This window comes from Haemaphysalis longicornis, unplaced genomic scaffold (genome assembly GCF_048455015.1).
Source record: "Haemaphysalis longicornis isolate Haplotype H1 unplaced genomic scaffold, Haemaphysalis longicornis Haplotype H1 scaffold_12, whole genome shotgun sequence".
Classification (NCBI taxonomy): Eukaryota; Metazoa; Arthropoda; class Arachnida; order Ixodida; family Ixodidae; genus Haemaphysalis; species Haemaphysalis longicornis.
The window spans coordinates 9,582,009-9,726,187 of record NW_027526225.1 but is presented as its reverse complement, the minus strand read 5'-3'; the positions used below and the strand labels follow the sequence as shown (position 1 = coordinate 9,726,187).

General features: G+C 46.9%; 1 protein-coding gene, 1 long non-coding RNA gene and 1 other non-coding gene across 3 annotated transcripts; 2 read left to right on the top strand and 1 right to left on the bottom strand.

Annotated features, from left to right (window-relative positions):
* The first annotated feature begins 60,632 nt into the window (after positions 1–60,632).
* Positions 60,633–143,769, top strand: LOC144161865 (venom metalloproteinase BumaMPs1-like). Its single transcript, XM_077692444.1, has 15 exons — positions 60,633–60,769; positions 80,005–80,144; positions 83,319–83,491; positions 87,170–87,262; positions 87,784–87,910; positions 91,935–91,964; positions 95,202–95,332; positions 97,095–97,172; positions 103,263–103,390; positions 106,048–106,097; positions 113,554–113,662; positions 117,706–117,879; positions 127,118–127,262; positions 139,682–139,792; positions 143,625–143,769. The coding sequence occupies exons 2-15, from the start codon at positions 80,060–80,062 to the stop codon at positions 143,661–143,663; spliced, it is 1,473 nt and encodes a 490-aa protein (XP_077548570.1). The 5' UTR covers positions 60,633–60,769; positions 80,005–80,059; the 3' UTR covers positions 143,664–143,769.
* LOC144161863 (uncharacterized) lies at positions 67,510–68,222 on the bottom strand. The gene is made up of 3 exons (XR_013320509.1): positions 68,070–68,222; positions 67,721–67,880; positions 67,510–67,633 (listed from the first exon to the last, which is right to left on the bottom strand). It is a non-coding gene; the product is annotated as an uncharacterized LOC144161863 (long non-coding RNA).
* On the top strand, positions 100,148–100,220 carry Trnat-ggu (transfer RNA threonine (anticodon GGU)). Its single transcript has one exon. It is a non-coding gene; the product is annotated as a tRNA-Thr (tRNA).
* Positions 143,770–144,179: the final 410 nt, after the last annotated feature.

The following is a 144,179-nucleotide window of genomic DNA, read 5'->3' as shown; positions in this document are numbered from 1 at the left end:
CTTTTCTGATGGAGGCGAAAAGCAAAACCGCCCGTGTGTTCGAGATCTCGGTGCACGTTAAAGATCCCCAGGTGGTGAAACTTATTCCGGAGCCCTCCACTACAGCACACCTCATCCCATGCGTTGCGTCGGCGCGTTAAACCCTACAATGAATCAATCAATCAATCCATCAATCAATCAATTTTTAACCGGTTTTATTCAGTGCGGACGTATTTTGACCATCGTTTGACAACTTGATTTACCATGACAGCATGAGACGAAGACAGGAGGCGCCGACAGCCCGAGTCCCTAAGGTGCCTCGCCACTAAAAACCACGTGACTTCTTCCACATGTCTCCCAGTGCACCGGTGACCGCCTGGGCCTCTCGTAAGCTTTTCTTTCCTCCATGCCCTATAGTGTGACACTTCTTTGGGATATTCTCGTTACACCGACCCACGGAGCAAGATAAACAGGAGCGCCGACTTCGTTCTCTCCGGCGGGCTCTTAATGTCCATAACTCGCGGAGCACAATGTAGATGGCGCAGCGAAAGGGACCTTAGCCGGCGGCGGCTAAGCGGCCGGCGTTCCCCGTGCGCCGGCGGGCGAGTTGGCGGAACGCATTTCGTCGGCTCTGTCGTCTGCTTCGGCGACGGTAGTTTTGGGCACGGACTGCTTTGGGCCTGCTTTGGCGCCGCTTCGCGTTCATTGAGCGCCTCCTTCGCACAGTTGATTAACTTGTTCGACAGCACCTTCCGGGTAACCCGGACCCGAAGGAATTGAGTGGCCGTACGGCAAAGATACGTTAAGGATTGGTTTGCATGGCGGGAAAACAAAATATAGAGACCACATACAAACATATGGCTGCTATACAAACACTGCCTTTTGCGCGATGCTTGCCGAAAATGTGGCTCCGTTTTGTAAATTTGGGAATACCAATTTGGCTGTGTTTTAACAGGTTTTACAAAAGGCGAAAGGAGCAACTGGTTCTGATCACTGGCGATTATAAAAGTTCCCTCAGCTTTCTCGCAGTTCTGCAACTTGCGTCCAAAACAGAGTGTGCCTAGAACACGGGCCGGCACTTACACGATCATCAGAAAAGAACAGAAATGCGATAACATCACCCGCGACTGCCCGCGACGTAGCAATCTGCTCAAGATCAAGTCCCTGACAGTGCGGTCTTTTCACAAGCCTTCATTTCGCGATAACTCGCCGAAAGAAAAGGTTTAACGAGCCGGTTGTTTTGCTGGTCAGCTGCTTAACGAAAAAAAAAAAAAAACGCCGGGAACCCTGGTAGGCCAAAAAATTGCAGCCATACAAATCGCAGCATTTTATTTGGAGACCGCGGTGTTATCGACGAGATAACACGACCGTAGAGCGACAGTGAACATCGGGCGGTAAGTTGCGGCATGAGTTAAAATGAAGTATGCGTTTGATATTCTTGGGTTCCTTATCAAGCTGCAGTGTTTTTGTACACTTGATACAACAGGCCAGCCGTCCAATTCAGTCAATTGGCACAGAAATGTGCATCATTGCCGTTTGCCGATGGAGTCTCCGGGCGACCCTCGTAAGCGTTGTTCGTGCGCAGAAGCAGCATAAATAATCAAGCACGCGGCCGGAGAGCGGGATAACAACAGAGGGTAACCTTTGCGCTGCATCGATTCGTCGTAAGCAGAATCACGCTAGACTATGTTGTGGCGTTCCATATTACTCTTGCTCATTCTTCGGTGCTTCTGAAGTCGTCGTCGTTCAGTTGCGTCTTACATGTGCTGGGTTAGTACAATATTTTTAGTGGATATTCATAATGTCAGACTAAACGTTCCGGGAATAAGCGATCTCCATGTATGCGGCGGCGTGCGATTATCTGCGCCGTCTATTGCGGCCGCGCACGGGTGTTTAAATTCCGCGCGTGCACGCATGCCTCCTGCTTAGTAGGACAGGCATAAGACAGACGTCGCTGCGCAAGAAAAGATGCCTCTGGGGAGAGCGAAGAAGGGAAGAGCCATGTACAGAGGCACAGCCACGAGAGGGCGAACGAAGGAGGAAGAGAGCAAAGGGAAAGCTGGGCGGCCGGCGGCGCGTGGACATTATCGGCCCGAGCAAAAGATTTTTTCTGGGCCACAGTCGGCGCTCCTCTTTATATCTTGCTCCGTGCACCGACCTAAGAATTTTCATAAACCCACTGTGATTAACTTGTGAATGTCATTCCGTACTCTCCTAGCCTCTGTCTCATGATTACAGAAAGCTTCCCGTTCAAAATATATGTTAGGTTCATCAAATACGTTATTACCGCAAACTTCAAACAAACAACGAAGATATTAAAAAAAGCAGATGAAGCAGTGGCGACTCCCTAGCCAGTTTACGGCAACTTTCTATGACGTCACAGAATTTTGTTTGTACGATTGGCGGCCGTCGACCTAACCCCCGCAAAATATATAACTACACAATTGCACAGTGGCATCTAGTTCCGTTTGATCGCTACGCTTGAACACTAACGTGCAGAAAACACTCTGATAACTACGTCTTATGACCGGGCGGGCCTACCCGAGCCGAGCTCCGTCGCCTCCGACATACGTGTGGTAGCGTGGTGTGAAGAGCGGCCGTGATTGCAGCTGTGAAGAAGTCCAGAAGCCGTAGGCTAACGTAACTGTTTACTTCATAGTGACAGGTGAGCCGAAGCCAAAGAACAATGCCCCGATGGGCGAGGTAACAGTACAGGACTCGAGAAGAGTGACAGCAATGATTCACTGCTGAAACAGGAATGGGTTATAGCGCTTGCGAGGGTCGTATTTATACCCAAAAGCGTTAACGGTCGAAACAGCGTTCCCTCTAGATTTGTGCACACGCTACGAACGTCGCAGACACACACAACGCTCTTTCTAGAGTTCGTGAGCAGTCGGTAGCATCGGCGCACGTTGAGTCCGAGAGAGGGGAGAGAGGAGGACTCCGCTGCGATCGCGGGGCCTCTGTCCTTGGGCGGGTCTCGACGTGTCTCGCCGGGCCGGCAACCGTCGAAGTTTGAAAAGCGCCGAAAGCGAAGCGTCTGACCCCGGGCTTTGTCGAGATATGAAAGTATAATTCACCGACACGGTGGGGCCTGTCTGAAAGGCGCAGGTAGTGGCTTCGCCGCACAGCCGTGGAGTGCTGAATGAAAGCCCGTCGGCGGGCCCATACGTAAGTCTTCATTGCTGACCTATATGAGTCCCTCCTGCCCATAACGCGTCACGGCAGCTCGAAATTTGAAATGTTTTCCAAGCTCTTTTCGTTTTAAAACGGATTTCGTGGCTGTAATGAAGCTGAGTGAGGTACTGAAGCCCGGTTCTTTCAAAGTAAACAATTTTGTTTTTGCCTTCACGGCCCCATTAACACATTCTAAGCGAGCGCCGCGCTGAGCATGTGTTTCGGCAACCTAGACTTCCCACGCCGTCTTTCCGTCCCACTAGAGTTCCTCTATATCGCTCCCGCAGGGAGCTAGCTATATAGAGGAACTCTACGTCCCACCGTCGCCGTGATGACCTGGTGTGGATGCCACGCGACTGGGTCTCTCCGCTCCCTTATTCACCTGCGTCACGGCGTCGCTGCCGTGCTCGTTCCGCAGCTGCCGTGTTTTATGACGACACCGGACGTACAACCGTGATGAATTGAAATGCGAACAACGGTGTGCGCGGTTTTCAGTACTTGTTGCGCTCTCCGGCGACGGGCCGTGTATGCGCAGCAGGCATAAGGTTGGGAAAGCCCCGTGATAAGTTGTTCTTACTGCGCAGGCGCAGCCCCTCGTTTAGAATGCTGATCATATACTGAAAACCACGAGCACCGCTGTTCGTATTTCAATTTATCACGATAGCACATATAACGCAGTGGTTCCCAAATGTTGTCCCGCGGACATCAAGGAGTCCGCATGGTCATTCAGGGGGTCCACGAAGACCTCCCGAAACTCTGCCCCCACCTCATGCCAGACACCATGTTTGGATTTCGAAAGCATCTCGGAACCCAGGACGTGCTGATTCAGCTAAAAGAAGAAATCCTCGCACCCGCCACTCGACACTCCCCGCGAGCAATACTAGCGCTCGACCTCAAAGGGGCTTTTAATAACGTGTCACACGAGGCAATTCTACGAAACCTTAACAACACAGGATGCGGGGAGAGAACATACAACTACATTGTAGACTTTCTTTCAGATCGCACAGCCACACTCAAAATCAGCGATATCACCTCAGATCTCATCACCCTCGGAAGTAGAGGTACACCCCAAGGCTCGGTCCTCTCCCCGCTCCTATTTAACATCGCGCTCCTGGGTCTACCGGCAAGGCTAGACAGTATTCCATATTTAAGCCATGCGCTCTACGCAGATGATATAACAATTTGGACTGGCACTGACTCACTCGAGAGACTTCAAGACTGCCTGCAGCAAGCTGCCGATGCTGTACAGCAATACGCAGAGGAAAGTAGACTCGAGTGTTCCCCACAGAAATCAGAACTGTTGGTGGTCCGGCGTCGTCGCACTAAAAATGACAACGACAACATCGAAATAAATTTACAGGGACACAAAATTACGCCCTGCAGCTCAATCAGGGTGCTTGGGCTTTTTGTGCAAGCGGATACAAAATGGAACATAATGCTCCAGCGCCTGACCAGAGCGACCGAACAAGTTGTGCACATGATTCGTAGAGTCACAAATAGACACCGAGGCATGAAAGAAGACGATACCATCCGTCTTGTCCAGGCCTTCGTTCTATCAAGGCTAACATACGCAGTGCCCTACATGACTAACCAAGACAGATACGGAAAAACTTAACACCCTCATCCGTAAAGTCACGAAGCAAGCCCTTGGGATTCCCATGAGCGCGTCAACCGATAAGGTCCTACGCATCGTCCTGCACAACACGGTGGACGAGCTCATAGAGGGCCACCTCTCCAGCCAGAAAGCGCGGCTTGCAATGACACAAACCGGCCAAAAACTGTTGAACAGAATCAAATGGAGCTCCCCAGACGTGAAGCCGAACAAGCATCTTCCTGATCGGTGGCGGCATAATATCTTTTCCAACCCACTGCCAAAGAACATGCACCCGGTTCACCACAGCGGTCGACGAGAAGCTAGAGCGAAAGCCTTAGACAAAAATACGGCACCCTCCCGGAAACGGTCTACACGGTTGCAGCCACAATCCGTGGTAGAAGAGCAAAGACAGTGGTAGTCACGACAAAGACAGAGCTTCTAGTCAGTGTCACCGTACTAACCGCATCAACCAAAGAAGCGGAGGAGCTAGCGGTGGCACTGGCCCTCACGCAGACGGAAGCCACGGTGGTCGTAACAGACTCCCAGGAAGCGTGCAGGAGCTTCAGGTCGGGTTGGGTGGCACCAGCAACGCACCGCATGCTCTCAACCAAATTGCCTGACAGAAAAGTAAGGATTGTATGGACGCCTGCACATGCTTCAATGGAGGGCAACCAATTTGCCCACCAAAAGGCCCGAGAACTTGCCGACCAGGCCTCGGAGGATGTGGAGAAACCTGTACCTCTTCTAACGTACCACGAAATAACACAAAATTACAAGCTTAATCGACGAACTTTCCCGCTACCTCACCCAAACCTCACGAAATCTCAAGAAACAACACTTACACTCCTACAAACCAACACCTTCCCGCATCCAATTAGGCTTCACCGGATATCCCCCACCCAGTATCCAGCAGAATGCAAATACAGTCGAGTCCACTTATAACAATACCGGTTTTAACAATATATCGGATATAACAATGGACAGCCGCGGCACCGTCAGCTTTTCATTGTATTCTATGGCAAAATAAACCGCTTATAACAATGCTGTCATGATGCAATATCGGTTATAACAATTAAATGTGGGCACTGGAACCAACCCTGAACGAAACAAAAATGCAAAAACGCTGCAAAAACGCTCCTGCCGACGCAGAAAAGACCGAACTTTGGTCGTCGGTGAACGGTGGTGATGGAGACGCGTCGGGACTTGAGGAGTTTTTGCACGCCGACGACGCAGTAGCAACAAATGAGGACCTCACCGACGAGGCGATCGTCGCTGCGGTCACCGGCGCGGAAGACGACAGCAGTGACGACGAGGAGGAACCGGAACCCATGCAGGTTGTGTCGCATCAGGAAGCGTTGCAAATGATCGACTCCCTGCGCGATTTTGTGTTTGCTAAAAACCTTCCGCTCGGCCACGCGCAGCAGTTGGACGCTTTGCAAAAAGATGTCAATAAGATGGCCAGTAAGCAGTCGAAGCTGACTGCTCACGGTTTTCTACCTGCTAAAAAGTGAAAAGTTTAAGCAACTTCCCTCTCACAAAGTGCTCTTGTTTATCATGTTCCCCTCATGAAATGCTCTTGTTTGTCACGTTTTCTTTGTTATTTTCGGCATAACCCGCTTATAACAATAATCGGTTATAACAATGATATTTTCATGGCACCTCAATATTGTTATAAGTGGACTCGACTGTACTGCCAAGAACCTGGTACACTACGACATATCATCCTAGAGTGTCGAAAAAACATGCACCCACCACCCCTTTCAAATCCCCCTTTCAAAGCCTTTCAATTTCAAATCCCCCAGAGCAGTGGGAGACACTGCTGTCCAGCCCCTGCCTCTCTGACCAGCTCCTGCTCATCGAGAGGGCAGCCTCTGCTAAGACAACTCATGGATTCCTGTGAAGAGGGAGCCACTCCTACAAGAATACCGTAAACGCTCTCACAATAAACGTTTTCTCTCTCTCTCTCCCCCTCTCGCTCCCCACATCCTTTTCTCCTTTTTGCCTAACTCTCCGGCAACGCGAGGCTGGCTTCGTTGCGTAAAACGTTCCTTAAACTTCTCAGCGTATCACGTGGTTTGAAGTCGGCTTTCTGCGCAACACACTTGCTGTGTGAGAAAGCCACACACACACACACACACACACACACGCACGCACGCACGCACGCACGCACGCACACGCACGCACGCACGCACGCACGCACGAACACACACACACACACGCACACACGCGCACGCACGCACGAACACACACACACACACGCACGCACACACGCGCACGCACGCGCACGCACACGCGAACACACACACGCGCACGCACGCACGAACACACACACGCACCTACTTAAGGAGATTGGCCAAGATTGGCAAAAAAAAAACTCCAGCGTCCGCCGTAATTGTGGCAACACTTTCTCGGAAGTCACGTCATAGCGTATAGCGTCATAGACACGTCATAGCGTAAGGTTATTTCCAATGATCACTTCAAAAAATGAGACAAGGTCAGGCTTATAGCTACAATGATGGAGTAAAGATCGTTGCGGCAGCGGAGAGGAAGGAAATTGGCAACAGTCATGGACTTAAACCTTCGTGATGTTCGGGAAGGTTGCGAAGAGCTTCGATATACTTTCAAATCTTACGCGCTAGTGTGAGCTTTCTTCATTATTTCCGTAAAACCCTAAGTACTTGCGGAGAGGACAATGTCTGGCCTTGTAAACGGCCACCCAGAGGAATTACCGACTCTTGAGGTTGTTGCAACAGATGATTCTTTCGGGAAAAAAATGATTGTTGTAGATATCTTTCCACTTACGCTAGACTGGTAATTTTTCCTACGTGTTCCCGAGCTCATTCTGACCTTGCCAACAGCGCCCGCGCAGCCAGCCACAGTCAGGGGATCCCGGACTGAGGATCCCCTTCACCGGGCGGGAGCTCTAACAGCAGCACCTATTGTTGAATAAAGATTACATTCATTCATTCATTCATTCATTCATTCATTCCCGAATTCAAACAGTCTTTTCGGCAGAACTTCTTGCCAGAAAGCTGAGTGAGGACTCCTCGCAGGTGCTCATTGTTGCCGATTCTCTTCCTGTCGTCAGCACTCTCTGTACACCAACCATTACGCCTATTTGGCGAGCTTTCAATATTTAAACCACCACACGTACAAGAAATCCACCTGACCTAGGTTCCAGAGCACAGAAGCACTCACCTCTCTAAACCGCCGACTATCTATCAGACGTAGCGTGGAATGCGTCTGCGGTTAATACAGTTTCCCTTGTTGTGACGTAGTTACTACTATAATTCGGGAATGCTGCTAACTTGAGTGCTTCCGGCCAGACAACCTTCCTGGCTGCTCCGATATGGAGAACCTCCGGTAGTCCTGGAAGCGTGGATTTCCGCAGTATCGACTGTGCGAGTTCACACAGAACAGCTTTTTCTGCCCGATACCTTATTTGAATATATATAGCTTCATTAGCAGGCCTTCCGCCGTCGCTGCTGTGCGGATTTTGCCAAAAAAATTGGCCGCGTATGTGCTCCTTTCGTAGCAAATGTCGACGAAAGACGACAGCCTTTGGTCGACATTTGCCAAGTAAATGTCTCCCTTCTCTTTCCCGCTCACCTCTCATGCTGTTCCTCTCCCGTCCCGCTCCTCTCGAGGTAAACACGCTGGAAGGTTGCTCAAGTCAATGTAAATGCAGCGCGTTCCACTGCTACATGCCGGGTGGCTCGATGGCAGCGCTGCCGCACGGCGGAGACGCGCGTGAATCGAGGCGCTCTACTTCAATGTTTATACGCCTCGAGCTTCGCGATCGCTGCGCCGCCTGCCGCCGCTTCTCCGCGGCGTTGACGGGATTTGCGCTGCGTGACGATAGGGGCTCGTGCAGTGTTTTGGTTCTATTTCGCTTCTTTTCGCCTTTCCGCGCCCTAAAAAAACTTGTTATGGTGACGACTATAGGCAAAGAGTACGTTTAGGTCACTTAAAAGCAGCTGCATCTTCGTAGAGTACGCGATCGCCTGCAAGAGCTACCCGGGGACGCGGTTCTGCGCGCTTCGTCGCCGCTCTTCCGGGCGTCGGCGACGGCAGCAACATATCACCCATGTCACCTCCAAAACATCAGGCACAAATTAATTCTACTGACGCCTCGTTTAGACCCTGATACTGGCACAATGAGAGGTTGGCTTCATTTTGCAGCGTGGACAACGAATGCGGCTTCGTTTCGCATATATACGCCGCAGAAAAATATGTTTCGGGGATGTGATTATTCAATCCCGGACAATAACTTATGCCTTTTATAAGAATATAAACCATGCGAAAATGTAGAGTATATTCCAAGCCTGTGCGTCGTTAAATATGTGCCCACACACGCCATATAGCAAGAACCAAGGAAATGAAACCACAGAAAAATAAATGCTGTGCCAATGCGGAATTTAGAAACATAATAGCTCTAACGGAAATGAAAAAAAAAAAAAACAACAACAGTGCAGCTTCTGGCATGCTACAGACGTTCGTCTTAACTTAAGCCAGGTAGGTTTCACTAGACCAACTATACGCGAAATCCACTGCTATTTCGCGAGAAATCGGTGGGGGGGGGGGGGGAGGGCGGAGGGGGACGCTGTGTACAAATGCGGAGCGGAATCAAGCAATGAACGTTTTAGTAATCCCACACATAAATCTCGCGTTCACTTTCCTTTTGTTTTTCTACTTCAACGAAGAGCTGATCGTACGGCGGACGCATTTTTGGAAGTATACAGGGTAGGCTGTTCAACAAGCGATGAAATGTGTCGTTGGAAGAGTGTGGTATGTGATAAGGCCCTCTGATTTCAGTTTCTGGTTTATTCTGCAGGCTTCCTGTGCCATATGACGATATTTAGAAGAAGCATTTAGTCTCGGACGCGGGTTATATTGTAAGCCCGTCTCCGCGCTGCTCGCAGAAGATATATGTAGCAGATGAAGGTCTGCGGGCGCGCACCTCACGACAAGACGACTCTGTCGTGTGCTGATCCCCGAGTATAATTATGCATTGTCCATCGTACTTTTGTTGAATATTCCCGAAATTAACACAGACTGGCTTGTAAATGGTGGTGATCAATATCTGAGGTATAATATTGGCAAACGTAACTGGTGTACTGTAAGGTATGAGTGCTCCGCTGAGTATGTAAGCGCACAAAACCGATTTAAATCGTAGTATATAGCCGTAGCATGAACATCCGAGGAACCGGCGGTTACGGAGACACGGCTAGTAAATTCAGGTCAGTGTAACTACAATCGGCTCCATCTAACGCCGATTCCGCGACGCTGGCCTGTGACACACACCTGGCGCTTATACAGACCGAAAATACCACACTAAGACGCGTCGGAAACATTTACACTCTCGTAAACACACCCCATTTGCGAACTCCTCCACACAAACATGAAATTCAAACGCCCACAAACGGTAAATCTCGGTCTTGAACGTGCCGCAAAAGCAGCGGCGGCACTGGGGAGCGGGGCGCGGACTCCCGCGCCTGCTTTCGAAACGGGCCGCTAGGGGGATTTCAGTGGCGCCCCTACAGGCCGCGCTCGAGGCGTATAGAACCACGTTGCCCTTCTCCACGTGCGTTCCAAGCAGAACGTTGAACCTGTCTAGTAGAACGTAACTTCTGGCGTTTAGTTTCTTAAAATGCCGCCAGAAGCTATAGTGGCGCGGGCGACAACAGGCGACGGAGTGAATTTTTCTTCTGTGAGAATGTCGTATTTCATTTGCTATGGCAAAAATCGAGCATTCATGAATTTGTTATACAGGAGCACTGCAAATATTACTTATGTATTGAATTTATGCTTCACATTTGCAAAATGTTCTGTTCTTGTTCAATAATGTTTTCAAGTACGAAGATTGCCACCGGACTTAGACGTTTAGATTTGGCGGTGGGTATATAAACATATTGTGCAGATTCTCTTGCACTTTGGCCGGGCAGCTGAATTGAGGGCGAGCCAGACAGACTGACAAAAACACATACAGACAGACGAAAATGTTCTGGTTCAAGTAGCCCAAGAAGGACTATCATCTCTTAAAAATGACTGTGGAAAGCGTTGTCGACAAGGGCGGTGAAGAACGAAAGGAAATAAAGCAAACAAATCTGAAAAATCGTTGTCGTTGTTGCTATTCCCTCCTTCGTAGCACATGGCTACTTGTGGGATTGGCCCGAAATTGGGAGTTTGAGGAGCTAATGCGATCAGTTCGCAAAATTCATAACACTGTGTGCTTGAAAAGTAAAAGTTGCACAATTGTGCATGCCGTGTGACACCTGAACGTGATGTCACGGGAGTAGGACAGGTGCATACCACCCTCGCAAAACCCCGATTCTAGGGAGGCTGCGGCGTGTTCTAGTCTGCTTTCTAACGTAATTCACACACTAAGACGAAGAAATGAAGAAGAAAGTGACGCGAACACGGTATAGCAGAAAAGAGGACTGTCGAAGTAATCCGTGCCAAAAGACAAAGAAACGAAACTGAGGAAAAACGAGGGAGTAAATGGTATCAGAAAAGAGAAGTTGTTAACACGTATCGCCAAGCGTTCGCCTTCAAAGCGCGTAAAGACTTGAGTGCCCCGAGGAAATTTTTTTATCGAAAAGCGGAGGGTTTCGATGAAGTAATGAGAGCAGCAACTGTTTTGAATGTCGCGCGCTTGCATCACCCGCATTCTTTTTTTGCCAGTAGGCTACAGTCATGTGATTGCATTGCCTGCCACCGACGGCAGAAACTGCTTCTTAGGACGAAAAATTTCAAATAAAGAGCTCATATGAACGCCTGGAATAAACAATAACTGAACTTTGTAGTGAAATACAGATAAATAAAGTTAAAGTGCAATAAAACAAAGCAGTTGGATTTCCTTTCCCCCAGTAGCTACTGGGGCGACAGTTGAGCGAGAGAACGCACTGAAAGATGCTCCACGCACTGGTCGCCCATCTTTGGATCGCGGTGCTTTGGACCGGTAACGTCACCTTAATAATCATCAAATAGCACGAATCGCATTTTTATAGCTTTTTAACCCCGCCTTGAAAAAGTATAATGAGCTTATTATTATCACCACAGCTCCGCCTTGCCCGGGTTTCGCTTAAGCTGAGGACTCCTGGAATAGCACCCCGGGTCAAGGCACGTAAAACCCAGCTTGAATTCCGTATTTTTAAATATTCCATGGCCACTGCTAGTCATTTTCGCTAGGCGTAGCAAAAAGTTAGGTAATGTTTTTTTGTAACTAGGTTTTCGAGAACGTCGCTTCGGCTAGTGACTTTTCTGGCGCGTTGTGTAATCTCGATTCTGCGGCGACTTGTAAACTTTTGTGCGGTGCGTTTAAGTGGTAAAGTTTTCACATGAAGCAACATTCATGAGTAACACCAGCCCCTATATTCTTGTGTTCGGCACGGCTGTCGTCTCTCTGGATTCTCTTGCCCCATCCCTCGCCTCCATCACTTCCTGGGAGCTCTGGTTGTCTCCCCCGCCGACAGTAAACATCCAGGCTGCCCAGGACATGCCCACACATGCCCACACATGCCCTGTGGACATGCCCACCGGATCCGCATGGGCATTCTGCCGTACTACGTGGACCCGGTAAATATAACACCCAAATTAGGACCTGGACTTAGGTCCTGCGAAAAGTAAAAAAAATCACGCATCTCCACGAAGTGAATCATGACGAGTGGGCGAATCACTGGGGATCGTTCTTACCGTAAATCACCCGTGGCATTGCCCTCTCGCGCATGTGAATGAGTGGCGACGCGTGTGTACAGTCTATACAATTCCAATGCGATCCAATCCTATACAATTCAATTTAATCCAATACAATCCAATCCAAACTTATTCATCCAATCCAATGCACTCCAAGGCTTCTCGCGCATGCGAACCACTGTGTACACGGACGCCAAACCCCCGACATAGCGAGGTCTTAAGGTGCTTCGCCCCTAAAAGTTCTCTCTCTCTCTCTCTCTGGAGTGTCAACTCGCGGTTTGTAGAAACACGACAGCATCCGCAGCACAAACGCGGCGTGTCGCCGGCGTAAAGGTCGCTCGAAACGGTCGCTTCTAATGCTGTTTGTTGCAGATGCGCTGGCTTTCGCTCGTGGCCCGCAGTTTACCAATGCTTTAGCAAAAAGATATTGCTAGAAATTTCCTTTGATCTTTCATAAAATGTATCGCGCCATACTATTAAAGGAAATTGTTTCATAAAAAGAAACTAGGGCACACATATTTTCCGCATGTCACAGCGAAAACATTTTGTTTACTTCGTCCAGTTGACGTGTCGGCGTCAAATAAAATTGTGGAAAGGTTTCCTCGCACGCATCCGCAGTGAAAGAGGGGTTCGCCTTCCTATGTATATGAAGCAAACGTCCTGCTGGAGAGCGTTTGAGTCTACAGTTAAACCTAGATGTAACAAACCTCTGTGTAACGAATTTCTAGATTTAACGAGGTTTTTCAATCCCCATGTCCAGCCCCATTGAAACCCGTGTGTTTGCTAACTCTATGTAACGAAGTCGTTGCCACGGTTAACCTTGATGTAACGAATTCGCTACGCTGATGATCCATTGTTTTTTTGCACTTTTTCTGAAAAATCGGCAGGGAAAATGCACCAATTTAGCGAACTTAGCCCGCACGGCAAACTATACCGCGCGTTTCCAGTGTCAGTGCGGTGTCGGTTAGGTGCTAGGCCTGCTGGTCGGCTTGTAGTCGCGAGTCCCCACTGCTATCTGTGGTGCCGGTCCGTCGGTGATGAGTTCTGCTGCCAGAAAAAGAAAACAAAAGTTGTCTCATCAAGACAAGCTCGAAAGTTTAAATGCCGTCTCCGCCGGCGAGAAAGAAGAACGTCGCCGCCCTGTACAGTATCCGGGCTGGCACCCTCTCAACTATTTTGAGTGCGGAAAAGGGCATCAAGTTCGCGGAAGGCGCCCTTTCAGCAAAAGTTTGGTCCTTAGAACGGGTTAAGACACCTAAAAAGAAGTACAAGTGATACTTAAAAGAGCCATGAAGACAAAATACAACTTGCGTTTATTAAAAAGACGGCTTAGTCCCGATAACAATGACACCAATATCATCGCAATCTTCGAAAGAATAACGGAGATATGAAAGAAAACGTGCGAAGCAGTCGCGACCCCCTAGCCAATTTCCCGCAACTTTTCTATGACGTCACGGAACCCTGTTTGTGCGATTGGCGGCCGCCTGACTGACCTGTCGCGACGACACGACTGGACGTCTGTAATGGGGCCTCTAGTTCCATTTGACCACATCACTTGAATGCTAACGTGCAGTTAACGCACTGAAAATTATGTTTTATTGTTGGCCCGTACGACGCCATTCTTGCTCATAACACGTCACTGTGGCGCAAAATTTAAGTTTTTAAATACTTCTTGCTTTTTTTTTTCGTGAAAGAAACATCTTTTGTGGCTTTAATGGAGCTGAGTGAGATACTGAATCCTAGTTCTTTCAAATTAAACGAAGTTGTATTTTCTCTTCATGGCTCCTTTAAGTTACGTTTGTGAATGCGGGGGCAAGTGACCTTAATTGCTTCTTTAGAGTGCCGTGTAGTGTCTTTAGCTCGCGGGAAAGAGAGAGAATCAACTTTAATAGAGCCCATTAAGTGGTTAGTGCACGCAGGCACCAGATGGGGTGGAACCTTCTTCGCGGGTCCCATATGCATCCAGCAGCTCCTGGCCCCTGACTGCTAGCGCGAGTTGGGTCGTCAGGTCGGGGCTGGACAACAAGGTCTCCCATCGCTCTCGGGGATTGGGGTTGGGGAAGTTGGGGGGAAGGGGTGGTGAGGGTTCTTGAGGTGAGTGCACTCGGCTATGACGTGTGCCAGGGTGCAGCAGGCGGAAATCACAGTTTCTTACGGTCCCCTAAGTGTGAGTTCACCATCGCTGAAGTCTGTCATGTTGGTTGGGTTTCTGCTTCATTCACGCGAGCCTCAACTGGAAACCTGCATGTAACGAAAACATGCATGTAACGATAAATTTGCGATTTTTTTCCAACTTCGTTATATCCAGGTGTAACTGTACACGCAGTGAGAAAGAAATAATTGCCTAAGATACAGTGATGCGATTGCCTTATTTATGACCTATTTGTACCTGCCTCTTTTTCACCTGCCGTTTTTTCTTCACACAGGGCCAACACAACATATTGCTGCCCGTGACTCAACATTCTTGAAATGTTTTACAAGGCTGTTTACATTTGCTAAATTATTTCAGTGCGACGAGATTCCAGAAGAAGCAACTCACGGGCCATAGATTGCTTGGGGCGATTCAACAAATGCCATCTACGTCATCAGAAGTGGTGAAGTCGTGTACTTGGGCCATAATTGAAGCCTGGAGAAAGTTCTTTGTTTGGCGGACGGCCACCAGGGGGCCATTCGGAGTAAGACGTGCCTCGCATGGGCTCCGCACCAAATCCTTTCTTGGTGGCGTAGTTTGCTCTTACCCTCGAATTTCGGTGTGTGTGAAATCTCCTAGCACACCCCGCCGAAGATCTATCAAGCCTCAACTGCCTCACCCCAGCGGTTGCACCGTGGGAACGCTGCAATGTCTACATCGACGCGGCGCCTGGGCTAAGCCTAACGCCTGTTCGATTTCATCGACTCCCCCCCTGCGACGCTGTCGGCTTGTCGGGACAGCCAAGGCCCGGTTCCTCCCGATGACTATGGACGCCGTCACAGTGCAAGGTGAGGACATCTCGCCTACGGACATTACTCCAGAAAAGGGCTGGTTGGAATGCTACCGGCGCCGCGGCAATCGGGCCCTGGAATCCTTTCGTGAATCTACCCCTTCTAACAACCAGGTCAACACGCCTGCTGGTCGCGCTCTCTCACGCACGCTCCCACGCCTGCCTCCTCTCCCCCGAGAGCACATCAAGATTATTTTTCGGCCCCACGGTGGCATGAACGTTGCCCGAACGGGCTCCGCCAACCTTCGAGACGCCATTCTTACCGCTGCTAATATCTCTGCGGCCGAAGCATCGACAGACATCTTCCGCCTTAACTCCGAAAAGAACATTCTCGTGCTGAGTACGCCCAGTATAACCAGGGCAGGCCAGTACAATGCTATCACGGCAATTCACATCGACTCGCAGGACTTCCAGCTGTCTCCTTATGTCGCCACCCCCGAAGGTACCTCTAAAGGAGTCATACACGGCATACCCGCCTACGATACGCCGGAAGCAATCACAGCCAGTATCGTCACACCAGCCAACCCCAAAGCCCTCCAGGCGCGCCGCATGGGCACAACCAGCACCGCCATAATCGTCTTCGACGGCTACAAGGTACCTCCATACATTTATTACCGTGGTGCCGAATACAGGTGCTACATCCATCGTCAGAAGATGGAGGCATGCCTCGCCTGTGGTGACAAGGGACACCGCGCCGACGTTTGCCCACGTCCCAACCCCACGCGCTGCAGGAGGTGTGGGGACCATCTCGTCGACTCCTCCCACACGTGTGAACCAAAATGCGCCCTGTGCGGCGGCGCACATCCTCTGGGAGATCGTTCGTGCAAGCAACGCTTCAAGGCGACACCTCCCCGTGGAAAGACCACCAGCCTCCACAAACAATGGCGAGAAGATAGCGCTGCACTGTCATCACCGCCAGAAGTCACTACCAAGTATCCACCTACTTCCCATGAACAGCACCCAACTGCCTCCCAAGAGCGACGTGCCTCTTCAGCTTCTGCAGCAGCCACACCACGAGACACCACCCAAGAGAAGAAAAAGGCATCGTCCCGACCTTCCAAGTGGGTAAACTGGGCAGCAGCGGCGGCCTCCAACTCATCTTCCCCATCGAATGAATTAGTTGAGTTAAAGCAGTTACTTAATCAGGTTCTTGAAGAAAATGAGAAACTCAGAGCCGAGATCAAACAGCTCAAAACATCTCCCCCACCATCCAGCGAATCCGATGACTCAGCAGTCATGGACAGTGATAACCCGCCTTCTTTTCACTCAACCCCTCCTAACCCTCCCCAAATTGGTTCTTCTACACCCTACATCACCAAGCAAGATTTAGAGAATTCTATTCAAAAAATCACAGAAACTATCACCTCCAAGCTCGCTACAGAATATGAACCGTTCTTCAACCTTGTGACGAAACTGACCTCCCAGGTAACTGCATTGGAAGAGCGGTTATTGACAGTAGAGTCACGCCCTAGCACCAAAAAAGCTTCCAAGCCTTACGACAGGCCGTCCACCTCCCAAATAACTGATCATGGCAACTGCTAGTTATACCATTTGGCAGTGGAATTGTCGTGGGTACCGACGTAAGCGCGGCAACTTGCAACAAACCATTGATAATCGAATTCTAGGTCCACCCCCAGATGTATTGTGCCTTCAGGAGACAGGTGTCGTGGCCAAACTATCGGGATATAAATCCTTCCCCGACTCACATCCCATTCCTACAGAAACAACTATTTTGGTTCATCGCAACATCCCTGCTGTACAACACACTCTCGAAAGCGAGATAGACCACGTTTTTGTGGAAATCATACCCCCCAGAAAAGACGCCCTCAGTCTCTTTATTCTCAACGTTTACAGCAGCCCTCGCTTTCATAGGCATCGTTTTCATTCTCTCTTCAAAAAGGCTGCTCTTGTTTCACGGAAAAACCCAATCGTCATAACAGGTGACTTTAATGCACACCATCCAGCGTGGGGCTACAGAAAGAGCACTATCAAAGGCCGATCATTATGGGAAGCAGCACAACAAGAACAACTTACCCTCCTCACAGATCCCGCATTCCCAACCAGGCTGGGCAACAGTGTTAGCGTAGACACTACCCCAGACCTAACCTTCAGCAGATATGTCAACCCCCAAGCCCAGTGGGTAAACACGCAACAGGATTTAGGCAGTGACCACAAAATACTGCACATCAAAGTCCCCCTTAAGCACATGTCCCGGCAGGTGAAATCTGCCACCATCGTTGATTGGGACGCCTTTAGACATGCCGAACAATCTCCTCGTCTCACTAAGGACACTCTCTCCGAGTGGGAGGACGGTCTGCTCAATCGCGTTAAATCGGCCACACGTGAATTAGAAATCGATGCGGACCTTCCCCAGCCAGATTCACGCCTCGCTCATATGTGGCAAGCTAAAACTAGCATGCAAAAACGCCTCTCCCAACAGAAACACAACCGGAACCTCCGAAGAAGGATCGCTCGACTCAATCAAGAAATAGAAAATTACTTTTTTAAACTTGTGGCTCAAAACTGGGAGGCCACATGCGAGTTTATTGACGCCAATTTCAATTCGAAAAAAACTTGGAACATCCTCCGTCATCTAATTGATCCCAGTACCACTAAAACAGCTCAATCCCAATCCATACAATACCTAATTCACAATTTTGAAGGATCAGAGCAGGACCTTCTGAACTACATCACTAAGAAATATGTCCAACAGAGTCCACCCATTCAACACCCCTCATACAGAGGCAACTCGAACGACGAATTGGATGCCCCCATAACTGAGGCCGAGGTAAATGCGGCCATACAGCGGCTGAACTCCAGATCGGCCCCCGGACCAGATCTGATAACAAATAAAATGTTGCGTAACCTAGACGATTTATCAGTGGAGGATGTCACACGACTCTTCAACGAATGCTGGGAGTCTGGTTCTATCCCGGAACGGTGGCGTACTGCCAAAACGATCCTAATTCCTAAACCCGGCAAACCACCACACGTAGATCACCTTCGCCCCATATCATTGACATCGTGTTTGGGTAAACTCTTCGAACATGTTATCCTTTCCAGATTAACTAGTTTTGCCGAACGGACACATCTCTTTCCGCCCTCCATGTTTGGCTTTCGCCCTAACTTGTCCACCCAGGATGTTATGCTCCAACTCCAGCACCATATTATTGACCCGGCTTTTGCCCCTGTGCGGACAACCAAGGCTATCCTCGGCTTGGACCTTACACGAGCGTTCGACACCATCTCCCATTCGGCGATTCTCGCGGGTATAATGAACTCACATTTGGGAGAGCGGACGTACAACTATATTCGTTCTTTTCTATCGGACAGAACGCTCACTCTGCACCTGGGTCCCATTAAAACGTCCTTAATCAGTTTGGGAAGCACTGGCACTCCCCAGGGCTCGGTCCTGTCACCCTTTCTTTTCAATATCGCTATGAAAGACCTTCCTCCTTTACTATCGACCCTACCGGACCTCCACCATTCCCTTTATGCAGATGACATCACTCTTTGGATCTCCAAGGGTTCGGACGGACACATTCAGGACACCCTTCAAACAGCTACCCAAATGATCGAAACATACACATCTAGCCGCGGCCTCTCCTGTTCTCCACAAAAGTCCGAGTTTTTCCTCTTTCGGCCCAACTCACATGACCCCCCCAACATCTCGATTACCACCCAATCTGGTAACATCATACCTACCGTCGACGCCATCAGGGTCCTTGGTTTGCGCCTCCATAGCAAGGGACACAACCTAGACACTATCCGAGAACTTGAACGTGGGGTATACCAAACTACGAGACTAATATCTCGAATAGCTTCAAAGCACAAGGGTGTCAAGGAGGGCAACCTCATTCGACTCATACAAGCCTTTGTCCTGTCCCGAATAGCGTACTCGACCCCCTTCCTAACCATGAAGCTAAGTGAACGAATAAAAATTGACGGCTTGATACGCAAATGTTTTAGGGTAGCCCTCGGACTCCCTCCAAAAACCTCCAACGACCGCCTCCTTGCACTGGGTGTCCACAACTCCCTTGACGAGATTGTTGAGGCGCAACGCACCGCCCAATTAGAAAGACTCACTAAGAGTCACACCGGTCGGCACTTGCTAGCTTCCTTAGGCCTTTCACCACCCACCTCCAACCATCAGCAATTGGTAGACATTCCCCCTTCCATCCGCCAGAGGCTCCGAATCAAACCTCTTCCGCGAAATATGCATCCCGTACACAATGAGGATCGCAGACTGGCTCGCGCGAGAGCCCTTGAAAAAGCGTACCCTCCAGGCTCCCCCACGCTATACACAGATGCAGCAACCTATCCTACCAGAGCGGCTGCTGTAGCCACAGTGGTTGACTCGAAACAAGTCCAGCTCGCTTCCGCCTCCTTATCTACGACATCCCCCACGGCGGGAGAAGAGATCGCCATCGCGTTGGCTATGACCCACAGTCCCCACCTTCAAACAACTATAATCAGTGACTCTAAATCAGCCATCCTAAATTTTCTTTACGCAAGAGTTTCCCCAGCAACTTTATCAGTCCTGCTGAAGGCACAGAACATTCGATCGCGTTCTTTCACTCTCGTCTGGGCTCCCGCCCATACCGCGCTACCTGGAAACTCAGCGGCCCACGAAGCTGCTCGAGCTTTGGTCTACCGAGGGCTCGATGGCGCCGCCAATGATAGTGAGATATTCACTCTACGGGACAGGCTGCACACATACGGGGACATCCTCGCCCATTACCGCTTGGAGCGTGCCATTTTTCCACCTCCTCACCCATCTCTATCCCGATCCTTGGCGGTCATATATCGGCAGCTCCAGACCCGCTCCTTCCCCACCCCTGCCATCATGTCAGCGATCTTTCCCGACACCTACATAGACGAATGTCCATATTGTTCGGTCCATCACGCATCGTTATCCCATATCATATGGGCCTGTGATAGCATCCCACTATCTAGGCACCGATCCCATCCCATTCTCCTTACTATCACCAGCGAGGCGCGCTGGGAGGCCGCCCTGCGTGACCCAAACCCCCAAATTCAAGAAGACCTGGCCCGCTTGGCCGAAGGCACCGGACCCCTGCCGAAAAGGGGCCCTGCTGCCCGACGGACGACGGAGAAGACGTCGCCGGCCTAATCGCCCCAGCTGTGGCCAAATAAAGTTCAGTCTGTCTGTCTGTCTTTGTTTGGCAATACAGTAGGCTCTCGATAAACGGAACTTCAAGGGCCCAAAAAAATAGTTCTGTTTAACGGGAGTGCCGTTTACTGGGATAGATGTGTGAAAGTGCAAATTTATGTGCGCAGACACTCTTAATACCATTTATTGGAACTCTAAACACTAGAAAGTAAATTTAGCTGATAGTTTTTCAGAAAGCAAGAAAACGACAAGAGGTTTATCCACAGCATTCACAAAGTTCATTTGGCAACAGTGAGTCGCTGAGCATTACAAAATGCACCAATTATTTTTGTTTGAGTACTTGCATCGGCATCTTCACAGAGGCTAGAGGCCTCAACTTCGCGAGTGCTTACCAGCCACCGAATTTAGAAGACGGCCACGCGGCAATGAAGCGCGAATAGCACCACAATGGCACGAATGAGGCGGCAGGAGCTGAGCCCTGTCACCTTGGCGTCTTGAATCGAGACCGAACGCCATGAACAAGAACTTCGATGTTGCGTTCGTTGCGCTAACACGGCTGGCCAGTAACGAGACAAGGCTTACGAGGCCAAGGAGGCTAAACAAAGAAAAAATGGAGAAAGAAAAACAAACAAAAACGAAACAGCCGGAACCGTAAAAAGCTGATTCTCAAGCCAATGGGTTTCACAAGAAGTTCTATTTCTGGTTCCGTTTACACGGCGACGCGGAAATTTTAGTTCCGATTACCGAGAGATTTTTGCGTTATCTGAATACAAATATCTGTTCCGTTTTAGCGGCAATTCTGTTTAAGCGGTTTCCGTTTATCGAGATTCTACTGTAACTACCACATGACGTATCCGTCAGCTTTAGGCCAAACATTGGGCCTTATATAGTCAGTAGCCTGCAAAAAAGATCAATTTCCTGCCTGTTTTGTAAGCAGCAAGCGGCTGAAAATTTGGAAAAAATGAAAACTATTTTACCTTGACAGGTCCTCATTTGGTCTTCCACAAGAAAATATTTTCATGTGTGTGTTCCATAAGGGAAATCTACTAATATTTGTATTTTTTCTTTCAGTATAATCGTTTTGTGTTCACATTTGTATTTTGGATGTTAAATAAAAAGAAAACATTGTTCTTAGGAATGGTGTAATTTATGTCATTTTCATCTCACACTTGTGCATGCTCATGAATTCTAGAATGACAAAATACTGAACATTCGCATGCCCAACTCGGTTTTCTTTCCGTGTGCCAAGCTTGTATGAGTGGAATATCTCTTGAAGATCCGGATGCGTTTGAGGTATACAGATACTTGCTTTAGTGCTTCGCTTGTAACATGACATTATGAATATAGGAAGCTTTATTTCATGGTGTGTGGATTGAGCCTGGTAACTCAGGTGGCAACACTGACATCATAAAAGGTAAAACCTCATTGGGCTCTGTTAGACGGCAGAGTGGAAGTGTTATTGGTCTTTTGCATGAAAAGTGGTCACGAAGCTTCCAAATTACAAATTACAAATGTGTACGTGCAATCGAAGCCACTGCAACCCATTTATTAGTGGCATTGTTTTATAAGGTCTAAACTTCAAATACACAAAGGTGCGTGCATGACAGAGTGCTATGCTATGCCACACGTTTTGGTGAACGGCCTTGAAAATGTTCAGAATGGCAAACGGCGACCTTGGCCTTCCGCCTATAATAATGTAACTTGCTGACAACAGAAGCGCGAATTAAATGAAAGCGCGATTTCATTTCGTAAATTACAAAAAATGTGCAGAAATTCAGAGAATTGTCTACTAACGAGTAGCATCGTTATGCCGTTTGTCTTCTGTGTGCGTCCTTTATAGCCAAAATTTTGGTTTTTCTAAATTCCTCCAGTAATGCTATTATAACGATTACAGATGGAACTTCCGATAAATCTGCATTATTGTGTAAATGCAGGGCGTTTCACGGTTTGCCATTTCCCGTAATTCTTTATATTCTTCTTAGTTTTTTATTTGTTCAACATTGCGTTTGTGCAATTATCTACATTTACGCTGTTGCGATGATTACGGCTGGAACTTCCAAGAAATCCGCAATGGAAATGCAGGCAGTTTCGCGGTTTACCATTCTCCAAAGTTTTTATTTTTGAAATATTTTTCAACTTTTAAAAATTTCGTTCGACCAATTACCTAGATTTACGGTACTATAACGATTGCACATGAACCTTCCCCGAAATCTGCATTTGCGTGGAAATGCAGGGCGTTACAGATTACACGCCCGAGCGCTTATACGGTCTGCGGGAGAAAACGATATTTTTTATGTGCTCACAATCCACTAAAAAAACGCGGTATCCAGAGTACCGTCGTTCGACGGCTCGTTACCTGGCGTTAGAGTGCCGTCAAGCAGCAATTATGCAGACGTCACGACGCACCCAGTGTTTATATATAGAGTACGGGATTTACTCTTGGTTCATTACATTATACGGCCGTCCTCCTCTTACAAGAAAAAACAACGACAAGGCGTGTAACCGCTCCATCAGAAGAGCTATGATGAGGAGAAAAAAATTCAGTGCACCATTTCACTCTTGATGAGACAGCTCTTATATTCGGCACGACAGCGCGCCTTCCGTGCTAGTTATTTGCAAGCATTGTCATAGGGCACTCGCCGCCAATGACCAAGAATATTCTTGGTACCAATGCGGAACTGTTGTCAACTGCGTTTACATTGATTGAATAAATTCCTGCACGGCGCATTATACTGTTGCTACGGGCTCACAGCCCGGCAAAACTCTACAGATGATGTATGTGCACCCGAACCAACGTGTCCTATGGTTAGGAGTAAACTGTAGAGCTCTTCGCTGTGCTTCAAGATCTGCGCGAAGTGTTGCACCAGGTACCTGTACGTCTTGCTTTCGAGACCGAAGCAGTTGTAGCGCTTGGCGACGTTGTGGATGCTGATGCAGTTCTAGAGAGACATGATGGAGTGCAGAAACTCGCAGCAGTCCTTGATCAGGTCAGTAACGCCACCTCCAAAAGGCTCTCCACGTTTTCCGTGCCCACCAAAATGACGCGCTTGTACGCGAACTCAACGATGATGGCCAAGGCGGCGTTCGACATACCGGGCACCAACACTTAGGGCCGCTCGTAAATGTTGAAGCGTACGCCGAATAGGACCCTGAAAGCGTACGCAACGGCTGGCCGTTATGACCCTGTGCAACTGGCCGTTATGACCCTGTGCACGGGGAAAGCACCCCCGTCCGAGGTCTTGAGCAGGCAGTCGCAAAGCAAGTCCGAAGAGCGCATTTTCCACAGGGCCTCCGACGTCTCCCGGTCGAGCGCCATCTCCTCGATGCCCGCTGCTGAGTGCACCCATCCGAGCGTTGGGCCCATGGAATGCTCAAGGTGTCTGCCCGCCACAAAAATCACCGTGCGAGGTGGTGGTGGTGGTGGCCCATAAAGTGGCGCATACCCACTCAGGGGGATTGGCCAAGAAGAGTGTTTTTTTAGGGTGCATCAGATCGCGCATGTGAAAGAAGACGATGCTCTCTTTCGGCGGCACAAAATTGCATAATTTCTATCGGAAATGCTGCCATTTCCCGGCCAATCCCCCTGAGTGGGTATGAGCCATTCCACTGGTACCACCACCACCACCACCACCACCCATTTGATAAAATTCCGCACTGGGCACACGACCGTAAAGCTTGCCTTTCAAAAATAACTCAAGTGCGGAGTTTTATCAAATGGGTGGTGGTGGTGGTGGTAGCAGTGGAATGGCTCATACCCACTCAGGGGGTTTGGGCCAGGAATTGGGCGCCTTACCGAAAGAAATTATGTAATTTTGTGCCACCGAAAGTACGCCTCAAACTAACTTCTTGCCGACACTGCCTCCTTTCTCTTGCTCTCTTGCTCTCGTGCTGTTCCTCTCCAGTCTCGTTACTCCCAAGATAACACGCTAGAGGTTTGCTCAAGTCAATTTAAATTTACCGCGTTCCACTGCTCCAGGCCGGGTGTCTCGTAGGCAGCGCTGCCGTACGACGGAGAGCCGCTTGAATTGAGGCGCCCTACTTCAACGTTTATAGAACCACGTTGCCCTTCTCCACGTACGTTCCAAGCGGCGGAACGCGGAACCTATCTAGTAGAACATAACTGTTTCCGTTTGATTTCTTAAAATGCCGCCAGCAGCTTTAGTGGCGCGGTCGACAGCAGGCGACGGAGTTAATTTTTTTCTGCACCGGATGTAGTATTTTATTTGCTATCGCAAAAATCGAGATTTTATGAATGTTTTATAAAAGAACACTGCAAATATTACTTATGTATTGATTTTCTGCTTCACATTTGGAAAATGTTCTGTTCTTGTTCAATAATGTTGTCAAGTAAGAACATTGCCACCGGACTTAGACGTTTAGATTTGGCGGTGGGTATATAAACATATTGTGCAGATTCTCTTGCACTTTGGCCGGGCAGCTGAATTGAGTGACAGACAGACAGACTTACAAAAAGACATAGACAGACGAAAATGTTCAGGTTCAAGTAGCCCAAGAAGGACTATCGTCTTTAAAAAACGACTGTGGAGAGCGTCTTCGTACAAGAGCGGTGAAAAAGGAAAGGAAATCAAGCAAATATGAAAAATTCTTGTCGTTGTTGCTATTCCTTCCTTCGTAGCACATGGCCACTTGGGGGATTGGCGGCAATTGGGTGCTTTGAAATACCTTCCGTATGTCGATTTCCGTTGCGATACGAATGAAAGGCGAGGATGTAGGTAGCGTATTGCGCTGGAGCCAGTAGATGGCGTCCCTAGTGTTTAGTTCAGAGTCGAATCCATCAGCGAGCAGTCGATTGGTGTTCATCACGCTGTTCATCATGCGATGCTCCAGAAGACTTCGGTTCGTTTTTTTACGAGACCGTCGTCCGGGGGTAGGGCGGGAGGGGGGGGGGGGGGGGGTCAAAGTAAAGTGCGACATCGTTTCTTCTCGGCTTTCCGCCTGGGGAAACATCAGTGGCATATCTTGCGTAAAGCAGATATAATTTCTGACACTCCATGATGGCAGGCGCTGGTGTTGACGCCAACACGGACATTGACGTTACTCCCTTTGGCTGTTCCCGGAATGTTTCTGCTTCTTTGCTGACGTAGGATAAGGTTGAAGCGTGTGCTGAAGTCGTTTATTTTAAACGCTAGGAGAGAGAGAGAGAGAGAGAGAGAGAGAGAGAGAGAGAGAGAGAGAGAGAGAGAGAGAGAGAGAGAGAGAGAGATAGATAGATAGATAGATAGATAGATAGATAGATAGATAGATAGATAGATAGATAGACAGACAGACAGACAGATAGATAGATAGATAGATAGATAGATAGATAGATAGATAGATAGATAGATAGATAGATAGATAGATAGATAGATAGATAGATAGATAGATAGATAGATAGATAGATAGATAGATAGATAGATAGATAGATAGATAGATGGATCTTTAATGAAGTCTGTGCGATCTTAGCCGGGCTAAAATGCCCAACTTGCTAAGCCAGTTGATGACGTGATGAGGATGATGGCGATGACGTTGAAGAACTTGATGCACACAGAGACGTTGAGTTATTTACAGAGACCGTTCTAGACCTGTGTGCTACAGGTGCCCTATCATACCAACGGCTGTGCCTATGGCCTCGTTTTAATTCCGTGGGGGCACCTGCATCTCTAGGCTTACCTTCGTTACCTCCTGATAGGACATCGAGGTCTTATTCCGGAGGCATCAAATTTCTGATAATTTGATGTCTGTATACCTGCCGCCTATCAAGCTTCATGAATTCGATTTTCCGGGACTAGGCCAGGTGAAGAGTGAGCATCAAGACGGGCCATGGCGATTCTTGTCGACTCATTACCCGTGTTGTACGTCTGAAAGGAGAGTTCCAGCAGGCTTAAGAAGAGTAGCTTGGAATAGAGATTATAATGGAGAATAGAGAGTAGAATAGAGAATAGAGAGTAGAATAGAATAGCTTGAGGTGCTTAGAAATTGTCACATGCTAATGCAGACTTTGTATTGAGCGCAGAGCGAAAAGATGACCCTGTGTATAGGTGAAATTGCACATGTACGGTTGCGGCTGGTTGTAGTAAGCGTCATGTATCGGTTTCTTAACATGAATGTGTGTGGCAGAAGATATCTTCCTGCAAAAAAAGTGAGAAAAAAACCCATCATGTATGCATATAAACACACAGAAGTAGGCGCGCTTTGACCGGTAATCAGTTCTGCGGTTTCATATGACTAACACCTTGACTTTTCCGGAACACGTCAAAACATGTCACACCGGCAATTAAGTGATTGGAAGACCTCCGTCTGCGAACGAAGAATTATGCTTTTGATCCATCGTGCATTGTTGGACATGACGTTTTCACACGTAAGCCACACTATAAAAATTTCATTGTAGATGAGGACAGTCAATTCAGGCGCTCTGTTTCAGCACCGCGAAACGGCTCAAAATTGTAAGTTGTCGCTACCCAATTTTTCCTTGCGTTCACACTTAAAAGAAGACGATGCAAGCGGGTTTGGTGGCGGAGCTGTGCTTTCGCTATTGAGGGTGCAGGGGCGTGCTCTGTGCCGTTATATTTCAGATGTCTATTAACAGGGAATTAGCCTGTACGCTGTCCACAAAGGAAATTATTTAAATGAATATGGAGACAAAATATAACCTCGCTCAAGTTCAAAGAGCTAGTGTTCGCCAACTCAACTCCATTTTGGCGCGGAAAGACGTGGTTTTCGCCAAATTAAAGAAAAGATAAGACCCAGTGAAGGAACTTTGAAATTTCATTGTACTCAGCGTCAGAAGCAACGTAATAGGGAAACGCTTATAGCAGACCTACCAGTTTGTTGACTAGATGTTAGCATTCTATAGAGAGAGAGAGTAAATGTTTATTGAAAAGGAGAAGAGGTCGGCCTGAGAAATTGAGAACCAGTTGGGCTTGTTGGTACATAGTTAAAATGGTTGCAGCGCAAAAAACGACAACGGACGAGTGAGGAACAAACGGGACGAGCGCTAACTTTCAACTACTTTATCTGAGAAAACACACGTGAAATATACACCGGTCAGGAACGAAAAAACCCATAGGCAAGCAATCGCTAAAAGTGCACACACGCAAGTACACAAAACACACGTGACACTAGGTAATCATCGCCGACATGAAAAGTCACGCAGGAAGGCCAATTCTTTATGCGTCAGAGCCACTGAAGGCGCACTTACACAGTGTTCCCTCAGCCTGGCTATCTCGGCAGCTTCGATAATCTCCCGAACCGTCTTGTCTTTATGCCTAGCCAAAATGCGGGTGCGTGTAAAATCGGGAAAGCAGCCACAATCACGGCAGTGGATACCGAGGTGGCCACTCACAGCACGAGTCACATTGTAATCATGCTCGCGGAGCCTGTCGTTAGTGCAGCGGCCCGTCTGGCCCACATACTCCTTATCGCAGACCACAGACCCCTTATCGCGGACCAAGGGTATCGAGTAGACAGCGCCCTGGTTGCACTCGACAAACCTATTCTTGGGATTAACAGAGCATGATTGGGGTTCCCTCGTGCCTCCATTGACGCGTTTCAGTTGAGCGAAGTGCCGAGTCAGGGGGACCTAACCGAAAAAGATAGGAAAAAGGTAGTGGTCATCCCATACATTCATGACGTGTCTCACCGCCTCAAAAAGGTAGGAAGACGTGGGAACGTCAACGTAGTGTTCTCCGCGCCTAACAAATTGGGGGCGCTATGCAAACGCGTCAATGGAGGCAGGAACCCCAATCATGCTCTGTTAATCACAAGAATAGGTTTGTCGAGTGCAACCAGGGCGCTGTCTACTCGATACCCTTGGTCCGCGATAAGGGGTCTGTGGTCTGCGATAAGGAGTATGTGGGCCAGACGGGCCGCTGCACTAACGACAGGCTCCGCGAGCATGATTACAATGTGACTCGTGCTGTGAGTGGCCACCTCGGTATCCACTGCCGTGATTGTGGCTGCTTTCCCGATTTTACACGCACCCGCATTTTGGCCAGGCATAAAGACAAGACGGTTCGGGAGATTATCGAAGCTGCCGAGATAGCCAGGCTGAGGGAACACTGTGTAAGTGCGCCTTCAGTGGCTCTGACGCATAAAGAATTGGCCTTCCTGCGTGACTTTTCATGTCGGCGATGATTACCTAGTGTCACGTGTGTTTTGTGTACTTGCGTGTGTGCACTTTTAGCGATTGCTTGCCTATGGGTTTTTTCGTTCCTGACCGGTGTATATTTCACGTGTGTTTTCTCAGATAAAGTAGTTGAAAGTTAGCGCTCGTCCCGTTTGTTCCTCACTCGTCCGTTGTCGTTTTTTGCGCTGCAACCATTTTAACTGAGAAATTGATCTTGTCCCTGTTACTTCCCTCTGGGGGGAGGGTACTGGGGACAGAAAGAGAAAGGAATGAATATGGAAGGTATGGGAAATGACCATGAAAGCGACAAATGAACTATGTACAAGCAGTAAAACCAATAAACGTCTCACGTACAACGGGGCGCTGAATCAGATGGCTACAGTTCACTTTTCAGCACATGACTATCATCCATGAAAAAAAAAAAAGAAACTGCTCAGACATTATTTCGTAGTCTGTTCAAATTTGTCGCAACCTGGAGGCGAGAATCCAAAGAGGAGTCACCAAGAAATGTAAGCAGGGCTTTAACGGCTAGGCTTTGCTTCCTTTTGTCAGCCCACGTGCCCAAAATTTTTTGTTCGGACAGAGGGCGAGTGTCCAAGCGTAGTAAAGCTGTCTCAAGGCTCATTCGCTCACTAGAGTACTTTGGACAAGCGCTAAGCAAATGTTCGATGGTCTCAGGACAACCGCACAGAAGGCAGTCTGGGCTGTCTTCTCGTCTGATTGTGTGAATATTAGGGGTGTGCGAATATTCGAAAAATTCGAATATTACTCCAATATTGAAATACTCGTATTCGTATTCGCTTCGAGAACTATGTATTCGAAGCAGTTCCAATATTCGAAAGGGTTAGAATAATCGGCTATTATAGAATATTTGGATAGATTTGAAGGGGGGGACGCCGCTTTCAACTTCGGAAAAAATGACAAGACATCGCTTTTTTTTTTTTTGAAAGCAACATATTCGGTTTTTGTTTTCTATCCTGCGCGTTTGCAAAGTTTTCTCGCCGAAAACCATCGCGAACTGGCATAAAAAATACTTTTGCCAGCCCTAGTGACAACATGTCAGCGCAAAAGGGCGAAAAAAAAAAAAAAAACGGCAATTTTCGGAGAGCTGTGTCTCCGCAACCGTGCCACCGGGCGCGGCCATTTTGGTACCATTGGATCGGCCAAGCGATCCACGTTCCGATCCTGGTCACCTCTTTATTCTTCGTTCATTCACAGGCGCACGAACGGCAGAAAAATACAGAGGTACAAACGAAGCCAGAAATAGATTCTGCAGCGCGAATGGCCTTCCGTTCGGCGCGCGCTGAAACGGCTGTCCTGATTGGGCGTCGCCGCGGCAATGCAAGATGGCGGCCGCCTGAACTGCGTAGTACGCGTTTCAGAGTTCATTTTCGTTGCTTCGCTCGGCCAAGTTTCTGTTCAGTCATTTTATCTGCTGTGGTATTCAACGCGGACATTATCGAGATGGGAATACCTGTGACAAGCCAGACTACGGGAAGTTGCGTGGCTCGAAATGCAGAGGTCATCCGACGCTTCGTGGTGCGCGTGATTTTACCTCATATGGTGAAACGCGGTGTGCGCGCTTGTGATAGCGGTTCACGAAGGGAACTTCTCGTCTGATCTGCGATGCTTACACGCTAAAACGGCCGACGTGTCAAAAGCTGCGGCATGGACGGCGTAGCCGATGCGCGTTGGAGCATCGCCTAACTGCGCAACCGGGTACGATTGAACGCCAGCAGTTGTAATTAATTCTTGTGACGTTAGATTTAATCTTAAAAGCGACCTGAAGGGCCATTTCAGTGTTAACCAAAGTATGACATGTTGTGGTATACGAGCGCCGCGATGCGGGCGAGCCATATCGCTTCCTTGCGCAACGTTTCCCCTGAACTTCGAGTAATCATGCAAAAAGGACTGAGTCAGGACTGAAAACGTGTTGACGGCGTTAAAAATGCACCTTACTTTCGTAGAAATTAACAAATTTAAAATTTTTAGGGAAATTATTAATACCAATATGCGCTAAAAATGTACATTACTGTCGTAACATTCAACAAACTGAATTTTTAAGGAAGCTCTAATGGCCAATGATACATCTATCGTTTAGTGCATATTGGTTTTCAGGGCATCCAATATTCAGGGCATCCAATATTCGGGGCATCCAATATTCCTTCAGGGCATCCATTAATGACATTCAGGGCATCCAATATTCCTCGCATACTGCGAGGAATATTGGATGCCCTGAATGTCATGAATACTAAAAATTAAAAAAAATGTGCATGCATTGAAGTTGGGGTTATGCAGAATATTATACCAAGCTTCAAAGTAGCTCGTTTGTATCCTTGTGGTATGTAAACATATGTCACTGAACACCTGCACGTGCGAGTACGAAGTTGCTGCTCCAGGCAAAATTACAAAGCATAAAGAAGTCAAAACCCAGTTTTCAAATTTAATTTAAAAAAAGAGTGCTTCACTTGTTGCCATGGTCACAACACTGCAAAGGGAAGTTGATTGATTGATTGTAGGGTTTAACGCGCCGACGCAACGCAGGCGATGAGGCGCGCCGTAACGGAGGGCTCCGGATTAATTTTGACCACCTGGGGATCTTTAACGTGCGCCGAAATCTCGTACACACGGGCGTTTTTGCTTTCCGCCTCCATCAGAAAAGCGGCCGCCGCGGCCGGGAATCGAACCCGCGACCTCATGCTCAGCAGCGCAACGCCTTAGCCACTGAGCCACCGCGGCGGGTCTGCAAAGGGAAGTTGTCCTGTGCAATACAGGCAACCAGCTAAACTACTTTGCATTGAAAGCTATCTCCCCCCGTTTGGTCGGCAAACTGGGCTCTGTACCCTTAACAGAGGAGCTGAAAATGATGTTTTATGGAAGGAAAAAGGCTGCAAAAGGCGCTCCAATTTCAAGGCAAGGCATACTAGAATCCCCGTGTTCAAAAGGACACTAAAGGCTACAACCCTTGCGAATTATCATAAATAATATCTATGTTTCAACCTCGGAAGCCGTTTTCTGAAAACGTTTTTTTTTTTTTTTTCACGTACGTCGTTGTTCCAGTGATTTCTTCGTCACCGCTAAGTGTACTTTGTTGCCGTTCTTTGCGTTACATTCCTTGATGAACAGCTGCGGTCGTGACACTCTTGGTTTTTCAGGTTTACTTCTTGTACAAGCTAGGTGCAGCACTGTAGAGGCTACGTTGCTGTCAAAGTCCGCCCACTCAGGGCGCCTAACTCACCGCGGAGGAAGTGACAAAAGGCGCCTGGGCCTTGCGGTTCCACTTGCCGAGAGGGGAGAAGGGAATGTCCTTTTTGGACCCCCTTCACGGCGAGTTAGGCGCCCTCAGTGGGCGCACTGTTGACAGCAATGTAGCCTCCACAGTGCTGCTCTTAGCTTGTGGTATGAATACGGTCAAACGGAGCTCGCGGCGCCACTACAATCACGCCGTCTTGTGTAACGGCGGTGGCCGCCAAACGCTCATAGACGGTTATGTATGACGTCACAGGCACATACCTGTGACTTCATAAAGACCCGGCGAGAAAGTGGCGGGTACATCGCCACTACTTCATCTGTTTGCATTAATATCTAGTATTATTGTTTCATGTTAGAATTAAGATTAATATCATTGTTACTGGTACAAAGCAGGCGTTTTACAGCAAAGCTGTCTGGCGCTAGGTTCTGACCAAAATTTCCTGCGTCTATCGGATTGCGTCGACAAAGAAGCGCACGCACATTGCTCCAGAACTAGATTCAAATGCTGTGTAGCTCTCAATCTATTATAGGACAACCGCAAAAAATCATGCTGAAATGCACCGCTATGACGACTCCATCATTAAGCCGAGTTTAATTAAGTTATCGTAATCAGTTAGACCACAGTGAAGTTGCAAACGTTACAGTATTCCCGACGTCTGTTATGGTCATCTACGGAGGGAGTATTGTCACAGAAAACGGACGTAACTGTCGTTTTACCGGTACTATCCGGAAACAAATTACATATATTAAATTGAAATTCGAGCTTATTCTAAGAAAGTTGACTGCGTCTTTTCTCAATCAATTTATTAAGTATACATAGCTCAATACAGTTATCTACCAATAGGTGACCGGTAAACAGCGCAAAGGCTCATGGGTACTGCGTCTGCTCCTGCCACTCCGGTTCGAGGTCTCTCCTGCCCTCCCGTACGCCGGCTGCTTTCGCGTGCATGTGTGCGTTTTGTTTACTTGCCACACGGTGCTTTCCTGTCAGATAATCCCCTAGTAGGGTCAATCGTAATTTATTTAAGGAATTCTTATGCACGCCCGTTTTTTTTCCCCGGTGGAAACAGATAAACAAGCACACACGCGCGTGAAAGCCGACGGCGGACGGGAGGCCAGGAGAGCTCCCGAACCGGAAGTGGCGGCACTCCGCGGGAGAAAACAATGCGCCTTTGCGCTGTTTACTGGTCACCTATACAGCTTCGCTGTGCTTCCATGTTCATAATGGAAGGGCTCTAAATTCTTGAAAATTAGCTAAACTTGTATTTGGTCATATCTTTCCGTGTAAACAGTGCAGAAGGAGCCTTGCCTGTAGCGTTTACGATCTTGCAAGCGATGACTGGCAGAAACTAAACTGTCCAATTGCCGAACATGTCCTCTAGTTGTCGTCACCGCCATTTTCTCTTTACTTATTCTTCTGTCGGTTATTATTATTATTGAGAACCTTTACTGAATGCACTTGTTAGGGCAATAGGTTTGTAACCTTACGTAGCTGTAACGTCGAGCCTTACGACGTTCGAAGTATCTTCAGACTCCTTGTACGGAATTAATTAGAAAGTGGAGAGAGCTCGTGGAGAGAGGTGCCTTCACAGCGCTGGCGACGTTGCCAGGGAGACGTCAAGTCGAAGCGATGCTCATTTTCTGCCTCTGCCGACGCACGGGTCCAATAACACACCGTCTCAGAGCGTCCCGTGACTGCCACCACCGCTTGTACGCACTCTAGAGTCGAAACCGCAGCTAGTGAGTGGCGGCAAAAAATTAATCAATGAATGAACGACTTTATTCAGAAATAGGCCTGAGGCCTTGGGGGGTTATTGGAAGATGAGAGAAGGGTAGTAAAAAGCCTCCATAAAAGTCTCATGTACCTTATTAAACACAATGTGTTGTCCATTTGCAGGCCCTACTAGGGCTGTCAGATCGCTCTACACTGCTTTGTAAAGACCACCTGTAAGTAAAAAATGGCTGCAGCTTAGCTCACTGAACCCTGGCTATGCAAAGCGAAAGCATGGCTTAGCCTGGATAAGTATTGGTTCCACTTGGTTAACCTTTGATTTAGCTGTGATTATTATACTATTGGTCCAAAGCCCGTTTTTGCCTAAAATTGTGGTCCCACCTCAGGCGTTTTCCGAGCCGAATGGCTCTCTCTTCCTTGGTCTCCAACGCTAGCTTCGCGCGCTTGCCATTCCGGACTCTCTCCAGTGAAGCAGCTCGCCGGGCGATATCCGAGGGGTGGTTAGAAGCCGCTTCCCGACGACGGCTCAAAGCCTCCAGCCGCCGCGCAACACTCAGAGAAGACGGCCCGGCCTCGCTCTCATCCATGGCCAAGCTCGCATGCTCGCGGCGAGTCATGTGGTCAGCCGGCGACTGAGCTGAGGAGAGCGCATGCACGAAGTGGCGGCTGCGCCGGGCGGCTAGTGAACGTGGCTGCCAGCCGAGCTCGGCCCGGCGAGTCACGTGGTGCGTTGCCAAGGCTAGGGCAAAGTTGCGGTCAGATGAAGGTCAAATCATCCGTGACGACGAAACCGCTTGACGAGATTAGTAAAATATTGCTTTAAAAAAAGGGTATTACGGCGACGACATATGAATACTGATAGACAGCAAAAGGAGCGACAGGCAGTCGATGCCGCTGCTAAATCGAGCAAGCGTGACCACTGAGACGGTTGGCGCGATAAGCATGGCTGGCACGGTGTACGAGGGACATGGAAGAAACGCTGCGTTGCGTATTGCCGCGAACCGTGCATCGGATTTGTTTATTTATGTTTTGCTTTTACCGCCCAGCTGTGCCGGTCTGTGTTATCTGTGTGCCAAGGGAAGCGCGTGTTGCATTTTTATTTCTGTCTCTTTTGATAGGGAGAGCGTTTCAAACTAACATCAACAGCATAGAGCAATCTTTGATCTACAGTGTTCTGAATGTAATTCGACGGTTCGAGAAACACTCGCGCCCGAATATAAATGCCCGCGGAGCAGACGCCGCGGTATTCGACCCGCCGACACTTGCCTGCTCACGTCACTTTGTTGACTGTTGTTTCGACGCCTCTGTATTATTTGAGGTGTTAGGGAGCACAAGTTTACTCTAATAAACTTGTTCTTCCTTTAAGACAACTGCGTCATCTTTGGCTTCATGACAGTTTTATGAAGCCGAAAAAAGAAGCGCGCATCGGGCCTATCGTCAAGTTGGGGGTGACGACAGCGCAAAACTAGAAAAAAAAAAAAAAAACACAGAGAAAGAGCACAGACACAGGGCTTGTCTCTGTCCTCCCCTTGTATGTTTTTCGTCTATTTTTGCGGGGTTATCACCATGGATCCTTACCAACTAGCCCCGGTTGCCACACATCAAGTTCGCAAGGAAGAGGAACGGCATTCTCGCGCATACCGATAGGATTCACCAATGGATCGTCAATTAATATTTTTATCTTCGTGACATTGACGATTAACTTCGAGATTCAGCTGTTTTTAGCGGGTTTGGTAGAAAATGTTTGTTTTTGCGTTGCAGCCAATTTGCTGAGCTTCCGAAGCTGACTTGTCAACACAGTAGATCAAGAGGCGTTAAGCTAATGTGTTTACATGTTTACCACGCGCAAAATTATTTTTGGCGGCTCCAAATCATTTTCATTGCCGCTAAGGTCAGCAAACAGACAACGTTGAATGTCAGACAAGCGCTTTTCAAGGGGATATCTCTGTTGTTGTGCTAGTCAGGATGTTGTGTTATTACCTGGTAATTGAAATGTCAGACCCCAAATAAGTTCCACCAGAAGCACAGTTTCAGAATGCTAGAAACCTATACACAGGCGGCCACCTTTGACGACCGTGACCTTGATGTCTAATCTAGCCTGCGTCGGCAGAACCGTAGACATTGATGTAGACCCGCGAATTCTAATAACGAAAATACGTCTGCAAATTGACGGGGTCGAATACAGGAGAAAATAGACTGCTAGGAAGACAAGGAATATTATTCTAAGGTGGCATTTTTGGTGCATGAAACAGAAGATACACAAAATGGGTTGGAAATATGCAAACACAAACGAGATAAATTCAAAGGTTTTATCAGTACGTGAGTACGAACATATTATTTACGACCCAAAGAACCACTTAAAGGGGCCATGAAGACAAAGTAAAAGTTTGGTTCATTAGAACGACTACTTGTCCCGATAACAATGATATCAATTTTATCGCAAACTTCGAACAAACTTCGAACTTCGACTCGTTAGCCGCTTTCTGGCAACTTTTCTATGACGTCACAGAATCATGTGACGTCATAGACGAGGGCCCAAGCCACCTCCAGATACATGACTGGACAATTCATTGTAAAGGAGCCTCTAGTTCTTTTTGATTGTATCAGTTGAGTGCTAACGTTCAGTTAGCAAACCGAAGATCATGTTTTTAGTTGTGGCCTGTGTGACGCCACTCCTGACAATTAAACGTCACTGTAGCACGAAATTTGAAAGTTTTTCAACACTTCTTGCATTTATTTTCGTATAAAACGACTTTCGTCGTTGGAATGGTGATGAATAAGGTACTTGAAGCCAAGTTCTTTCAAATTAAACAAAGTTGTATATTGTCTTCATGGTGCCTTTCACAGGGACACACGCTAGAATGAATATACCGCATTTACTCGCATAATGATCGCATTCGCGTAATGATCGCACCCCGAAGTTATCGTCAAAATTGATTTTTTTTAATTTCCCGCGCAATGAACGCACCCTGAACTTGCCGCAGCATTATGTGGTATGTGTGCCAAGTCTAGCTAATGATGATCGGGCTTACCTCTGTTTCCTTCCCTTTCAAAGTGGACATGGCTACGTTATTGCCGCAGACTTTTCCTATATTTACGATATCGGCAAGCATGCGTTGAATATTGATGAGGAAGAAACTCTCACTAAATGCACATAATGTACTGACAAGACAAAGAAAAAAAATTCCCCGCATTTCCCCGAGGGGAAGAATGTGAAAGTGCGAATGCAGGAGTTGAATTTGCGCGGTTCGGTAATGTTCGCGAAAGAGAGATCACACACACACACACACACAACTACAAAGAAAGAAAGATGCATTTATTCACAGACACCTATTTGTGTTGTCGTTGTACTTACTTGTTAGAGCGGATCTCAGCTTTGAAATTTCGTGTCAGTACTCCTTTAAGCGGGTGCATTAGCCCTTCTCACGCCCGATTCCTGGCCAATCCCCCACGTGGGTATGTGCCATGTCAGCGGCCAGGCAGCGCGCGCCCATCTCCCCCCGTTGCCAAGGAAGAGGAGGAGCGCGCGCACCCGCAGCTGTTGCTATGTGGACGGACGGCGGTCATCGGAATTCAGGGTCGCTTATAAAGTGCATTCGCACTTAAAAAATGCGCTCAGCTTGCTGCGTCGGCCTCCATGTCTGTTCTGATGTCCCGCACTGTGACAGCGGCAGCCACTTGTGGGTCGCCCTGTTGTCACCTCGCAGCAAACTCGTTCCGCCGCGTTCCGTTATTCACGAAAACACTGCATTTTGCGTCACTTTGCAAAGTGGCTGGCGGCGGTGTGCGGAAGTTTATTGTGTTTTTATTTATTATTTTTATTATGTTCATGAGACCTACCGTAAAAATTTTGACCAGCAACTTTCTTGCCTTTTCTGCGCTCAAAAGTTTTTTGCGAAAAATTTACCCCGCTTAATGAGCGCACCCCTAAATTTGCATCAAATTTTTTGGCAAAAAGTACGATCATTATGCGAGTAAATACGGTGCATCGCGGCGATCTGGCCCTAGCTCCTGCCGCAGACTTTTCGCGTCGTGTTATCCTGATTGGGAGCTTCTTGCGTGCGAGGTGCCTCCGTCTGTTCGACCAGATACCAAACACAAACTTAAAAAAATTGGCCGCGTATCTGCTCCTTTGGTTGCAAATGTCGTCAAAAGACGATAGTCTTTGTAGACATTTGCCAAGGAAATGCCCCCCTTTGCTTTCCCGCTCACCTCTCATGCTGTTCCTGTACCGTCGCGCTCATCCCAAGGTAAACACACTACAGGTTTGCTCAAGGCGATTTGAATTTACCGCGTTCCACTGCTACAGGCCGGGTTCCTCGATGCCAGCGCTGCAGTACGGCGGAGACGCGCGTGAATGGAGGGGGCCGACTACAAGGTTTACAGAACCGCGTGGCCGTGCTCCACGTGCGTTCCAAGCAGAACGTGGAACCTAGCTAGTGGAACCTTTCGTTGCTCTTGCCGCGTGATTTTTCATATGCCGCCAGGAGGCGGCGGTTTTCTGCAGTAGATGTAGAATATCATTTGCTATCGAAAAACCAAGCATCCATGAATTTTTTAATAAAGGAACACTGTAAATATTCCTTGTGTACTAATTTCCTGTCTTATATTTGCGTAATGTCTTGTTCTTATTCAACAAAGTTGACAAGTATGAACATATAAACCGAGCTTAGACGTTTACATTTGGCTGTGAGTGTATAAGACCATTGCGCAGTAAGCATTTTACTTTGGCCGGGTGGCTCAATTGAGTTACAGACAGACAGACGGACAGACGGACATACAGACAGACCAACATTTCTGTGTTTAGGTAGTCCAACAAAGGCTATCGTCTTTCAAAATTGATGCGTCATCCCGATTCCGCAAAACGGGACGACACATTTTGGTACACCTTTCCGCGGAAGGTGTACCAAAACCGCTATACCTGCTGGCGGGAATGACAAGCACTGCTTTACAGTTTTTGAATGAAGGTAGTGGCAATCACTCTGTTGCTTAGAACGAATCCACTCTGCACTCAGAAAGTTCCATAGCGGGATGAAAGATGACTATGCCAAAATCGAAAGCGATGTTATGCGAATACGCGAAGAGCCTCACACTGAGCGTACCAAATTTAATGCTTGAAGGGGTGGAAGGATATACCTACACTGTACAACCTTTCATGGTCTAGAGGGTAGCGTTTCAGCTTGTAACACTTAGGAACTTGGTGCGAACTTCAGAAAATCTACCGTTTTGTTTCCTGGATATTTTTAGAAAAAAACATGCTCCCTTAGATCAGTTTGATGCATATTTTTTCGTGAAAAAATTCACGCATCTCAACGAAGTGAATCATGACGAGTGAGCGAAGCACTTGGGATCGTTCTTACCGCAAATCACCCGTGGCATTGCCCACTCGCGCATGTAAATGAGTGACAATGCGTGTGTACAGTATATACAATTCCAATCCAATCCAACCCGATACAATTCAATTTAATCCAATACAATCCAATTCAATTTATTCCAATCCAAATTCAATCCAATCCAACGCTTTTCGCGCATGCGCAACACGGTGTACAAGGACGCCAAGGGACAAGTTACGGACAAAGCGAGGTCCTAAGGCACTTCGCCCCTAATACTGGTAGTTTAGTATACGTTAGGTTGGTTTAGGTGCGGAGAAGAGCCTGTAACCACGTTTAATTAAAGTTCTGCCTCCCACCCGAAGTCCCTGGCGTGCGCTGACTTGGAAACGGAATGCCGCGCTAGTGTGGAGACCCTGGTTCGAATCAGTGTTGCGGAATGGGCATCGCCATTCCATTCCAATTCCATTCCGAGGAATTAGAATTTGTCGTGATTACATTCCTTTCAATTCCTCGGAATGACATATGTTAGCCCATTCCCACTCCTGGAATGGATGGGAAGCTCAATTCCATTCCTTTAATTCCGCATCGTAAAAATTGCCTCAGGTGCTTTATGGAGTTGCCGAGAAACGCAACGTGTATCTTACGTTATCGTACGGGTTTAAAACTGCAAAACTAAGCAAAATGTGCCACTTGTCACCCAAGTTGGTAGGTGTTACACGGGGATCTTTAACATGCTCCGAAATCTTTGCACGCTCCGCCTCTATCGGAACAGCAGCCAGCGTGACAGGGATCAGATCACGTCCTTGTGCTCCGCAGCACAACGCCTTAGCCACAGCGCCACCGTGGCGAGGTTGACAATAAGAATAGATGTGTGGTCTGGGTATGTTTAATATAAACTCATTGAAAAAGTTTAAACCAAGTAACCATTGCGTAAGTGTTAGCTTCGAAAATTGAAAGCTCGGAAAGTAACCCACCATAACGTGGATAAATATAGCGGGTGTGGTGAGCGTTGGCAGATGCTAGCTGCATATCCAGCAGAGATGACGCATATAAATATAAAACCTTCTGCTCAGGCCATGCGTCCAAGCAGTGGGCGTTTATGGCGCAAAAACAATCTCCACATAAGGCGCAGCAAATCGTTAGCCCCATCGTGAAAATCGGCGACAAGAGCAGTTCAATCCTTTCTGCGGATCCTGCCGGGTGGGAGGGAGCACTTGAAGGCATCTTCGAACGATTGCAGCTTCATTACGACATTATCGCATATCTTCCGCGCCGTCTGGTTGGCGTCGTCCGTAGAGCAGACAGAGTAGCATGATGCCACGAAGAAGAGTTCATTCACAGACGTGCTGTTCAAGAAAGCTGCGTTGGGGCCAGTCTGCATCTCGCCGCTCTCTTCAAGGGCATGCCGCGCTGCTCTCACGGCCGCCGCTTCCAGAGACAAAAAAGCGTTGGACATCGTTAGGCCTAGCACGGACCGCGCAAGGAGCCTGCCGGCACCCGCGTAGTTGACGATGGGGTGGAGGTCCGAGTGAAAGAACGGGTAGGAGAAGATCAGTGGCTCCGCAGTTGAGTTGACCTCCTGGTTCCAAGACCCGTCTGCGACGCCGTCGACGCCGAGGACGTTGTACAAGCCCTGCGAGAACAGCTCGAGCCTCGCTTGCTTGTACGTGACCCAGTTGGCGAAGAAGGAAGCCTGCAGCGGTGGCAGGACGTCGGCCGGTATTGACGACTCGGACGGCGCAGCGATTCCTGTCAGTAGCTGCAAGGTAGGCCGCAGCGAGCCTAACACACTGAGCTTGACACGTCGGTCGCCGTTGGAGGCAGGGAATAAGCTGAACCAGGCAAGTCCCACCATGTTCTTCACGTGGTGCAAACATTTTACCGCCGCGGTGTCTGGCTTGGAATCAAGCCGCTGGTGACGACGATTCCGGTCGTCCACCATCCAGCCCACCTCGAGTATAGTCCGGTAGACGATGTGTTCTGCCACAGCATCTTGCATCCGGGGTCCCAGGTCTAGCAAGTGACTTAGGGCTCGTAGGGCACTCGGATGGTCGACGCGAGCCGGCATGTTCAGTGTTATATTCACTACTGGGTGGTGGACGAAGCGAAGGGCGTCCAGCCATGACGTGGCGTGGATCGACGGCGTGAGTAACGCAGCCATCGTTTCCAGGCTGTCCACAAGCGGTTCTTCGTTGACCGGAGAATTGCCCAAGGCTGCGCTGATGAGATTTTCCAGTGACATAACTCGCGATAATGTTTCCCGCTGCTGTTCTCGAGGCAGGTCTAGCAGGCCTAGAACTTTCTCTATGCCTCTGTTGTACTTCCTGGTATTTCGAATTCCTTTCACCATCGCAGCCCAATCAGCGAGAGACTGGCTTCTCCCGATGTGCACGGCAGGCGTATTTCTGCTCCGAAAGACAATCCGCATCTGGAACCATATATGGATATCCCAGTTCACTGATAAATCTACCAGAATGCCGAGGAGGTCGCCGGGTTTTCGTTGCCGGTAGGGCAGGATCCTCCGCGCCCTGAGGAATGCGGCCAGCTCGGCCGGGTGGCGCCGTGCGTACATGCAGGAATGCACCAGGGCAGCCACCTTTTCGGCGGTGCTGGAGGCGCTCGACTCGACCTCCGAGACGTTCACAGCCATCACCGACTGCAGAGCCTGCCGCAGCAACCTGGCTTCGGCAGCCTTCCTCGTCGACAGGACAGCGCCTCCCCGGCGCCAGCGTCCGCACACGAAGCCGTACAGGCTGTGACAGGGGTTGACGTGGACGTCCAAAGAGGACTGCAGCTCCGAGGTGTACTGCTGGCACGCTTGACTGTGGCACACAGCGCGGAGCTTGGAAAGCGACGGGTTGCTGCGCACGGACATGTGGCCGTGGCGGAACGCCATGCCCTGCTCGGCTATGGCCAGGAACTTGATTACCATGGTGGCGCCCAGGATGAAGCAGATGGAGGCGCCCTTCACCACGAACGCGCGTATCATCACTCGGTCGAAGGATCTCTGGCGGGCCTGAAAGCATTAAATAGGTATATATCTCAGTCTATAATTAGAACAGGAATACCGCAAAAAACACCCAACAGGAATTCCTGTCGTACGACAACAAACTTTGTTGTGATATATCTCAGTCTAAATTTAGAACAGGAATACCGCAAAAACACCTAACAGGAATTCCTGTCGTACAACAAACTTTGTTGTGATATATCTCAGTCTAAACTTAGAACAGGAATACCGCAAAAACACCTAACAGGAATTCCTGTCGTACAACAACAAACTTTGTTGTGACAACAGAAGTCCTGTGGTTACGACACACACTTATGTCGTAACGACAGAGTCAATTTTCTCAACAACAAACATTCCTGTAGTTACAACAGAACTGCCATTTACACTGTTCTTCACAATGGACCATAACATTCAAACCATATGCAACTGCCGATGGAAAATTCGGATCACGACAAGACAGGAATTCGGAACGACGGAACATCAAAATCGGGACAGGAATATGACACCCGACAGAACATCAGAATCACGACACGACAAGAATACGACAAGACGACAGTACGACACGCTAAAATATGGCAGACTACAGAATTTTTCCTTGTCGCCATTTCCCACTGGGTAGCCCGTCAAGTAACTGCAAGGCAGTTGATAGCTGAACGGATTTAGTTCTCCTAGAGGAGTTACAATGGAGTGTAACTCCTTACACTCCTTACAAGGAGTTACAAGCATGAAGTGTGTGAGGTGGGAGGTGGGGGGTGAAGACGGACCAATCTAGCTGTACCAAACAGCTTTTGCCTTTTTTTACCAAGGACAATCTGTGCTACACAGCTTGACTGGCCATTGGCCCAGTCGGACACAAAACAAGGATGGTAATACTCTGCATTGTTACTGAGTGAAAAAGAATACACAAATGGGTGGTGCAAGTGCTTCGCAGCATAGATGGGTATGAAATCTGAAAAGGGAGCAATTAGTTCCCTAGTTCATTGCGATAACTCTGTCAATTTGCCAGCAAGTAGCGAAGAACCGAATAGTGAAATCGTAAGTTTTGCGTAAAATTTAGACTTTTTTTCAACAATATTGGGGAGCGGGACGCAAATTACAGCTTTTGTGCTTCATAAATTCTTTCTGATACTCTGTACGGAATCTGTTCGTCTGGTGGCTGCGGGGGATAAATTGTTGTTTGGTGACGTTTGCAAGGTGTGGAAAGCCGTCCTGGCATTTTCTTGCGCTTGGGGCTGCTCGAACCGTCATTTTTTTGTTTTTGTTAAACTTGATCTCGCCTCACTTCCACGCCGTTTATAACCAGTTTCTTATTTGTTTTCGTAGAAACAATCCAACGTTATTTGCATTTAAAGCAATGGTGTGATGTTTGTTTATGTACTGTCATGTACAAATGAAATACGCCGTATACGCGTCGCTACAGCCAGTTCCTGATGGTGAATTTCGCTGCTTGTATGTTCACTTGTTTGACTTTTCTTCCGCGCCCTTCGCCTGTGGTGTGCTGGTGTGGATGGCCATCTCCCGCCGCTTAAGCTCCCGCTGTCGAACGCTTGGTTCTATGAAACGCCTTGTTCTATGGAGCGCTTCCTAAGACGTTTTAGGTGTGAAGCACGTTAGGGGATCGGACTTTCGGAGTCTGATGGAGTCGTCGTCTCATGTCGTCGCCTTCTCATAATTGCATATATTAACGGTGCTAAAACACCGGGACACTCGTTTTCCAACGCCTCGTGCTAGAACGTTTTATCTGAGTGGACACGAACGCGTACTAAAGACAAACCCGGACACTTGTTTTCCAACGCCTCGCACTACAACGTAGCGCGTACTAAAAGAACACACGGGGACATTCGTTTCCTAACGCCTCGCGCTAGAACGTTTCGTCTGCGCGGGCACAAACGCGTACTAAAAGAAAACACCTGGACATTCGTTTTCCAACGCCTCGCGCTAGAACGTTTCATCTGGGAGGCACGAACGGGTACTAGAAGAACACACCGGGACATTCATTTTCCAACGCCTCGCACTACAACGTAGCGCGTACTAAAAGAACACACGGGGACATTCGTTTCCTAACGCCTCGCGCTAGAACGTTTCGTCTGCGCGGGCACAAACGCGTACTAAAAGAAAACACCTGGACATTCGTTTTCCAACGCCTCGCGCTAGAACGTTTCATCTGGGTGCACGAATGGGTAGTAGAAGAACACACCGGGACATTCATTTTCCAACGCCTCGCACTACAACGTAGCGCGTACTAAAAGAACACACGGGGACATTCGTTTCCTAACGCCTCGCGCTAGAACGTTTCGTCTGCGCGGGCACAAACGCGTACTAAAAGAAAACACCTGGACATTCGTTTTCCAACGCCTCGCGCTAGAACGTTTCATCTGGGAGGCACGAACGGGTACTAGAAGAACACACCGGGACATTCATTTTCCAACGCCTCGCACTACAACGTAGCGCGTACTAAAAGAACACACGGGGACATTCGTTTCCTAACGCCTCGCGCTAGAACGTTTCGTCTGCGCGGGCACAAACGCGTACTAAAAGAAAACACCTGGAAATTCGTTTTCCAACGCCTCGCGCTAGAACGTTTCATCTGGGAGGCACGAACGGGTACTAGAAGAACACACCGGGACATTCATTTTCCAACGCCTCGCACTACAACGTAGCGCGTACTAAAAGAACACACGGGGACATTCGTTTCCTAACGCCTCGCGCTAGAACGTTTCGTCTGCGCGGGCACAAACGCGTACTAAAAGAAAACACCTGGACATTCGTTTTCCAACGCCTCGCGCTAGAACGTTTCATCTGGGAGGCACGAACGGGTACTAGAAGAACACACCGGGACATTCATTTTCCAACGCCTCGCACTACAACGTAGCGCGTACTAAAAGAACACACGGGGACATTCGTTTCCTAACGCCTCACGCTAGAACGTTTCATCTGGGAGGCACGAACGGGTACTAGAAAAACACACCGGGACATTCATTTTCCAACGCCTCGCACTACAACGTAGCGCGTACTAAAAGAACACACGGGGACATTCGTTTCCTAACGCCTCGCGCTAGAACGTTTCGTCTGCGCAGGCACAAACGCGTACTAAAAGAAAACACCCGGACATTCGTTTTCCAACGCCTCGCGCTAGAACGTTTTATCTGAGTGGGCACGAACGCGTACTAAAGGGCAAACCAGGACACTCGTTTTCCAACGCCTCGCACTACAACGTAGCGCGTACTAAAAGAACACACGGGGACATTCGTTTCCTAACGCCTCGCGATAGAACGTTTCATCTGGGAGGCACGAACGGGTACTAGAAGAACACACCGGGACATTCATTTTCCAACGCCTCGCACTACAACGTAGCGCGTACTAAAAGAACACACGGGGACATTCGTTTCCTAACGCCTCGCGCTAGAACGTTTCGTCTGCGCGGGCACAAACGCGTACTAAAAGAAAACACCCGGACATTCGTTTTCCAACGCCTCGCGCTAGAACGTTTTTTCTGAGTGGGCACGAACGCGTACTAAAGGCAAACCAGGACACTCGTTTTCCAACGCCTCGCACTACAACGTAGCGCGTACTAAAAGAACACACGGGGACATTCGTTTCCTAACGCCTCGCGCTAGAACGTTTCATCTGGGAGGCACGAACGGGTACTAGAAGAACACACCGGGACATTCATTTTCCAACGCCTCGCACTACAACGTAGCGCGTACTAAAAGAACACACGGGGACATTCGTTTCCTAACGCCTCGCGCTAGAACGTTTCGTCTGCGCGGGCACAAACGCGTACTAAAAGAAAACACCCGGACATTCGTTTTCCAACGCCTCGCGCTAGAACGTTTTATCTGAGTGGGCACGAACGCGTACTAAAGGGCAAACCAGGACACTCGTTTTCCAACGCCTCGCACTACAACGTAGCGCGTACTAAAAGAACACACGGGGACATTCGTTTCCTAACGCCTCGCGCTAGAACGTTTCGTCTGCGCGGGCACAAACGCGTACTAAAAGAAAACACCTGGACATTCGTTTTCCAACGCCTCGCGGTAGAACGTTTTATCTGAGTGGGCACGAACGCGTACTAAAGGCAAACCAGGACACTCGTTTTCCAACGCCTCGCACTACAACGTAGCGCGTACTAAAAGAACACACGGGGACATTCGTTTCCTAACGCCTCGTGCTAGAACGTTTCGTCTGCGCGGGCACAAACGCGTACTAAAAGAAAACACCTGGACATTCGTTTTCCAACGCCTCGCGGTAGAACGTTTTATCTGAGTGGGCACGAACGCGTACTAAAGGCAAACCAGGACACTCGTTTTCCAACGCCTCGCACTACAACGTAGCGCGTACTAAAAGAACACACGGGGACATTCGTTTCCTAACGCCTCGCGCTAGAACGTTTCGTCTGCGCGGGCACAAACGCGTACTAAAAGAAAACACCTGGACATTCGTTTTCCAACGCCTCGCGGTAGAACGTTTTATCTGAGTGGGCACGAACGCGTACTAAAGGCAAACCAGGACACTCGTTTTCCAACGCCTCGCACTACAACGTAGCGCGTACTAAAAGAACACACGGGGACATTCGTTTCCTAACGCCTCGCGCTAGAACGTTTCGTCTGCGCGGGCACAAACGCGTACTAAAAGAAAACACCCGGACATTCGTTTTCCAACGCCTCACGCTAGAACGTTTCATCTGGGTGCACGAATGGGTGGTAGAAGAACACACCGGGACATTCATTTTCCAACGCCTCGCACTACAACGTAGCGCGTACTAAAAGAACACACGGGGACATTCGTTTCCTAACGCCTCGCGCTAGAACGTTTCGTCTGCGCGGGCACAAACGCGTACTAAAAGAAAACACCTGGACATTCGTTTTCCAAAGCCTCGCGCTAGAACGTTTCATCTGGGAGGCACGAACGGGTACTAGAAGAACACACCGGGACATTCATTTTCCAACGCCTCGCACTACAACGTAGCGCGTACTAAAAGAACACACGGGGACATTCGTTTCCTAACGCCTCGCGCTAGAACGTTTCGTCTGCGCGGGCACAAACGCGTACTAAAAGAAAACACCCGGACATTCGTTTTCCAACGCCTCGCGCTAGAACGTTTTTTCTGAGTGGGCACGAACGCGTACTAAAGGCAAACCAGGACACTCGTTTTCCAACGCCTCGCACTACAACGTAGCGCGTACTAAAAGAACACACGGGGACATTCGTTTCCTAACGCCTCGCGCTAGAACGTTTCATCTGGGAGGCACGAACGGGTACTAGAAGAACACACCGGGACATTCATTTTCCAACGCCTCGCACTACAACGTAGCGCGTACTAAAAGAACACACGGGGACATTCGTTTCCTAACGCCTCGCGCTAGAACGTTTCGTCTGCGCGGGCACAAACGCGTACTAAAAGAAAACACCCGGACATTCGTTTTCCAACGCCTCGCGGTAGAACGTTTTATCTGAGTGGGCACGAACGCGTACTAAAGGCAAACCAGGACACTCGTTTTCCAACGCCTCGCACTACAACGTAGCGCGTACTAAAAGAACACACGGGGACATTCGTTTCCTAACGCCTCGCGCTAGAACGTTTCGTCTGCGCGGGCACAAACGCGTACTAAAAGAAAACACCTGGACATTCGTTTTCCAACGCCTCGCGCTAGAACGTTTCATCTGGGAGGCACGAACGGGTACTAGAAGAACACACCGGGACATTCATTTTCCAACGACTCGCGCTAGAAAGTTTCGTCTGCACGGGCACAAACGCGTACTAAAAGAAAACACCTGGACATTCGTTTTCCAACGCCTCGCGCTAGAACGTTTCATCTGGGAGGCACGAACGGGTACTAGAAGAACACACCGGGACATTCATTTTCCAACGACTCGCGCTAGAAAGTTTCGTCTGCACGGGCACAAACGCGTACTAAAAGAAAACACCTGGACATTCGTTTTCCAACGCCTCGCGCTAGAACGTTTCATCTGGGAGGCATGAACGGGTACTAGAAGAACACACCGGGACATTCATTTTCCAACGCCTCGCGCTAGAAAGTTTCGTCTGCACGGGCACAAACGCGTACTAAAAAAAACACCTGGACATTCGTTTTCCAACGCCTCGCGCTAGAACGTTTCATCTGAGAGGCACGAACGGGTACTAGAAGAACACACCGGGACATTCATTTTCCAACGACTCGCGCTAGAAAGTTTCGTCTGCACGGGCACAAACGCGTACTAAAAGAAAACACCTTTACATTCGTTTTCCAACGCCTTGCGCTAGAACGTTTCATCTGGGAGGCACGAACGGGTACTAGAAGAACACACCGGGACATTCATTTTCCAACGACTCGCGCTAGAAAGTTTCGTCTGCACGGGCACAAACGCGTACTAAAAGAAAACACCTGGACATTCTTTTTCCAACGCCTCGCGCTAGAACGTTTCATCTGGGAGGCACGAACGGGTACTAGAAGAACACACCGGGACATTCATTTTCCAATGACTCGCGCTAGAAAGTTTCGTCTGCACGGGCACAAACGCGTACTAAAAGAAAACACCTGGACATTCGTTTTCCAACGCCTCGCGCTAGAACGTTTCATCTGGGAGGCACGAACGGGTACTAGAAGAACACACCGGGACATTCATTTTCCAACGACTCGCGCTAGAAAGTTTCGTCTGCACGGGCACAAACGCGTACTAAAAGAAAACACCTGGACATTCGTTTTCCAACGCCTCGCGCTAGAACGTTTCATCTGGGAGGCACGAACGGGTACTAGAAGAACACACCGGGACATTCATTTTCCAACGACTCGCGCTAGAAAGTTTCGTCTGCACGGGCACTAAAAGAAAACACCTGGACATTCGTTTTCCAACGCCTCGCGCTAGAACGTTTCATCTGGGAGGCACGAAGGGTACTAGAAGAACACACCGGGACATTCATTTTCCAACGACTCGCGCTAGAAAGTTTCGTCTGCACGGGCACAAACGCGTACTAAAAGAAAACACCTTTACATTCGTTTTCCAACGCCTCGCGCTAGAACGTTTTATCTGCGAGGCACGAACGGGTACTAGAAGAACACACCGGGACATTCATTTTCCAACGACTCGCGCTAGAAAGTTTCGTCTGCACGGGCACAAACGCGTACTAAAAGAAAACACCTGGACATTCGTTTTCCAACGCCTCGCGCTAGAACGTTTCATCTGGGAGGCACGAACGGGTACTAGAAGAACACACCGGGACATTCATTTTCCAACGCCTCGCACTACAACGTAGCGCGTACTAAAAGAACACACGGGGACATTGGTTTCCTAACGCCTCGCGCTAGAACGTTTCGTCTGCGCGGGCACAAACGCGTACTAAAAGAAAACACCTTTACATTCGTTTTCCAACGCCTCGCGCTAGAACGTTTCATCTGGGAGGCACGAACGGGTACTAGAAGAACACACCGGGACATTCATTTTCCAACGACTCGCGCTAGAAAGTTTCGTCTGCACGGGCACAAACGCGTACTAAAAGAAAACACCTGGACATTCGTTTTCCAACGCCTCGCGCTAGAACGTTTCATCTGGGAGGCACGAACGGGTACTAGAAGAACACACCGGGACATTCATTTTCCAACGCCTCGCACTACAACGTAGCGCGTACTAAAAGAACACACGGGGACATTGGTTTCCTAACGCCTCGCGCTAGAACGTTTCGTCTGCGCGGGCACAAACGCGTACTAAAAGAAAACACCTGGACATTCGTTTTCCAACGCCTCGCGCTAGAACGTTTTATCTGAGTGGGCACGAACGCGTACTAAAGGCAAACCAGGACACTCGTTTTCCAACGCCTCGCACTACAACGTAGTGCGTACTAAAAGAACACACGGGGACATTCGTTTCCTAACGCCTCGCGGTAGAAAGTTTCGTCTGCGCGGGCACAAACGCGTACTAAAAGAAAATACCTGGACATTCGTTTTCCAACGCCTCGCGCTAGAACGTTTCATCTGGGAGGCACGAACGGGTACTAGAAGAACACACCGGCACATTCATTTTCCAACGCCTCGCACTACAACGTAGCGCGTACTAAAAGAACACACGGGGACATTGGTTTCCTAACGCCTCGCGCTAGAACGTTTCGTCTGCGCGGGCACAAACGCGTACTAAAAGAAAACACCTGGACATTCGTTTTCCAACGCATCGCGCTAGAACGTTTTATCTGAGTGGGCACGAACGCGTACTAAAGGCAAACCAGGACACTCGTTTTCCAACGCCTCGCACTACAACGTAGTGCGTACTAAAAGAACACACGGGGACATTCGTTTCCTAACGCCTCGCGCTAGAACGTTTCGTCTGCGCGGGCACAAACGCGTACTAAAAGAAAACGCCCGGACATTCGTTTTCCAACGCCTCGCGCTAGAACGTTTCATCTGGGTGCACGAATGGGTGGTAGAAGAACACACCGGGACATTCATTTTCCAACGCCTCGCACTACAACGTAGCGCGTACTAAAAGAACACACGGGGACATTCGTTTCCTAACGCCTCGCGCTAGAACGTTTCGTCTGCGCGGGCACAAACGCGTACTAAAAGAAAACACCTGGACATTCGTTTTCCAACGCCTCGCGCTAGAACGTTTCATCTGGGAGGCACGAACGGGTACTAGAAGAACACACCGGGACATTCATTTTCCAACGCCTCGCACTACAACGTAGCGCGTACTAAAAGAACACACGGGGACATTCGTTTCCTAACGCCTCGCGCTAGAACGTTTCGTCTGCGCGGGCACAAACGCGTACTAAAAGAAAACACCCGGACATTCGTTTTCCAACGCCTCGCGCTAGAACGTTTTTTCTGAGTGGGCACGAACGCGTACTAAAGGCAAACCAGGACACTCGTTTTCCAACGCCTCGCACTACAACGTAGCGCGTACTAAAAGAACACACGGGGACATTCGTTTCCTAACGCCTCGCGCTAGAACGTTTCATCTGGGAGGCACGAACGGGTACTAGAAGAACACACCGGGACATTCATTTTCCAACGCCTCGCACTACAACGTAGCGCGTACTAAAAGAACACACGGGGACATTCGTTTCCTAACGCCTCGCGCTAGAACGTTTCGTCTGCGCGGGCACAAACGCGTACTAAAAGAAAACACCCGGACATTCGTTTTCCAACGCCTCGCGCTAGAACGTTTTATCTGAGTGGGCACGAACGCGTACTAAAGGGCAAACCAGGACACTCGTTTTCCAACGCCTCGCACTACAACGTAGCGCGTACTAAAAGAACACACGGGGACATTCGTTTCCTAACGCCTCGCGCTAGAACGTTTCGTCTGCGCGGGCACAAACGCGTACTAAAAGAAAACACCTGGACATTCGTTTTTCAACGCCTCGCGGTAGAACGTTTTATCTGAGTGGGCACGAACGCGTACTAAAGGCAAACCAGGACACTCGTTTTCCAACGCCTCGCACTACAACGTAGCGCGTACTAAAAGAACACACGGGGACATTCGTTTCCTAACGCCTCGCGCTAGAACGTTTCGTCTGCGCGGGCACAAACGCGTACTAAAAGAAAACACCTTTACATTCGTTTTCCGACGCCTCGCGCTAGAACGTTTCATCTGGGAGGCACGAACGGGTACTAGAAGAACACACCGGGACATTCATTTTCCAACGACTCGCGCTAGAAAGTTTCGTCTGCACGGGCACAAACGCGTACTAAAAGAAAACACCTGGACATTCGTTTTCCAACGCCTCGCGCTAGAACGTTTCATCTGGGAGGCACGAACGGGTACTAGAAGAACACACCGGGACATTCATTTTCCAACGACTCGCGCTAGAAAGTTTCGTCTGCACGGGCACAAACGCGTACTAAAAGAAAACACCTGGACATTCGTTTTCCAACGCCTCGCGCTAGAACGTTTCATCTGGGAGGCACGAACGGGTACTAGAAGAACACACCGGGACATTCATTTTCCAACGACTCGCGCTAGAAAGTTTCGTCTGCACGGGCACAAACGCGTACTAAAAGAAAACACCTGGACATTCGTTTTCCAACGCCTCGCGCTAGAACGTTTCATCTGGGAGGCATGAACGGGTACTAGAAGAACACACCGGGACATTCATTTTCCAACGCCTCGCGCTAGAAAGTTTCGTCTGCACGGGCACAAACGCGTACTAAAAGAAAACACCTGGACATTCGTTTTCCAACGCCTCGCGCTAGAACGTTTCATCTGAGAGGCACGAACGGGTACTAGAAGAACACACCGGGACATTCATTTTCCAACGACTCGCGCTAGAAAGTTTCGTCTGCACGGGCACAAACGCGTACTAAAAGAAAACACCTTTACATTCGTTTTCCAACGCCTCGCGCTAGAACGTTTCATCTGGGAGGCACGAACGGGTACTAGGAGAAAACACCGGGACATTCATTTTCCAACGACTCGCGCTAGAAAGTTTCGTCTGCACGGGCACAAACGCGTACTAAAAGAAAACACCTGGACATTCGTTTTCCAACGCCTCGCGCTAGAACGTTTCATCTGGGAGGCACGAACGGGTACTAGAAGAACACACCGGGACATTCATTTTCCAACGACTCGCGCTAGAAAGTTTCGTCTGCACGGGCACAAACGCGTACTAAAAGAAAACACCTGGACATTCGTTTTCCAACGCCTCGCGCTAGAACGTTTCATCTGGGAGGCACGAACGGGTACTAGAAGAACACACCGGGACATTCATTTTCCAACGACTCGCGCTAGAAAGTTTCGTCTGCACGGGCACAAACGCGTACTAAAAGAAAACACCTGGACATTCGTTTTCCAACGCCTCGCGCTAGAACGTTTCATCTGGGAGGCATGAACGGGTACTAGAAGAACACACCGGGACATTCATTTTCCAACGCCTCGCGCTAGAAAGTTTCGTCTGCACGGGCACAAACGCGTACTAAAAGAAAACACCTGGACATTCGTTTTCCAACGCCTCGCGCTAGAACGTTTCATCTGAGAGGCACGAACGGGTACTAGAAGAACACACCGGGACATTCATTTTCCAACGACTCGCGCTAGAAAGTTTCGTCTGCACGGGCACAAACGCGTACTAAAAGAAAACACCTTTACATTCGTTTTCCAACGCCTCGCGCTAGAACGTTTCATCTGGGAGGCACGAACGGGTACTAGGAGAAAACACCGGGACATTCATTTTCCAACGACTCGCGCTAGAAAGTTTCGTCTGCACGGGCACAAACGCGTACTAAAAGAAAACACCTGGACATTCGTTTTCCAACGCCTCGCGCTAGAACGTTTCATCTGGGAGGCACGAACGGGTACTAGAAGAACACACCGGGACATTCATTTTCCAACGACTCGCGCTAGAAAGTTTCGTCTGCACGGGCACAAACGCGTACTAAAAGAAAACACCTGGACATTCGTTTTCCAACGCCTCGCGCTAGAACGTTTCATCTGGGAGGCACGAACGGGTACTAGAAGAACACACCGGGACATTCATTTTCCAACGACTCGCGCTAGAAAGTTTCGTCTGCACGGGCACAAACGCGTACTAAAAGAAAACACCTTTACATTCGTTTTCCAACGCCTCGCGCTAGAACGTTTCATCTGGGAGGCACGAACGGGTACTAGAAGAACACACCGGGACATTCATTTTCCAACGACTCGCGCTAGAAAGTTTCGTCTGCACGGGCACAAACGCGTACTAAAAGAAAACACCTGGACATTCGTTTTCCAACGCCTCGCGCTAGAACGTTTCATCTGAGAGGCACGAACGGGTACTAGAAGAACACACCGGGACATTCATTTTCCAACGACTCGCGCTAGAAAGTTTCGTCTGCACGGGCACAAACGCGTACTAAAAGAAAACACCTGGACATTCGTTTTCCAACGCCTCGCGCTAGAACGTTTCATCTGGGAGGCACGAACGGGTACTAGAAGAACACACCGGGACATTCATTTTCCAACGACTCGCGCTAGAAAGTTTCGTCTGCACGGGCACAAACGCGTACTAAAAGAAAACACCAGGACATTCGTTTTCCAACGCCTCGCGCTAGAACGTTTCATCTGGGAGGCACGAACGGGTACTAGAAGAACACACCGGGACATTCATTTTCCGACGACTCGCGCTAGAAAGTTTCGTCTGCACGGGCACAAACGCGTACTAAAAGAAAACACCTGGACATTCGTTTTCCAACGCCTCGCGCTAGAACGTTTCATCTGAGAGGCACGAACGGGTACTAGAAGAACACACCGGGACATTCATTTTCCAACGACTCGCGCTAGAAAGTTTCGTCTGCACGGGCACAAACGCGTACTAAAAGAAAACACCTGGACATTCGTTTTCCAACGCCTCGCGCTAGAACGTTTCATCTGGGAGGCACGAACGGGTACTAGAAGAACACACCGGGACATTCATTTTCCAACGACTCGCGCTAGAAAGTTTCGTCTGCACGGGCACAAACGCGTACTAAAAGAAAACACCTGGACATTCGTTTTCCAACGCCTCGCGCTAGAACGTTTCATCTGGGAGGCACGAACGGGTACTAGAAGAACACACCGGGACATTCATTTTCCAACGACTCGCGCTAGAAAGTTTCGTCTGCACGGGCACTAAAAGAAAACACCTGGACATTCGTTTTCCAACGCCTCGCGCTAGAACGTTTCATCTGGGAGGCACGAACGGGTACTAGAAGAACACACCGGGACATTCATTTTCCAACGACTCGCGCTAGAAAGTTTCGTCTGCACGGGCACAAACGCGTACTAAAAGAAAACACCTTTACATTCGTTTTCCAACGCCTCGCGCTAGAACGTTTCATCTGGGAGGCACGAACGGGTACTAGAAGAACACACCGGGACATTCATTTTCCAACGACTCGCGCTAGAAAGTTTCGTCTGCACGGGCACAAACGCGTACTAAAAGAAAACACCTGGACATTCGTTTTCCAACGCCTCGCGCTAGAACGTTTCATCTGGGAGGCACGAACGGGTACTAGAAGAACACACCGGGACATTCATTTTCCAACGCCTCACACTACAACGTAGCGCGTACTAAAAGAACACACGGGGACATTGGTTTCCTAACGCCTCGCGCTAGAACGTTTCGTCTGCGCGGGCACAAACGCGTACTAAAAGAAAACACCTGGACATTCGTTTTCCAACGCCTCGCGCTAGAACGTTTTATCTGAGTGGGCACGAACGCGTACTAAAGGCAAACCAGGACACTCGTTTTCCAACGCCTCGCACTACAACGTAGTGCGTACTAAAAGAACACACGGGGACATTCGTTTCCTAACGCCTCGCGGTAGAAAGTTTCGTCTGCGCGGGCACAAACGCGTACTAAAAGAAAACACCTGGACATTCGTTTTCCAACGCCTCGCGCTAGAACGTTTCATCTGGGAGGCACGAACGGGTACTAGAAGAACACACCGGCACATTCATTTTCCAACGACTCGCGCTAGAACGTTTCGTCTGCGCGGGCACAAACGTGTACTAAAAGAAAACACCTGGACATTCGTTTTCCAACGCCTCGCGCTAGAAGGCTTCATGCTCCGAAGAGACTTTTACAGCAAAGCTGTCTACCTCTACCCCCAAACGGTCTCATCTACGTTTCTTCTCCGGTTTGATCTTCGCGGGCCGTGTGGCAAGAGAGAGGCAATATTTGAATGCACTGATACACTGCATGTTTCGCCCATCCACAAGTTTCAGGTTAGTGGAGATGGTCCGGCATTTTTTTCTGTCACGGACGCCGTACGCCGGATTTATCACTCAATGGTTTGCCCATTTACTGTTTTTGCAGTATAAAGGAATGCCCACGAAACCCCGTTAGTTGAATCAAAACAACCACTGTCCCCTTACAAACGATCCGATTCTGCAGATAGAGAGAGAGAGAGAGAGAGAGAGAGAGAGAGAGAGAACTATGGCAAGCGACCCCTGCCTGGGCTGCCGAAAATGGGGCTGTGGTGGGCTGGGAATTCGCTTAAACTCACGTTCCTCCTGAGGCGCAATATATTTTTCACCTTTTCTCTTTTCACCCGCTACTGTGGAGCTGAACGCTGAATCACTGTTTAGATGCGACGAATGCAAATCATTTAGTTTGTTTTACTCAAAGTAGTATTTCTGTCCTTCCATATGCATGAAAGGGTCAAGGCGATTTATGCAAAGCTCCGACAAACACGATCAAGCTCACCTGGTCGGGCCGCGGCTCTTCGTCGTCCTCGCGTTCCAACAAGTTCCGCCTTGACTCGAGCACGGCCAGCCCAGGCTGACGGTCCGCATCGCCCCGGCCTCTGTCGGCGCCGGGTTGGGGACTCGGATGCTGCTGCAGATTCAAGGCGTCCACGGACATGGCTAACCGGGACAGGTTTTCCTGTACGTCTGCCTCTTCGAATTCTGATGGCGCGAGGGAATGGCACGGGGAAGCTGTAGTGTTTGTTTCTGTAATTTCGGCACATAACCACTTGGGGGATTGGCCAGTATCGGCACCTTTGAGGGGCTAATGTGCCCTCTTCACAAAAATAAACCTGCCAAGGAGGGAACAAGAATTACCCTAAATTCTGCCGCGTGAGATGTGAGGGCGACGGTACGTGAACAGAACAGGTTCTTGCGAAGGAGAGCTCTGACTGAGAACAATAATTCAATCTCCAACAATGTTAACTCAACCTGACTCAGTACCAGACAATATAAACTCAGCCTACGTCCCTCTCTTCCTTCTTCCACACATGACATCTGCGTTCGTGAATAAAGCTCTTACCACAACAATGGGGATGTGGTGGTGGTGAAAAAACATTTATTAGGACTATGTACAAGTGAGAGATAGGGGCCGCATTAAGGGCCGACCCTGCACAAACGGGAGAAGAGAGAGAGAGAGAGAGAGAGAGAGAGAGAGAGAGAGAGAGTAAACTTTATTTGAAAAAATTCCCCCGCATTTCCCCGAGGGGGAGAATGTGAAAGTGCGAATGCACGGTTGTCGGCCCGCTTGCGGCGCTTGCGCTCGGCCCCCGCAGCCCACCGCCTCGCCGCCTTCTCTTCCATCTCTTCCATTGGGTTTGTAGTATCACGTGTACACCACGCAGTTATCAAGCCGCTATAACGCCGCTGAGTCGCCAACGCACGCTGCTGACGACGTAGTTTGAATGCGTTAAAGATATAAGGCGCGTCACTAACACTGATATCAGCGTCGAGTCCGTGGCTTGGTCGGTAGAGCGTCGCGCTGCGGCCGCAAAGTCCTCGGATCGAAACCTGGCGCCGGATGCTGTTTCTTTTTTAAATATAGAGGAGCACTGCGGACGCCGCCGCCGCCGCCGCCGGCGGTGGATGGTTTGGGGTCGCTTATAAAGTGCATTCGCACTTAAAATAGGAACACGGGAATGTGTAAAGAGTTATGGGTGAAGTCCTATTTCCAGGACTCCAGTAGCAAAGGCTCCCAGCTCGGCTCTCTCTAGCAGCTCACGCTGTGTCGAAAGGTCCGAGCTGGACAGTGCTAAATCCCAGGACTCTCTGGAGGTTTGGTAGGTGTTCTGTTGCCAAATTATAGGGCAGTTCCAGACTGTGTGGAATAAGTTTGCTCGTAATTTGCATTTGTGGCATTATTCGTTATATCTCTCTGGAAACATGAGAGACAGTCTGGATTTGTGTGGGAAAACGTTGGTTTGAAGTTTTCTTATGCTTCGTGCGTCTTCGGCATCTAACATGTGATGCGGTACGGGCATGGTCTTTCTCGCTTGCCTTTGAGTGTAAAGCCTTTCATTAAGCGACATGAAGGGAGGAAGGGTGTAAGAGTGGTCCGTTTCCCTGCGGCTGTTGATTTGCCTCGCTAGGGAGTCGGCTCTCTCATTTCCTTCAAGGCCTTCGTGTGCTGGGCTCCATAATATTCTATGTTGGCCTTTTGGTTCGGCTAGTAGAATATTCCTGGTTTCTATGGGAATAAGGCCGCATATTAGATTTCTAATGGCTCTTATAGAGTCCGTGATGATGATGAGGTTTTTGTTGTTGTATTCTCCCCATCTTACAGCGAGTAGTATGGTTGTGGTTTCAGCTTCTTGAGATGTTTGTTTTCTGCTCATGAGAAAGTCCAGGAGTTTGCCCCGTGCATCCACAACTACGGCACAAACGGGGCAGCTGACGCGTGGACTGTGGTCAGTCGGCCTGTCGGGGTAATTCCCATCCAAAGACGAAGAAACAAAAGCGAAGAAAGAGACGGAAAAACCTACGGCACTCATGGAAGTGCCGGAGTAGTCAGTCACGAGCTTGTGAAGTTACCCTCACCAGCTTTCGGTGTGGTGTCCCAAATTTAAATCATTACTTGTACCGCTGCAATCTGGCCCCCTCACCACTCTTTGCATTTTGTAACGAATAAGAGACCACAGAATATCTTTTCCTCTCCTGCCGGCGGTACCCCTCTATACGAAAAAGATACTTGGAAAACATGTTTAATCAATTGGCCCTCCCACTGTCTGTTCCTTTAATCTTATCGTTCGGGGCGAAGGCGTTGCGTTTTAGCCACGTGGATCTTTGCTCCTCCGTACACTTATTCATTTCGGAATCTGGCCGTCTCCCGTGCTGGCCTCCAGATGGGTATGACAGTCTTCCCTCAAAAAGATCTCAGCGTTTATGACCACTGCTATAAGTGTCTTCCGGCCCACTGCCTCTACTTCACCAACTACCCTTCTTGTTTTATTTCTTCAGATACTTTTCATGTTTTTTCTTTATTTTTTTGAAGTTTTGATTTTATATTGATTTCAACACTTCCTGGTGCTACATCTCATGTTTGGGCAGTTTTTTTTTCTGTTAATATTTGTCCCTTAAACGCCCATTTTAATTTCATTCGTTAAATGTATTTCTTTAATTGCTGAGTGTATAGTTTCTCTCGGTGAGCGCCCCTATCCTGACCGATCCCCCTGAGTGGGTATGAGCCATACCTTCTGACACCACCACCACCAGAACCACGGAAAAACAATGTAGCAGCAAAAAAGTTGTTGAAAATTTCAGGCATGAGAATTTGGGTCTTGACTGGAAGGTCGGGATATTATTAGATAACTTAATGTTAGTGACAGCGAACAATTTGCACCGTGACTGCAAGGTCGGGATACTATTAGGTTACGTAATGTTAGTGACAGGGCTATAACGCTTATACCGTGAATTGCCAATAGTTGAATATTTTCCAGAGCATCAACGTTAGTTTTAGTTTGAGGGTCCCACACAATGCACACATATTCAAAGTTAGGAAGTATCAAATATGAATATGCTCAATATTTTTTTTGGAAGAAGCCTCCTTGAGCTTGTGGCTCAGTAAGCAAAATTTGGGGAACTTTGCAGAGGAAACAATCTTAATGCGGAATTTTGGCATACCTTATGTTAGTGTAACACCACGATACTTGCATTCCGTTTCTTTATGAAGGGGTTGGTTGCAGAGCGTATTTATTGTTTGTAGTGGTTTCTTTTTCATCAGAGTGGTTTCTTGGGCGAGTTGGTCATTCATCGTGTAAGTAAGCGCAAAATGGACAAGGACGAACGAAGTGAACGGGACTTCGTTGAACGTCCCGTTCCCGTTGAACGGGACGTTCCCGTTCGTCAACGTCCCGTTCCCGAAGTGAACGTCCCGTTCACTTCGTTCGTCCTTGTCCATTTTGCGCTTACTTACACGGTTTCTTTTTGTTAGTGGCATGGAGGAGCACTAAGCTATCCAGTTTTAGCTTCATCCCCCTCAGTTGCACCCCGAACATATATCGCTTAGAGCGAACTGAACAGCAGACTGGTTATTCGAGGTGCTTGTTAAACGCAATAAAATCGTCCGCGAACAGACGAATATTAACAGGTTGATTCACACAACTAACTGTATCTTAACCATAAATAACGAAAATAGCAGGGGACCAAGTACACTGCCCTGGGGGATGCCTAAAGTAGCAGGGAGATTGTTAGAATTCTGATAATTAATGCGAACAAACTGTGAGTGATCTGAGAAATAGTTAGAAATCTAAGCTCATTGAAAATTGGGAAGGCCAATTTATTATTTGGATTATTTTGCCATTTCTCTCTCCAACGAATAAATAGAATAAAATGGGGAACAACACCCGCTCCAGCAACGTTATGGCAGGTTAGCAACCGATACGGATGTCATCGTGTATATGAATAGCTTGGTGTGGTCAGGGCATTTAAGAAATAAAAAAAGAGCCATACCATTACTTTTAAAACGTGTGTAGTAATTCATTGTAAGCGCCATTAGCAAGTCAGCAGAATGAATGTTTTATTTACACCCGCAAAGGTGTTGGGGAACTGTCATTACTATCAACACAAATAATCTCCAGGCGTGGACTTACTTGGTTACCTAGCATATTTGGGGTCCATTTTGTTAACGCATATGCCGCAGGGCTCTTCTAGAAGGGCGTTACTAGTCCCATGGGGTCGCGATCTCAGCCTCGTAATGTCGCGTGTGACAATCGACTGGAACTTATTCTTATTTTTAGCGTTGCAGTTGGTAGAGACACAATACACCGCAAAAAAATGAAGCTTGTCACTAACAAATGTTAGAAATAAACATAACCATGAGTTACTCTCGAATGGTATTGAAAATGTCTCATCAAGATTTCACTAAAAATAATAGTTGACTGACACCGAAGTCGACATTTTAGCGATTCATCCTCACATATATATGTGTTTTTATCGCCAGTGGGAGTACACAGTCTCGGCGCATGCGGTGTTAATCTTGGTTGTGTTCAGCACCTCTCCCCATATGTACTCCATCTTGACCAAGTGAACATTGGAAGGTTTTGAGGTGGTCATCAGCATTCAGGTAACGTTCGCACTTTAGTTCGTGAGATTCTGGTTGGGCGCGGCTTCCTTCAACACTGGGAAGAATGAACCGACAGTTGACATTGTGGAAGTTTGAATCATTGTTTGAGGTCTCAGAACTTGGTTTTCAGAAAACATGCTCTGCTCACACTACTGCCCGCGAGTACATTTTTGTTGTGAAAATATTATACGGCTCGTGAGTCGAAAATCAATCACTGCGTTGTCAAAACCGGGTTGCTATAAAAAAGATAACGTGACGTCATATAACTAGAACTTGTATGCGAAGAGAACGAAACCAATAAATAGACTATTGCAAGGACGGGAGTCGAACCCAGGAACCAGAGGTGAAAGGCAAATGATTTCACCACTACTCTAAAGCGACGACACTGAACGCGGCCTTCGAGGTACTATAAATACGAGTGAAAGAGCGAGAAACTAAAATTCCTCACGGCTGAAGTCTGCTTACGTGCTTGTAGTGCGAACTCATTATGGCGTCGTTTGGCAATGCTTATCGAATTCTTTTTAATAGGACATCGTGTTTGCGTCCCTTTACAATTTTGTTTCCTCGTCTTCATTGGTTACCAGACCGCGGATCATTTGGAACTTCATACTGAGAAGCAATGAATCTATTTTATGATAGCTTTATGAAATCCGCATGACACACACGTGATGACGCAGTGAAGCATCGCCAAGGAATGCCATAGCGTTTTTGCATACTGAGCTCGTGAGCAGACTTAAGGGTGCAGATAAATTTTTGCACTACGTTCATGTCTTACTTGCTTCTTTTAGAGCGCAGCACTGAAGCGTCCGCTCCTATGGTTTCACGTCGCCCCTCGCCGTCTTCTGTTGATGCAGCCGAGAGGACGAGGAGGACACCGAAGAAAAAGCGAGACGGAAAGCGGAGGGCGAGAGCGTGGTGAAAGTGTGATGAGAAAGCGGTACGCCGCCAGTTCTGCGCGAGACGTACTCTGCGGCGAGAGTTTTATCATAAGAGAGTTTTAGCATAGCGGCCACCGGACGCTCACGGTACGGCGGCGGGTTATTGGGACCCGACTGCGCAGGCGCGCGTGACGAGGGCGAGGAGGTTTCCCCTCAGCGGAGCGAATGCAGGGGCATGGCGAAGATCGGCCCGCGGAACTAAATCACCCTATATATACCGGAACGAATGTGCGATTGCCCAGTCGGGCCCGGCTACCCGCCGCCGTAGCGTTAGCGGACGGTACCCGCTATGATAAAACTCTCTCAAATGGCTTGCGTCCGCTAACGCTACGGCGGCGGGCTACCAGGACACGACTGTGCATGAGCGCGCGGGGAGGGCGAAGACGTCGCCCTTTACCGGAACGAAAGCGCGCGCTCCGCAATGCGAGCGACCGTCCCTGGGGAACGAATGGGCACCTGCCCAGTCGGGCCCCGCAACCCCTGCGGTAGCGTTAAGGCCCAACCACATGCACGCGTAAAGCCGACGCACTCGCGCAATGACGTAAACCGGAGTAAGCGCGTAAGGAGCCGGCGTACGCCGAATGCATTGCGACGCGCTTGTTTCACCCAAGTCAGAACCCGCCAGACATCGACGCAAACTTTCGGGCGCACGGTGTTGACTTAGACCTCTGGCGGTGATGTTATCTGGCGGTCAGGTCGCACAACAAGACAGCAAGTTGATAAATCAGCTAACTTTGCTATTAATTATGCGACAAAACGAAGTAATTTTTTAAAATACAAAGAACAAACAACCGAACAAAACACGCGAAGCAACGAGCAACTATGGTAGCAAGGCGGTTTACGCCAAATGTAGCAGAGGGTTTTGTGCCTGCCAAGTATGCATCCTAATCCTTAACGTTTTTTAATGTCCGAGGAACTGTTTAAGTTGTTTCTGTATTAAATATATGTGATTTACTGAGAATAGGCATTATTTGTTTTATTTGAGTTAACATATGGTAGTTCAAGTGGTCGCCGGGGTAGTCGAGCCACACTCCGCGGCGCATTGGTTTACGTACGCGTTGCAGCGATGTGTGGTTACTCGCCCTCTCAGACGTCATCGGTCGGCGTCAAGGCAGCGGCGTACGTCGCCGCAGGCGTGCGTCGTTGTGCGAGTGCGTCGATTTTACGCGTGCATGTGGTTGGGCCTTTAGGGGACGCTAGTTGCTATGCTGAAATTGTCTAATGAAAGAGTAGCGCACGCCGTTGTGCGTTTTTCGATGACACGACCCCTTTCTGAGATGACGGAAGTGCTTTGACTGCCGCGGCCCTACCAGAGCTGCCCCTCCGTCAAACGACGAGGATGGTTGAACGCGAAGCTTTCTCGTGACGGATTCTTTGGTTGTCGGCTGAGCTTTCCAAACCGATTCGGCCACGTCGAAATGGAGCAATCGCACAAAACCACCATAAGTCCATCGTGGGGCACACGATCAAACGCCTTTTCTAGGTCTACCTGTAGCATTGCGACGCCTGTGTGCGTCACGTCGCAAATCTCAAGCACACTCCGTGCCTTGTGTATGTTCGTAAAAATTGACCTGCCTTTAATACCACATGTTTGATGGGGCCCCACTAAGATGCTCATTACAGTCTGCAACCTTCAAGCCAACATTTTCATTAGTATTTTATAATCAACGTTTGTTAAGCTTATGGGCCGGTACGATGTGACTTGGCGGAGTTTGACCATATCTTCTGTTTTGGGAATTAAAATCGTGTGGGAAGCCGAAAACGATGGTGGGAGCGTTTCTAACATTATAGCTCCTTCAAACACAGCAGTTAAAACAGGGGATATGTCATGTTTAAAAGCCTTATAAAAAGCAGCACTCAGGCCATGTTTGCCTGGTGACTTTCCCAGGTTTAAGTTGTCAATAGCTTCCTTATCTTCCTCGACGGTGATAGGGGATTCCATAAGTCACTTTGCTTCATCATCAATTTTTGGCAGAAATGACACAAATTCACGTTCAAACTTTGCCAGTTCAATAGGGCTTCGAGAAAACAAGGTCCTATAGTGTTCAAAAAAAGCACGTTAAATATCTACTTTTTCACTGCTAATTGTGCCATTATATTTTGCCTAAGTTGTCCTTTACGACATTGTGTATGCCAGGTGGTATCCGTGGCTACCTAAAAGAAGTTGCGGACTCGTTACGTTTTCTATGCGCACGGTTTTCGTTAGAGTATTTGAGCGCAGTCACTAGGAAGAGACTGTATAACGATCTCTGCGACACTGTTTTTCCCATTCCTATGTACAGAATTGCTCACTCGGCTGGCACGGGTCGAGATGTGTTAAAACGGGTTAAAAGAATGCCAGTTGCACCGGGATGTAAAACATTTTTCTTTCAACTACACACCGGGACACTCCTTGTGAAAACATGGATGCAAGAAAAGGGCCTTTTTATGCCGTGGGGTGAACAGTGTTGGTTATGCAACAAACAGGAAACCATTGAACATGTTTTCATTGACTGTTGGGACGGGGTCTTCTTCTGGGATTTGCTGCAACGTACGCTGAAAAAAGATCTGCCAATCGATGCCCATGGTATTCGGTATTTGTCCGTTGAACATGATGATGATGGCGTCCCTCTAGATCTAATAATGTTACTAGGTCTGCACAGTATATGGAGATGCCGAATGGCAGTCTGCCACTCGGACATTAGAGAGTTTTAGCAGTACGTATGCTCCGTTCGTTACGTTCGTTACGTTGCTACCGGGTTTACCGGGACCCGACTGCGCATGCGCCATTTGTTCCGTACGCGGCCGGCGTCTCTCCTGGCGCTCTGCTTCCGTGTTACCGTATCCGGAGCCCGCAACCGGCTTGCTCGGGTGTTGGAAACTTTAGGCTTAGCGTCCTGGCGAATATTTGATCGCCGCTATCTGTGCAACTGCGAATGACACTCCATAACACAACGTTTCACCTCACTATCATCCCTTTCTCGCATGTGAAACTTTATTTGAGCTACAACTGCCGTGAGCGATCGGGGACCGAGACATCTGCGTAGCCTGTTTCGATGCTTCCGCGCAGGTATCGCTATCTCTCGGGCGCTCGCCGCACCGCGCGCCGCGGCATCCACGGCCGGTCATCGCGGCAGATATATCTGATCGCCGCTTTTAAAATAAGCCCCGAGAACAATCCCTAGCACAATTTTTCACCACACTAACACCTACTTTCTCGCAGGTGGAACTTCGTTTTAGTGATCAGACTGATTCGGAAGAGCAGCGACAAGCGGTTGCTACCGTGGTCTGCGCTGGTTCGAGCCGCTGAGTGTGCCGAGCTGGCAGGCGCGACCGGCGTGTGCGCGGACTGTTTCCGATGCAGAAAACGCTTCACGGTTGCCTGCTTTATCCATTTCTTGCGTACAAACGCGCGGAATCTACAAGTTCAGCTCAGCGATCGTCGTAGTTGACCATGGAGCAAAAACAGTGGGCGGAGCGGCGCCGACGAGGCATCGCACACCCGCATCGGGCCATGTGTTTCAAATTCACGCGTACGACTAGTCGTGGTGACAGTCGTAACGATCAGTCGCATACGAATCGCGTGTACCAATCGTACATGTGTCTAGCGCTTCAATCGGGCAAGGCCAAGGCCATTCCTCGGCGTGAACGGCGCGACCATGTCGTCACCTGCGCTCGCTCTGGTGCCGTCGCCGCCACCGCAGCCCCTGCCTCACAATGCGTCCGGACGAGCGCGATTTATTTTAGATTTGCAATGCTTTAGGGGAAACTGCGTTCTTTATTTACGTATTTTTAGCGTGTGGATTTTTGCAACAACTCGGCTAATCAGCCGTCACACGGAACGAACGGTACGACGCTACGGAGTGCTAAAACACGTTTTCCGCCTCACTACACCGAAAGAGCCCGGAACGTGCGCGCGCATGCGCAGTAGGGTCCCGGTGAACCCGGTAGCAACGTAACGAACGTAACGAACGGAGCATACGTACTGCTAAAACTCTCTATTGATGCGCGGCCAGTAAATGAATATTTCCGAGAGGCCATATTCTCTTTTCTTGAAGTTCAAAAGGCACGCCAATGTGTTCCAGACTGGTTGTCACAAGTGGAGAAGTTAACAAAAATGAAAATATTTTAGCAGTCAGCACTGTATCCTAGAGTGGAACAGTGATTGTATGTCTTAGTGTAATGGGTTTGTTTTGTTGTTGTGTATTATGTTTGTAACAGCGGTGTTTGTCTGGAAATAAAGAAAAAAAAAGCGATGGAGCAATCGGATGGATGCCGGCTTCGTAAGGCGAGGGACCCAGGTTCGACTCCGGTCACGGGAAGCATTTTTTTCTTTCACTTCGGCGTTTTCGCGTTACAGACGCCATCAGTAAGAACACGAAAGCTTCGCTTTAATAGAGAGTTAGCACTCTGTCTGCTACGTGGTTACTATTGTGGCGGCGCCCCAGCGGCGCGAGTCGTCTGCTGCCGCAGCCGGGCGCTGCAAGAGCCATGGCACCAGAGCCTTCTGCATGGCACTGGAGCTGAGCGTCAAGCAACGCCGCCGGTGCGCAAGCAGCCACGAACGCCACGAGCGTGGAATTAAACGGGGCCCCAGTTTTTGGGTGTACGGCATAGCATTCTGACGGGTCTCGGCTCGTCTCTTTCTCGCGTTCGCGACATTGGTGACCCTGACGCTGCAGCGGAGTCAAGGAGCCTGAATGGACCCTCCTAGCGACACCGGCTATAATTCTGCGTCCTCCGCTGCCTCTTCACATGGCTTCTCCGCCCTCTCCTGCCGTGTTCCGCGTTCCCGACACCATGTTAACCGGGATCCAACTGCGCCTGCGCGCGCAGGCATGGTTAGGAGGGCGCACCCCACCATGACGAATGCAGGGGCATGGCGAGGGCCGGCCGCGGAACTAATCCCCCCTGCTGAAACGAATGCGCAGATGCCCAGGCGGGTACCGGTGAACACGGTAACCACGTAACCAAAGGGGCATACGGAGTACCGAAACTCTCCGATATGATATGCATTGTGGCACTGCCTGCTCAATGCAGAATGGTTTGCATTGTAGAGTGACCACATCAAGTCTTTCAACAGAGCTTTCAACTTAAACAACACCAGGCCACTGTTAAATGGCCAAGAACTCTCTGCAAAAGTCCCAAGAACTCTCCAAAGTCGCATAAGTTTCAGGCGATTAAGCTGAAATATACGGCGAGGAGGATGACCACATCTTGATGTGACAACGCAGGCGGAAAATCCATGACGTGTTTCTTGCAGACAATATTTACGCTGCCATTCTCTTCTCTCAAAATAACTGGACCACGAGAATAACTCGACCACGTCATGTACCTTTAAGGAAGGAACAAGAAAATTTTGTTAGACGATGGCTTTAAATGAGTGAGTTGCTTAGGATACCCGTTTTATAGCTAAGTAATTGATTGAAATATCAGCGATTTCTTGGTTTCTTTTCTGGGAATGCTGCTAACAATGTACAAAAATATTAGCACAGACTGTCAATGGCCGTTCTCTAATTCTGGAAAGCAACCGCACTGGGCGTGGCCGTGGTGCCGTATTATCACAGCAGCAACTCTCAATGTGAAAGCAAAATGTTTGCAAAACTTGAATGCAAAATAATAGTTTTTTTTGTCCACACGTTGCAGCATCCGACACAGGCTGAATGTGAAGGTATTTCCCAATATTGGAGTTCACGATTTATTTTTAACAGTAAGATTTTGCTACAAAGAAAACTACCACAAATTCAGTCCCGCAAAAATAAAATGCCAGCTTCAGTAAGCACTACCATAAATTGAGTCCCACAAAAATAAAATGCCAACTTACCCAACGAAAATTAAGATGCAGCCGTTCCTGGCAGGGCCTCCTCGGAGTGCATTTCCAGGAAAGTTTTGCCAACGTGTTCCCAAAAGCTCTTACTGTCGTTTTCACCTACAGGTCAAGTTGTCACTGAAATGGTGTTCCGAAGCCATTACGTATATTGCAACTACCTAAAAAGGGACCATCAAAGTTCCAGAACTGGGAGTGCGTACTTACTTGTAGAATGCAATGATTTCATCCCGTACAACGGCTTTCATGTGTTTCCTTTTTGTGAACACACGCCTTCAAGAACGGTGTACACACGCCTTCAAGAACCAGGAAAATGGCAGTATGCATTCCTTGTTCCATTGTTTTAAGTCCAGGTCCGCCCTATTTCCTAGAAAATAAAAACAGTATAAAAATATCGAAGCATAAATTTACGCTTCCCTCTAAGAAGGGAGTAGAACAAGATCTCGTACAATGCCTGATTAGTTGTGCTAAAATTTATTTTGCAGCACGAGCCCTGGTAACGTTTTCAGGCGAAACAATTTTAAATATAAAAATATTTGAACGTTTTTAGGCTCACCTGTCATTGCTCCATGCGGAGTGGTGAACGTCTGTATAATACGCAACACTCAAGAGGCACTCTTTCGTGGCTTTATGACTTCCACAATGCATTCATAATCTGCCACACTTGTCACGACGACGCCTCGGCGTGCCGAATATGTCTTCAGCCACAGTGGATGCCACAGCCATGATTTCAGAGGTACATGTAAGGAATGGAAATAATTCGTTTTAATTTCTGTTCTTCAGACCAAGGAAAACAATTGTCGCAAACTACCAGTGTAGAGAAAAATGTCTCCACAGTCAGCCATAGTCTGCATCTGGACAGGTTATACAGATCGAATACAGAATGTAGCAATCTGCTTTCGCAGTATATTTTCTAAGTTCAAGGAAGCACAGAAATGGGTTAATGTTGGGTGCACATAGTGATGCAAGAACTTATCACCTGAGCGTTGTCGGAAAATATTTTGACTCTCGGGTTACCGCCGACATTGACGGCATAAAAATGCAAGAGTGGCTTATTTCTAACGCGGTTCGTGAAGTAGCAACCACTAATTATGGATAGTGGATAATTATCCTCAAGTCTCAAGTTACCACTGACATTAACAGCATAGAAACGGCAGCACACTTTCTATATACCCGCTGCGTGTTTCCACATTTCCTCCCCTCTACAAAAGAAACGTTTGTTACTGCGGTACTGCTAAGACAACAACTGTCCCTTCCATTTCTCTACACTTCAGGCAATGTTATTTAAAATAGATCATCTCAATTGGTCAAAGGAATTGGAAGAAACATGGAACATAAACATGAAACATGGAAACATGGAACAGATAAACGTAAGATGACGCCTTGAAAGCACAACTCGAAATAGCGTCTACCTTGCGCGCAACGGGCAAGGTCCAAGACTCTCGGTCTGGTAAGCACAGTTAATTCATTCAACTCAGCTGACTAACACAACGCCGCTATTAACACGCAAGTTTAAAAAATAACAATAAATATAAGGGCGGACGCTCCGACAAACTTGCTTGGAAGTTGTACACGTGTGCACGCGAGATTATCGCGAGCGACTACCCGAGGAGATTCACTACCGCAGACAGACACAGCAACCGTCAATATACAACTAAGCAAGCCACACAGTAAGGGAACATGCACACTCCTGAAGCGCGCAAACCAGCAACTTAACGTATGCAGTCAGAAATGTCCAGCCGACTCTGACCCACGAACACCCAAGTTTTGGTAAATTACGGCTGCAAACGTTTCTCCAACACAAAATGTTACACGCCGCGACCACAAGCATGGACGACACACGAACAACGGGCAGAGAAGCGGTGTGTTTATCGGACGCAGTTAACAAGGATGTCATTGAACAACAACCGTTACCAGCACATAAATAACTAGCACTGACCTTTTTTGCACCTCCTGGCAAAACTCCACTTCGTCGAACAGGAAATACAGCCCGGGGATATGAAAAAATTCGCAGTTGCACGCCGCAATCACCCCAATCAAACTGCTAACGGTGCTAACGGCGCTAACGCAGGCTAACGGTTCTCGCCAGCGTGACCGAGAATTTCGTTAGTAAATATCAGGCGCTTCGCGCGAGCAATTGAGAAACCCGCTTGGGAATGCCACTGGTGGCGCTGCATGCGGAAGACCGTAAAATTAGCGGAGGGAATCCTGGAAGATGGGAGCGCTGCTGTCGTTTAAAGGGCTGACGCAGTCCCGATTTTCATCCGTCGTCGTCGTACCCGTTGCAGCCCCACTGTACCGTGAATCGACGCAAAAACAGCTCTGCCATGCTGCAGCTGACGCATGCGCATGGAATGCGCTACTGGAGTGGCGGTCTTTTCCTCATGGCTTCGGCAAACTTTCGTTCTCGCGGAGGCTTTGGCGATGCGCCCGCATAAGAGCTCATACAAACTCGGCACACGTGATGTCTTTTATTTGATTCGGAAAACGGGCATATGCGTCTAAGCGGACGTTTACACCCGCTGAGGCCGAAACAAAGCTTAGATAATAGCCGTATTAGCGCGTTAGTACTGGCTAAAGTTGTTTCTCGCGGAGCGCCGTGAGTGCATGCGATATCCGAGCTTAACTTTGGATGACAATTTCTGCGTTACTGTTTACAATGAACGCAAAAGGGCGTGGCTTCATTTACTGCTTTTCTTGACAAGAAGCCTTTCCGTAGTCAATAAAATATACTGCGACGCTATTAGATACCCACGTTATGTAAAGCTACTTACAGCTAATTAGCGAGTAATAATACATCGGCCCGTTTCCCAGCCCTTTTCCCTCCTGAACACCAATACTACAGGAAAACATGAACTGGGGAAGCAGCTGGAGAAGGCGGGTCATTCAATGAACTTCAATTACTATGACAAGACACAACAACAGCAAGTTAATTCTGCGCATTTTTGCCGTTACTGCACAGCATAATTAGGAATTACGATGTCATTTCAGCATTAATACATACAAAATAATGCAGGTATCACGTGGTATATTTAGTTGTCCAAGTTTACTTCCGTTCACCCAGTCAACCGCTCCCTGCAAAGAGGCTTTTGTTTTTGCTTGTGGAAATTAAAAGGGACTCACCTGTTAGCATTCCTATCGGACTTACTACGTCATGACCAACGGACTTAAAAACCATCGTGCACCAATACGAATAGTTTTACAAATACATACCTATATTCACAACGGCCTAGTTTGCTTATTTTCGATATATGTCGCTTCTCTACTGAAACAAAGAAATAAAACTCTCGCATGGTAGACCGCTAGCGCCTTCCAGTGAAGACTGGATAAACCAAAATGCGTTTCTTGTTTTTTTTTTTCTATCTCTGCAAAGAAATGATATACAGCAGACTCCCGTTAAGACGAACCCGAAGGGACCGTAAAATGTATTCGTACTATCCGAAATTCGTCTTAAGCGGAGGTGTATTGTGCATTGTGGACGTTACAAGAGAAAAATGTTGTGGTTCTTAATCAGTGTTCGTTTTAACCAAGTTCATCTTAACGAGGGTCTACTGTATTTCTAGAAGAAGCAAACCGGGTCGTTAGTGTCATTTCTGTGAATTTGTAAAACTTCTTGTATCGGTACATGGTGCTTTTGAATAAGTAAGTCTCATGAATTTGCGTCATGAATTAGTGAGTCCCATATGAATTGGATCAGGTGAGCCACCCTTAATAGCATGCACGAGACGAAAAAGGCTAACTAACATCCAATCATATATAACTGCATGCGTGACAGGCTGCGTGCAGTGTAAAATGCGGCACAGTCGGTTAACACTACGCATATACCGCATCAGGGCATAAATAACGTGGACTAGTAAGTACCTAATTTACTGCAGATTGTAGCCATTTATACGTTCCTGTAAAGCACTTAAAATTGTGCACGTACTACAACACAGCGAGCTGATGGCTGAGCATTGAGCAAAAAACAATGTTTCTGCGACGCTTTGTGAACCAAATGCAGAACATGCAATAGTCTCAACAACTATATATATTTCTTTATGAGGTGTCCACAAAAGCCCAATGAATTCTTCAGCACTACCACGGCTCTGTCCCAAACGCAGAAGGAGAACCTGAGAACACCTGGCCCTTCTCAAATTCAAGTCATTGATGATTTCAGACGTACTGCGCGTCTGCAATTAGCAAAAGACGATATTCACTAAAGCGGTCTGAGCGCCGCAGGCAACCTGAAAGGGGTTCGTGGAATTTCTATTTTCGCTAAGATACCCTTTTCTCGCACCTCTCATGCTTTGTACGGTGTTGTTATAGCAGTGGAGATATTTTTTTCTGTCAAATAACGTCACTAAAAATACGTCTTAGCCGACTTATATAAGTAAACTGCTCTAAGACAGTTCCATAGATATCGACGAAGTTTATTAAATTTTATGTGGTGCGTGCGTGTGTACGTGTGTGACTGTATGCATGTGTGTGTGTATGTGTGGGTGCGCGGGTGTGTGTTCGTCTCTGTATCTATTTCTGTGGGCGTGTGCGTGCAAGTGCTTGTCGTGCGCTTGTGCGCCAAAGCGCGTCAAATATATATGTGGTTCATTGTTCCAGTTAATGCACGATTCAGTGCATACTTCACTGCAGCGCACAAGTTATGTGGAACAAGACACGAGCAAAAAATATACAAAAGCACTGTCCAAAATTTTTACTGGGACATAAGTGGAACAGTAACTGGAACGGCCGACAGCGCATCCCCTCATTTATTCGGTTCCACATAATAACCACAAACCTAAAGAAAACAAATGGACAGTTCCAGATAAGATCCACTTATATCTGTCGTTCCAGTTATTCTTCGTTTAGATCCAGATAAAAATATGTGGATCGCCCCGTTTAACTGTAACTTACATGGAACCAGATTAAGAGTGTGCAAAGGTTCACATTGCGTGGTGCCACAACCCAGACCGAACGTTGGGCCCGATTCGTACGTTCTACATCGTCACTCGCGGAAATTTTTTTGATGGCTGCGTGAATTGATTAATCAAGTGTATTATGGTGAAGCTTAACCACAAGATTGTTTTAGACTATGCTACCACGGGCATACAAAAGCTGTTTCACAGGCAAAAAAGGCTTCGTGCATTAGTGGCAACCAAGTATAATTGCGAAAAACTAACTAAATATGGACTATGTGACTTCTTCATGAGGTATACATTCACGCAATAAAAAGTCTTCGTTGCTGTACCGACCTTTCTAGCTTTACTGTCTCAACAAGATTTATCTACTTCTTCATTTGGGCGTCTGCGAAGTATAGGCAATTTGGCATGGAAGAAGCAGCGACGCAGAATTTGTTACATAGCCACACGTTAAATACTTAATTTTATCAAACGTAGCGGAATATTGCAGCAATTGATTGATGCGATGAAGAGAGACACCAATTGTAAATGCCGATAAAATGTATTAAATATACGCATTCTCTGCAACCATGTTGCTGGCAAAGAAGCTTGAAAAAAATTGTACAGCGAAAACAAACGGGACGGAGGGCTAGAAATTACGTAGATACAGACGGGCACCCGTCTGTGTCCTACGTGTTTTCTAGCCCACCGTCACGTTTGTTGGCGCCCTACGATTTTTTCAAGACTATGAACAAACTAACTCGCACAAGAGAACTCCGTAGAAGCTTCCTAGGTGACGTCAAACTTGTTATTTATGATGTTAACGTTGTTCAAGGTTTCTTTATTTTTGTGTCTTGCCACCTTTGCGAATAGAATGACTGTATTTTGTTTGTTTCCTTTCTACCTCCTGAGCTTGTCAGCATCTGACAATAAAGTTTACCTGACTGTTTACTTGAACTTTCTAATTTGGTACTTGAAAGGCGACAAAACGAATGTCAATTTTCTTACGTGAAGACGTTCTAACGTTTTCAACATTTCATACAAACCTAAGGGATTTCAAATGACATTATTCTTTTATTTATTTATTTATTTATTTATTTATTTATTTATTTATTTATTTATTTATTTATTTATTTATTTATTTATTTTTAATTATTTTTTGATTACTGGTTCCTACAGCGCCCATAGGGAATTAGTGTAGGGGGTTATTTTCGAACAGTGCGCAGTACATAAATGTGTCAGTGAGAGACAAATAAGAATGAAACACTTATTTGAACAACAATACACGAGGCAAATATATGGAAAGAAAGTTAAATAGCATGCTCGATAGCATCAGCAAAATTGGTTGCAAGAAACACTTCGTTTGGGAGTTTATTACAGTAACTAATAGTGTAAGGAAAAATAAATGTTTGAGCACAATGATGCGGCTTTGGTATTCTCTAATCCTTCGTTCATTGTCTCTGGGTGAGGATACATATTGAGGCTGTTTTAAATACAAATCTTCATTAGTATTTTAAACACAAATACTCTGTTACGCACGCAAGACCTGCTTTATTTCGAAAAAAGAAACCCCCAAACACTCTAAACAACATCGTTGAATATGAGATTGATAACTGTCAGGTTTGCGCCCCTTAATTAATTAATGCCGCCCGGCAACTAGGCATCGTTCGGTGGGCATAGCGTGTGTTTGTTTTCACGCCGGCCGAGCTACTGAGTTGGGTGCGAGGGGCGTAAGGAGAAACCGCGGAGGCTTCTTTGTTACTGGCCGCGATTTTGTGTCCACCCGACGAGTGGGCCCGGAGACGACGCATACAAACGCGTCGGTCACACCATAATAGCTTAAAGGGATGCAAGCCTTTGAAGGGGAATTTCCTTGCGTTCGCTTGAAAAGCCGGCGGAGGGGGACCGTGTTCATTTAAACGACCGCGATTACCGCCACGAGAATCCCCTAACCGGACGGGAGCTGAAGGTCGGTCAAGGGGTCAAACCTTGGATTAAACATGGGAAGAGGGCACCAGACATTATGTCTGTGACAGTTGCACAGCCCAAAGTTACTGGGCGAAGTCTCCGTTCGTCACGCGTCTGAACCTGGCGACTCGGCGGCTGGGATGCGTCAATAGGTAGGCGACCAAGCTTTGTTAGGCGTTCCAAGTGTTTACAAAGGAAAGGAATTCTGGCGGCGCGGAGCCCAAACATAGGCGTGCACGGTATGACAACACTTTAAGACGTGCGGCCCGACAGCTTATTCCCGGGGTTGGGTCTGCTTTTAGTTGGTTGGTTTTGATTTCTGTTATATTTGTGTATTGCGGAATACCTTTGGCTTTATGTATGAGAGTGAGAGAGGTGGGCCACGTGGCTGTTTTGTACCCACCTAGCTTTGTTTGCCACGGTGGCCAATCATCGGCCTAGTGTGGCTTAATCAATGATCCATCCTCACTCTCAAGTTGTGACGTGCCGTTTGTGGGCGGGGTTTAGTGGGAAAACCGAGGAGTTTGATGTTTTGGGACGGAGAGAGGATGGGTCAGAGAGCCACAGAGGGGAGAGACCGGGAAGCCCCCGCTCGACACGCGCCTTGCCCGACCTCTTTGTTGCGATCACGAGCCATGAGTTGTAAAAAGTGCACATATTGCACATTTTAGATGCAACGCATCTCTTAGACTCGCCTTGTCCCGCGTCGTTGTCGCGGCGTAGTCCGCATCCCTCCCCCATTCTCCTCGCCGCGGCAGCCGCGTGCTCCACCGCTCTCACCACAGCGCCATCTGTGCGTCAGCGCGGTCAGCGCGCAGCTTGCGCTCGGCTGCGCTCGCTCCCGTCGCCGTGCCAGCTGTGCGTTAGCGCGCAGCTTGCGTTCGGTTAAAAATTTACACCATCTTCCCGCGAGGGGAACCATGGGGTAGATGCGACGCATCGGGGGTGAACATGCTGCGTAAATAGGATACACAACAGCAATCCACACGCTGACATCGCTAACATAACGGAAACGCAACGGCAACCCCGATGCATCGCATCTACCCCATGGTTCCCCTCGCGGGAAGATGGTGTAAATTTTTGAGTTTACTTGGAGTAGACCGTCATCGGCTACGTGCCGTCGGCCAACGAACCAGCGAGTCGTCGTTCATCTGATCATCTAAGCGAGCGCGTGGCAAAATGCATTGCCGCGACATCTGACGTTGCACTTCTGGTGTCGAAACATCGATGTGCGCGTGCGCGTCCAACCACGCTCGATAGCCTGTCTTTTCCTGCGCTTTAAACGGCAGCTCTGATCACATTCAGAGCTTGGCGCCAGGGGACACTTTCTTTGCTCAACACGTCTTGCTCGTACACGTTTCAGCCACCGAAAAAGAGGGTGAAGATGCGTTGCTCGCTCTGCCCTGCTATGGCAGACAACTAATCTTGTCCATCTCGCGGTGACAAAATTGTATTTCAGATGCTCTCCCACCTCGGTATTTCTAACAGCGGCGCTGTTCTTGGGCTGGGCTTGACTACAGCCTGTCGTTGTATCATTTTACGCTCCCTCCTGTGTTCCCAGCAATGCGTCTGTGTTTACAGGTAAAGCCGAAGTCCAAGGTTCGACGAAAACTCGTCTGGCGAGGTAATAACTTTGTCGGTGCAAAACCTAAACTCCCCAAAATGCTCGCCAAATTAGCATTTTGGCGAGTGTAGGTTTTACACCGACAAGGTAAAGCCGACTTTATGAAGATCGGTGGAAGGTTGGTGTTTGTAAGCTGGCCTTCTCACACAGCCTGTTGCGCAACGAGGCGTGGAAATCTAAGGCGGGAGTATGATTAAAGAAAACGGCTTTAACTCATGTGTTATTATATGTATCCAAAAACCGATTCTATGATAATTTGCTGATAAGACGACTATGACGATATGCCGAGTTTCGTTTAATTGTCGTAATGGGAGTGAAGTTGTAAACGTTGGAGAATTAGTTCGTTGTCATTATAACGAAATCTACGGAGAGAGATTGCCATTGGAGAAAACGATTGTAACTGCGACTCGGCGCTGCTTCAGTAGATATGAATCACAATCGGTGGAACGAGTTTTAATATTTTGTCGTAAAATATGCCATTGGTTGTCAACTAAGAATGAGAACACCAAAACAAAATACGAACAGAAGGGAGAAACAATTGTTTGTGAAGGTGTGATGAGATTTCACCTAGCACACGTTCTGAAACAATTATAGAAGGAGAAACGGCGAGGTCGTGTGTTTGCCGAAAAGTTAAAAAAATGAAAGCCGGTATTCTACACCAGCTAAAAATCAAAGCACCGCTCAAGACCAGCAATGAAAAAGCATCTGTGAAGTACGCTGCTGTGCTCCTTCCCATTACCCAACTTAAGCAGTGGTCGAAGTGGCCGAAGCAGTGGTCGAAGAAATCATCTCGCTCATCCTTCTTGGCATTGACGCGTAAAGCAAAAGCACAAACTTGTGGTTTGCGCGAAGGCTTTCCCATTCTTCCCGAATGGCGGTCCAGAGCGCATCCACTGTGGCCCCTGACAAGTGGCGCCTGGACAGGCGCGATTTCATGAGCCCCCACACATTCTCGATGGGATTCGCATCCGCACCGTTCGGAGGCCACTGCAGAGTGCGTACGCCCAGATCCTCCAGCAGGTTGGTCAACGGACGTGCCATATGCACGGGGCTTTTGTCGTGCTGAAAAATAAAGCACCGGTCGGGGAAAGGCCTATCGAGCACGTAGGTGATCATAGTTTCTTGCAGTAACGCATTGTAGCAGGGCGCCGTGAAGCTCCCCTGAATGCGGACCAGAGGCCCTAGCCCGTCCCGGCTGATGGCTTCCCACACAGAGAGCAGCGGCCGCTTGAAAGGACACTGTGTATATAGTCTGTGTTGCTCCTGCAAATTTAGAAGAGACCGGATTTACAGCTAAAACATTTAAAAAGAAACAAATGTAGCGAACCATGAACAAAAGGCTACGACACGCGTTGTATATTATTTCATGCAGACAGCCGGAAAAGCATGCATTAGATATGATGCTAACATGAAAATATTTATTCTAAGTTACTTCGCACCATGAGTAGTTAGATATCAACTGGCATTACCAAAAAGCCTTCATGGAAAGGATTTCTAAAACTCATGTGGTACTATGAAGCCGGGAGAGCTTTCGCCATTTCCAAACAAGCAAACGATGTGGACATGAGAAAGTGAGAGAAGCGGTTACTCGGAATTCAAGGGCCTCCATACCAGCCGCTGCTGATCCCAGCGAGTACAAAAGGTGGATTCATCAGAAAAAACGACAGTGCCCCCTTCTTCTTGGCTCCAATGCTCGGGCTCATGTGCAAATTCCAGCCGCTGCTGGCATTGTCACCAGTCAGGACAGTTCGAAAGCCCGGCTTCCTTCAAAGACCGGTGTTTTGTGGACTGGGACACTTCCAGAGAGAACTCGTCATGGATTTCACTCGCATTCAGAAAGAGGTCTGTGACAACTGCCGCAACGATGAGTTCGTCCTCTACGTGTTGCGTGACCCTTGATCGGCGAGGCCTCTGGGCATCCGCAATCCTTACTTCATCGCGAAAGGCACGAATTATTCGGCTCACCGCGGTTTTAGAACATCCCGTCCGTTGGTCGCTGCGGCAGTCCCTCCACGAAAAGTCTCGTTATTAGCTTCCGATCTTCAACTGGAACACGTGGTGGCATTTTGATATACTTAGCCCCCTTGTCCTGCCCACCACACTGAAATACGTTTGGCGAGGAAGCGGCGGCCAATCGTAAGCTCGAGCGCATAACTAGAAATAGCGTCATTGCTGCATCCGTGCCCCACATTTGAAAACAACGTGATCACTATGAAGATGCATGCTCATGTTATCGGGGGCCTTTGGCGCCAAACGTTACTAGTTTTTGTTATTTTTTTCTTCGGTGCTTTACTGGGCGCTAGTCCTGATATATTGCCGTGAAAGAATTATCCTGACAGCCGGTCGGCTAAAATCTAAACTTTTCTCCTAACAAATAAACTTTTGGCGTGGCTCATGCACGTCCGCATTATTCAGAATAAAGGGAACCTCAGGCATTCCTGAGAAAAAAAAATATAAGTACATCATCGGGGCTTGCAGCGCTCTTTTAACTAAGAATACACATTGAATTGGTTTTTACGAAAGCAAATAAAATAAAGCAATGCGTCGTTAAATCTATGTATTTATAAGAAAAGGGAGATGCAAGAAGACTACAACAAGATTCCGGCTCAAGCCGTTTCAAGTGCAACACGGACACATGCTCCCGACCAGTGCGAACGCGAAAAAAATCGAATTTTATTGTGCAAACATTCATTGTATTCATCGTGGTAGGAGCTAGAAGACAGAGGACAAAACTCAGGGGGTGGGGGATGAGAAGACAGTAAGGGTGTTACTTGGCACGGGCGACAGAACTCTGCCGTCTTTGGCAGTCACTTGCATCGAAGCAAGAAGATGCGTGACAATTTATTTTTAGGCTTTTAGCGCCTTACAGCACGTACAAAATTGATCGCCACTCAATTTTTGCGCATCACGAACGTTGTGCTCGAAATACTCTCTCTATACTATGAGGTGACCTCGCACGGTGCATGTCGAAAAGTTGCGGACGTGTTTTCCACAGTGCAATGGGGGCTTTCTTGTGCCTCCAACCCGGCCGTTTAGATATACTGACACTCATGTCACATCTGGGTGACCTTTCATTTCGCCAAAGCCAGATTATGATGGTGGGGCCCTGGTATAAGGCGCTAGTATACGCCTCTTCACCTCCGCCTTTTCATCTATTCGTGCCTCCAAACCTCGTGCCGTATTCTTGATTGCAACTTCACCAAATTAACAAAAGAACAGTGGGCAATCAATGGGAACCTTACAACAGTAATGCGGTAATTGCAGCACACATAACCTAAACGCAGCTACTAACGCGTAACTTGTGTCAAGTGCATGCATGAAGGAACACTTGAACACTACAGAACGGCCTTGCGAACGGGAAAAACACCTGATAACAGCATAAAAACATTGGAAATTTTATAGAAGCATTCACTGTTATAAACACAAAAAGCTGGTGTTGACTTTGTGAATTTATTAGTTCTGATTGATTGTGGGGTTTAACGCGCCGAAGCTACTACACCTCTGCTATGAGGCACGCCGTAGTCGAGGGCTCCGGATTAATTTATACCACCTGGGGATCTTTAACCTAAATCTCGACAGACAGGCGTTTTCGCTTTCCGCCTCCATTAGAAAGGCAGCCACAGTGGCCTGGATTGAACCCGAGTCCTAGGGCTCAGCATCCCAACGCTGGTTCCGTTTTTTGGAAAGCCAGTGGATCCAAACGAAGGTTGATCTGACTAAGCGAAGTGGCACAAGGCGGAGCCCTGTCTTCCCATTCTGGTTTTCTCGCTTCACCTGCTCGAAGTTCTAATCAGTGTTTTTGTACAAAGTAATTGAGTCATTATGCCTCCTCGTTATGCTCACAGAGAGGAGGCCCCATGGGCCGATACCTCCTTAGCCCCCTTCCCCTTTAATCTTGCTCTGAATGATTTCGCCTTCTGTCTATAAAATGATGTATTTTCTCAGTAACATAAGCGACCTTGCCACACACAATGTGATATTATCTGATTTCGGCGCTATCGCTCATATTTTTTTCTTTCTCGCTGTAGGTGTGTGCTACGCGAGGGCCAGTTGTCGTCTCGGAAGCTGGTAAAAGAATAACGGATGCTTCTAAACATAAAGTTATTAGCACTGAGTACTGGACAATTTTTTATATTATTGGTTCTGTTCATTTTCCCGGTATTTCAAGGTAAGTCACGCCATATTGTTTCTAATTGTTTTATGCGTGCTTCATTCTAACCGCACTTTTTTATTCGCGCGAATAAGATGCGACGTGACCTAACTCGGGTTAATTTTGAGCATTGTAAAAGATGTAAAAGAGCGACGTTTCCGGCATGAATAACATTTTTCAGAAATAAAAACAAAGAACGAAATGGTGAATTGAACATGCGCAATCAGAAAAGATTTTACAAGAAATAAATTAAAAGGAAATGAAATGAATGGAATGGGAAAAAGGGTAAACAAAGTTCGCAAAGAAGCCGCAAATGCTTTTTCAGTGATGGCCCACATTGCTTGCGTAGTTCCGCATTTTAAAACAGTGAGAAATGTTATTATGATTGCTTTTTTATTCGTTGAGATCTTACAGTAGGTTCTCCCATCCCATTCTTTGTTTAAAGGCCAACTGCACTCAAATTTCACTTTGACCAAATTTATATTTAATGTGTAGGGAGTACCCCCAAATCAGCTGGGACACGAGTGGTAGCCCCGTGAAACGCCTCGTTAATCAGCCAGAAGCGTTAAAAGAAGCTCTGCCGCAGACCACATTGCACCTGCCGGCGTATCACGTAAACAGCCATGACGCGCCTGTGACGCTCCAGCCAACAGGCTGGAGCGTCACAGCCACGTGGCCAGCCACGCTGCTGGAGAACCGGTCGAGCTCTGCTGCGAATGCTTCACCCATGTGCTCACCCGCGCACACGTAAAGCTTGCGCGCAGGCTTGCTCCCGAGCTGCTGACCATCCGGCCGCTCACTGGACGGCTGCAACGCCATTTTAATGGCGGCGTTCTCCTCGATTTTGGTTTCAAAATCGCCGATTTTTGATGATCGTTTGCGGCGTCCACGCGCGTATTTCAGCTGTCGTATTTTGCATTTTGCTTTCTTTTTAGGCAGAATATACGGAAATAGTGTTTTCAAGAGGTCGAAATTTTGAGCGCAGTTGGACTTTCAGTTTACATTCGTACACTCCTATAGGCGATGTCCGATTCCGTATTATTCATTGGACACATTGCGATTGGTGTGCCATTGCGGGCAATTTATCGGGGTTTATATAGGTGACCGGTAAAAAGCGCAAAGGCTCATGGGTACGTCGTCTGCTCCCGCCACTTCCGATTCCAAATCCCTTCAGGCCTCCCGTACGTCGGCGGCTTTCACGCACGTGTGTGCGTGTTGTTTATCTGTTTCCACCGAAAATTAAATTCTCATGCATTGCGCATTCAATGAATAGAGAGAGAGAGAGAGAGAAAGACTTTATTTGAGGCCAGCAGGGAGTGGGAGGTCGGGATGCGCAGAGCCTCCACATCCCACCCACGTTCACGACGTCCTCGGGACTGGGCCCCGCCGGTGTCGGCGTGAGCGGTGCGCGAAAGCAACGCTTAATCCTACCGGGGGCTTCTCTGAAAGGTAAGCATTCTGTGACAAATAAATAACACGCACACACGCGCGTGAAAGCCGTGACGTTCGTACGGGGGGCTAGGAGAGATCTCGAACTGGAAGTGGAGGGAACAGATGACGTACCCATGAGCCTTTGCGCTTTCTATCGGTCACCTATTCGAATGGCTTAAAATATACCCTTTCTGTCGCAAGACGTTGCTACTGCAGCTTACTTCCGCAGACGAATGTCAAGGTAATCTTAGCTCGTTACGTTTCATTGTTTACAATCTCAGCGTAGGTTGCACTACAATTTGTACTCAAAAGGTATGAGTATGCTCCAAATTTTTAAGGGTGAAGCCCCTTAGAGGCTCGGGCTGTCGGCGTCTCCTGTCGTCGTCGTCTCATGTAGTCACTCTACTAAAACACCGGGACACTCGTTTTCCCATGCCTTTCGCTAGAACGCTTCGTGCTTCAAAGACACGATACTTTTACAACAAAGCTCTATACTTCTACCCCCCCCCCCCAACGGTTTCATCTCCGTGTTAAAAAACGCCACGGCACCAAGAATAATACCCTTATACACTGCATGCTTCACTCCTCCCCAGTTTTCACGTTAGTGAAGATGGCCCGGGATTCTTTTCTTGTTCTTTTTTGTTCAGTACGTTTTAGACTTTTAGTCACAGCCCAGTACTGATAAGTGTCGTATGGAGGACGTATTTCACCATTTATTTGTACCTAACCCAGAAATGAGTGACTTACCTCTTGCTTTCATTCCTAGTAACTCATTCATTAGGTCTCGTACTGCAAATACACACGTTTAGTGCTCTGGTTACTTAACTGAGATCATTACCAGGCTCCTAACCACAAAACAGGAAGAATTGTGACTAATCTTCCTGGCACCATATAAAGCTTTCCATATAAGCTCTCCATAAAGTGCAGAAACACTTGCTACCTCAGTAAGTAGAAAACACTGCGTCCCCGGCACAAAAATGGCACCAAACCGGCCGTCGGCTTAATTAAAAAACAAACATGTCAAATGACACTCGAATTTATACTAAGGTTTTCAGAAGGTCTCATGCAAATAAAGTAATTAGGTTGCAGAAAAAATGGTGGAATTCGGATTTGCGTGGTATTCGAACCGGGGGCATGCGTAATGCTAGACGAACACGCTTTCCCAACAGCCACGCAACTGGGTGCCTCTATAGTTTAACAGAGGTGGACCTTGGGGATGCGTTGTGCCCATGGACGGAGAAACGTGTTAAAGCAATGTACCCGGAACCGTATGAGTAATTTAAGCATGCTAATTACGGAAGTATCAATTTAGCGGCTAGCAAAGCCCGTGCCCGCTAAATTTCCTATTTGCTTGGCGAAGCCATCAAGGGGATGTGCTGTGCAATAGTAACGAAGAGAAAAAAAAACATACGGGAAAGAAATAAAGGAAGACCTGCGAATGCGTTGTGACCTTCGACTTAGGAACGTAAGTTAGATACATGTAGTGGGGCCTTCAAGAGTAATTTGTAGAAGGGGAATAAAAGTACAAGTTACAGGAGTGGGATTGTACAAGGTCCTCTTTGTTTGGTGATGCGAGCGCAGGACATTTGCCGAGCTGTAGTAACCAAGAGAAAAAGACCGAGACTGCCCTCATCTGTGTTGCTTTGTGTAAGACGGTCGTTTCTGTTTTGGGAAAGACGCTCTCACAACTTTGTGTGGGGTTTTCTGTTTTGAGAAACTATAAGTTTCGTGCACACAAATGAATTCAAACATCATTTCCAGGCGCCGAGAGCATTCGAATCGTCTACCCCAGCATTGTTGAGGCTCGATGGGAGGACGAGTACAAGGTCATATCTGTCGACAAATCAACCACGTTATTCTTGAAGCAAACATCTGTACTCGCTGACACAGTTCTTGTTACAACGTCAGAAGGTGGAAACATAACGCAGAACATGGTAAGCTTAAGCCTGATTGAGGTAAAGGCTCATCTTGTTAGGAATCACCCTGAAAACCCCTGAAAAACCAAGAGCCCATTACCAAAATAACTACTCACTGAACACTTCACAACCACAACCGGTAATTTTGAATCAACGTACGTTGAATCAAAGAAGTACACGTGTACTTCTTCTCCGGGGTTGAAATGTCACAAACCCAATGAAAATGCGCTTACGGTACATGCTTCACTGAGATCATTAGGAAGGTCAAGATGAAGGAAGTGATGCCTGAAGTATTATAATGCAACCTGTATATTGATAAAATGATAAGTTACAAGTAGGTGTCAGCCGGAGGCTAAATTAATTTTGAGAACAATGTGCCTCTTATACAGAAGTGTTCAAGAGTTCGTCTGTAGGAAAGTTAAGTTAAACATCTGCACCTACGTCACAAGGGAACTATGTCGAAAATGTGTTCGGAACGTCTAATTGTGGCATGTCCGACGCCGTAATTATTTCCTTGCCGAGCAGTTCTAGTGAGTTTCCTATATGTCTATTCCGTCGGAGCAACAAAAGTGCTTCCTTATGCTGCCAGGAAGGTGTGCACGGTGCAATCATACGTGGTGCTATGCACCATTTCTATGCGCAACCAGAATTATGCCTTTCCGTTAGGTGATGTCTGCTTGTACATTAGCTTACTCCTAGGGTTCGCCACTGACGGGATGCGTAAATTGTTGCATGGAGGATTTCTACGAGCTCACGTTAGACCCCGAAAGTAACTTGACACAGATGATTCCTTCTTATAGGACGCAGTACATGGTATGTGATAATAAACACAAGAAAATACCTCGGGAACTTAATTGCGCTGACGTGCTTTGAAGGAGAAAGCCTTGCGATGTCTATTAAAAACGTCTTTACTGCTATATCGCATCTGCGTCTCTTTCTTCGCTATCGTTTCTTTCTCGTTTGGCACAAATTACTTGAAAGCTTCTGTTGTTCTACTCTCGTCGCAGCAGGTTCAGCTATCACGCAGCACGCGCGCTTATACAACTTTTACGTTTCCAGTTCATAGTTCTGGGAATTTAGTGAAGCTCCACGGTTCCTGTCCGATACCCCAAGTTAGTGTACGTCATTGAGAAAGAATCAACAGCGACAACTTTGTTCTACCGCTGTAACTTGCAGAGACATTACAGTACAATAGGAAAACGGAGATAGCACAGTTGCAGCGCATCGGGCTGCTGCCGTGGATATTTTAGTTCAATTTCCATCGGGTCACACGTGTGTTTTAGGTGTGGACAACCTTAGGACCTCACAATGTCCGTCCTCGTCCGTGCGCATAGCATTGAAAATCGCCCAAAAAAAAATCTCACAGGCATCGGCAGGATTTGAGCCTGTGTCTGGTAGGCCCGACAGAGTTTGCGTCAGTCGACTCACCCATTGGGCTACGACCGTTAGTTAGTACCCGAGAGTCAAACGGTTTATTGCCTCGCCTGCAACGATGCGGAGTACCTTAGGACCTCCCAATGTCCGTCCGCGTCCATCTGTGCGTACACCACCATCAAGCGAAAATCAAGCGAAATTTGATTTGAGCCTTGAGTTGCAGTTTCATTTAGGGAATAATCAAGGTGAAAATCACGGCTCGGATCGAAGGACGGTCGGGGCGCAACTCGGATGTCATTTCGAGTCCCCGTACTCCGCACCCTCGGCATCATCTACGGAGTGGACATGCTGCCATTTTTATTTTGATCTTTACAGCGGCGGCCTATTTCTTGATAGGACAACAGCGAAAGCTTCTCGCACAATATTGTCGTTGTTGTAGAGAATCTTTATTTGGAGCCTGGTGATGCGGGAGTGGTCTAGCACCTCAGGCTTTTTCCTGAACGAGCAGAAGAATAACAACAGAACTTTGAAACGAGTTCATTTGTAAAGCTCTGACAGAGGCTCTCCAAAAGGGAACTTCCAGGCAAAAAAGAAGAATCGGGCTTCGCTCTGCATGGTAACTGTGATAGACACATACGACGAACCCATGACATTTACGCCTCCTTTTATTTTTCTTTACCCCCTTAGTGCCTCATACATCATTGAAAATCCGAAAGGGCTTATTAAACGAAAACGGAAAACAAAGGAAACCAACTATCACGGATGCTAAGTAAGACATTAGGGAAATATTTCGTCTATTTCTGAGTGGAAATAAAGAATAGTAATAAAACAAAAAAATAAAAATTAATAACCGTCGCCAGATGCTTCAAGCTCGTGTTGCGTCAGACTCGAATCACACTATCGTGGGTTAGTAGCTCCGCTCGACTCTCTAACTGCTCACTTACTTCCTATAGTACGGCTCTGGACGGGGACAAAAAGGCACCCTCGGCTGTTGCAAAGACATGTGTGCACATGATGCATATTAGATTTGTTAGCTTGTAGCAAACTCACGAAGTCGTTGAAAAATTCAGAAGCACCGGAGGAAAATAAACATACAGGTAATAAAACAAATATTCCGTGGTTTCTAGCGAGCGCAGAACTCTTTTAAGACTTGAAAGGGACCCTGCAAATCTTTCGCTAAGCGCTTTCACTCTTTCGTTCGCTTCTCGAAGCACTGCTAAGGCTATAGTTATCACCAGCATGGAGCGGCACTGCGTGATTTGCTCGTCGCACCAGGTACGCCTTCCATTTCTGCTTTGCTTTTGTGAAAATTGGCCAACAGCCGCTATATGGCCTTAGTGACGTAATTCGAGCCGTCGAAGAGCGTCAAAACCGGGAAAGACAGAAAAATATTTCGAGCGAGTTTGGAAGTTATCTCATGTGTATAGAGCATTACTTTTACTTTAGGCGCTTTGCGACCCCCTAATCTAAGTACTGGGTTTGTTGGGTGACTACGTTCTGTAAGCATTTAAGATATCTGTAGCTATTAAGTTGAGCAGAATCTGTGCATGTGCTGACAGGCAGGTGCCTAGGTACGGTCATTAGGTTTTTCTTCCGTGAAACATGTCAACAATAATGTCACTTGTAGCACATGATCACTCACTCCTGTGACTCGGTGCACGCGTGGATCAGAGGGGTTGTAGCCTTAACGTACGCCCTGAATGATCCCCACATTTATTTGAAGGAAACGCCCACACCGCATCTCTCTGCTGATTGTCGTGGTTGCGCACGTGGTACGCACGCAGAAAAGACTTGCATTTTGTGCAGGTAGAGGAGTCAGCTCAAGCCGGAATTGATTGAAGCTGCTAACACGAATAGGTTTCGTTATAACTGTGTTAGGTAGGTGGCGTTAGCTTATATGCACCGAAAGAAGCTAGCAATGTTGAAGGAGTGGGTGCACATTTTGGAATTGTAAATATTTTTAGCACGCATATGTCAGTGGTTGGGTTTCCGTTATTTGTTTCAATATTTCATGCACGCAGTGTGTAATATAAGTTGTCTATATAAGTTTGAGCTAATCCATTAACCGCTTCAGTTGATGGTAGCGCCTGTCCTGTTAGTCCCTTCTCTTAAGTATTTACTTTCTATTTTTGCGCCATTCCGCCAAGAAATCAAGAATATCTCTTCTCGTTCCTCTCACCGAGTCGAAAGCCAGTCTGGTTCACTCTCTGTTAGTGTTCGAACAAGGGCTCAACGATTTGAAGTTTGCTTTGATTTTACTTTTGTTTTGCTTTTGTTATTAGCATTCATACCAAAAGTGTTTTTTTTTGTTTTTTTCTTCAGATTAATGGATCTGAATACAACCAGCACTTGTACCAAGATACCGGCAACGGCGCGGCTGTGTTGTTGCACAACACCGACGACGGGCTAAAACTGGTGCAGCATGCTGTTATTCACCTTTTATGGCTACTCTTGACAAATTAAGGATGTTATTGTGCGTGACAGATTATTAGGGGTTTTTTGTTTTAAACACAATCATCAATGTTTAAAGGGACAGCTGCCTTTATAGAAATAAGATTAAAAAATCTTGATATAAAATAAAGTTAAGCCTCCTAAGCGAACACTGCTCAGCTCGGGTGGAGGAAATATTAACTGCCCTCAAATTATCGGTTTATGAACAGCACAACTTTCATATGCTTAGTTTGTGTAGGCCGTAATATCTGATTGGTACACAAAAGCTAACAAACTGTCTTTGCCGTGTTCGGATAATACGAAAGAAGGGCGTCTGTCCGTACGAGCGGTATTATAACTAAAAAAAAACACTTGAAGTATGCAGGGGAACTGATCATGTGGTAGGGGATGAGGCAGCTCGGATATATCTGCACAAATTGTTTTCTTAGCCATTGTGGTCCCATTATCCTCAATACATTCTTATGAAACCTTTCCCCATCAAAAAGAATGGGCTTATTTCCAGGGATCTTCGAATAGAGCCTCTAGAGACTCTTCCGCGATCGCGTCAAGGTCATGTGCCACACAAGATTTCGAGAACTGAAAGGAGGTCTATTGATCGCATAAGGGCAAAAGGTACGTACCATGCATTCATCCACATAGCATTTCTGTTTGTTGGAGTCTGCTTATTGTGTTAATTTCCTTGTACGCTTACAGCCGCAACTAGATACACAGTCAGGAAGCATTTTTACACGTCTATTATTTATTATCCTGATAGCAATTCCTAAGATGTGGTCCACATGTTGTGAATCCCGCCAATTATCTCGTGCAGGTGCTTTTCTGTAATAATTGCTTGTCTCCTACATTATATAATAATATATGAAACATGGAAAATTTTGAGGCACCTTGTCCTAAATGGGCGGACCTAACCGTCCACATGCGCTTTTTGAGATGCCTTCAGAAGTGATAAAACTAGCCGAAAAGAAAATAAAATAGTACGATCTGAAGAAAGAAAAGTGTACAGCATTTTTTTTGTTTTCTCCCTTTTTGGTAACTTTAGAAAAGCAGGTCTCCGTGTGCAGGTATCCACGTGAATAAAATTGAAGTATATTAAACCAGGCAATCTTCCAAGAAAACTTCCCTAGCCGAAAATTTGGGCAGGAAATTGTTCTGGGAAGAAGTATCAACGAGGTGGATTAGGGCACTTTGAGTAACAATGCCGTGGCAGCCTCGTACGTCCCCTGGTATGCAAAACAGATGCTGCAGTAAGCAAGCAACTCCAGACTTGACAAAAATTGTTGAGCTAGTTGGTTCATTGTTTCACTGGATATAAGCAAATTGCACCTATATATGTCTTTCGTGCCTCCTTTGTTTATGTCCGTTTAGCGCCCTTTTCTGATTTCCAGGCAACTCCAGACTTAATTGAAATGCAGGCGAGTCAAGGTTAGATTTTATGTGTATCTTGCGGTGAAAAGTAAAAAAAAACAAGCAAGAAATGAAAATTAGGGAGCAAAAAAAATGGCAGACATAGCCCCTAAAGACAACTATCCGCATAGATTAGGGAAAAACTCGTGTATAAGGTATCCTTGTTGAAAGAAGTGGGGCTGGCTAGGTTACGTAAAGGACAACAGGGATAACAAGTGGACCTTCCATTTAATGAAATGTTTATCGAGGGGTGGCAGACAAAATAGCGGAAGACCAAAGATTCGATGGAGGGATGTGCTAAGAAAATTCGGAGGCAAAGGGTGGACTCGATGAACTCACAATAAAAGCAGTTGGAAATCTTTGGGGACGCCTTCGTCCTTAAGTGCATGGATGCAACTAGGTTGATAAGGATGAGGATTATGATGATTGAGTGTATGGATAGTAAGCTTCATGCATAGTAATCCACGGTAACCTGTAAGCAAAACGATGTTTGTAGTTTTATGGGGTGCTGGAAGAACAAAAGCCAGATGCTCAAAATTTGAGCAGCCTAACAGCGGCCACTGCGCCCGCCGCACTTTTTTTCTATTCCACGTGTATGTGGGCATGTCCAAGTGTTGGTAGCAGTGGCACTCGTTTTCATTGTGCGTGATTTCTGAGGTATGCGCTATGAAGGCGCATGAGAAGACGCAGCCAACGTTTAGGTGCCGTTCTTCTGCTACAGATAACGGTGGTGCCGACGCCGGCTTTGTTGCTGAATTGGCTGTTCATTACTTCCGCATTAGCACTGTCAAGCCTCATGCAGAGATGAAGATTTTCTGGAGCGTGCTCGCTTTTCTGAAATAAATAAGAGGATCTAGCGGTATTTTCTGTAATTTGATTTGGTGTACATTTCACCGCTAGGTCTTTTTTTTTTACGCGCCTGCTTGTTCCGCAATTCCACAGTTCTTTACATGCTTGGGTTTGGAAATTATTCTGTAACAGGCTGGGATAGTGTAAGCTTGCATTGTGAGTATAACTATCCGTACAGGGCTTGAACAACCGATGCCAGTTCTTCAGTTAGCAAAACCTGCCCAGAATGATGATGCTGAGAAATGTTTATTCAGTATCAATCAATGGGTTTTTAAAAACCCTTGCTAGGAGTCGGCCAGTAACCCTTGGGACCTGGCGGCTGCCTGAGCTTGATTGATGATCTTCCGTTGGGCTTCTAGGTCTGAACTGAGCATCAAAGCCTGCCAAGTGCCTATGGTGTGTATGCCGTCTGCTATCTGTGGGCACGTCCAAATCATGTGGACCATGCTTGCCAGGCTTCTGCAATGTTTGCATTTGGGTTCGAATTGACCTGGGTAGAGTTTACTAGGCAATAGTGGATTTGGGTAGGTTACAACCGGTAATTTTCGCCAGATTGCCTCTCCCTTTTTGCTGAGTTTGCGGTCCGCGTCTGGGTATTCTTTCTTGTTAATCCCTCATGTCGCAAAGAAAATACATTGCAGCAAATAGCAGTATGAGAATTTTAGATGCAAAGCATCTCTTGCTCTCAGCTCTGTCGTCCGTCGTCCGTCCGTCGTCCGTCTGTCGTCCGTCCGCACCTCTCCCCCTCTCCCCACCAGCTGTGCGATAGCGCCCGCGCTTCTCCTCCTCTCCCTCTCTCCACGCCAGCTGTGCGATAGCGCGCGCGCTGCTCCTCCTCTCCCCCTATGCACGCCAGCTGTGCGATAGCGCGCGCGCTACTCATCACCGCAGCTGTGCGATAAGCCAGCATGCGCGTCTCCTCTGTCATCTCCACTCCATCTGCTCTATATAATAGACCCGGTCCGCGCGCCGCTCCCTCAGTTGCTGCTTCGGTTGAGCCACGCTGCGCCGTCCGGAGTTCCGTCATTTCCCGTTATTTGGATACCCAATCTCGTGAACGTTTCGGAACCTCCGAGATGCTTTGCATCAACTCAGGGTTTCCTCGCGGGAAGGTGGTGTCATTTTTTTTCGAAACACAACGCTACAAATACAGTAGACTCGCGATAATTCACACTTTGATAATGCGTACGTGCGGTTAATTCAAACAAAATTTAAATTTTTGGTTGACCCGCTATTATTTTATGTATTTAAAAGCCGCTTAATTCAAACTCCGTCATTCGGTTAATTCGTATTTTTTGCGTGTCCGTATTACTAAATATCTACTGCTTTCCCGCAAATATATAATCCCACAATTTTCCTGCAACCTATATATTCATAACAGTCGAAAAATGCAAAAATAAGCGTATCAAGCCTTCAAGGGAAAGGGCGTTGCTAGTAAACAAGCGTTTGAAACGAAGCACAAGTAAGGTAGACCATGATGTTTCTCAACTTTATAGCCTTATTTACCGTTTTCAAGATGCGAAGTAGAAACCAAAACAACGAACAGGCTTTAAAAAACGTCTAAACATGACTGACTGCCTAAACTCGTCGAAGCGGTCAAAACCACGCGGGCCACTGTCGCAAAAAGAAAAGGAAAAACGCGCATCACGTATTCGCGTGTGGCATGTCAGCAAAAAAGGAAAAAGAAAAACTACACGGCTGTTACGAAAGTGACGCACACGGCATTCGGCTAGCGTACCTTACGCCTATACTTTCTGCTTATTTTGTGCAGCCACAGTTTAAAAACGCTTAGAAATTTAAAAAAAGTGTGATTAAAATCAATGCCTAATCATAATGTGCGCTGACACCTTGCCCAGAGTCATATATATATATATGAGAGCTTCGTATAATTCAAACCAAATTCTGGGTCCCTTCGAGTATGATTTATCGCGAGTCGACTGCAATGAATAAGTGACGCGAATTTGCTTTCCATGGCCGCCCTTATTAACGTCGGAAATGAAATTTCGGCGTCCTAATTCCTTTTGTTTTCTATCGTGAATGATACAGTTCTCTCCAGAAACAAGCGGTTTGGGTCTCATTAGCGGTTGCAAATTCATATCGCGATGTTTTGATTGCATAACTATTACGTGGACAAATCAAACGTTTTTTTTTAAGTGATGCCGGAAAATATTCAGTGCTTAGCTGATATCTAAAAGAAGAAGCTGCTTGGAACTCAGACGATTTAAGGGATCCACGACAACGATGCACGGCAAACGGCAAGCGAACTCTTTGCCCGGGTGATGCCAAGCTGAATAATTGCAGAGTACTGTCGCTTTTAATGCTTTTGGCGCATGTTTTTGGCGCTCAAAGCGTGTCCCATGTGACTTTTCCTGCGCCTATTTTTCAGTTGCTGAGAGAACATTGCCACAGTTTGGAGGTAAGCAAAACTTGATCTCAGTCATCTTAAGTGCCTGCTCCAGAAGCGAATGGTTTTTGGTAATATTTTGACGTAACCGCGTCTTCGGTTTAATGCTGTGTGATAACTTGAGCGAAAGTAAGCAAACACGAATTGTTCATCATTTCACACGCCTCGTAAGTGTCTCCGGCAATACGATTGGGACTTCTAGTTTCTAATGAAAAATTCGCATACCTGTTCCACGGCCGCTCGATTCATCGATTGATTGATTGTGGGGTTTAACGCGCCGACGCAACGCAGGCGATGAGGCGCGCCGTAGTGGAGGGCTCCGGATTAATTTTGACCACCTGGGGATCTTTATCGTGCGCCGAAATCTCGTACACACGGGCGTTTTTGCTTTTCGCCTCCATCAGAAAAGCGGCCGCCGCGGCCGGGAATCGAACCCGCGACCTCGTGCTCAGCAGCGCAACGCCTTAGCCACTGAGCCACCGCGGCGGGTCATCGATTCATCGAGCGGCTGCGCCTGTTTATAGCCATTACTCTCACAACTCGTTAAAGTATGCCAGTTCACTTATTTGGCATAAACTGTAACTTTCGAGAAGTTCACAATATTTTGTACTTGTCTTCTACAAGGCACATTCAACAACCGTCTTCAAGGGGAATAATATTTCCGGCTGCCAGCCCGAAATTTCTTTTCTTGAACTTACCTTTCAAGTTTTGCACAACGCATAAAAGAAATATTTTAAAGCAATAATGTTCAGAGACGTATGAAAGATGTGCGTGTTGCAGTCCCATGAAAAATTCAGAGCCCTTTCACTATCAAGATCAAAGCCAGCGAAGCTGTAACTATGGTTGGTTTCTCTATGATGCGGTTTTGCTAATGTGAATTATCGTTATTGGCTTACGCCAGCCTTCCAAGCGGGTAAGTTGCTCTTCATCCGGGGAGGGATCCACAGCTAATCGACGTGGTGGAACTTCAGGCGGCAATTGCGGCTGCATGGTCTGGGTCAGTGGTTTTCCATTGTTTACGCCCATTCACGCTTTTGCGTCCGCCGATGCTTTTTCAATTCCCACTCTTCATCCTCCGAGCGTACGACACGCGTCAGTCCCACAGCGAGTTAGAAGTGAAAGGCGAGGCGATTGCGCAATTTGTGAAAGAGGAATCGGTGGTTGCGAGGGGAATGGAACTTGGGAATTAGAGGTCGGTGGTGGCCTGGAGGAGCGGAGAAGCGGTGGCGAGTAAATCGCCGACTCTGGAAACGAAACCAGGGATCCTAGCCTACACAGCTTCGCTGTAAAAATATATTTGATTTCGTGTGGGATAAGGTGCACCTACCTCAAATTTATTGTAAATCTCCACAAAGTTGTTTTTGAAGGTAAAGTTGGGAAGCGATTGCTTGTTATGACATCATCCCAGTATAAAATCACAACAGGAATACCGCAAAAACCAAACGAGCATTCCTGTCGTACGACAAAAACTTTGTTGTGACAGCAGAAGTCCTGTTGTTACTACAAATCCATCTGTTCTTACGACACACATGTCTGTCGTAACGACAAAAAGAATTTTCTCAACGACAAACATTCTTGTAGGAACAACAGAACGGTCATTTATGCTACTCTCAACAATGGGCAATAACATTCAAACCGAGTGCAACTACTGATGGAACATAAGGATCACGATAAGACAGGCAATGGGAACGGCGGAACATCGAATTGAGGACAGGAATACTACACCCGACAGAACATCAGAATCACGACACGACAGTACTACGACAAGACGAGAGTACGACACGCGAAAATATGACAAAATGCAGAAAGTTCCTTGTCGGGTTTTTTGACTGGGTGCCAATGAAATTTCCATTACACTTAGAATAAATTCTCAAATTTGGAGCCCCCAACATCAAAAGAAACAATCTGCTACCCCGGGCCCGGCAGTATTAGTGACAAAGATATGTTTCGCAAAAAAAAAAAAAAAACCTTATTTGATACTCCGTTCAAGCAAGAAGTGGTCAACCACAAATAAGCCAAAGGCTGAAACAAACTGATCGCAAAGTCTTGCAGCTCAGATCGGTTCCACGCTCCATAAATATGAGGAAATGCATGTGTTAAAAATGCACAAATAGCTACCGTCTCAATGCTTCCAACTTAGGTACTTTTCTGCATACCTTTTCACATATAACGGCGTTGTTCTCTCCTTACATCCGTTGTAGAATCTTTGGATTCGAGTATAGTCAGTAATTTCCTTGCATCCCTTCGCAAAAAAAAACTACCTTTTTATCAAGAAATGACTCTAACTGTTGAACGATGCAACGTTTGATTTAATAGCAACGCTCGCCAACTTTGATACCTTTAGAAAAAAAAAATGTCGCAGGTCCTCTAGCGGGTACATGCATATGGTGTAAGGGCGATGTTGCTATTTTTGTTCATGTAGTTATTGCGAATACCCATTGCCTATATATATCATAGACTGCAGAGCAGCAGTCGACCGCAGTAGCTTGGGGTAGGATGTAAAGGATTTTGCGTTCCACGAGGCGTGCACGCAAGCTTTAAAGCGCCATGCATTGTGTTTTATTAATTGGCCTGCAACGATGGTCTGCTACAACGAAAAAAACTATAGCTGACACATGTTTGAAGATACCGCGAACTGTTCAGTATCTTAAAAAATTTCCTCGGGCTATGATGACACCCTCGTCATTTTGTGCCGCAGTTTGCCTATGTGTCATCCCCTCTCATATGCCTTATATCACAAACACATACACTTCGTTTTCAGTGACGCTACTGCAGAAGGTTTTTGCCATTGGATGCTCATACTAACATTGGACGATTATTCCGCCAGCGTTACCGTGTATTTTTATAGGAGCTCAGACGAAGTATAGGAACGGGACAATGTTCGTGTTGCATTCTTAATAAATAAGAACTATAATAAAAATAAATACAAAATATTCATGCAGAAAAATACGGTGCCATCTTGTGGAACCGAAGGTACCATTTTATGGAAACGAAGGAAGAAAATCAGTGGATATTTCCTACGGGTTGTGATAAATATCCTGAAAACTAAACCACAACAACAAATATTTCCCCTGTTTCAAGCGCTTGTATGAGCTACGGTAAATGATTAAAGGTCAAAGTGGTAAAAACATGTCCCTGATGTGAGCAGAAACATCGGCTGGCGGAAAAACCCTGAACAAAAGTGCAAAATCTGTTTCGGATTAAAATTTTGATAAAAGTGACGCTAAGATCTCCCTAATTTTTTTCCAGCCCAATACCAGCACCGACAAAGATTTGTGGAAAGCGTAAGACCTGAGGCTTACCTTCTTTCGGACAGCAAGCACAACAAAGGCATGGCAGAGACACAAGTCGTCGTTTACTGTGCCGTATTTATGACCGCGGTAAGCATAAAGGTCCGCAGCCTTGGAGAACGCAAGTGATAAAGACGATGCAGTTCTTCTTATGACGCTTTTCACGCCACGCAACTTTCTTCGAAACGATAGCTGATTCACGGGTATCATGCACGTGGGATGCAACTACTGCTTCAATACTTCAAGGAATCTTTCAGCATTGGCACTGCCGACAAACGTCTTCACTAATCTCGTCGTGGACGGAAGCGCTGTGAATGCTTTAGTTATCACCTTCCGCCGCGGTGGCTGAGTGGCTAAGGCGTTGTGCTGTTGAGCCCAAGGATGCGGGTTCGTTCTCTGTCGCGGTGGCTGCTTTTTTCTGATGGAGGCGAAAAGTGAAAACGCCCGTGTGCCGAGATCTCTGCGCACGTTAAAGATCCCCAGGTGGTCAAGATTATGCCGGAGGCCTTCACTACGGCGCGCCTCAAAGCCCAGGTGCATCTTAGGCGCCTTAAACCACATAATCAATCGTTTAGTTATCGCCAACGCAGAGCGGCAATGGGGGATTTGCTCGTCGTCAGAAACATGTCTTCCGGTTTTTGCTTTTTGTTGCGGTTTTCTTTAAAGTGGATATCGAATGCATTTATTGCAGGAACAGAAAGGAAGACAGTCAATTGCGGTTGCGTCCCTTGAATGAGGTAATTCAAGCGGGCAAACCATGCCCAGACAAGGAGAGAAACATCTTTTGAGGAAGTTTATGGGTTATTTCATGGGTGCACAGCAGTAATATTTGGCTGCGGTACTTGGTGAGCCTAATCAAAGAACCGGTTGCACGTGTTGACTACGTTCTGAGAACATTTCAGGTACAAAAAAGAAGCTAACAAAAGTCTGGCAGCATCCCTTTTACCCAGTACGTGTCATGACAGATGGGAGATAGAAACATTTTGTTGATATAATCTCAGCACACACGTAGAGAGGTGGGTTGCACTCTGCTTCAGTAAGAAGCCACCTGTTAAAAAAAACAACAACAAAAAAAAAACAAGCATTGTGCGGTCACTGTCAATATATGCCTAGCACTTGCGGAATCAATTATGCTTCTCTGACGTGTGCCCTTTCAAACGATATAAAGCTACAAGTTGTCTTCGTTTTAGTACGACATATGCTTGTTTCTGCGCAAGCTGTACATGACTACATTTTAAATTAGTCCCTCGGTTCGTTACAAGCCCCTGCCTACATGTGTGAGCTAGTCTCAGCCGTTCGAAATCAATTTTTCTCGGCTAATTGTTGGGATTGCTTTTTAGGAAGCTCTTATTTAATAGTGTATTTGATTGATTTGATAGATTGTGGGGTTTAACGCGCCGACGCTACTCAGGCGATGAGGCGCCCCGTAGTGGAGGGCTCCGGTTTAATTATGACCACCTCGGGACCTTTAACGCGCGCCGGAACCTGGTACACACGGGTGTTTTTGCCTTTCGGTTCCGTCAAAAAAGTGGCCGCCACGGCCGGGAATCGAACCCGCGTCCTCGTGGACTAGTGAATTTCGATAAGTGCTGCTGTATAGTTGATGAATTATCTGCTGAATAGAATACAAGTTCTCGAGTACCGTATGTGCTGGACTTTTAATGCCTTAAAAAGTTTTTTTCTGTGTGGTACTTGTTGACAATGATGATCCGCCTAGAGCCATAATCCCTCTTACAGGACCAGTATGCAAAGAAATAATCTTTCGTGCGAAATAATTACAAACAAGCACGCTTAATCTTTAAAAGTCTCCTTTAAAAGATTTTTTACTATTTTTGAAACGCTGTGGTTTCAGGTGAACTTGTACTATGATGAACTTAAATGGCCTACTGTCCGCCTGATCCTTGTCGGCGTTTACGTAAGCAGGACTGAGGTAGGATCATTATGCAAAAAAAAAATTCTCTTGCACTTTCGGATTGCTTCAGTTCCGTAGCATTTTAAACTGATAACACTATCACAGAGGTCATAGACACCAAAAAACATTGGGTGTTCTTTTTTACAAGAACAGGAGCTTGATAATCAGGTTAACTCAGTCCTAAGCAGTTTAGCAAAATCTGTTGAAATATCCGCTAAAGTTCTATCCTTTTTTCCTGTGTCCATAAAACTGTTATTTTACAATGAGTTGTATTATCACAAGCAAATTATTTCTTGTCAAGGGGAACACAACTAAATGTAAAATACAAAACATGCACCTACTCCACAAGAAAGAGTGCGTCAGATAGCTAACACACTAAACTTTTGCACCCTTTTTGGCCAATAATGGCGTACCAATCTTGCCCCATGGCGCGAACCTTATAAAGGTGTTCTGACTAAAAAAAAGTGACAACCTTAAAAGGGTTTCAGGTTGCTTAACACCCTGAAATAACGGTGCGAGCAGCGAAGCTACGTGTGGCAATGTGGATCGGCTGAGCTCGCATCATGACATGCAAGCACATTCAACACGCGCAAGTCAAACTTGAACCACAAATGAATTGAGCAAGAAAACCAACGGGATGCATGGGGAGAACCAGCACAAACATATAAATACATCTGCTCTTTTTGCTTTTATAGCCACCAGCAAAGAATCCCCTGATAGAGCCAGTGGGCTTGTCGCAAAAATCATATATTATATTGTAGCGCTTATTTCGGACTTGTGCATTTTAGTGGGAGCATATACAAGTCGGCATGCGGATTTACAATAACTTTTTAAGCGTGCGGTAGTTAATATGTTTAATACCTTATAGAATATTATTTTATACCAAACCCCTATTCCAACGCCATTTCCACACCCACCAAGAAGGGTGTTCAATATTTCAACACCCTTTTTTCTGCAAGAGTGTAAAACTACAAATTATGGGGTTTGAAATTAAGAAAAAGGGTAAAAGAATGGGAACGGCCGCCAACTAAGAAAAAGGGTCTAGAAGACCTTCAACTTGGGAAGTATTTTATACCCGTTTACACGGGTGGACTGGACATTTTCTACAAGCGAAGGGGTGTTTTCTATTTCACGATGCCTAAAACAATATGAATTGCCATAATTTATTACCAGTGGAGCTGTTTAAGGTTGAGCTGGCTTCGGTGGCGTTAGCAACAAACTACTAAGAAAAAATTCCCGCGCCTTCCTGCGAGGGGAACACGAGTAAATGCAGAGCATTGGGGGTCGTTAACGCCGCGTAAAGTCGCGTTGGGGTGGGTAGTTGGGTCGTAGTTGCGTTGGTGTTGGTTTGGGGTAGAGAGAGGAGAGTAAAGTCGCGTTAGGGTGGAGCGAGCGTCAACCAAGGAAGGAAGGAGCAACGCAGTGACTGAAGCACGAGCGACCGCTAGCCGCTTTATATTTGCAGCGCGCGCAGTAGAGGGAGAGCAGTACGGGGGGGAGAGCGCGCATGCGCAAGCAGCGCGCGCCCTTCCACGCCCCACCGCGCTGCTATCACGTACTTGTTACGCCGAGACCGCGACGGAGCGAACGGGCTGACTACGACGCATGCGCGCGCCAGCTGCTGTTGAGAGAGAGGAGGGAAGGAGGAGAGGCGCACCTGCTGCGGACGCGGAGCTGTGGACGCCGTCCGACGCAGGAAGAGGCGAGGCTAAGAAATGCTCTGCATTTAAAACAACTGCGCCGCCTGTAAATGATGGACCACCGCAAATAGGGTATGAGAGCGGTGAAGCCGGCTTTCGAGCCTGTTTGAGAGTAAGCACACGCATGCGTATGCGCACCTCTTACTATACCATTTTAAAGGTCTTTTGGGGATACTAAAACGGAAACAAATGGCGCAGCTTGCACCAGTGTGACTGTGCGTACATCCCTGGACAAAAGCATTTGGAAGGCGTCGTCACCTATTCCTTTCAAGAGGTGCTTGACCTTTTCAGCTTCTTGCATAGAGGGGTCGAAGCGCCCACATAGGTAGACGACGTCTTCAATGTAGCTAGTGAAGTTTTCACCGACCTGCTGGGCTCGTAAGCGCAGGCGCTGCTCCGCTGGAAGCTTGCGCACGGCTGGGTGGCCGAAAACCCCAACGCATTGGTCCTTGAAGTCAGCCCATGTCTTGATGTCACGCTCATTATACCGGTACCAAAGTTCGGCGACGCTCCCCGGACAGAAGCTCACGTTATTTAGTTTGAGGACGCCGTCCCACCGGTTGTATGATTGATTGATTGTAGAGTTGAACGCACCGACGCAACGCAGGCGGTGAGGCGCGCCGTAGTGGAGGGCTCCGGATAATTTGACCACCCGGGATCTTTAACGGGCGCAGAAATCAAGTACATACTGGCGTTTTTGCTTTTCGCCTCCATCAGAAAAGCAGCCGCCGCGGCCGGGAAACCAACCCGCGACCTCTTGCTCAGCAGCGCAACGCCTTAAGCGGTTGTACGTGCTCACCCGCTTATATGATGCTAACCAATGTTCCGCGTCGTTTCTTGCTGACACACGGCCCCGGAGTACACCGTAGGGAGAGGCAAGGGAGTAGCGCTCTGGATGGCTTCGCTGGTCATGACCTAGGGCAGTTTTCAGCTCCGGAGTTCCAGTACTGTATCGTGACCCCGCACCACTACCACTTGAAATGAAGTTTATTGGGAAAGGTTAACGATAAGGAGGAGATGTTCCGAGCACAGTCGACGCTGGGAAAACCCGGCAGTAGAGCGGCTTCCACATTCCGCTTCTGCTGCTGCTGATGATATGCTGGCGCACATCATCTATAGGGGATCGACGCTGGTGTTGATGTTTCCGCTAAACATTGTGATCTTGCTATATATATATAGAACTACTCGGGGTGAACCCCGAGTAGTCCGAGTGGCCCTGGATACCACCCGCAAGTGCAGGAATAAAAAAATACCTTAACATAAATACCCGAGAAAGTGGTGGGGAAAACAGCCCCGCCGGTAGCGTAGTGGTTATCGCACCAGACCGGTATTCTGGACGTCGTGGGTTCGAATCCCACCCGGCGGGCATTTCTTCACCACTTTCTTTCTGACTCAAAAAATTCTTCATCTGTTTCTATGACCCACTAAAACCTCCCCTTTGCTTTCCGAGGTTTTCTTGACTGCCAACCCTTATTTTCTGTCTTATATATATATATATATATATATATATATATATATATATATATATATATATATATATATATATATATATATATATATATATCATCATTATCATCACCAGCCTATCTACGCCCACTGCAGAGCAAAGGCCTCTCCCATTATTCTCCAATTACCTCGGTTCTGGGCCAACTGTGACCAATTTATCCCCGCAAACTTCTTGATCTCATCTGCCCATCTAACTTTCTGCCGCCCCCTGCAACGCTTGCCTTCTCTAGGGATCCACTCTGTTACCCTTAATGACCAGCGGTTATCTTGCCTTCGCATTACATGCCCTGCCCACGCCCGTTTCTTCTTCTTAATTTCTACTAATATGTCTTTAACACCAGTTTTCTCCCTGACCCACTCCGCTCACCTCTTGTCCCTTAATGTTACACCTATCATTTTCCGCTCCATTGCCCGCTGAGTCGTTCTCAATTTAAGTTGAACCCTCTTAGTGAGCCTCCAAGTTTCTGCCCCGTAGGGGAGTACCGGTAAGATGCAGCTGTCATAGACCTTCATCTTCAGCGGCAATGGTAGGCGGCTATTAATTATCTGAGAACTGCACCCCATTCCGATCCTTCTAATTATTTCTGCCTCATGGTTGGGATATGAGGTCACAACTTGGCCTAAGTAGATATATTCGCTTACCACTTCCACTGCCTCGCCACCTATCTCAAATCGCTGTGCTGTCCCGAGGTTATTGATCATTACTTTAGTTTTCTGCATATTAATTTTCAGGCCCACGGTTCTACTCTGTTCGCCCAGTGCGGAAAGCATGCTTTGCAATTCGTCCCCCGAGTTACTTAGCAAGGCAACGTCATCAGCAAAGCTGAGGTTACTGAGGTATTCTCCATTAACCCTTACTCCCACCTGTTCCCAATACAACGTTCTGAATACTTCTTGTAAACATGCTGTGAATAACATTGGAGAGATTGTGTCTCCTTGTCTGACGCCCTTCCTTATAACCTTATAGGTATTTTACTGCTCTCCCTATGGAGGATGATGGTAGCTGTAGACCCATTGTAGATATCCTCTAGTATTCTTACATAATGCTCATCTAACCCTGGTTCCGTAATGCCTGAATGACTGCTAGTGTTTCGACCGAGTCAAATGCTTTCTCACAATCTATGAAGGCTATATATATATATATATATATATATATATATATATATATATATATATATATATATAGCGAATCAGAATAGGAAATGAGGGGCTCGTTGAAAATAACACAGAAATAAGGGTTGGCAGTCGAGAAAACCTCGGAAAGCAAAGGGGAGGATGTGGTAGATCATTGAAACAGATTAAGAATTTGGAAAGAAAGAAAGAAAGTGAAGAAAAAATGCCCGCCAGGTGGGATCCGAACCCACGACCTCCAGAATACCGGTCTGGTGCGATAACCACTACGCTACCGGCGGGGCGATTTTCCCATTCACTTTCTGGGGTATTTATGTTAGGTATGTTTGTTTCCTGTGCTTGGGGGTGGTAGCCAGCGCCATTCGGACTAATCGGGGTGAAGGGGACCTTCTTTTTAACCCCCGGGTCGTGACTCGAGTGTCTACGACATGTCCAGAGTGGTCGACCAGCTTTGAACCCTCTTAAGCTCCCTTTGGCAACAAGACTGCCAGAACAGAGGCCCTCGCTATGCATGTAGCGAATCAGAATAGGAAATGAGGGGCTCGTTGAAAATAACACAGAAATAAGGGTTGGCAGTCGAGAAAACCTCGGAAAGCAAAGGGGAGGATGTGGTAGATCATTGAAACAGATTAAGAATTTGGAAAGAAAGAAAGAAAGTGAAGAAAAAATGCCCGCCAGGTGGGATCCGAACCCACGACCTCCAGAATACCGGTCTGGTGCGATAACCACTACGCTACCGGCGGGGCGATTTTCCCATTCACTTTCTGGGGTGGGTTCGGATCCCACCTGGCGGGCATTTTTTCTTCACTTTCTTTCTTTCTTTCCAAATTCTTAATCTGTTTCAATGATCTACCACATCCTCCCCTTTGCTTTCCGAGGTTTTCTCGACTGCCAACCCTTATTTCTATATATATATATATATATATATATATATATATATATATATATATATATATATATATATATATATATATATATATATATATATATATATATATATATATATATATATGTATATATATAAAGAGAGAGAGACAGTGAGGGAGAGGATGCATTTTCGTACCCCTGCATACGCTTAGGTACATAAATACACCCGAACGCGGACAAACGTTACAGCCACGCTCCCAGTAGCGTGTTCGACAAATCGAATGCTTTCCAAGTGGTTGCTTGGAAGATCGGGCATTAGTTGTTCTCTGCTTTGTTTCTTTGGTAACATTGCGTTTTCTGCGTTGGAACAAAAGAGACGCAGATCTTTGCATAAGCTCTCCTTGGTGCTCTTCTATACTGGGCCTTATCCCCTTCCTAGTACATACGCGCGCACACCTCCACACACACACACACGTACACACGCCCACACACACACACACACATACACACACACATACACACACACACGGTCCCCACACACATACACGCATACGCACACACGCACAGGCACACACGCCCACACACAGCACACACACACACACACACAATGTGCAATTTTACATGTTTGTGCATGGATGAATATATGATCACTTGTCATCCTGTGCTTACCGTTTTATTTAGAATAATAAACCCCCAATGCCTGTATTCGTTGCGAAAATTATCGGAAGCATTGCGCCAACTTTATGGAACCGGCAGAAATGTATATTCAATTGCACAACACATGCTTTTGTTTGCATTGCCTAAAGGATGGCTGTTGTTGTCCATGACCAGCTAGATTTGCTAACTTTTGGTGTAACCGGTCACCCATTTCTAACTCATGCCTTTTTTGTTGCCACATTGCAAGCGAGATGATGGTTATGTGAAAATGAGGGAAGGGTATTTGGACGCTGACCAAACCCTACGTGGAATTGTTACATTCAAGACGTCGACAAGAGTACTGGGGAATGCGGATATGTATATGCTTCTTTCAGGGTAAGTTATATGTCTTTGTTTGCAGTAACGGGAGGAGTAATGTTTACTCAGCATCCAAACTTTGCAACAATTTACATCAAATTAAATAAAGATACCCATGCTCAATGAGACCCTGCAACACTTTTTTTCAATGTTTTTGAAAATCGTAGATGCTTTCAGAAAGGAGTCTAAAGGCTGATTCAGTACTTAGATTATTGGGTCACAAGTACTTCAGCCAAACATTTCTTAACTGTTACTATTAGATATTCATGACACTAATTTCGGGAGAGATTCTTCTCTCCTCGCTCTGATTCTTGTGTGCGTGCTTTAGCTATGTCACTCGAGCTGTATCGCGGCCATCGGCCTTATTCCTTTTAGTTGGAGCATTGAAGTGATTCGACAGCCGCTGTAAAAAGAATTGCAGCAAAAGCAAAGGAGAAAATGGAAATCGTAGCTGGGGCGACGAGAAAATCGCGCAGTGCCGTTCTGTGCTGGCAACAACTACAGCTTTCGCAGTGCTTCGAGGCAAGGAGGAAGGAGTGAAAGAGTTTATAGAAAATATTGTAGGGCCAATCGAGCCAATTCTTATAACTTATCTAAGCTGGGCATAGGAGCCGTTGCGATTGTCTCGTAGTAAACAAAAATGTGTGAACCTTCGTGGTTTTATACATCGCTTCAGCTCAACATGTAATGTATCTTTTATGAAGAATGCTTCGCGTCTGCTCCTATTATATTATATAATATTATTAGCATTATTACACCGAGTTATCTGAACAACTATGTTCAATGTACGCCTGCTGGTGTCATACGAGTGGAAATGAGCATTTTCCTTGAGATCGCAATTTTCCCAAGCAAGGCTGGCCGGAGCGCTGAGTCGTCCACGCAAAATTTCAGTTCTGGATACTGGAAAGGAGTATGAACAGAAAATGTTAAACGTTTTCTCCTTCCGAAAGTGCAGAAATTCAGGTCTGGTGGGTACGCTGTTTTAAAGGTGCGCTCTGAGGTGTGCACGCTCAAATGGTACGCTCATGCTGGCACGCGTTCAGCCATGACGCTGGTTCAAACAGTAGACCCCCGTATTTACGGCTGTCGGCGTAAATCAGTTTCTCTAATGGGCTGAAGTTTCCACAGTATGGTGGAACCAGACTTCCATTTTGCATTTAGCGCCCCATTTTCTGCTTTTTTCAAAATCACACCTTTAATTTGGGATTGTTCCGATGACAAATTCCGACTCTTGAGCAGCGGAGACCGCGCTGACCACGTCATCGCCGGAGTAACACCAAGCAGCGGTGAACACTATCCTCTTGAAAAAAAGCTCGAACTCGGAGTCCCCTGGAGAAAGGAGGCTGACCACACCCTCCAACGTCCACCTCATGCTCAATAAGTGTTTTCTCTGTCTCTATCTTTTTCCGCGAGAATAAAAATTGCTCCGTACTACAGATATTTCGGGTCTCGATCTCACGTAAGAGGATACCACCGTACCCGTCGGCAGGGGACTATACCAGACGATCCGTGGCAGTCGTGCTGGGAACGCCATAAAAACAAAGCATGCGGGATACTGCATTGCCAGATAATGAAATGCGGCACCAGATTCTAAGTACCTGGCGACATTTGGGGCTACTGGTGTTGAGGTAACGGTACGGCTACACCAGACAATATCTGCAGAAAACTGGCGAAATAGTGTGTTCTTTGAACCACGGTGTCTCTTAGTGAATGGAAGCTTTACCACTCATAAACACAAAGAGCCGCTGGACGGCATGCGTATTTTAACTTGCTTGATACGCATTTTCGGTTTTCACCACTGGTTGAAAGTAATGAATTCTCAGATATTATATTTTGTGACTCAAACATACCACAACGCCTCCGATATTCTTTACGGATGACATGTACCGGCTAGTGGTGTCGCGTTCCCTCTCTAAATTGTGACAGCTAGGCAAGATTTGTATGGCTTGATTGTACAATAACCAGTGAAGAGCTAAATCATCACATGTTAACGCAAGAGAAATGTATGTTGTACCAGGTCTTGTGTTTCAATACACTTGAAAAATCAGACCACGGCATTAGATGCGCGGTAACGTGCTTTGCGAACGACCCCATAGAAAAAATAATAAGGTTTCTTTCAACAGGCACTGCGGCCGATATGAATATGAAGCGAAATTTCACTTATTTCAAACCCATTTTGCTAATTTAATTGTAGAGGTAAATAAGTAACCATCTCAGTTATTAATTTATGAAGATGATCAAGTTACCCTTCCCCCCTTAGGACAGGTGGATAAGCAAAACAAAAAGCCATGCGAAAAGGCTATGTTTTTGTAAATTGCACGCGCAGAAGAAGTGCAGGAGCCAAAACAAACTACGAAATAGCGGTCATATTTGAGCGCAGGCGAAATCTAGTGAAATTTTAACCAGCGGATGGTGTCGAGGCTATTATCAATCTGGAAACTCTAGCAGGATACCCAGTTAAACCTTATTTCTAGCTCATGCGGCCTATCACATCTGAGAAGGCACATAAATCTAGTTGGATGGGGCACATAAATATACGTTTAAACTAAACGGTATAATTGTAAGTAGTTAGTCTGAATCAAATGTGTAACGGTAAAACGAGGTGGGCGGCATTGGTGATAGCGTGTGTGAAGATATGACATGGACATGAATTGTTTACAATAGTTATTTTTTAGGAGAGACGCGGCAGCCACCGTGGGAAATCACTTCAGCCATTTTATTCAAGGTAAGCCAACGATATGTCCTGTGTTTAGCAGTAAGCATTTAGCATTAAACATTTTTCGTTCCCTCTAATGGACTTACTAGGGGGGCTGTAAATTTTTTGCCTCGAATAGTTCAAGATGATTGATCATTTAGTTCCCTGTATACAAGATTTAAGCGTGAAGTCTACGCTTGTAGGTGTTTTGTGTGTGTGGGAATAGGGCTAGAATAAACAGCGCCGCTTACTAATGTGTTCAAAACTTAAGGGGAAGTAAAGGAACGTATGTGTTGTGTTGTTATTTTTGACACTAACCTTGAATTTTGTTTCTTAATGTGCCCGCAAATATGTTTGCATATCAGTACACTGGAAGCTGCGAGTCATTGAGGCAGCAGCAAAAAACAACCTGTAATTGCTTCATGTTGCCGTATTTTGTAACGTACGTCCTGCCATACATTTAGGCAGTTAGAAGCGGCGTTCTAATAGCCACATTGTTTTAATTGGAGTAACAATAGCAAACTGCGCGATACAGCAGCGGTAAAAGTGGTAGCTCAGTTCTTGAGATTTGTAAAATCGCTGAAATCAAGATTTACGTACCCAACTGCTTCGTCCTTTCAACTGCACACTTCCGGCATCCCAGCATGCACGTTGGAATCGTAGCAATCACTAGCCGAGGCGTACGCAGTGGATGAACGCACTCCGCGTTACCGCAGACGCTCAAATTCCACGCACGTTTCTCCCTTCTTTGTAGCTTGCCTTACTTATGCCTGTATCATAAAAAGCGTGTTCGCACCAGGCCAAGGGTCTGCTGATTCTGGCCTGTGCCCACTGCCCGCAAGCAGTCTGTACTTACGCAACGATCACTCGCTAGCGCTTCAGTGTCTGTCTGCGCGCGTTCTGCGAACTCGCGCGTGGAGCAATGAAAATTACAGCGTGAAAATGGCGAATTCAGCATTGACAACTTCGGCCAAAAACAGAGAGATTAACTTCAAAAAATAAAAAAGGGCGTGCACTCTCGGGGATTCGAACTTCTTGCCGGTTTTTACATACTCACAGCAGCAACATTACAATGCAGGAGAAACCGACACACATACGGCGCCACCATCCGGATATGTTGCCGGACTTTGGCATACGCACAAAAAAAAACTGCGTTAAGGAGCGCAACATGAATCGGCTCTGCACTATCACCCGCCTAACCATCGCACAAGGACCACGCCCAAAAAATAAAAAACCGTACAGTGCCACCATCCGGTTCCCATGGATGGTTTTGCTATAACATTTTTTCATGATTGTCAATGGTTCTACACGTGCCACCCAATCACGTACCGAGCCTTGAATTTCAATCCCCTCAAAAATCAGCGTAACACTTTCGCGGAACATCTGCCTCGCCGCCCTAGCTAACACGTCGCCATGGAGCCAGGCCATGCGTTCTCTCCACATACAACGGAGGCCCAGGAGCATCAGTAAATCATTCGGTACTTAATTCTCATGTTCGATAAAGGCTTTATGATACAGAAGGAAGACATCGAACATGCCTTTTCCGAATACTACCAACAGACCACTCGTCCACGCGCCAGCGCTGGCAGAGTTGCAAGCATGAAGTATCTGATGTATAGCCATTTTACATTTTTATTTAGTTTCAGCATTTCAAGCATCTTAGATGACTACTTATTATATATTATATAGCGCTCGTGCAGTAGGCGTCCCCCAAATTCCCACAATATCTCGTGTCTAGCAACGGCATTTCTTAGACGGAAGTTAGCAACCTTTCTAACATGAATTATAAGATTAGTGCAGTTTAAATATCCTCAGCAGAAGGAAATTTGACTGATGAGGGGGCAGCACAGCACAAACGCACAGTTTTTAGTGAAAAATACGCCCCGGCTACTGGTTAGCAGTTTGAAGAAATGATCTTGGCGAAACGTAACGTGGCAAATTACTTAGCGTGGTTCCCGCAAGTGTACATGAGGCAGCGCAAATATTAGACAGTTTAAATAACACCACATCTGCAGGATGGGTTTTATTAAAGCCGTTTCCAGTTAAATACGTTGCTGATATAATCTCCCGACCTTTGGTGCACATTATCAATTCTGTGTTAGAAATTGATGTGTTCCAAGATGACCTCAAAATAGCAAGAGTGTGCCTGGTTCGTAAAGGTGGAAGGGACAAGACTATAAATAATTTTAGACCAATCTCCGTGTTGCCTGTATTGTATAAACTGTTTGAGCGTATTATAAGTGCTAGACTGGCTGAGTTTGTGGGAAAATACAAAGCTTTAAGTCATGCGCAGTATGGTTACCGGAAAAACAAATCCACCGAACCGGCACTACTTATGACAAAACACGAAATTCTTAGCTACATAGAGCAAGAACTATACCCACTTGGTCTCTTTTTAGACCTGCGCAAAGCATTTTAATCTGTAAATCACGAAGTCCTACCACAATACTTACTCCACTATAAAATACGTGGAATTGCATTAAACGTTTAACAAACTACCAAAGTAATAAATACCGGTATGTGTCAATACATACCGCAACATCCCCGATACATAAGATAGAAAGCGGCGTTCCCCAAGGTTCAATACTCGGACCATTGCTATTTAGCTTATATGTTAATGACTAGTCGGTAATTCCCAACTCCCCGCGGTTAGTTATTTATGCAGATGATGCCAATATGTTCTCCTCAAAATCACTTTCTGACCTGAAAATAAACGTTAACATATATATCTGGATATTTTGCCAAATCGGCTGCATATTAATACGCTTCTGTTAAATGTCACCAAAACTAAATATGTAATATTTGCGCCAGTTATTAAATAAAGAAATATTAATTTAACGGTGCTGTTCCGAAACTGTAAAATAGACCAAGTAGAAACCCAAAAATTCTTAGGTATTTGGTTTAGTATTGACTTATCCTGGAATACACACGTGGAAAAACTGTGTTCTGAACTGAGTAAAACTGTTGGTTGCCTTTTTAAAATAGCCTATCCTATCCCCCTTGGTTAAAAAATTGCTGTATTATAACTTACTTTATTCTACGCTATCTATTGTTCCTTGGTATGCGGTACCCCGTCCACTAATAATTACAGTAGACCTAATATATTGCAAAAAAAGTACTGCGAACTTTAGAAAATTACTACGGAAGAATTCAGGATTGAAGAACTCATGATTTGTTTTCAAAACATGGTTTGCTTAAAACTAGTCAAATATATTATTACAAATATATTACAGTATATCATTATTACATATTAAAGTATATCAGAAATAAAAACCTTAATAACCACTATACACCTCAGCCAGCGAGTTGGTACTGCTTGCGTGGTGGACATACAAAAACACTCAAGGTCCGTAGTAATAACGATAAACAACATACTGATTTCTAGATACCACTGCTCTTAAATGAAACCCAGGAACAATATGGTTGGAACAAATGGTTTGTCTAACAAATTCATTAAGAAAATGCTGCTGGAACTTTGTGCATAATTTTCATAATCTGCCTGTTATTGCTGTTTTTTGTCTGTAAATGTGCTATTATATTTATTATATGTTTACAAGATACACCTTTAAACAATAAGTTGTGTGTTTGTAAGCTACAAACTATTTTTGTTGTATTTATGTATTCTACATCTGAATGGGAGAGCCTGTGAATATGTATATTCATCCCCACCCCCTCACCCTACTCACGCTTTGAGTGTATCTTTTGTATGAAATTGAATGTTATTGTGTTTGATCTGCTGTACTGCTGGATTGCTGCGTGGAGCAAGAGCCTCTGAGAGAGAGACAGCTCTTGATTAGATGAAAGCAGGGAGGATTACCGGCATGTTCCCGCCTACATGCTACGCTGCGGGGATGGGGAGAGGGGAGTAAATGCCCTAAAAGAAGTAGGGCAGAAGAGAGGGAAAAAAGGAGAGGTTAAAAAAAGTGACCATGAAGCTTCGCGTGGGGACGTAAAAGTCCACACGATCTCACAGGTAAAGTTCTAGATTGTCTCTGGGACGCCGATTTCGTGTAAATAGTCAAATAAGGCAAACAACCCTTTTCTCTGAGGTGATGGAGAGAGTAAGGGTCCAGGGAGAACTTTCAAAGATATAGATCCGTAGTTGAGGCACTCAATTGTTTGTGCGAGGTGGTTTATTTCCTGGATGTATGCCGTACACTCTAGAAGGACGTGCTCTACTGTGTCCGGCAATCCACAATTATCACAATAAGGATTCGCAGTTAGACCGAGGCGATGGCGTTAAGAGTTCGTCAGTGCTGCGTTGAGACGCAACCGGTGGTGAAGAGTTTCAAGCTTACGTGGAATCCGCTCTTGTAGCCTCATTCTGAGTCCAGAGCTATATGGTGCAGGGAAATGTGCCGAGTTTCAGGGAAAGACCAGAGGCGGTTTCGTTCCTCTCAGGCAAGCTCCTTCGCTAGCGCTGCGGCCTCGTGATTTGTGAAAAAAATCTTTCTTACATCTCGCAGCTGTAGGGCTCTTCGAGCTGCCTCATCCGCTTCATCCGCTTTCTCGTTGCCGAGAACTCCGCAATATGCAGGCATCCATTGCAGGGTCACTCGGTGACCGGCGACGTAGGCGAGATCGTGCAGGTAAGTCAGGCTGTAGGTTTTAGCTCTTGCTTCACTTTCCACAGATTTGAAAGAAGTGAATAAATTTGAAACTTGAAAAGCATTCGCGGATGTATGGTCGTGCTGCTGACGGCTGTGCTTGTTCACCCAGCGCAAAAAAAGTGGTTCCTGCACCCTAGTTTTACGCTTTGCGGTAACATTTTCGGTTGATTTTATTTCATTAGTACCTATATCAACTTCGCTGACCCTTCCACCGCCTTCAAGTGGCCTTAGGTTTTCCTACTAGCGTACCAGTCAGCGTAGCGTCGCATGTGCGCTTGTGCAGCGCTTGTGTAAAGCGACCTTGACTTGGAGCTAGATACAGCGTACAAACTAACAAAGTTAAAAAAGGCACATTCTTCTATTCACAAACGTGTCGTGGCTTCGCTTCAACTGAGCGAACTGATTGCGACGACCCGTCGGCCGCCGGCAGACTAAACGGTGGGCCGACTGACTCGGTCGGAAGGTCGGCGAGCCGTGCAGTAGCGCAGCCCAGCCAGGCCACCTTTTTTGTGATGTCATAGGAAACGCCACAGAAAAAGGGCGAGGGTGCAGAGAGGAGGACAGCATTTTTGAATTGATCTTTCTGGTAAATAAAGCCGCGTAAACGCTGCGAGCGTGGTCTAAACATGGCCTAGAGACTCCAGACTACAATTGCCGCTCGTAATCCCGCAATATTTACAAATCACTTAAGTGTCCCTTTAAAGTGAGAGTGCGTTAGCATAAGCCCACGTGAGATTGCATTATCGTAAGTCTGAGACTGAGTGAACATGATCCCTCCTCATTCAGAGCCCGCTGAGCCAAAGAACGAATGAATTTCAGTTCGCCTGACTGAGCGAAAATGATCATGGGAACAAAATGAAATATTTGTGACCCAATTAAACCCATTAGTTCACACGGTAGGACCGTCCGGTGAGTGCGGGGCCAGCTTTTATTGCGCGAGAAATATGAGGGGCATGCCGGAAGAATGTCAATGGTGCTCTGTTAATTCTTGCGTCACTACGTGGCGAAAGGCAGCACTGGAGGAGCAGAGAGAACGTGCGGAGAGTATTTGGAACGGCGGCTTTTGTGACTGGCGCAACTCCTCGCGCGCGCATTTGAAGTCACGTGTACAGCCAGTGCGTACGGAAAAGGGGAATGAGCGAAAATGACGCCGACAAGAGGCCGATACTGTTGGGCACCAAAAGGAGTGTCTGTGCTAAATACAGCAAACGGTACCACACTGAGATGATCAGAGCGTTAACCACGGGTGGAAGGGTGTACGAGAAACGGGCGAGAAACGTCACTTCGCGGACTTCTGAAGCCCCAGCAAGGCGGGCTTTGGGTTCGAGTCTGAAGTCAGCGGAGAAGAAGGACGAAATGCTCACGAATTCTTACAGATCCGATATGAATCTTCAAAAAATTTTATGACGTGTATTGCAAGCTAAAGCATGGAGCCCCCAATCGTAGCAGAGTGTTTCTTGATCAGAAATGATGTTCTGGGCAAAGGAACACCTCGCTTAATAACTAAGATCAAAACGACGTGCTGTTGAAGCTAAGTGACCCTGCTGGAGAGCAGAATAGGTCTACTTTAACAGCAGGGTCTGTCAATTTCAACCCACCTTTCTGATTTCTGCAATTTGTCCCCTCCATTGGTTGGTACGACCGGACACGATCGCGCTTTGCGATAGCCGCGGTTGATTTATTTGTGTTCTGTGTACTGCGTAAGTTATCCGAATGCCGCGTCTTTGAGTTGGGGTATGAGAGATCCTGTAGGAAGGGTCTGACGAAGGGTCTGAAGGCTACTATATTTGCACGATTCTAACGCGCACCCTTTTTCGCTAAAAATAGCAGTCAAACTTGTATGCGCGTTACCATCGGGCTCAAAACCGAAACTGTCTTCAAAGCGGCCAGCACCATCGCCATAGACACTAACATATCCCTAAATCTATCCAAATCTAATAAAAAAATTGTTCTTCAACATCAAGTCAGTAAATTTTGGAGACGCAATCCTCGATGGTACACATTAGCAGCTACAGCAGTGCAGCAGTAGTTTACTGCACCTAACTGAGTTGTTGCGCATACTGCTGCTGCAATTAGCACCTAGTTTTAGTCTCTATGACTTATGAACCCAGCGGCATCACGAACATTGCGCGTCCCGGAAACAAGAGTGCACAGTTTCCGTAAACAGAGCGGTACCACTATTTCATGCAAGACTTCACAAATACTGAGTACAAAAGACTGCGCGAGCTTGAAGACACCCTGGCGAAACTCCTAAACGTGCAACAAATGAACCAATGGCATGGAATAATGAAGGTCAATGGCCTTCAAATACCAAACGCTTTAAATAATTCCCGCTACACTTTTAAGGCGAGCAGAAGTTGGAAAAGCAACTTTATAGAGCACAACAGATTCTTGCTGCCACAGTCGCATGCGTAAAATGAAGTGTCTTCTGCCAAGTACGTGGTGTCAAGTTGTTTAGATCTGGGTGGTAAAATCGGCGTCAAATTATTTTTCAGAATTTTTCTAATTAAACGCAAGTGCGCGTTACAATCGGGGGAGCATTAGAATCGTGCAAATATGGGATGTGACGTCGACGTTCCCCCAAAGGGTAACGTCATTTGGTGACACCTTTGAACTAACACTAGTTTCTAAAACTTATTAATGGTCTGTCCAATTATTCCACGCAAAACAAGAAGGCTCGACAGAGCGCAATGCTAATGCGTAATGCTAAGATTATTTCTGACGCTTAATGTCGCATGATTTCACTAATCGCCGTAACGAGGATTTTTTTGTTTTCACTCCTGCGAAGAGTTCGCACGCATGATAATTACTTTATTTCTGTGGAAAAAGGTTTACTTAACGTTTGTCTTTTGCGTGATTTCTGCATCTGACGTTAGGTCTTTCCTACGTTGCTGGAGCTTGCACAGTACATAATGTGGGCTTAGCAGAAGATTATGTCGACTCGTACGCTGGTGTAGACCGGGTGGCGCATGAATTTGGACACTTGTAAGTACTTTTTACACCACAGGCTTGTGATGCACTCAGATAATTGTAGATGCACATATATGACACTCGAAATTGAATCCTTTCATTGCTTAATCCGCACAGCTTTGGACATGATAACGTCAGATAATAAATAGCTTATATCTAGTCGTCCGCTGACTAGGACTGCAGCGAACAGGGAAACGCCTCGTCTTCCGTCAGTCCTTCTAGATGGCGGCACGATGTCGCTCAGGACTGCTGGCCGCACTCGCTTTTTTTTTGGCCGGATTCTCACCTGGCTATTTTTGTTACGGTTTTTAGAGCAACGGACTGGATCCCGAGGGAAGAAGCTTGCGGGGATAAATCGGTCGCAGTTAGCACAGGACCGGTATAATTGGAGATCTATGGGAGAGGCCTTTATCCTGCAGTGTGCGTAGACAGGCTGATGACGATAATGATGATGGTGGTGATGATAAAGATGTTAGTAATCGTTTCGTGAAACACTCGGTAGGATCGACAAACAAAGTAACAGAAGACAATGTCGCTTACGTCAGTTGACCAGTGTAACCTCAACACGGCGGACTGCTGCATAGTGCGGGCAGTGCGCACTGCTGCCTCTATGTTTACGTTTGCGCTCGAAACTTGCATTGTTTACCCCACCATTCTTTCTGCTATATAAAGAATATGTATTACACGTAAGCTCAAATAACTCGTTCCGCGAGCGTATAAGCCCTCCCTAACCTGCGTTTGCTTTTGCGGCCTGAGGCAATCGCAAAGCTGCCCATAATACGTCTAGGTTCTAGAGCGGGAAATTAGCTGGTCGCATGGTCACTCTCTTTCTTCCTTGTTATATAGCTTATTTCAGTTTTGTTTGCATAAGAAATGGTGTCAGTGTTATTCTAACGAGGCAATCTTTCGAATGAACCCAACTTGCATTTTGTCCTCATGGCCCCTTTGCAGTTATTCTTGGAGCGTAAATAAATGGAGAATTTCTGTACATTTGATTTATCCTGGGGATCGAGCACCTGCGTGGTTTTTTAGTAAAATAATTTGTGAACGGAAGGAGCAGGACGAAAGTTAGTTCCCTGTTGGTATACATTGATCAGTAGGCTTTGAAAAAGCAAAATACTGAAGCAGTAAGAATTGGTCACCTACTGTGACTACATAAAACACTTCTTGGAATAGTTGCCCTTTCGAGAACGTAGACTGAATTAAGTGAACGAGGTCACCCCAACAGTCATTATTCTGGTTCATAAAAAGGGAGATACCAAATACCTTAAGGATTCTAGAACTTTACAAGCTCTTTACCAAAGTTATAGTTAGCCGAATAGGTGACAGCCTGGATTCCCAACAACCCTGAAAGCAGGCTGGGTTTAGGAAATGGTACTCAACCATTGGTCACATCATCCATGTTGCCAATCAAGTGATTGAAAAGTCTGCATAATAGATGTAATTTATTGACTATGAGAAAGCCTTTCACTCAGTACATACCGCATCTGTGCTAAAAACATTAAACGAACAGGGAATAGAAGAGACCTACATAACCCTTCTAGACGACATATATAAGGGATGTACGGGAGGGAGGCAGTTCATGAGCAAAGCGATAAATTCCCGATCCGAAAGGAAATAAGACAGGAAGATGCCAGCTCGCCAAAACTGTTCACGTCATGTCTGGAGGAGGTATTCAGAAAGCTTGTCTGGTAAAACATAGGATTAAGGATAGACGGAGAATACTTAATCCATTTGAAGTTTGCGGGTGACAAAGTATTGGTCAGTGAGACTACAGAACACCTGCAAAAAATTCTCGAGGAACTACAAACAGTCAGGATGGCAGCGGGGCTAAACATAAATGTGAATAAATCTAAAGTAATGAAAAATATGCATGCCGAAAGCACCCTCTTCAGCTTGGAAAACGAAATGCTAGAAGGAGTAGAAGCAAAAGGATATAAATACATCAGACAGATGGCTAGTGCCGACCTTGTACAATCAACCATTCACAGTAGAGAAGGCAACAAAGGCAACAAAAGCAACAATACAAAGGCAACAAAACAAAGGCAACAAAGGCAGAAGGCAACAAAAGCACTTCTGCATTTCATGAAGGACAAAGGCTTAGATAAAAGACTATAGTGCCCACAAAGAAGATAAAAGTGCGTGCACGTCCCCGCTCCTATCCCCTCTTTTTCGCCTGCCCTCTCTTTCATTCCCTGAACATCCGTCCCCAGTGCCGACTAGCAATCCGGGCTCTACGCGTGGATAACCTCTCGGCCTTTCCGTTCGCTTTTCTCGTCCCCCGGCGAATAATAGAGAAATCCGGCGCATAGTAGGTATGGGCTGGGGAGCACTCGGTAAGCACTCCCAAATAATGAAAAGTAAGCTACCTCTGTCACTCAAGAGAAAAATCTACAACCAGTGCATACTGCCGGCGATGACATACGGAGCTGAAACTTGGCGCCTTACTAAACAACTAGGGCATACGATGGCAACTAAAAAAAAAACCCTAGGTCGGCTCAACGGGCCATAGAACGAATAATGTTAGGTATAACACTCAGGGAAAGAAACAAGCCTCTTGGATCAGAGAACAAACTAGATAAGAAGATATCATAGTTGGAATAAAGAAAAAGAAATGAACTTGGGCTGGCCATGCAGTGAGACGAACCGACGACCGGTGGGCAATTAGGGTAGCAGAGTGGATACCAAGAGACGGGTATAGAAGAAGAGAAGGCCAATAACACGATGGAGGGATGAAATACAGAAATTCAGTGGCCAACGCTGGACTCGAGCGGCACAGGACAGGAGCGGTTGGAGGTCGATTGGAGAGGCCTTCGCCCTGCAGTGGGCCTCAGTAGGCGGTTGTTGATGATGATGACGATGTTGATACGGAAATTTGAGGACAAGTTTTTTATGTACTGAATATTCAATGCTTCGAGCTGACCAAATCTATTACATAAAAGCTCTGCACGCCATTTGTAAACAAAAAACCCACAATCACGTTAACATTAGCTCTCCAGCTACCACCTCAGGCACATAATGCGACGCGCCCCAAAAGTAAGAACGAATTATAGTGAGTAATGTTTCCTGTAACAGTTAACTTAAATTTGGAGAAAAATAAACTTCGACGCCAGTGAACTCACGTTTAAAAACATGTTAAACAAAGGAAAATACCTGTAAAACTGGTGTAGAATTAAAATTAAATGTTTGAAGTATACGCGGATATGCTCTCCTGAAGGAAGAAGTTAAGAACATTTACAAACTAAAATACATTATTACGTAATTGTGATATAGTTGTGTGGTCATTGAAACGTAATGCGTGCAAATTACTATGTTCGTGTGTACACTTTGATCCTTCTGTGCATTTGTAGACATATGCTTTGTATAATTCATACAAAATGTATTACTGCTTTTTGGGTATTGTGCTATTTTGTTTAAATTTGTTTTAATTTGCTAACATCACTTTTGTTGCTCACACTGTGAATCAGGTGGCTGAGGCCACATGCGCCTTTCGTCTCAACCTCCCCTGCTTTCGCTAAGAAATAAAATAATGTAAGAAAAATAATTGTGGGCAGTGTTTGCATACAGCTGTGTATTGTTTGAGAAACATGGCCAGTAGTCGGGTGCTTTGTGGGTATGTGTTGGTCTACAGTTTTTGGAATGTGCTAACTTCGTGTCAAAGAGCTGTGGGTCTGGACTCTCAACTTTGGATTAGGGAAAAGATGGGGTGTCGTGGGCGGGGGGTCAACTGCCTGATGTGTGCGATCTCCGGCCGCAGCATGTGCCGCTTCAATCGTTGCCCCACGGGCCCTTGTGGCACCTAGACTAAAGAATCTCCACACATAGAAATAAAAGTTTACCCCTCCACTTCCTGACATCTAAAAAACAGAACTTTGCGAAATAGCTTTTACCTGTAAACAGATAATTCTGCTTCACATTTAAATTTAAAAAGTGACTGCATGCACAGCGCCGGAACTCGGCGCTGACTGATTTAATTTTTCCTTCGTTTCATTCTACTTAGTGTGTACCAATACCCATAATTTAGAATAGCCTTGTAAAACTTTTTTCTCTTTTTGTAGGCTGGGATGCGTACATGATGGGGATGGCCCTGACCCTGATATTCGCGGTCACCAAGGATCCCTTAGCCCGTTGTGCCTCCCAGCACATGGATACTTAATGAGCCCCATTGACGGTGGGCCAAAACATTATCGCTTTTCACCTTGCTGCAAGACGCAAATGCGTCTCTTCTTCAGGTACTGGAAATATTTCTTTATTTTTTACTTTGTTAGTTGACGTTGCCAAAAAGTAGGAATATTTTGGAAGCCTAATCAGGTACAAAGCTGTCTTTCGTTAATGCGAAAATATTATGACAAGACTTCGGTGCTTTTTTTTTGCTTTATAACGTGTTTCTAGCACGGAAATTTTACGACAACCTTACTGAAGTGCTGAGAACTTAGCTCTCAGCAGTTTTGATACTTACTCTCATTACAGCCACTGAAATGCTGTGATCCGCTCTGTTTTCGGTTGTCTTTCATTCGTTGTTATTGCTACTTATAATGACAAATATTATGTGTATAAACAAATATTAGCTAACCTGTGATCACGAAAGCTACGTCTGATGACTACTGGCTCTATAAACCTTGAACCATCCCACTTAGTGAAATCGCGACTTCGACGGACGCCCGTCTGGTCGGGAATGACATTGAAGTACATAATAAAGAATACGCCGACCACAAGAGAAAATAAAACAATGATGTTTCGGCACCCTGAACGGGAACCTTGTTGACACTCTTGTTCACAACCTAGGCTCCCGTTCGGGGTGCCGAAACGTCATTGTTTTATTTTCTCTTGTTGTGGGCGTATTCTTTATTATGTACTTCCATCCCACTTAGTGTTCATGTATCTTGTCACGGCACTTTTTTAGGTGGACGACAAACGACACTACCACGGAAAACTGGAAACAGCTCCTAATCCATGCGAAAACTTTGCTGGCTAGGACAGATAAAAATGTTCTTGTAGCGATCCTTGTTTCAGTGCAGTTAAAGCGGAAAGTTGGGAGGTTGGTTACTAGCTGAGGATTTCATCTTTTTAGTGAAAGTTACACAGGACAAAGCTAAAGAAGGGACTAAACACAGACTAGATGTGAGTTCTAGCGTGTGTTTCGTCTCTTCTTAAGCTTTGTATTGTGGAATTTTATCTAATACGAAGAATGCATTATAAAAGCGTGGCGAATTTATTATTGAAGTGTTTAGTAAAACGCTTGCTCTTCATGCTCTTCACTTAATAAACTTTTAGACTATGTAATCTCATTGCGAATTGATCTGCGTGAATAAGCAACGGGGAACCGGCAAAAACTTCACTATGTATCCATTATTTGGCAGGTTATTTACGCACAGCCTACACTCAATAACGTCTGGGGCCTTGAGTTGTAAGTACGGGAAACATTGGGCTTGCAGAGAACAGAGGACAGACACAATACCCCATGAAAGAGGTATTTACTATAATGGGGGAGCTGCAATGAAAACCTGTGGCGTGCTTAAAAGCTTGTTCAAAGATACCAGCAGTGCATATTCATTTTTAACTGATAAGGCAATCGTGCAATTGGGTAGACTGAAAGCTGTCACTATCTCAGATGACGCAGGCATTAACGGCGTAGGCAATTTAGTTTGCGAAGAATCGTAATGAAGCCTTGGCTATAAACCAGTAAAGGAAATGTTGCTGCCTTATTATATCTTCAGAGAGAGAGACAGAGAGAGAGAGGGAGAGAGAGAGAGAGAGAAAGAGATAGAGAGAGAGACAGAGAGAGAGAGAGAGAGAGAGAGAGAGAGAGAGAGAGAGAGAGAGAGAGAGAGAGAGAGAGAGAGAGAGAGAGAGAGAGAGAGAGGACTTCATTTAGAACCATTGGTGGTTCGAACTACCTGACTACAGGTAATCTCCAAAGCTAAACTCTGCTCTAGGGCATTTTTGATAAACCGCTTAGTAGGTGTGCCTTGAAAGAGGAGGCGAGGTTGGGTCAGCGGAATATGGCAGCTGCGTTGGTGTCCGTAAGTCAGGCACGTTTCTGGTGTTATAAATACATTTCCATAGGAGATGTTGCTGATTAAAATATCCACAGCAGTGTTTTCACGCTGATAGGTCATCTGCCCTTACTTTGGAGAAAAGATGCCGTCTAACTGGGGTGCATATAGTGTTAGTTTGCGCTTCTTCTCATTACTGCCTGTCTAGGTTAGGGTGAGGCGGAGGTATCTCCTTCCTGTTTGGTTTAAGACCTTGAAGTATAATTTGGTGGAATTTTTCGTTTTGGTTGGGCCTGGAGCAGCTTCAGCCGGAATTTTTTGTTTTAGTGTTTAACCTTATGTCGTCTCCCTACGACACCAGTTTTAGCGCGTCATTTTTATTTGTTTGCTATAGTAAGAACCTGACCGGGCTCCTTTTCGAGCCCAAGGTCCCTTTCGAAACTAAAATTCGAGTGATGATGTGGTATTGTCTTGCATGGTGTTGTCTTGTTTGAAATTGTCTGGACTGTATGTTGGAAACAGCGCTGACTCTCGGTTATGTACTTCCCCATCACGTATTTATTTATTTATTTATTTATTTATTTATTTATTTATTTATTTGCTTATTTATTTATTACAGATAATTTCAGGGCCCATAGGGCACAACAGAAAGGAGTGGTAAACGTAAGAGAATACAATGTGCAGTTTTTACGACAGTGGAATGGTTCAGACGCGCGTATGACAACAATGAACATACAGTATTTACACAACAGCAAAATAATACACAATCTCTTATGATTCTACGAACAATAAGTGTTATGTACAGCAGTTTTCAAAAGGGTTGTATCAGTAATAAAATATTTCTAATGTTTTTTTTTTTTTTGCACTGAAAAATATGACACGTAAGGGCATGCCACTAGTTTCAGCAGCTTAGAAAGGGTTTGCTTACATATAATATGTCGACTCGAGCGCAACCGATACCTGAATTTGAGTGGCTTAATCTGCACGATATTCGATCAGTTCCACCCGGAATATGTTTGAGTGAGCGAGGAGGAGGAGGAGGAGGAACAAACGTTTATTTTGCATATTTAGAGCAGATGGGCGGCCGCCTTAGTCCAGGTAGCCGCGTGCTGTCGCTGCTCGGGTGGCCCGCTGGATCAGGTTTTGCTGGTCCTGCGGTTCCGAGCTGGTCAGCGCGCATTCTCACTGCTCGGGAGTGGGTGAGGGGAGTGAGGAGGGGTGATGTGGGCAGAAGAATACGAGGTGGGGGTTGTGTCTGGGGTGTGGCAGTCAGGGCAGTTATAGGTGAAACGGCTGGGGGAGATATAAAAAAAAACAATATCAGGGCACTTTCTGCTTACGGGCCTTTGAAGACTAAAGCCTGGCGTACTATTGTTACGGATAGCTGTTACATACACGTTCACCCACTGACGCAGCAGCCAAAGTCAAAGTCAGTCAATTTTATTTTGAAACATTACAATGTTGAAGTCTACCCTTGCATAAAAGCTTCGAGACGCAACTTTTATGCCAGGGTGACATAAAACTTGCAGCTATTTTACAATTCTAATCCATGTTAATCCACAGTAATTAATCCTCATTCCGGTAAATAATAATATTAGTTATTTCCATCAATACAAGACATGGAGGAGGTGGGAGTAAAAGTGAAAAAAAAACGCTTGACGGAGTAATCGCCTTGATGGAATAATCGCTTGATGGAATAATTTCAACCCGATTATTTCATCCTAATACCCCCTAATCCACGCTAAGTCATCTTATCCTACCTCAATAAACCTTAATCCACATTACTCCCGCTTTGATCCGCCTTGCTAATCAATACTTTCAATCACGAATCAAGATTATTTGGCCTTCATTATACATCATTTATGTACGGCTAACATTCTTGGATTGTTTTTTTGCCATCTTTGGGTTTTTGTACTGTTCATGTCGACACCGGGGTCATTCGAGATCAACCTTCTAATAACACATGTAAGACTTTCGCCTTAACACAGGGACACAATATTCAACCGGATGCATATTCTGCCAGCAGCCAGAGACACTCAGGTACGTTGTTGTAGAATGTAAAGTTATGCCAGGATTGCCAACCCTAATATTTCCTTTCCCCCACCCCCAAGAGAAGTAGGAGACGCTGCTGTCTATCCCCTCCCTCCTTGACCAACTCATTCTCGTCGAGAGGGCAGCCGTGGTCAAGACGGCCAATGAATTCTCGTAAATACGGAATCACTCCCACATGACCTTCTTATCAATGCTCCTAATAAAAGTTGTTTTCTTTCTCTCTCTCCGTGAGCTGCCGCAGACCACATAAAGGTAACCCGGCGTCAAAATAATCCTGGGCACGCGAGCGCGTGGCAAAATGCATTGCCCCGACATCTGACGTTGCACTTCTGGTGTCGAAACATCGATGTGCGCGTTCGCGTCCAACCACGCTCGCTAGCCTGTCTTTTCCTTCGCTTCAAACGGTAGCGCTGATCACACTGAGAACTTGGCGCAGGGGTCACTTTCTTTGCTCAACATGTCTTGCTCGTACACGCTTCAGCGGCCTGAGGGTGAGAGTGAAGATGCGTTACTCGCCCTGCCCTGCTATGACTGATAACTAATCTTGCCCGTCTCGCGGTGACAAAATTGTGTCCCACATACGCTCTCCCACTTCGGTATTTCTAACAGCGACGCTGTTCTTGGGCTGGGCTTGACTACAGCCTGTCCTTGTATCGTTTTACGCTCCCTCCGGAGTTCCCAGCAAAGCGTTTGTGTTTACAGGTAAAGCCGACTTTATGAAGATCGGCGGAAGCTTGGTCTTTGTATAAGCTGGCCTTCCGACACTGCCTGTTGCGCAGGGAAGCATGGAAATCTACGGAGGGAGTATGATTAATGAAAACGGCTTTAACTCTTAAATGTATCTAAAAACAAGTTCTATGAAACTATGCTGATAGGACGGTTATACCGCTATGCCGAGTTTCGTTTACTTGTCGTAATTAGGTAGTGAAGTTGTAAACGTTGGAGAATTAGTTTGTTGTCACCATAACGCAATCTACGGAGAGAGATTGCCATGTATTGGAGAAAACAGTCGTAACTGCGGCTCCGCGCTGTTTCAGTAGATATCAATTACAATCGGTGGAACGAGTTTTAGTATTTTTTTCGTAAAACATGCAATTGATTGTTAACTAAGAATGAGCACACAAACAGAATACGAACTGAAGCGAGAAATATTCTATTTTATGAAGGTGTGATGAGACATCATCTTGCACACGTTCTGAAACAATTAAAGAAGGGGAAACGGGAGAAGAGTTCGGGGTGGTTCTGGGTTTGACAAAAAATTAACAAACAATTCAGTGCCCTTCCACTCTGTGAAGAAGGATTACCATCAAAGCTGCGCGCCGAGCCTCAACGTGAGCTTTGACTGGGTTCAAGGGGGGCTCGAAACAAAACACGTTTGTTTGTAATTTGCGATTCAGCATAGTTCCTGGTTAATTGACTGAATGAACTTTTGATTAACTAGAGTTTTCTTCCGGTGGACAAACATGGGGCTGTCCGTTTACCTCCTGTAGAATCCCATATGTACTGACAGCGGACGAGAATTACACAATATTTACAATTTCACTGTTAACTATGCAATTTTGAAAAATATAAAACCCGGCTTTGTGTTAGATTTGTCTTAGCGGCTAATTGTCATACAATTCGTTTCGGTATAGTTTTAATGAAACAAGCATTAGAGCCACTTTCTGGGATGGTATTCCCTCCGAAGATTGACTTGATTCACTGTTCAACAGTCGATGTGGGAAAGCCATCTTACAAAGGTCAAGCTTACAACAATCCCCTTAATGTCTGCTTCACCTCCTAACACAAATGAATTGGTGGGAAGACATTTTAGGGAACAGCCCTTTGGTGCCCTTCACTGGGCTCAGCCGCGTCGGCGTTGTCGTGACCTAGCGAACGATGGAAAGACTGACGAGTGAAGGAAAGCAAAGGGAGAGACTGTCGCGAAATTGGGAGGGGAGTAGGTTCGCTGTGGTGGCGCGAGCCAGCGCTCTCCGTTAAGTGTGTGGTGGCGGAAGGGAAGGGGCAGTAGGCTGTGCCCGCACGGGGCGCTCGACGCTTGGAGAAACCGTGAGGGGGGCGTTCACGCGACAATGATGTGCGTTCGCTAAAATGTCCAGACTAAATACGTAACAGCCGTATCGTGCGCTATGGACGTAAAAGAAAACGGCGTTTTACACAGTTCGGTTGGCTGAGACGTCAAATGACGTCATTATTTAAAGATATTACGACAAGTGCGACAACACTCTGAACCCGGCCTAAGACGCATGTCTACATCCGGAGACGATCTGCTCGATCCTATCCATAGAGAGCTTTCCTGCAAAAAAGAATGCAGTATTTAAAACTAAGATAGCAGTCCCGTTTCCATGTATCCTTTGTCAGAGCAGCGCAGAGCGAGCAACCCATCTTCACCCTCGCCCTCGGCCGCTGAAGCGTGTGCGAGCAAGAGGGCTTGCCCAAAAAAATGGCCCTTGGCGCCAAGCGCTGAATGTTAAAAGCGTTGCCGTTTGAAGCGAATGAAAAGACAGGCTAGCGAGCGTGATTAAACGCGCACGCGCACATCGGTGTCTCGACACCAGTGTGCAACGTCGGATGTCGCGGCGATGCATTTTGCCACACGCTCGAGTGCCCCGGCTTATTTTGACGCCGGGTGTACAGTGCGCGTCAGGCTTGTCTAGGGCAAGCGAGCGGGCGGCTCCGGGGCATGCTGGCGACATCTGCTGATAGCGACTGGGTTAGAGATAGCTTGCCATTGCGCGTGCGTGGATCTCGGACAGGCCCTGGCCGGTCGTCGTTCAGCTTGGGCCTTTCAAATTTGCAGACGCCACCACCCGCAACGGGCGCTTCTTTTCTGTGTGCCAGCCGTAAGCGGTGACACCGGAGATCAGTGCGTAATTTGACGCGGTGCATTATCACCCCAGGGACTTGCGTAATCGCACAACAGGTTCGACCGAAAGCCCTGCAGTGAATTCTTGTAGCGTGTTTTCCATTTGGTACGCTTGAGATGCAGAAGATTGGCGCTCGTTGCTTTATGCGATTACGTAACTGCCTGTGATAAACGCGTCAAACGGCGCGTCTATCTGGCCTGTCACCACTCATGGCTGGCCCTGGGGAAGACCAGCGCCCCTCGTGGGTGGTGGCATCTGCAAATAAGAGTGGCCCATGCGAAATGACGACCGGCCCGACCCTGTCCGAGATCCGCGCACGCGCAATGGCAAGCTATCTCTAACCCAGCAGCTATCAGCAGATGTCGCCAGCACGCTCCGGAGCGGTGCGCTCGCTTGCCCTAGACAAGCCTGACGCGTACTGTACGTCCTCACTTGCGGCACCGCGCGCGCAGAAACGCCCCCGCTTTTTGAAGGCCACACTACTGGGCGCTCACAGTAGTTTGGTGCAAAGCGCCCTGCCGCAAGAATGGGCTTGCGCGGTAGAGGAATCTTGCCGCGAAAGGGAGTTTTACGCGCGCGGCCATGCGCGCGCGCGGCGCCGCAAGTGAGGACGTACCTTAACTCGCAGTGAGACCTGTCCAAGCCGCGTCGTTGTGGTTAGTAGTCACTTCATAGAATATTGTCACGAAGACAAGGACGATGCAGTTGTCTTGAATGAGAAGCACGTTTATTGGAGCGAACTTGTGCTCCCCTAACAACTCAAAAGAATACAGAGGCGGCGAAGCAGCGGTCAACAAAGTGACTTGCACAGGCGAGTGTCGTCGAATCGAACGCCCCGGCGTCCGCACTGCAGGCTTTTTATCTTTTGGCGCGCGTGGTTCTCGAAACGTCGATTCGCATCGAGAACATAGTAGATCCAAGAAGATTACTCTGGGCTGTTCACGTTAGATCGGAATGCTCTCCCTATCACAACAGATAACACATGCGGCACAGAAAGAAAGAAGCACGCGCTTCCCTTGGCGCAGAGATAACATAGACCGGCGCAGCCGGGCGGTAAAAGCAAAAACACAAATAAACAAACCCAATGTATGGTTCGCGGCAATATTAGGGGGTTTATAGCTAAAGTAATTTTCCTGCCTGACTCTGTTCAACTTGTAATGGCGTCCTCATTTGATTGGTCCTATCGTGCGACAACGCAAGTTTAATCCCGAAAACAAATCATACGTGCCCTGTCTAGTTTGCCCCTTGTCACGCCTACTTCACACGCTCCTTTTGGGTGCGCAGTTGCTATCTGCATAGTTGTATCATAAACAGAAATAACGGTCACTCCCACTAACTCTATTTTTTGTTCGTGCTGCCACGACCATCGGGCCACTCCAGGCGGATGTTTGGTGCTGCTGAGGATGTTTCTGCCTTGCCCTGTTGACCGAAGTCTTTGATCTTGTTTTTTTTTTAATGTACCGAAACGATCTCACCAATCGTGTTGTGAGTACTTGTTCTGAAGAGGGCCTCGTTGCTGATAGAAAAACCAACACTTTGCCCATTACTGTGATTCATTGATGACTATATGGCAGCATATCCCAAAAATAGTTTTATTTTGCATAAAAATTTGGCGGTAAATCTAAAAACCTCTCGAGTAGCGCTTCATGCTTTCAGCTTGCTTTATTTCTTCTTAAAATCTAGCTATTCAGCTAAGCTGTCGTCACAGCCAACAACTTTGATCGGGAAAACGAGCAAGAAGTTCGGGAAGCCCAGAGCGCTGTGGCAGGCCCCACAAATTTTCTAATTCCCTTATAATAAGGGATCAGGACTTGGGGTACCTCCGTATTTGTTTGAGCCCGTCGCTTCGCGTATGAAGCACACAGCACCCGACGACACGGCCGGCCCCGTGACTACTCGTGAAGGCAATGTAGTAGGTACACGGGTGCTCGGGTAGGCAATCTCTGGTATCTAGGAGTCGGTTTAGGGAATCACACAGTAGCATTACTGTTGAAAATTGACGCGGAAGCAAGTCTAGACAATGATGATTAATAAAGTGCAGATTACACGCCTGCTTAATTCTGAACTTCGCCGAGAAAACTGGGACACAGCGAAGCGGCGGCTTACGCCGCTGGCCGTCTTCCGAATATGACGCTACTTGCGGTCGCTGCCTCTCGGTTTCTCGCTCTTCCGGCGATGCGGCAGGGAGCTGTGGGCGGGGCGTAAGGTCAACTTTAACGACGAATACCGCTGTCCTCAAGCTAAAAATGCCGAAAAAAGTTTGCAGGCCTAAACTGACCAATGTAACAATCGTAAAAAGAAGAGTTTTGCCCGGTTTGAAAAGCGCTTCAGTAGCCATTTAAGTCACCGCATAAAGAATTTTTGAAAGGTGTCTGCCCGTAAATTACTAATGAATAGCACAAAGACTCGTTTAGCATCCTAAGCGTGCGTCCACTTTGCATTTGAAAAGCTCCTATAACTTTTTTTTTGTAAGCAAAAAAAAAAACGATGTCGGAAGCGGCTCCCGTTTGGAGGGGAAATTTTATTCTGTATTTGCTTTATTTACTCTTTCGTAGCACGACCAACCCAACATGTTTACAAGAGACGTACCCGTCAGGCTATTCAAGCCTTCTTCCTGGTGTGCTACCAGGGAAGGTTACAACTACGCAACGAATATGTGAAACAAGGCACCCTAAATATAAGAAACGCTCTTATGTCCAGGTAAGTTATTTACATTCAAGACACATTTACTGTGCGCGAATACATTTCTACCCCACGTTCAGGCGTAACACAACCCAATTCTCCCTTCTCAGCACACCGCACTTGACTCCCGGAGAATTTGCGCAACGTAGTGCTGTATTGCCACTCATTGCCATTGTAAACACAGACCGCGATGAACGCGAAATCCTGGAATTTCCTTTTAAGAACAAAAATTTATTGCAATTTCGTTTCAAGAGAGAAAGAGCGATCTCTAATGAAGTCTGGCGATGTTCGCTGGGCTAAAATGCCTAACTTGCTACGCCAGTTGATGACGTGATGAAGATGATGAAGATGATGGCGATGATGTTCAAGAAGTTGATGCGTACAGATACGGCGAGTTATTCACAGCGACTGGTCTAGACCTGTGTGTTGCAGGTACTCTATCAGAGCTTTGGTAGCCCGTAAAGCACGTTTGGGACAAGCCCATGCTCCTAAAACGTCCTTTAGCTGCATGTCCACGGAAAGTGGCAGTCCCAAAGCCACTGCGAGGGATACTCTTTGAGTACTGAATCGAGCACATTCACAGAGCAGGTGCTGCACGGTTTCTCGCACGTCACAGTGTGGGCAGAGCGGCGACGTAGCCTGTTTTATCTTGAAGAGGAAGTTGCGTGTGTTTGCGACATTCAGCTGCATGCGATGTAGAATTGCTTCTACCCGCTTGGAGAGTCCTGGTGGCATTTTAAATTGGCAGTTTGAATCGATGAAAGATAGCGGCGCGTAATGACGTGATACGTCATCCCAGGCTGCACGCTGCATGTTCCATGCCAGGCTGGATGCAAGTATAGATGCATCTTTCCTGGAGAATGGTATAGCTATTGCCGATGCACGATGATTATGCACAACGGATGCAGCAATGTCCGCCTTCACATTGCCAGTTATCCCAGCATGCCAATTTCGCCAACGAGAGACTATAGCTACTTCATTTTGTACAGGGCACTCTTTCCGTGTCAGTTGGAAAAACGTATGTATATAACTTGGATTGAGCAAAACGGCAAAAGTTTCATTTATAACGGATGTTTTAACTGGCAGAGAATTCCTTGTAGTAGAAACAACATTTGGAGAAAATGTTCTAGCAACATGCAGATTTCATTTCATTTCATTTCATTTCATTTCATTTATTTTACCCTCAGGGTATGAATACATTATAGAGGGGAGGGGTTACAGCAATAACAAATGGAATACAGATGCACTGTTCGTAATTAAACAGCAACAATAGAACACTATCCTAAAGGGCTAAAGAAAATACAATTCAAGTGCACAGTGGTGAATTCATTCGGCAATATTTCAGGCATATATGAAATAAATATGCTCGTGATCAATAATATAACCAGCATGCAAAGCACTCTGACGTATACAATTCGGGTACTGAGAGGGAATTTATTTGTAAAATACTAGGTGATCGAGCTTAACCAAAGCTCATAGGGGTCCTGAAAAACGTTTTGAGCAAACTAAATCAACAAGCACAGTCGTTAGGTTGGGTAGTCAATGTCATCTATGCCAAGTATAAATGTTTCACGCGCAGCAGAAAGCTCACGATTGCGTTAAATAGTCCACCGCGTTTTTCTGACCTTTAATGCGTGTTTTTGGACACCGCCATTGAAGGAATGCATGTACAGTCTTTGTCACAATTTTCTAGGCCAAGCCGAAAATTCGCAGGCTGCCAAAAAATTTAATGTACAAACTTATGTTCCAGGCGAGGATGAAAATGTTTATGCCGGAAATTTAGAGAGAACAACTTTCTTTCTTGGTGTTGTATAATATTTTTCTCACATTTAAATATAAAGCTTCATCTTTGAGTTCCTTGGGTCGCGAAGGCCTAGGATTGGCCTAGAAAATTTTCAAAAAGGGCGTACGCCATAAATTCTCTCATGTGCGTCCTGAATAAAAGGTCCTGCTATTGCTCGTCTTTTTTCTCGCCTGTTAAGGGTGAGAGAAAGGTCGTCTGCTCAGCGGCGATGGTGGGCGCGGTTCCTGAAGCAGGCTTATACGATTTAGTGTTCGTCTATGTTTTCCTTTTTAGGGGCGAAGCCCCTCAGGGGCTTGGGCTGTCGGAGTCTCATGTCGTCGTCATCTCCTGTCGTCGCCGTTTCATGTCGTCATGGTACGCTCATGTCATCGTGGTACGCTCACCGGGACGCTCGTTTTCCAACGCATCGCGCTAGAACGCTTCGTGCTTCAAAGACAACAAACTTTTACAGCAAAGCTGTATACCTCTACCCTCAAATGATTTCATCTCCGTTGGCAAAAAAGACAAGGCACCAGAATACACTTATACACTGCATGCTTCGCCCCTCCCCAGGTTTCACGTTAGTGGAGGTGGCCCGGGATTTTTTCGTAGCTTATAAATGTCATGTGAAGGGTGTTTTTTACTCTCCAACCACGCTACTAGTTACAAGACATGGGTGCAGGGTGTCAAAACCTGCGTGCATCATGCTTGAATGCACCGCTGTTTTGCTCAGTGCCTTCCAAGGAAGGCCCTTCATCGCGACTGATAAAGCTGTCCGAACCGCGGCGTTTCGTGCGTGCGTTCTTTGCCGCTTTAAAGGTCTTTTTGACAGGCCACCGGCAGGAATTACCGCACCACCGCAAAACAATGCCCCGTACCAGCAGAGCAACATGTGAGACGGCGATTTTCGAATAAGCAGTGCGCGCGCAGCGTGAAGGAGAACGGGACACGTACTATCCTCCCCGTGCGGGTGATAGAAGCACTCATAACCTGCGAATTCGTGACCACGAGTTCTCCACCACTTTGAACTGTCTTTCTGACGGGCCGCCGATAGCAAGCACCGTAACGTGCAGACAGCGGATGCAAAACCGGAAATGGTTGGAGACGTCACCCCTGAGGAACGAAGAAGCATCAGGGGAGGGAATGCTCGCACGCCGTCAACAGCGAGGAGAACGGTGAAAAGAGGAGGAAGGGCGCCACGGCGGCAATGCATATTTTTAATAGTCTTTCTCGGGCTACTTAAACCCCAAAATTTTGGTCTGTCTGGATGTCTGTCTGTCTGTCTGTGACTCGACTCAGCCACCCGGCCAGAGTGAAACAGAAGCTGCGCAATAGTCTTATATACCCACAGCCAAATCGGAACGTCCAAGTCCGGCGGCAATCTTCCTACTTGTCAACATTGCTGCAGAAGAACACGACATTACGCAATCATACGGCAGAACATGAATACATAAGTGATATTTGCAGTGTTCCTTCATAAGAAATATTCATAGATGCTTTATACTAAACTAGTAAGTTTAGTAAGTGTGACAATTGCGAGAACGCTGAGGGAAATGTTATAATCGCTATTTATCAGAATCAGTTGCAAGTTTCGCCTTTTGTTGTACCCCTTAATTAGAACCGAATTGGTATTCACCATATTTAGAAAACGGAGTCCCATCGTGGCAAGCAGTGCGCAAAAGATAGCGTTTGTCTAGCAGCCAGATGTCTGTATGTTGTCTCTACATTTTGTTTTCCCGGCCTGCAAGCCAATCCTTATTGTATGTTTGCCGCACGACCACTTAATTCCGTCGTGTCCGGGTTAACCAGGAGGGGCTGTCGAACAATTTAATCAAGCCGTGTGAAGGCAGCGCCCAATGGACGCGAAGCTGCACCAAAGCAGGCCCAAAACAACCGCCGCTAAAGCAGACGACAAAGCCGGATCTCGCCGACGCGCCCGCTGCGGGAGCCCGCGGGGAATGCTGGGTAAATTCGCCGCGCCATCTACACTAGCGTGGAACGCTGCTCCGCGCCCTCACCCTCCCCGGCCGTGTTGGGAGTTTCTTGTCCCGCACGCCACGAACCGTTGGCTGGTAGAGGTAGAAAGCTTCGCTTTAAAATACTGCTCCATTCGGCACAACACCCAGGGGAGTGTCGCTACAACCGGTCGCCACTGCGGCGAACTTCTGGGTGTGATATAGTCAGGACTCCCGTTGCTACCGTCGTCTCTCCTCAGTAGCTCTTTTAGTGTGGGATCACGCGAGTTAGCAGTGTAATTCGTGCCTCTTGCATGAATAATTGCTTCCACGCGTTTCCCAAGTGCGAGAAGCTGAAGAAGCTCGGGTTTGCCGAAACGAAAAGAGCAAATTAGCAATTCAAAGAGAGCCGGGCTGGTGGACGCGAGGCAATACACCGTCGGCGAGTGAGTATACGGCAGCTGCATAACTGCTGATTTCGTCGTCACAACGGGGGCAGCAGGCTCTCGGTCGATGTACGAGTACGTGGGACGCGAGTACGGCCTAAGCGAGACGATACACGGTTGGGGGCACGCAAACGAGGGCAAGGCAGAATGTGGAGCGAATAGGTGACGAAAAGTCGATGATCAACGCCCGGCGGCGGATAAAACGGATTGTAAATGAGAGATCGTTTGAGGGCAATGAGGTTGCAATGAGTGAAGTCCGCGCGATTCTGATAGCTCAAGTAGCAAACGAAACACGGTCCCGACCCAACTACCGTGGTCTGTGTCGCCGAGACAGGCAAATACGATAGCTTTTATTGGAGTAAATAAAGGCGATGCGGCTACGTAACTTGTACTAACAGCAAAGTGCGGTCGGTCTACAAGAACGGCGCGTGAGGGACAAGCTGTATCACTGCGACGATCTCTCAAATACAACAAAAACCGGAAACACCAAACCACGTACATTGATGAACTAGTTTGACATACTGTAGTTTGCGCGAGGCCGCCATCTTGTCGATTCTCGGGGTTCAGCTCAATCTTTTGAAGTCACATGGAGCATGGCGAGGCGAATGGCTCACCAAACAACAACTACTCTCCGGGGTTTGATGAAGGGATACCATCACCCTCTACCTCGGGGTGAACCTAGAAAATGGCAAAGCCATCGCCCCCTGGTGGTAGACGAAACTGGCAGCGGCCGGAAGAAACTTGGAGACCTGAAGAGCGCGACACATTGCCCCAGGGCGTTGTCTGCAACGCTGTGGTATATCCATCCATCTTGTACGCCGCCCGAGTCTCGACCATTGACGCAGGCTCAGTGGTCAAGCTACACCGGTTGTTCGCAGCATTTCTGTGGCGATTCACATATGAGCCAATATGCCGCACCAACATTTTTTGGAGTGCTGAAGCCGGGGGGCTTGGGCTGGTTAACATGGAGCTTAAAATGTCTGTGCAACGATTTATCACCGAGATGGCTTCCTCCAGGCGCGAGTGCAAAATGTAGGCACGTAGTACCTCACCCCTTCGCTCACAACAACAGCAGAGCCCAAAAGTGGCGTCCTGCAACAGGGCTTTACAAAGTGGCGGAGGCGGTGGCCCTCCTACAGGCACTTTTCTCCTGGGAGTACCTGTGGGCGCCGTGAAGCCAAGGAAGTTGTATTGGTACCTCGTTGAACAGATCCTCCCACCACCCATGTACCGCATATACCACCTTTTGGTCGGCTGAAAAGTGAGGTCCTGCGGCAAGTACGGAAGCTCCCTGTCCGACCGGCTCGAAAATTTTTTTCTTGCGCTGGCACACATGTGTACTGTCTACGAAGGCAAGACAGGAAGAGCAGAATTTCTTTCTGCCGGGAGACAGCAGAAAATGTTTGCGTAGACTGTAATACGGCACTATATTTCTGCGATGAGCTGCAGTGCTCCTTTGACACGCACTGTAATCGCAGCTGGATGAACTTGAGGTTTTTTTTTTTTTTGTACCCGGATTCGGAGTGCCCGCTCTGCCGCGACTGGGTCCATGTCATAGGGCTCCACTCACTATAGAGGGCAAGAGTCGATGTGCTTGAACGTGCTCAATGCCCCTGCCGGTGTGGCGGCATTTTGTGCAAATGGCACGATAGGCAGTGTCCGCCCTTGACGGGACTGATTCAGACTCCGAGCTACGCGCTCACCAGCATGGGGCTCGCGAGCTCTTATGGAGTCCAAGTCAGAACAGCGGAGGAGATGGGACTCTATTTGAGGGCGAGTTCCGGGAAACCCTGGAGCCCACTTTCACCGAGAAATAACTTTTCTCAAGAGCTCCATTTTCCTCCTTTGCCTCTATCCCGTTCGCTTCAAACACTGCGCGAATGACACAGTCGCCCTGTAGTCAATCTCCCTGGCGTAAATTTCACAAACGCTCTGCGGCTTTGTTGGAAATAGTCCTCGACTGGTTTGCACTTGCCCTGGCAAAGCATGCTGATCCTTTCCTCGCATGATTCCTGAACGCGTGTTTTTTTTTTCTTTCTGCATACGTGAAACTATGTTCTGTTGTACTCTGGAATCATATCACTCAATACGACTCTGTATCTATATTTGTAAATAAAGTTACTGTCACGAAAAAAATGCGTTGAGGTGGACGAGAGGTAAAATGCCGAGATTCATATTTTTAAAGTCAGTAGTTCGAATCTTCCCTGGGTCAATCTTTTCTTTTTCTGTTCAGCTTTGATCATCACTTTCGTTTTCTACTGCCATTGACGGTTTTATGAACTGAAAAGAATATTTCAGCAGAAGCAAGGTCCCTGACTGACGCTGCCGTTGGTTCTGGTCATGGAGGTTCAGTTATCCATGTAGTTCAGCCCCAGGGCATACGGCGTCCTGTCGCCGATGGTTTTCCAACGCGCGAACTTCGTCGTGAGAGTTCGCTCCACACGGCCGACGCAGGCGATAAGCTGTTGTCGGGCCTGTCGGGACGTGCACAATTGTAGGGCAGCTACGTGGCGCATTGCACGGAATTAATTCAGTTCAAACCACTTCGAAAAAAAAAGAAAACAACAACAACAACAAAAAACCGGCCGCTGTTGGCAACATTTCGCTCGCCGGTAAGAAGAAAAAAAGAAAAAGGGGGCGACGTTTGGCGTCAACATTCAGTCTCGGCTCTGGGGTAGGGTGGCTATTTCACGACGCCAGCGTAGACACTGCAGTGCTTTCGTCGCTGCGTGACTTTATATAGGCGGGCATCATTATTTATCTAAATATATGGCGCGGGCACCCACTAACAAAAACAAAAAAAAACATTCTGGATATGAACTTTGATAATATGCGCTGAAACCGAATTCCTACACGCTATACTGCATGTTTTAGCGTTTTCCATCAGGGCGGCATTTTGTTTTGCTTTCTTCTCTCACAGACGCAGAGTGGTTTGATCAGCTCAGCCAATATGCCCTGGTAGAGCGCCCATCTAGCGCTCAACACTGCTGTTTGTGTATCGATTTCCTAGTTCTCAGCTTCACCACGACGCCTCCTGGTGCCTGTGTTTACCTTTAACCGGACGACTACGTATAGGCGCGTCTCAGCCGCTCACACTGGAGCAATAATGGTTTCACTGACTCCCTAGCCCCTTTTCGCGCATGTTTTGAGTTTTCGGATAAACGCACTACCTGAAGCACTTCGAATGCGCGCCGTCTTCTCACAGGCAACCACGGGAAAATCTGCCGACCGCGCCCACTCGATTCCTGAGTCTAACGTCACTTCCGGCTGGCCGTAATGGCCACTCTTTCACCCAGTTTCGGCTTGGAAAAGAGCCATTTTTGGTCTTCGTTTGCAATGCAGTGACGCATATTTGGACCTCCAGATTTAGCACTTAGGGCCTCTTAAAGTAATACTACCGAAAAACAGTGTATTTAAGTGTCTGCGAATTTCGTTCCGTTGGCCTTTAAGCGACGGCAAAACTTTGTCGGGTAAAAGAAGAATTGTTTGCTTGTGCGGATTCTTTGCCGTTATTGCTTAATTAACTTAAGCTTTGGATAAGCGAACCATTAACTCTATTTTTTCGTGCGTTTTATTTTCCGTATTAAATGAATTATTTCTCGATTGATCCGGGGGTTAGAGCGTCGCACACGCTTCGTTTTAACGGGAGTGAAGTTATCGATGCAGTAATGGCATATACACTGGGATGTTTCCCAAAGCAGATCAACGTTAACTACAGTGAAGTTCTTCACTGCAATTCTAAACAATCGAGTACACTTTCGCCAGTCGCCCTGTGAAAATCTTTAATTATTTTATGTTTTTGGGGAGCACTATCGGGTTATGGAAGCGGCATATAGAAAGTATTAGATTGTGGTCGAACAAACCACCTTCAATTTGTGTTTCGGGTAAAGTGGCATTCTAAAATAATGAAGGGAGCTAACACTAACGGGTAAGATTTAAAATTAGCGAAGCTGTACTGAAACTTCCCAACCAACACGAAGGTTTAATTCCATAATTGCAGCCGATTTGCTTCTTCTTCACGGTCGCAACGACCTTTACTCCATCTTTGTTGGTATAAGTCTCAGCTTCTTTACTTGTTTTTGGAAGTGATAATCATTGGACATCACCTTGAAGTAGCGTACGCTATGATGTGTCTTTGTCGTTCCGAGCAAGGGATGTCATTATTACGGCAAACACTGGAGTGTTTTTAAGTGCGAATGCACGTCTTACGCTACCCTGAGTCACGCTTCTGCCGCCGTCCGTCTTCAGCCGCAGGTGTTATCGCGCGCGCGCCTCCTCGCCCTTAGCAACGGCGCGGAGCGGAGGGGAGAGCGTGCGTAGCAACGGCGCCATGACGTAGTACGCCACGTGACGTCGCGCGCTCTCGCCTCCTCTCCCCTTCGCTCGCCTGCCGTTTGCGCGTTCTCGCCTCCCTCTCCCCCTTCGCTCGCCTGCCGTTGCGCGTTCTCGCCTCCTTTCCCCTTTCACTCGCCTGCCATTGCGCGCTCTCGCCTTCTCTCCCGCTTCGTTCGCCTGCCGTCGCGCTGCGCGAGGGTTTAAAGGCGAGGCTGTCACGGCCCGAACGTGATCACGCGGGGGTGTTAATGTAACTAACGGGCAAATGCCACCAAATTTCAACAAACTCTCCCTCATAGCATCACCCGTGCATTCGCACTTCCTCATGCTCCCCTTCGGGGAAATGTGGGGGAATTTTTTTTTCTTTTTGCCATTCTGGGCCAATCTCCCAAAGTGGGTATGCTTGGCTTGACAAACGTGCCCACGGAACGCTGCGCGGTCGTCGTGAGGCACGCACGAGCGCTGGGCATTTTCTTGGTGGTGTTAACTGCCGGGCTGTCGCCGCGAGGCCCGCGTTTCCGTGCGTGCGCTCTACAATTTCTTGGCATTTTTAACTGCGGACACACAAAAGACAATTTAACTGCGGACACCGACCCCCAGGGCCGGGGTTGTTATTTCAAATTCCCTAAGCGCAGTTAGGGCTGCAATTTTTGACAACCACAATTTTCGACAAGCTCTCTGAACTTCAACAAACTGTGAACACTTTCCCTAAAATACTGTCTCGTTGGTCGCGCGTCTACATCACAATACAGCCAGGCCATGGCTAACGCCAAAATGGTGTGCAGGCCCAACAACGTGACAATGTGAAATGGCACGCAGAAAGACATGCTCCACAGTTTCGGGTTGTTTAAAAATAGGACATTCGGTTCCCCATGGCACTGAGAGCCCCCTTCCCTTAATCCAGGCTGCGACTGAAAATGTACCAGTGTGCAATTTAAAGAAGAAAGACTTTGCCCCAGGTGACACTTCCATTCGCTTCGCTCGTTCTTACATATCTTGTCATGGACCATTGCTGTATAGAGCTCTGTACTGTGGCACGGGGAAGACTGCGTCGCATACATCCTTATATAATTTTTTCCTGGTTACATTGGCCAGACATTGCATTTAAAAAACGGGCGGGCAAAAATCGGAATGACAAAACAATTTTTTAAAAATATTCATACCCTCTCCCCACCCCCGGCATGCAACTTGATGAGATCAAAAATTCTGGCAAAGCACGCATTAACTGTCCTTACACTACAGTTCGCAGCAAAGAGTCCTTTACTTCGCGCAAAAACAAAAACAGGTGAGTCAGCCCTAAACCGCCGTCATGGATTCGCCGAAACAAGTTCGTCCTGCTGCTCATATTCTACGTGGACCCCCCAGAAAAAAAAAACAGCAAATACGCGATGTAGCTTTTGGAGATTCAAACATGAACAATGCAGAAATTGTATCACAAACCAAAGCTTTGCCACAAAAAAAAGATGACAAGACTTGGCTTTGGCGAACACTGACAGCCCAGTTGCTTTCACCAGAGTCCTTCTTTCACTTTTTCCGCCTTCTCTTTCAGTGCTTGCACCTTCCCCCGCCAGGAGGGCTGACAGTCGCGATAGTATTCTAGAGGGGTTCCCAAGTACTTTACTGGGGTGGTGACCGAAGTTACATTAGCAAATGTAGCTGGCATTGACAGCCATTCACCGTGCCAAAACCGCAGGTATTTTCCCCCATTCACCAGACTCCCCGTGACCTCATTAAAATGCTTCACTGTTTCCACGGCGAACATCTTGCTTTCTTTGTTCGGACAAACAACGGCAATGTCATCAGCCTACATATATGCGAGCTGTTTGACTTCTGTCTCCTGCGGTTTATATACGCTTATTTTACTATTATGAATGATGCTCAGGCACAGAGCTTCAATGTATACACAAAACAATAAAGGGCTGAGCGAGCAGCGCTGGCGCACCGAACGCTGCACCTCTATGACCACTCCCAATTTCTTATTCACTATCAACCGTGTAGTGCAGTTCCGGTGCCCCAGCGCCCCTTCCCCGCCCAATGACAGAACCAAGGTTGATGTACTCTAAAACAGAACAGGATCTTGTGAGATACGCAGTCAAAGGTTTGCTACAGTGCCAGCCTAGGCGAGACAATTTATGCCTGCTGGTGGACCTTCCTCTGTTCCTAAAGATCAATACATACATACATACATACATACATACATACATACATACATACATACATACATACATACATACATACATACATACATACATACATACATACATACATACATACATACATACATACATACATGCATACATACATCTAACCCTGCCACGAACCAGTTCAATTTTCCTTGCAGAGATGCTCTGACACTATATTTCTAGATACTTTTTGAGAAATTCAAAGCATTTCTGTGTTTTCAGACATTAATACTAGTTGCTGCCTTGATGACCACTATATTCAGGTTCGGCCTGTTAAGCTCGTTATCGACACAATTGTGATTCTGCTTACTTATATATTCAATCCATGTATAGAGATCGCCACCTTTCTTTCCAGTATGTAAGTCTGTTTTTGTAAAAAACGGTTCTTTCTAAGGGTTCTTTTTAGGAGATAAAAGTGAATTCGGAAATTATAGTCTCATTCGCCTTGTTCCAGTATTTTATTTTTAAATTTGAGGAGATAATACTTAAGCGATAAAACGTATTTCTCAACTCCCACAGTGGGATTACAGATTGTCAATGCGGATTTAGAAGGAGGGGGACGCTGGGAATATAAAGCTGCTGCTGTGTGAACATTTTGATATGGGCGGGCAGAAACCCAGCCACCCCAAAAATCCACGTCTCCGGTCATATTTCTGGCGCCATGGTAAAACATCGTGCCCCTTGCTAAAAATCTGTATGAAACAATGCCTGCAGGTTCGACAGCAATGAAAGTCGAAAAAAAATCCCACTAGGCTCAACCCAATATCATTCAAGAAAGAGGTCATAAACGTTTGCATGCATTTTCCGTGCGAGGCTGGCTGTGTATTGTGCCCTATTGCTTGAAAAAAAAATTCCCGGCCATTTTCACTAACGGGAAACATGGGTAGGGTCGCAAAGCATACAGTTTATGAGTGTATTCTTAGCGCCTCGGCGTTTTCGCCCATGGCGATGAAACCGTTAGGGGGTAGAGGTATACAGCTTTGCTGTAAAAGTCTTTGAAGTCTTTGAAGCACGAAGCTATCTAGCGCGAGGCGTAAACGAGTGTCCCGGTGTTTTTTTAGTACGCGTTACGAAGCTCTCCAGCTCGAGGCGTAAACGAGTGTCTCGGTGTTTTTGCACCGTGACTACAAGAGACGATGATTACGAAAAAGACAACGACAGAAACGCCAACAGCCCCAGCCACTAAGGGGCTCCGGCCCTAAAAGTTCGACCGCCAAATCAAAGTTCTTCGTCCGGCCAACCATTATTCTTTACCCACGACTCGCTATAAAACCTCAGCGTAACGGCTCTTGTTTGCTAGTAGTGTGCTACAGCTGCCTTGTCATTTGCAGTCGGCAGATCAAGGCCGACTGTCAATGCCGCCCCGAAAAAGTCGGCTGCTTTCTTTCTACACGTATGCTTGATAAACAAACGCTGACGCGGAAGCCGGGAATTTCAAAAACTGAACTTCGTGGGACACGTGGTGGCCAAAGCCCGCACTACTGGCCATGAGCCGGAAAGCTGGACCTGAACCAAGCCGTAGCTTTAGTAATTTTGAAGGGTCTTGCCTATGCGTTTTTAAGTTGAAGCATTTTACCTGCTTTTTCACCGGGTAATTGTACTGAGTGACAAACATTCATACGGACAAACAGAACAGAATTTTCGCGTTTAACTACCACAGCGAAGAATATGTCGCATAGCTGAAACCCCAAATGTGTGCCGGCGTGTGTGTCTGTGGGTCTGTTTATTTTTGCAGGATGCCAGGTTGGAAAGAATGTGCAAAATTGTTTGCCAAGTCCTGGACGGGGATTTAGAGCGACAAATAGTTGAGAAAGCACCAGATGGCTGGATATGCGCGAAAGGAATGGTACAGCACCTTTTATATTCATTATGCCGTTTTACATTGGGCTGTTACTAAAGTGCCGTCGGACGGTACTATAAGCACTCCACTAAAGCGACGTCCATCGGCGTTTCGTTAAAAAAATGCTGCGCTTGGCATTACTTCGTCCTTCATTAACACGACGTAACCTAAAGTAACCTTATATAGCCTAACGAACAGAAAAAAATCATTTCAAGCACCAGAACCTAATTTAATCCATGAAATTTATAATTAAAACTTAAGCTGTAAAATTTATGAAGGCGGCAAGAGCGGGACCCCAACCATCACCTTTAGTCGCAGCAGAGTCCTTTAAAAGCACTCAGGCAACAGGAACCTAGGACGGATCTACTACACCATAACGGCAGACGCGCTGATATGTGTCAGCCCAGTCTTAAAAATTCTAATTTCGTCGGACAGCACTCAAGCCATGGCTGCGGCGCTTAGTTGAAGGGCCGTCGGACGGCACTCTCGACATTGCGTTTATATTAACTGTCCGTTAACCTGGACATTATTGCAGAAACTCAAGAATTCGGACTCAGACTAGAATCCAGTAGCATGCCACTTTAGAGGTTAACCATATATCACAAATGCATCAAAAGCCTGCTTGCACAATCACAATTATATTCATTGATTGATTGTAGGGTTTAATGCGCCGAATCTACACATGGGCCATGAAGCACGCCGTGGTGCTCCGTTGAATTCTGAACACCTGGGCATCCTTAACGTGCTCCGAAATCTCCACACACGGGCGTTTTCGCTTTTCGCTTTCATCAGAAAAGCAGCCACCGATGGCTCAGCAGCTTAGCCGCTGAGCCATCGCGGTGGGTGCAAATATATAGATGTATAGGTGCGCACCACAATCATCTGCGACATCAAAGCAAAATCTACTCTTTCAACAGTGGGCAACCGCTGTGCTCCCTTCTAAAATATTCTCAAGAGAGATAAAACGCGCATTGGGGAATATTCTTAAAACGCCCAGTTACCCTGCACTTTTTGAAACATTGCGAGGTCATCAACCCGTACAATTCACTTCGCAGAAATGAAATGTAACCTTTGCGCAGCATTACGTTATCTCAATGCACGGAGATGTGTACAACGCTTCGCTAGTATTTTTTTCTGAAAGCCATAATTGCGCGGCAGATTTCAAACTACAACCCCACGTGCCCACATTCTCAGGAAATTTTCTCTGTGTGTCGCTCCTACTTCCTTCAGAAGAATGAACAAACATATTTCTCACGCTTCATGAAACATTTATAAAGAATGCGAAAACGCCTTTATTATCTGGTTTCGCTATTTTGGCAGATTTTAAACTGGGGGGGGGGGGGGGGGTAAAAAAATTGGGCACCAATGCACTTGAAAAAGAAGAGCGTTGGTAAATTCGTGAAGATCTTCGAAATAAAACGAAGCGGCCAAATAAAATGAAACTGTTTACGTCGAACGGAGACAGCAGAATGCCCGCAGTACGGCAGGTGAACGTGGATATAAGGCCAAAAGCAGCCCACACACAAAGAAATTAATGTTAAGGATGTTACGTTTGGTTAAAAAATTATACTTATTTTTTATACTTATTATACTTATAATACTTATTTTTTTTCTCTGTATTGCTGGATCTTATTGCTAAGCACGCATATTTGATTTGAACATGTCCTCTACTGTGAACTCCTCTGTTGTGGACTCCAGAGGGTCAGGAGCCCTCGTCAGGCACTCAATGCCTTTAGCTCCTGCCCCTTCAGCAGGGATTGTAACAATGTCTGCTGAAAAATAAAGTCTTCTTCTTCTTCTTCTTCTTCTTCTTCTTCTTCTTCTTCTTCTTCTTCTTCTATATCAAGGACAATCATAAATTAGCAATTTCTTCTTTGAAATGCCCAGAGAGGCAAATGTCTAGTTATTTACATTTACGAAACTAGCTGTTAATTTACGTAGGGCAGCCTGGATTAAATGTAGGCGTTCTACTGTGGTCTGAATGAATTGCAGGTAAGCACACGATCTTCGGCAAAACAAACGCTCCAATTCACACTGTAAAGGTGGTTGGACTGCGAAGCTGTAAACGACACCCGCAATGATTACCCATGTGGCGTCACTTGAATTAACACAGGAGGCTTTACAAAGAGTTAAACCACAGACTTTGCCAACCGTTACCTGAGATTCGCGGGAACGGTACCCCGAACGCAGCAGCCTCGGCAAAAATAAAACAAAGAGGAGCGTCTTTCGAAGAATGTGGAGGAGGCCGGTATGCGCGGCGATGGCGTCCTCTCTCACTCTTGCTTCATGTGTCGCCTCCGAAAAGCGGCCTCCCACTCTCCAGGCACTGAATCCAAACCACCGTCTGTCTCCCCGTCTCAACGTGTGTGCGTAGCTTAGTCGGCAAGACGACCGGCTCTCACTCCGCTTCTCTTCGGGCACAGGTTCGATCATTGGCGGTGCCAGTAGTTTACTTGTGTAGCCTGGGTGTAGGCAGTATCCAGTAGTAGTAGCCTGGGATGTTTGTTTGTGTAGCGAATAGTAGCACGGGAGTTTTCTGCTGATTCGGACACGAAAAAACTTGGCTGGTCAGAGGTATACGGCTTTGCAGTAAAAAAAAAAAAAAAAAACAGCGGTTGGTTTGGTAACTCAAATAAGCGCATGTGAAGGTGCTTGGTTTTCTTCAAGAAATTACGATTTTACAAGTGTGGCATGGGAAGCGTATGCCATAGCATACGTCGTATTTTATCATTTAAGCAATGATGAATTCGCGAAAGAAAAACTGCACTTAAGTGAGAAAGTGTACAATCATTTTTAACCAAAAAGAGGAAGGTGACTGTGCCTACAAAAACAAAGAAAATAATAGGGAGTAAGAGATGGAACGTACGATAATGTGACAGTACACTAAACTCACGTGAAGACGAACTCGAAGGGATTGGTAAAATGCGTTCATATAATAAAAAAGGTGTCCTTAGAGGGCGTTTTTTGCATTGTGCACGTAACAAGAGTACAGAAGAGCTCTTCGTCTTAGCCATAAAACTCGTAATAACCCAGTTCGTATCAACGAGAGTGTAGTGTGCATAGAAGCTTACTCTTTCCATAAGAAAGTCGCCCAGTGCGTGAAATTTCGTAAATGAAGTACGGGATTGATTGACTGAGCAAGCGAGAGAATGCTGTATTGTGATCAGGAAAGAAAACAAGCCGGCGTTGAGAGCAGACTAGGCGAAAGTTTTATTCGTCATGAATAACCGGAGAGGTTATGAGCCGTGATGTAAGTGTCAGTAAGGTTCTTGTGAAGCCTTTTTATGGCAGCAGGCTACAGTTCACACCTGCAGGAGACAAACTGAAATGCGCGGGCGTGCCCAATCCCCGTACGGCAATGTGCAGTGTAAGCGGCCGGTTCTCTCTTGGATGCCTTTGGCAGTTACCTAGCAGCGGCCTGAATTTCACACTCTTTTGGTTTCAGCCTCAGATAAATTATACCAATTATAATGAACGCTACAGACCTCTGAGGTTTAGGTTCAATCCTCGCATTGTTTTGACGCCGAAGCATGCACGCACGTATAAAGCTTTCAATATAAGTTGGATGCCAATTATCCGGGGCCCTCCACTACGGCACGCCTCATCACATGTGTGGCGTCGGCTTGTTGAAACTCTAAACAACCAAGATAACTTGGATTCAGCTGATATTTCAAAACTAAAACTTGACACGTTTTTGGTTTTTTTTGCAGTGTAAACTGAATATCTAATCAACCAAGATAACTTGGATTCGGTTGATATTTCACAACGAAAAATTGACACTGTTCTGTTTTTTTTTGTGCATTGTAAACTGACTAATATTTCGTTTTCTTGTTTTTAGACTTGTGTAAAAGGGGTCTGCAGTGTCCCCAAAGGATGAATGTGCGTTCTGCAAGAAATGTTTAGCTATCAACAACTTGTCTGTATAAAATTTACACGTGTATACCTACTAAGAGTAAAAACGCACCTATTTATGAATAAATCGATCTTGCTATTTAAACACCATTAAAAAAGTTGTTTTATCTGGTTGTGGTGGCTTTCATAAAAATGATGTGGGTGCCGCATTCCTTCTATTTGGAAAAAGTTCTCATTAAATGTTCTTCATTGTCAATAATGGGTTCTGATTAGCAGTTATTTGAAGGGAAGCTGGAAAAGCCGTTCAGGGGAGTAAAAGAAGAAAAGAAGATGACGGAAGAGCCATTGGATCACGTAAGAGAGGAGTCATTATGGACTTGTACCACAGTAATAGAAATATATCGTCACAAGGCCTCAGGACTCAAGCATGAATCAGAATGCCTCAAGGGTGGCCTAGTCTGAAAAATTCTGATTCACAAGAACGGCGTTATCGAAGTGATAAAATGACATTAATACCAGCCTACTCTCGGTTGTATACAAG

Excerpts from the sequence above, each read along its gene's own strand:
- LOC144161865 (XM_077692444.1), top strand. The coding sequence starts at position 80,060 with ATGCTTCTAAACATAAAGTTATTAGCACTGAGTACTGGACAATTTTTT. Across the intron at positions 80,145-83,318 it reads CATTTTCCCGGTATTTCAAG|GCGCCGAGAGCATTCGAATC; the intron begins GTAAGTCACGCC and ends CATCATTTCCAG. Across the intron at positions 106,098-113,553 it reads CTTCAGCCATTTTATTCAAG|GTCTTTCCTACGTTGCTGGA; the intron begins GTAAGCCAACGA and ends ATCTGACGTTAG.